The following is a 144,179-nucleotide window of genomic DNA, read 5'->3' as shown; positions in this document are numbered from 1 at the left end:
TTTAAGACTTAAAAAACCAAACCTAATTCTTAAAACCCTTATTTCAAGCCTCAAGTTTCATTTTCAAGAGGCCTAATTTATTTTTTTAGCTATTGACTTCAATCTTAAAACATTCATTCCACCACTCAAAATGTCAATTCTAACTCTTAAAAATCCTACTTCAACCCTTAATTTTATATTTTACTATACATACTCCAACCGTAAAGTATCCATTTTAAGACTAGAATGCCTATTCCAATGATTTAAAGTTTGTCAAATTCAAGACTTAAAATGCCTATTTTAAGGTTCAAAATGTCTAATTCAAGATTTAAAATGACAACTTTTAAATAATGGATGAACTTGTGAGTGATCGCACATATACGGCCGTCTCACGAGAGATTTGCTGTTATAAAATAATTGTATCTTGAAGATAGCAATAAGATTAAGTTAAATACAAAAACTAGATGATATTGAGAATGGAGTTTAATTGTTTTGATTGAAAGGTAAATATTGTTTTTCTAAAATAATATTCTAAATATGATTCTCACCTAATTTTTTAGAAATACCTCAAAATTAAATAAAAGTAGATAATGTAAAAGATAAAAAAAAATGAATGAAATACTTTTCTTTCTTTCTAGAAGAAAGTGGGGTCCATAGCTAGAAAATACTCTTGTAAACTTTACCTTTTTATTTTTCTTTGATCCATCCACAATAAATCAATAATTAAAAGCATAAAAAGGATGACAATTGATAAGTTAACCAAATAAAAAGCTTACTACAAAAAGATGAGCACCAAGGTGAAATCATTTGCCGAAGCGGTGACGTGGCTAATTAGCTTTATTTATTTTATATGATTCCATAAGTGACGTGCAATTTTCTATCATGAATCAAAATGAAAGTGAATGAAAATGATGGATTTTGATCATTTTGAATTTATATAGAAAATTGGGTATATTTATATTTATATGTAAATGTTTTATTCTTATTATTATAATATTTATGTGTTTCATACGAGAGCTTTTTGGACTATAAATATGGTTAAAATGTTCTATACATATCTAATGGTAGATATTTGACTAGAAACGACAGAATGAGCCTGAGACTCATAGTTTAAATTTCTGATTTATGATATTATATTAAAGAGTTATTTTACTTAAAAATTTAAGTTAGATATTTTTCTTATAAGATAGGTTTGGAGATAGGATTAAATCAAACTTAGGATTTTTTTTCTTGAAATTATTACTTGCTCTTATATTAAGACAAGATATAATTATCTTAAGTCGGATATATTATATAAGGATATTAATATGAAATTTTTATTTATTTATAATATGGTTCTTGGGTTCTTCCATCTCGGAGACATAGACATTGTAATGTAACTATGTAGGCCAAGTTTTGTTAGGGATAAGGGAGAGAATGAGATTGTGGCCCTTGTATAGGGTCCTTTAGTTTTTTCTAGCCATTCAATTTAAATTTAAAACAACGTTGAATTGACTTTGAACAATGCCATTATTCCCCTTATTCTCCTTGAGGGGTTATGTTATTGAGATTGGGGTCCTGTTCCCCTTAAGCTACTTGAGTTTAAAAGATTTTATTTTCATCCAAAAAAATTTTATTAACCGTTCGTTACCAACTTTCGAAACTAAAACTTTGATATTATTATTGTTCATCGAGGTCAATCAATTTATCTGATTGAAAAGTCATCCTACCTCTGCAACACTATCCTCGCCCTTGTATGTAGTCCTAATAGGTTACCATCTACATTCTCGAATATACATCAATCAACTCGGCTATTAAGATATGTTATACACTCTAATAAAAATCACTTATCTTAAAATTACACCCCTTAAAATACTATAAATAAAATATCGCTAAAAATGTAATTTTAAAATATTAACAAAACACAGAAATATTTGATTAAAATATATTTTTAATTTTTCATATCGATAAACGTGAAGCTTAAACCTATGTAATTTATATGCATTGTTGTACAAAAGTTGTGCATATTTAAGGTTTGTATAACTTTTGATTTTTATTTTTGTATGATTTGAGCTTTTATATAACTTGATGAATACATATTCTCGAAAGCTACGTGCATAAAAATTTGTGAACTTATTAATCATTCAAATTTTAAGGCATTCGTGTCCCTATGATAAGGATATATTGTACTTAAAAGTTGATAGATCAAAAGCTATTGAAATAAAGGGTTAAAGAAGATGATGATCCATGATAAAAGAAGATGTGAACTTGATCAAAATGGGAATCTTACAAATAAATTAATAATTTTATTTATTATTTATTATTTATTATTTATTATTTATTATTTATTATATAGTACTATTCTTTTGGTATTTAAAAAGTGATCATATAAAATAGAAAAAGATAAAAAAAAATACTATAAAATTATTCTAGTCTTTAGATTGTAATCTACCTCATGAATCCTTGGTCTCTTGCCCTTTTTCTATGATTAGGGAAAGTGTACCATTCAAATCATTGATCATTTCTTAGATTCCGGGTTCGCCTGAAATTTTCTAAAGATAGAAATGAAAAAAATTAATTCTTTTAATAGGAACGCTAATTTATTAAGGGAAAATCGTTTAAAAATAATCAATATAAATGGTGAATATTTTTTATTAGATGGGCAATAAGTTGAAATTTGACAAGAGTAGTTTTTTTTAATTACAAAGTAGGCTGAGAAAAAGAGAGAAATAAGTGAGAATCAATTCATGACCTTACATGAAAAAGAAGATAATTACTCATATCGAGTTACGATTCAATTCTCCGAGGAGACATATTGACACAAGTAGTAAAGTATCATAAATTTAAAACAACGTTGAATTGACTTGAACAATGCCATTATTCCCCTTATTCTCCTTAAGGGTTATGTTATTGAGATTGGGGTCCTGTTCCCCTTGAGCTACTTGAGTTTTAAAGATTTTACTTTCATCCAAAAGACTTTTATTGACCGTTCGTTACCAACTTTTGGAACTAAGACTCTGTTATTATTATCGTTCATCAAGGTCAATCATTTTATCTGATTGAAAAAGTCATCCTACCTCTACAACACTATCCTCGCCCTTGTATGTAGTCCCAATAGGTTACCATCTACATTCTTGAATATACATCAATCAACTCAGCTATAAGTTTAAGCTGATAATTGCGGCCCAAAAACATTTGATGTGGCGCCAAACATTGGCTTTTGATATCATGTCAAAAAACTAACTCAAACAACTAAAGTTTAATCTAATGGTTAAAGCCTCAAGATATGTAATGCACTCTAACAAAAATCACCCATCTTAAAATTACTCCCCTTAAAATACTATAAATAAAATATCCCTAAAAACGTAATTTTAAAATATTAACAAAACACAGAAATATTTGATACACCTTATCATTAACTTGAAACTCGATTAACTCTATGCCACCGATTTGCATAGCTCATTTGTCTAAACAAAGAACTCGAATGTCAAACTTTTATAATACTTAATATTCCCTCCTACAAGTCAACTGTAATCATCACGAATTCTGAACACTTTTCAGCAACTCAAACTGTAAGCCTTAATAATCTTCTTTTGTTCATTCCTAGGCTTTACCTAGATTAATGACATGATGTACTTTACCTTCACGAACTCTCATATTATGTCACAAAATTATCAAATTTATTAGTATTAAAGTCGATATGCTACTGAATCAATGCGCTCAAGCATCTCATTATTGCTCTTGTTTGTAACATTTGGGAAAATTAATATTTTAAGACGAGTAAGTTTAAGAGAATTATCAGTGCGAGAATGATCCTAAATACACATGACATAAAATATTCTTAATTTAACTTCTTCTCCTCTTTTCCTTTTCTTTAAAAAAAAAAGTTGTTTTTAAAAGATCTCAAAATTTCAACTTGAAATATATATATACTCGAGTCAAGTATTCTTGAAATTGTTTTCCAAAAGATATTATATATACTCGGATAACTAGCAAAAGGAGTTGAGGGCCAAACTTATCGAGAATTGCGATGATGTTGTGCAAGAATGATTTGATGCAAAGAGTTTAAAAGAAACATTTTGGGAATATTGAAAGTTATGCGTTAATTGTGTGTTAAAATTGAAAATCTATAAAGAAATAAAGAATGTAGAAAAAGTATTTGTGACATGTTCATTTTAATGATACTTGGATGAGAAATTTTAATTAAAGGAAAGTTTCGAAAGGAAACAAAGGTTAATGCAATTAATAGTAACTTAAAGTTATGTTGTAGTAAGTTTGATTGAATGGCCTATACGTGTTGAGGATAATGTAAAATTATGATTGAGAAAGCTTTCAACGGTTTCTAATGAATGAATGATAACTTTGGGACTCTATAAAGGTTTTATTGATGGTAAAATGTGAATTAAGAAAAAAAGGATCAATTGGAAGTTTAAAGAATACTTAAATTGTGAGAATTTTGACTTTGTAAGTGAGGAAATGTTTGATTATTAAAGGTTAAATAAAAAAAAATTTGGGATTTTCTGAAACTATTAATGGTAAAACGTGAATATAATAGAATAATGGTTTAGAAAAAAAAAAACGAATTTGAATGTCTAAAGGTTATTGAAGTTATTTCGGATGAATTTGTTATGGAATTTGAAGTTTTAAGCGTTAAATGAAGATTAGGGTTATAAATGTTATAATTTGAAGTAAGTTTACAATGATCGAGTTTGAGTTATTAAAAGTTGATAGAGAAATGATTGTGGATATCTTTAATGAATATGAGATTCAATAAATGACTTAAGGTATTCGTCTCAAAGTATCTCGGGAGTTATAAGAGTTTTTAATTAAAAATTTAATTGTAATTGGGAAACAACAAGTAAGTCGATGATTTAATATCTCAAACTAAGGATATAAAAAGGTTGAAATGACCAAATATGTAATTAAAGGTATAAAAGATTTTGAAGTAAGGTGGTTGATTTAAAGTACATGTGAACGTTCACGTAAAGTGAATCGAGGTTGAAGTTTCAAATTTAAAGGTTTGGAGTAATTCAATTGAGGTTAGTTGTGTTACCAATATGTAATTCGTCTTATATGATTGAAAATTTATAGATATAGTATGTCTTGAATCAAAGTTGGGGAGTAACTAAAGTTTATTTGGTTCTCATTTCACAAAATTCGAGTTATATGTTATGAAGGATGATCAGAAGTGTAGGTATAATTTCGGGGACGAAATTATTTTAAGTTGGGGAGAATGAAATAGACTACATTTGATAAAGTTTAATTATAAGTTTATTAAGCTGATTGGGATTATTAAGTAAGTTAATTCGAGTAATAATATTATTACTTTGATTATATTGACTCAAATATTTGATTTGTTAACATTTTCAAGAAAGAGGTATATTTTATTTAATGTATAAAATTCGTATAAAGAGTATTTTGATAAAAGTGTATTTTGATTATATTTTTATTAATTGATTACTATCTTATCTTTATAAAATTAAATTTAAATAAAGTATTGAAAAATAAATTCCTAAATGCAATCCTTATTCATACTACCAATTACCAAATATTACTTATTTCATAAATCGTTTATTATACCCTTACAGCATGTCTTATATAAGATTGTCTTACGACGAGACGACTTTGATAGAATTTAACAGGTCAAAGCTAAAAATAAATCCATTCTTATCTCATTTAAACCGAGTAACCGACACACCTCTTCCCTCACATTGAAAACCCACGCCTCACTTCCTCACCTTCTTCCCCACGGCTGTTCTTCCTCCTCAACAGCCCTTGCTCATTTTCTCCTCCACCAGCAGCTGCCTCCTCCTCCACAAGCAGCAACCGACACCTCCCCGTCCTCCACAAGTAGCAGGCGGCAGCAACTAGCCGTGATCCACCCACCTAGCAGCAACAATTGTTGCTTTGTGCCCTCCAAACAGCAACAAGCTGCTCTGACGCCAGCCCCACGCAGCCTTCCTTCACCATCGCACACGGTGTTTGAGGTAATCCACAAACTATTCTATTTAAGTATTAATTGAATGTTTTAAAGTAGTTTGGTATTTGTGGATTCAATTTGGGTCTTTGATTCAAATTTAGGTATCAACTTGAATTTAAGATGATTATATGGATTTAATTAGTAATTGAGTTGTTTTTAGTGTTGATTAGAATTGGTTATTTGGGTTATTTGGTTTCTAGTATACAATTTAGTATTTGGATATTGAAATTTCAGCTCAAAAACTGAGTATTCTGTTTTTGTCATTTTCGAATCAGTTGTGATTGTTTCTAGGTTTTGGTGTCTTCATAAAATTTGTAGAGCTTTGAGTCGCGATCACGTGGGCACTTGAATCGCTCCAAAATGAGCTTATATGAGAGAGTTATTCTCAAAATAGTGAAATACTAGCAGGCTGTCTTGGAAATTCATAACGAACCTTATGTTTTGGCTATTTTGGGATCGTTCTAATTGTTTCTGGGTTTTAGTGTCTTAGTAAGAATAGTAGAGCTCTGAATAATGGTCGCGTAGCCACTTAAATCGTCTCATTTGGTTTCCGTATGAGTGAGTTATGCCTGTTTTAGTAAGAGGTGTCCTAAAACCATTACGGGATTCCTAATTTGGGATCAAGAGATATGAAAATTAATTGGATAATTAAATACTTTTGGATGAAGTATTAGATTCTGTTGAGACTTGTTAATTGTAGGAAGAACAATGACCTTTGTGTTTAATCAAATATATTCTAATAGATTAAGGGTCTTGGTGTAACCTTAAATCCTTGTGAATCTTGATATGTAAGTATGAGATGGATGGACATTGAATTTACGAAATTGCTGGAACATGGTTGTTTATAAGAAAGTATTGGGTAATTAATATTCTTGAATCGACTGTAAGATTTTAAAGGTTAGAATGTCAGCATAACTCTTGGTTAAGCTGCGGTCTTAGGAGGAGATGTAATAAGTTACATGTTAATTTGTAGTATCGAACGCTTTATTGTGATGTTATGTTTGTTATGCTTCAGGAGGCGACGTCATCGAGGAACCTTTCTAGTTGATAGTTGCGAATCGAACTTGACTCTTTGAAGCGTCGTCATTGGTGAGTAGTAGCAGTCCCTAAAAGGGTCTGATCCGACTATATTCTTGAAAATAAACTTTTTATTAAAGCGCTTTTGAGATTGGAAATTGTTGAGGCAATTGTTGTTGTGAATGTTTATGCTGATATTATGATATGGTCAATGGATCGGGCTTGCGAGCTGGTCATTGACGGAGTTGAGGAATATTGTTCCCTGCTCCCTGTTTGAAGCGAATTGTCATTGAGATATTGACTAGCTTCACTCGAGAGTGACATAGCCTTAGAGCTATGGATGAGCCTCTCAACTAGACTCCCTGTGCGCACATAGATCTAGGGAACTGATGTTGCTTTTAAACCTATGATATGAATTACTGTGTTTTGTTGTTTTGGATTGTTACTTCTCATTCAGTTTAATCTAATTCCCTGTTGTTTCCATCTTTTAGTTTGATCACAGATCAGAACCGGTCGGGAGCGATGGGTTAACGGTGTTGAATAGCGTTCCAAGGATGTATATTGAGCTGAGCACGTAGGAATTTGTAATTTTGTATTAGGTTTTTGGATAAATGTATATTTGTTTTGGTTGTGCTGGTTATATTGGTCTTGTAGAGAATTGTTTGATTATCGTGTATTAGTTAGATGTTGGCTTTGGGATTTAGCTGAGTTAGTCACGTTGAAGAGCTTGTGACCCCTTGCTTGAGTTTTGGAAGTGTGATTTCAGTTTCTTAGGAAACGAACCCAGTGATGACCCTGTTTACCCAGTCAACGGTAACTCGGGTTGTTACATTGTTGGTTAAACACGAAGGAACACCTTATCATCAACTTGAAACTCGATAGCTCTATGCCACTGATTTGCATAGCTGTTTTTTCTATTCCAAGAACTCGAACTGCATAGCTAATTTGGCATAGTATTTGCATAGCACATTGAGAGTGTTTATCTGGATTTATCATAATTTATGCTTTGGTTTTGGGTTCATTAAATGCTCCCATCTTTTCTAAAGTTTTGACAATTGAATTTCTGGATTTATGGAAAAAAATATATATGCTTTTCGAACAATTTTTGTTTATCTGGATTTTATATGGTAATCCATGTGCTTATCTATTGTCCCATGAGAGTGTTTTATAAAGCATCAATCAAGTAAAAGAATCAATAAAATAAGTTATTGTTGCAATTAATGGCTGATTGTATTTTACTTTTTAATTATCGACTTATACTTTCTATAATTCAAATATATCCATTTAGAGGCAAGATTTGCTTTAACAAATTTTTCTTGAGTTTGCCTCCTTTTTGCCTCATGGACAAACATTTAGCTCTTTTTTCTATTTAAAGAACTTGAATCGCAAACTTTTATAATACTATTATGTCACATGCATTATCAAAGTTCATCATTATAAAAAGCGATAAGTTACTTCACCAATGTGCTCAAGAATCTCCTAGGGTCCCACAAACCTTGGACTAATTTACCCATCTTCCAGAATCTCATTACTATTCTAGTTGGTGAAACATGAAGGAACAACTTATCATCAACTTAAAAGTTGATAGGTTTATGCCATTGATATGCATAGCTCTTTTGTCTATTCAAAGAAGTCGAATCTCAAACTTTTGTAATACTTACCACTCCCTCCTACAAGTCAACTGTAATCATGACGAAGTCTGAACACTTTTCAGAAACTCAAACTATAAGCCTTAATAATCTTTTTACGTTCATTTCTAGGCTTTACTAACACTAATGACATGATGTACTTTACCTTCACGAACTCTCATATCATGTCACGAAAATATCAAAATTCATCAGTATCAAAGTCGATATGCTACTTCACCAATGCGCTCAAGAATCTCATAGGGTCCCACGAACCTCGGACTAATTTATCCTTCTTCCAGAGTCTCATGACTACTCTAGTTGGTGAAACACGAAGGAACACCTTATCCTCAACTTGAAACGCGATATGTCTGGGTCACTAATATGCATTGCTCTTTTGTCTATTTAAAGAACTCGAATATCAAACTTTTATAATACTTACGATTCCCTCCTACAAGTCAACTGTAATCATCACGAACTCTGAACACTTTTCAGCAACTCGAACTATAAGCCTTAATAATCTTTTTATATTCACTTCTAGGCTTTATTAACACTAATGACATGATGTACTTTATCTTCACGAACTCTCATATTATGTCACATCATCAACTTGAAACTTGATATGTCTATGTCACTGATTTGCATAGCTCTGTTGTGTATTCAAATAACTCGAATCTCAAACTTTTATAATACTTATTATACCCTCCTACAAGTCAACTGTAATGATCACGAATTCTGAACACTTTTCAGCAACTCAAACTATAAGCCTTAATAATCTTCTTATGTTCATTCCTAGGGTTGACTAACACTAATGACAAGATATACTTTATCTTCACGAACTCTCATATTATTTCACAAAACTATCAAAGTTTATCATTATCAAAGGCGATAAGCTACTTCACCAATGCACTCAAGAGTCGCGTAAGTTTCCATGAACCTCGGTCTATTTTACCTTCTAGAATCTCATTAGTACTCTAGTTGGTGAAACACAAAGAAACACCTTATCATCAACTTAAAACTCGATAGGTCTATGCCACTGATTTGCGTAGCACTTTTGTCTTCATAGAACTCGAATCTAAACTTTTATAATACTTACTAATCCCTCTTACCAGTCAACTATAATCATCACGACGTCTGAATGCTATTCAGCAACTCAAACTATAAGTCTTTATAATATTTCTATGTTCATTCCTAGGCTTTACAAACACTCATGACATGATGTATATTATCTTCACAAACTCTCATATTATGTGACAAAATTATCCAAGTTCATCATTATCAAAGTCGATAATCTTACTTTACCAATGCGCTCAAAAATCTCGTAGGGTCCCACGAACGTCAGACTCATTTACCCTTTTTCCAGAATCTTATTACTGCGCTAGTTGGTGAAACACCAAGGAACACCTTATCATCAACATGAAACTTGATATGTCTATGTCACTGATTTGCATCATTTTTTTTTCTATTCAAAGAACTCGAATCTCAAACTTTTATCATACTTACAATTCCCTCCTACAAGTCAACGGTAATCCTCACGAATTCTGAACACTTTTCAGCAACTAAAACTATAAGCCTTAATAATCTTCTTATGTTCATTCCTAAGCTTTACTAACATTAATGACATGATGTACTTTACCTTCACAAAATCTCACATTATGTCTCAAAATTTTCAAAAATCATCAGTATTAAAGTCGATATGCAACTTCACCAATGCGCTCAAAAATCTCCTAGGGTCCGACGAACCTAAAACTAATTTAGCTTTCTTCCAGAATCTCATTATTGCTCTAGTTGGTGAAACACGAAAGAACACCTTATCATCAACTTCAAACTCGATAGCTCTATGCCACCAATTTGCATAGCTCTTTTGTCTGTTCAAAGAACTCGAATCTCAAACTTTTTTAATACTTACTATTCCCTCCTACAAGTCAACTGTAATAATGACGAAGTCTGAACACTTTTCAGCAACTCAAACTATAAGGCTTAATAATCTTCTTATGTGCACTCCTAGCCTTTACTAAACAGTGACGTGATGTACTTTATCTTCACGAACTCTCATATTTTGTCACAAAAATATCAAAGTTCATCATTATCAAAGTTGATAATCTACTTTACTAATGCCTTCAAAAATCTTCTAGGGTCCCACAAAACTTAGACTTATTTACCCTTCTTCTAGAGTTTATTACTGCTCTAATTGGTGAAACATGAAGGAACACCTTATCATCAACTTGAAATTCGATAGCTTTATGCCACGGGTTTGCGTAGCTCTTTTGTCTATTCAAAGAACTCGAATCTCAAACTTTTACAATTCTTACTATACCCTCCTACAAGTTAATTATCATCATATCATAGTCTGAATACTTTTCAGCAATTCAAACTATAAGCCTTTATAATCTTTTGTTCATTCTTAGGATTTACCTACAATAATGAGATGATGTACTTTACCTTTACGAACTCTCATATTAGTCACAAAATTATCAAAATTTATCAGTATCAAAGTCGATATGCTACTGCACCAATGCGCTCAAGAATTTCGTAGGGCACCATGAACCTAACACTAATTTACCCTTCTTCTGTAATCTCATTATTGCTCTTGTTGGTGAAACACGAAGGAACACCTTATCATCATCTTGAAACTTGATAGGTCTATGCCACTGATTTGCGTAGCTGTTTTTTCTATCCATAGAACTCAAATCTCAAACATATATAACACTTACGATTCCCTCGTACAAGTCAATTGTAATCATCACGAAGTCTGAACACTTTTCAGCAACTCAAACTATAAGCCATCATAATATTCTTATGTGCATTCCTAGCCCTAACTAAACAATGACATGATATACTTTATCTTCACGAACTCCCATATTATGTCACAAAATTTTCAAAGTTCATCATTATCAATGTCGATAATCTACTTCACCAATGCTCTCAAGAATCTCCAAGGGTCTCATGAACCTCAAGCTAATTTACCTTCTTCCACAATCTCATTACTGCTCTAGTTGGTGTAACACGAAGGGACACCTTATCATCAACTTAAAACTCGATAGGTCTATGCCACTGATTTGCATAGCACTTTTATGTTCAAAGAACTTGACTCTCAAACTTCTATAATACTTACTAATCCCTCCTACAAGTCGACTATAATCATCACGAAGTCTGAATACTATTTAGCAACTCAAACTATAAGCCTTTATAATATTCCTATGTTCATTCCTAGGCTTTACAAACACTCATGACATGATATACATAATCTTCTCGAACTCTCATTTTATGTGACAAAATTATCAAAGATCATCATTTACAAAGGCGATAAGCTACTTCACCAATGTGCTCAAGAATCTCCTAGGGTCCCACGAACCTTGGACTAATTTACCCTTCTTCCAGAATCTCAATACTACTGTAATTGATGAAACACGAAGGAACAACTTATCATCAACTTAAAAGTCGATAGGTCTATGCCACTGATATGCATAGCTCTTTTGTCTATTCAAAGAAGTCGAATCTCAAACTTTTGTAATACTTACCAGTCCCTCCTACAAGTCAACTGTAATCATGACGAAGTCTGAACACTTTTCAGCAACTTAAACTAATAGTCTTAATAATCTTTTTATGTTCATTTCTAGGCTTTACTAACACCAATGACATGATGTACTTTACCTTCACGAACTCTCATATCATGTCACAAAAATATCAAAATTCATCAGTATCAAAGTCGATATGCTACTTCACCAATGCGCTCAAGAATCTCCTAGTGTCCCACCAACCTAAGACTAATTGATACTTCTTCTAGAATCTTATTTCTGTTCTAGTTGGTGAAACACGATAGAACACCTTATCATCAACTTGAAACTCGATAGCTTTATGCCACTGGTTTGCATAGCTCTTTTGTCTATTCAAAGAACTCAAATCTCAAACTTTTGTAATACTTGCTATTCCCTCCTACAAGTCAACTGTATCACGAAGTCTGAACACTTTTCAGCAACTAAAACTATAAGCCTTAATAATCATCTTATGTTCATTCTTAGGCTATGGTAAAACTAATGACATGATGTACTTTATCTTCACAAACACTCCGATTATGTCACAAAACTATCAAAGTTAATCATTATCAAAGTCGATAAACTACTTCACCAATGTGCTCAAGAATCTCGTAGGGTTCCAAAACTATCAAATTTACCCTTCTTCCAAAATTTTTTTACTACTCTAATTTGTGAAACATGAAGGAACACCTTATCATCAACTTGAAACTCGATAGTTCTATGCCACCAATTTGCATAGCACTTTTGTGTTCGAAGAACTCGAATCTCAAACTTTTATAGTACTTACTAATCCCTCATAGAAGTCAACTGTAATCATCACGAAGTTTAAATACTATTCAGCAAGTCAAACTATAAGCCTTTATAATATTCCTCTGTTCATTCCTAGGCTTTACAAACACTCATGACATGTATACATTATCTTCACGAACTCTCATATTATGTGACAAAATTATCAAAGTTCATTATTATCAAAGGCGACAAGCTACTTCACCTATGTGCAGTCCTAAGCTTTACTAAACATCAACTTGATGTACTTTTTCTTCACTAAGTCTCATATTATGTCACAAAATTATCAAAGTTCATCATCATCAAGGTTGATAAGCTACTTCACCAATGCACTCAAGAATCATCTAGGGTCCCACGAACCTAAGACTAATTTACCCTTGTTCTAGAATCTTATTACTGCTCTAGTTTGTGAAACACGAAGGAACACCTTATCATCAACTTGAAACTCGATTAACTCTATGCCACCGATTTGCATAGCTCATTTGTCTAAACAAAGAACTCGAATGTCAAACTTTTATAATACTGAATATTCCCTCCTACAAGTCAACTGTAATCATCACGAATTCTGAACACTTTTCAGCAACTCAAACTATAAGCCTTAATAATCTTCTTTTGTTCATTCCTAGGCTTTACCTAGATTAATGACATGATGTACTTTACCTTCACGAACTCTCATATTATGTCACAAAATTATCAAAATTTATCAGTATTAAAGTCGATATGCTACTGAACCAATGCGCTCAAGCATCTCGTAGGGCAACACGAATCTAAGACTAATTTACCCTTCCAGAATCTCATTATTGCTCTTGTTGGTTAAACACGAAGGAACACCTTATCATCAACTTGAAACTCGATAGCTCTATGCCACTGATTTGCGTAGCTGTTTTTTCTATTCCAAGAACTCGAATCTCAAACATTTATAATACTTACGATTCCCTCCTACAAGTCAATTGTAATCATCACGCAGTCGGAAGACTTTTCAGCAACTTAAACTATAAGTCTTCATAATCTTCTTATGTGCATTCTTAGGCTTTAGTAAACAGTGATATGATGTACTTTATCCTCACGAACTCTCATATTCTGTCACAAAATTGTCAAAGTGCATCATTATCAATGTCGATAATCTACTTCACCAATGCGCTCAAAAATCTCGTAGGGTCCCACGAACCTCAAACTAATTTACGCTTCTAGAATCTCATTACTGCTCTACTTGGTGAAACGCGAATGAACACCTTATCATCAACTTGAAACTTGATAAGTCTATGCCACTGATTTGCATAGGCATAGCTCTTTTGACTATTCAAAGAACTCGAATCTCAAACTTTTATAATACTTACTATTCCCTCCCATAAGTTCCCTGTAATCATCACGAATTCTAAAAATACAATTCAGTAAGTCAAAGTATAAGCCTTAATAATTTTCTTATGTTCATTCCTAGGCTTTACTTACACTAGTGACATGTTGTACTTTATCTTCACGAACTCTCATATTATTACACGAAATTATCGATGTTCATCATTATTAAAGTTGATAATCTACTTCACCAATGTGCTACCTGATGTACTTTATTTTCACGAACTCTCATATTATGTCACGAAATTATCGAGGTTCGTCATTATCAAAGTTGAAAATCTACTTAGCTCATTTGTCAATTCAAAGAACTCGAATCTCGAATCTCAAACTTTTATAATACTTACTATTCTCTCCTACAAGTCAACTGTAATCATTCCTAGGCTTTACTAATATTAATGACATGATGTACTTTACCTTCACGAAATCTCATATTATGTCACAAAATTTTCAAAGTTCATTATCATCAAAGTCGATAAGCTACTTCACCAATGCGCTCAAGAATCATTAAGGGTCCCACGAACCTAAGAAGAATTTACCCTTCTTCTAGAATCTCTTTACTGCTCTAGTTTGTGAAACACGAAGGAACACTTTATCATCAACATGAAACTCGATAACTCTGCCACCGATTTGCAAAGCTCTTTTGTCTATTGAAAGAACTTGGATTTCAAACTTTTGTAATACTTACCCTTCCCTCCTACAAGTCAATTGTAATCATGACGAAGTCTGAACACTTTTCAACAACTCAAACTATAAGCCTTAATAATCTTCTTATGTTTATTCCTAGGCTTTACTAACAATAATGACATGTTGTACTTTATCTTCACGAACTCTCATATTATGTCACAAAATTATCAAAGTTCATCATTATTAAAGTCGATAATCTACTTCACCAATGCGCTCAAAAACCTCCTAGGGTACCACGAACCTCAGAATAAATTTACTAATTCTTCCAGAATCTTACTACTGCTATAGTTGGTGAAACACGAAGAAAGACCTTATCATCAACGTGAAACTCGATAGGTCTATGCCACTGATTTGCATTGCTATTTTGTCTATTCTTCTAGTTTTCTTGCTAGAAATCAAGATTCACCACGGGGAAAGTGATGTATATTTCAAAACGACTGAAGGTTCTATAGTAACTGTTGTGGAGACAGATTGTCAATAGTGATATGTTCCTAATGCTCCTTTTCTAATTATAGTATTATTCCATGTAATTATCTTTTGTTTAGTATTATTTAATGACCGTATCAGTGGAGTTGTTGAAAACAGATTGAGAAATTTCACATGGTACCCCTGAGATTTTGGGTTTTTCACGTGGAAACCAATCAAAACTTTTCGAAAATCCACGCGGTAACTGTAACAACCCGACTTACCGTTGACTTGGTAACCAGGGTCATCACTGGGTTTGTTTCCCAAGAAACTGAAATCACACTTCCAAAACTTAAGCAAAGGGGTCACAAGCTCTTCAACGTGACTAACTCAGCTAAATCCCAAAAACAACATCTAACTAATACACAAGATAATCATACAATTCTCTACAAGTCCGATATAACCAGCACAGCCAAAACAAATATACATTTATCCAAAATTCCTAGTACAAATCTATAATTCCTAAGTGCTCAGCTCAATTTACATCCTTGGAATCTCTATTCATCTCTGCTAATCCATTATTCCCGACTGGTCCCGATCTGTAGACAAGCTAAAAGATGGAAACAACAGGGGGTCAGATTAAACTGAATGAGAAGTAACAATCCAAAACAACAAACACAATAGTTTCCAAATAAGGGTTTAAAAGAAACATCAGTTTCCTAAATCTATGTGCGTACAGGGAGTTTAGTTTGAGAGGTGCCCCATAGCTCTACGGCTATGTCGCTCTCGGGTGAAGCTAGTCAATATCTCAATGACAATTCGCTTCAAAAACAAGGAGCAGGGAACAACGTTCCTCAACTCCGCCAATGACCAGCTCGCAAGCCCGATCCATTGACCATATCATAATATCAGCATAAACATGCACAACAACATTTGTCTCAACAATTTCCAATCTCAAAAGAGCTTTAGTAAAAAGTTTATTTCAAGAATGTAGTCTGATCAGACCCTTTAAAGGACTGCTACTACTCACCTCGACATACGTACTCGATTACCAATCGTGAACGTCACTAGGTTGATAAAGTTTGCCATCAACAGATGATGCTTCCTGATTTCATAAAATGAATTACAAATTAACAAACTAAGGTGAAACCCAAAGGCATCTTCTCACCAAAGTCCAACCTCTAATCTAAACTAACCCCACATATAATTATTCAAATGTAATTATTCAAGTGAAAGTTGAGGATGATGATGGATAAAAGTTTCAAAGATGATGATGCAACGAAGGGCTCAACAACATTCAAATTACCATTTTGTTTTGAATTTGGAATGTGGAATATATAGGTTTTAACTATATTGCACTTAGCAGATGCATCAATTTACTCAAGAATCAGATTTTTGATGGCGATGATGAATTCAAATGTTAGTGATAATCGATGATGATAGAGATGATTAAAATATGGTGATGAATGACCAACGATCCAGGTAATGACAATTGATAGCTATAAAAATGATGCTCAAAGGTGGTGAGATTTTTAATTGAAATAACAAATCATGGAATAAGGGAGATATAGATCAAATAAAAGATTAAGAATATCATAAAAGAAAGATTCTGTGTTAAGGATTGTACCTCCAACAACCCAAAAGAACCGGCGGCCAAAGCAATGAAATGAATAGGAAACCATGAGCCTTGCTGCTTCACCTTAACTCGGAATAATTTGGGTCACGAGCAACAAAATTTGAAGAGGAGAGTGAGGGCTGTAGAACCAAAACCCAGAGGAGAAGATAACAAGGTGGCTGTGATGTATTTGTTCCCGGAAAAGGACAAGGAATCGAAGGTTGTGGCTGCTGCCCCTTCCTCGGCGGGTTCAAGGGAACGATGAGGGTTTGTTTGTTCAAGATATCAGACATACTAAAGAAGAGCCATGTTTGTTTGTTCCTTCGAATACTCAAGAAAGGATCAAAACTTAAGACCAACAATGGGGAATAGGCTGTTCGTTCTTGCGAAAAATCAGAATCAAGGATTCAGAGGGAGAATGCGAAAGAATTAGAGGAAGGAATCAAAGAAAGAAATCAGAGAAAGAATCAGAGAAAAAAAAGAATTCGAAGAAGAAGAAATCAGAGGAAGAAGGTGAACATTGAAGAGGCAACCATTAATGCTGTTGTGTTTCGGATTATTGGATTCGAAGGGTTCAAAGACTTGTTTCCATGGCCGCATTCGGTCGAAGGCATGGGAAGAAGGAAGTATTGTCTTGAACAAATTCAATTTCAGGAAGAAAGCAAATGCGGTTGTTGTTCGGGTCTTAAACAATGGTTTTCTATTTTGCAAAATAAGGGTTTGGGTATTATAATCCATTAAAAGAAAAGAACAGAGAGAAGAAATTAAGTTTAGAATATATTTATATTATCATTAATTATACTAATGAAGAAACAGACTGACATATGTCAATCTGTCCTTCATTAGTTTCCCGCCCACATGAATGCCTGAAATACAGAAACCTTATCTTCCAAAATTTTCTGTAATATTGTCAATATAAAATATATAATTACATATTTTCACTGATCGAACGATGCTCTGGTTTGTAAAGAATCAAGTAATATATTTACTGAAATTAAAATTCCAAAAGAAAAGCTGTTAGGTTGCTTGATTATATATTTGTGTAAGTATGAAATAACAAAGATAGTGTACCCCACTTTGAGAGGAGGCTCTCTTCCAGGTGAGCAAGCTCAATAACAATTTTTTTGATGCCCAATACAATGCATGCATCAGGTATTTAAACAGAACAAGAATAACAACCTGCTGACATCACTAACAAATTAATGACATCATAATACAGCCAAAATATTAATTAATTAATTCTTAGCTGCTCTCTTCCTTGTATATGTGAATAGGACCGGCGGTTTATTGGGCTGGCCTAGTTGAGTCCTTGCATTGTACTGGTTTGATGCCTTATGTTCACGTTTCTATATTAATCACTTGCTTGTACCGTTTATGTCAGCTATCATTTTATACGTTATCTTGCATAGAATTAGTATCACCAATTTTGAATAATTTTGAAATCACTATCTTAGTGACTCTTTTTACGAGTTTCATTTGTTGCTTTATGAAATCACTAAGTGACTTTTTACCATCTATGCAGAATGTTGCTTTATAAATTATAGTACATGGTCTTACATAGCATTAGTGTCACCAGTTGGAGTAGTAGTCACATTCAGACCATTGTGCAAAATTGCAGTAACGTTTGCGATTGTAGTAACAATTTGGTGATGTGGTAGTGAGAATAATGCGGTTTTAACATAATGGCAAATATTGGCATAAAGCATGTGACATCCTTTGAAACGGCCTAAAACGCATTGTTTTTACACCATTATAACGCGGAAGATATCGGTTTACTATTTTTAAAAATACAACCTTTACAATACGGCACGCGACACGAACTTGTTTTTGCCTTATGATTAAGACAAAAAAATATTTAGGTATCATCATTTTTGACTTGTGAAAATGTGCAGATATATATATTTTTTTCTAACATAAACTGCTGTCTTGAACTTGGATAAATGCGGAAAAAAAAAAAAGGCCAAGAGTCATGATTAGAAATTATGAGAGCTCTGTGGTTGATTTGCATTTCAGGATGGTATAAATTGAAACAAGAGTCATGATTGGGTTGTTGTCACTTATATGTGATTTGGTGCCCTCTTAGGAGCAGTTTAGAAGCCATTTTTGTTTCCAGGTATCTTGATACACTTCTCCGTTTATCTTATCTTATTTTGTCTCTTAAGTTTTCATGATAATCATTGTAAAACTTCTGAATCGGAACTTTGTGAGAATTCTGAATGCAGTCTGGTGGTTGAGGATTGTTCACTCCTGTAGAAACTAGCCCTAGATCCTTACCTTTTTTTATGAATGTCATTGAGCCGGAGTGGTTATCGGGCATGACTAAAAATCATATGGGCTCTGCCCACTGATTTTCTGTCTGAATTCTCACAATATCATTTTTGTGTACTATTCTTGTGTTGAAACTAGAGTTGAACACAGGCTAGACAATTCTGTGAAAAAGTACATCTAATTAAATGGCAGTCCCGGTAAAGTCGACTTTTATTGGTTTTAAGCTCTTCTTACTTTATCAACATTGCAACCTAATGTCATCGAGTGGCTTTTTTAATACACCTTCGCTCTTCTTACTTTATCAACATTTCATCCTGATGTCATCGAGTGGCTTTTTAACACACCTTCCTTTTAGGCGAGGCTTAAGGGATTTACTGTACGCAACTTAATATAGCCTTGTTAAAATGAAGAGATTGTTTTCAAATGTCCTTTGATTGCAAGTTCGTATATATTATCAAACATTCGTAGTTTAGCGAGTCATTTCAGGAGTTGAGCTCAATGAACAAACACATTTAAACTATTACATATTTGGATAACTCAAATTATAGTCGATATATGCAAGCTTAAGTTTTAATTGTTTTAATTGTTTTGGCATAGTCTTGGGTAACCTCTTGAAAAATATACATTGTTGGACAATAACACATTGGAAATTGTGAAAGAAATTGTCGAAATATGTATTTGACAAGAGCGGAAATTATGCTGTGAGAAGCTCCTTGTTTTAGCAAAGTTGAGATTGTACCAAATACTCCTCCCTCTCGGCCTCCCCTATCATCTTCATTGTTTCTCTGTGCCTGTGCGCTTCTATTTTGGGTCTTCTTATTCTCCTTTATCAATTACTGATTTTTTCCTTACTCAGATTTAGGGTTCATATGTTCGATTTTCCTGTCATCGGTACGATTTAGGGTTTTTTGTGTTTGGATTTTCCTATCCTCAGTAAGGTAATTTCTGAATTTTGCTATCTTATACTGGTTTCCTTGAGCGAACTCAACAGCCGAATCTCCCCCTAGATTTGTTTCGCCGATTTTCAGAACCAATTATTCATTTCTGGTTTTAATTTTTCTGACGATTTTAAAAAGGTTCTCTTCAGTGTGCGTTTTAGTTTGGAATTCTAAATTGTTCATAGTTTTGATTTATTGGGTTTTCGAGGTTTTGTGTGACATGTTTGATGGATGTTGATTCGCTAACCCTAATTTCTATTCTGTTCTTTCCCTTTTATGGATTATTCAGTGTTATACTTGCGACCAAAACAAATTGTCTTCTATGTTGTTAGAAGTATCTAATGTGAAATGTGAACTATTAATTGAATTAGGTTTTTGAAATTTTATTTGATTCCGAGTAAGTTAGTTGATTTTGTTGTTTATATCTTGTTGCACGGTAGACAATGATTCTTCTCATATGTCAATTGAAAGGGATTTTTTTGTTGCCTGGTGGTACATTTATGGATGGTAATTGCTTTTTATGTCAGTGACGTGTCTGTTTTATGGGTTTTTGTCCGTTTGATCCAGTTCATATTTTAATTTGTTGAGTGAAGTTTTTGGTGCGGCGACTCTGTCTTTACTGAATTTTCCTTTTCACAAATTTAGGGTTTTTTATTCTTGGGTTTTTCAATCATCGGTGTTATTTAGGGTTGTTTATGCTTGGATTTTCCTATCATTGGTAAGGTAATTTCTGAAATTTGTTCTCGTACTGGTTACCTAGAGCAAACTCAACAGCCGAATCTCCCTGTAGATTTATTTCTTCGATTTTCTGTTCTTTCGGATTATTCCTTCAGTTGTTGCCATGCACTTTGCATTCCGAAACATAATTATTCATTCTGGTTTTAGTTTGACCGACCTTTTTTGAAAAGGTTATCTTCAGTTTTCGTTTTAGTTTGGAATTCTAATTTGTTTTTTAAATCATAGAACTTATGATTTTTTTGGGTTTTCTAGGTTTTGTGTAACATTATTGATCGATGTTAATTCGCTATTCTGTTCTGTCCCTTTTATGGATAATTCTGTGTTATACTTTTTACCAACCAAAATAGTGTCTTGTAAATTGTTTAGAAGTATTTAGTCAATGTGAAATGTGGACTTTTGATCGAAATGGGTTTTTGAAATTTTATTTGATTCTGAGTTAGTATATTAGTTGATTTTGTTGTTTGTATCTTGTTTTATGTTCCATATTTTCCGGTAGACAATGATTCTTCTCAAATGTCGATTTATGTGTCAGTGATGAGTCAGTTTTTAATTTGTTGACAAAAGTTTTTGATGCTCCGACTCTGAATTTAGTAGAGTAATGTTGGTGCTTGAGGTTGTCTTGTTTTTCTCTGTCCCTAAGTAAACATTTATTTTGCTACTGTCTTTTTATCGTTTTGATTGAAATTGTTTCACAGTCATGCTTATCAGAGTGTTAAGGCCGACAGGTATTTGCATTTTCAATTGCCTCATTATTTTGGTTAAAGGCGGTACTTGTTCCAATCTCTTTGTTGAGGTCCTTATTTCTTAGCTTTTTCTAATATTTTAGGTATATAGGATGAAGTACTAATTAACTGTTGCTGCTCAAAAATATCATTTTTGAAACAAGAATGTTTATGTATGTTTGTACAATATTTCTTTGTTAAAAGTTAAAACAGAAAGACATTTGTGTCACTTTTATCATATTTTCTTAAAACTTGCCTTTCGATCATGTTTTAATTGGCATTTGTCTGAATGATCAATATGGAACTGTACTAAGTGATAAGAAGTATCTCAATTCTCATACATTTGTTTTCTATGCTTTGTGGTCACCGATTGAGCACGTTGATTATTAGTGTGGATTACTATTAGTGATGAGTCGGTTTTATGGATTTTTTCCATTTGATTCAGTTCAATTTTTAATTTGTTGGCAGAAGTTTTGATGCTCCGACTCTGAATTTACTAGAATAATGTTGGTGCTTGAGGTTGTCTCGTTTATCTCTGTCCCTAAGTAAACATTCTTTTAGCTATCAACTTTTTATCTTTTATGATATGATGTTCTGTAGCTTTTTGATGCTTCAAATACAAATTTATGTTGATATATTGAAATTGTTTCACAGTTAAGCTTATCAATGTGTTAGGGCTGGCTGGTATTTGCATTTTCAATTGCCTCATTATTGTGGTTAAAGGCATTACTTTTTCCAATTTCTTTGTTGAGGTCTTTATTTCTTAGCTTTGTCTTATATTATAGGTATATAGGATCAAATACTAATCAACTGTTCGATGCTGTGGTGTTTAAATCCTGGTGTTGACGTTTTGACTCAACTTTTTCTTGTGCACTGATATTGTATAAATCCCTTCCATTTCTTCGATGGTTATCTATTCTTACTTGAAATTATGAGGCAAAATGCCCACACAGGTTTGAATCCGGCTGATTTTCAGGATGACTGAAGGCCCAGTAACTATTTTTGTGTGACTAGAAGGCCTATGGTAATAAGTTGCTGATGTTCCTTTCCCTTTTTCTTTACTTTGCATTACGCCATCATCCTGCTATTTTTCTTGCGATCTATTGTTACATGTGTGTAAACTTGTAGGTTATCCGCTGGGAAGTTGATAAGTATAATAAAAGATCTCTTCAGCTACTGCATGAATGATGTGTATAGTTCAATATGGGATGGACATGCCGGAGTGGCTTGACTTGAAATCACGTAGGTTTTACCTACGCAGCTTTGAATCCTGCCGTTCCGGTTAATTCAACTTTTTGATATTGTTCCTTGAATCACTATCAGTTCTTCTAGATGATAAATAAATTTTTTTTTGCAACGCATTTGATACTCTTTTTTAACGATCTGGGTAGATAAACTAGTGACCTACCTTACTTTTTTGTTAGGTTTGGGAATTAATTTGCTTAGAATTCTGTATCTGCAGCGTTCCTTGAAGAAATAGTTTGCAGTCCACATGTTATTTAGTATGCACTCTTAACTTATTACCTGCCACCTCTCTAGTAAGTGGACGTGCCGGAGTGGTTATCGGACATGACTATAAATCATGTGGGCTTTGCCCGCGCAGGTTCAAATCCTGCCGTTCAGGTCGCAGCTTAATGTACTATTGTTATGCATGTTACTGCCCAAAAACTTCGTTTTTAAAATACGAATGCTTATGGATGTTTGTACCAAATTCTTTACCTGTAAAGGTTTTTTTTGCTAAAAGTTAAAACCAGAAAGAAATTCGTGTCAGTTGAATCGTATATGCTTAAAAATTCCCTTTGCTGCTTATGTCAAGTTTTAATTGACGTATGTTTGAATGATTACAATGGAACTGCACTAAGTGATAAGAAGTATCTCGATTCTCATACGCTTCGTTTGTTCCCTATTATGCTTAACTGTCTTGATTTATTTCTAGCAGTTTGCAATTAAAAAATCGGGTCATGCTTTGTTGTAAAATCATTATTTAGATAACTGACAATCAATGTGGTGGTCACCAATTATCAGTGTAGGATTACTATTAGCGTTGAGCTATAATTGGAGCATTTCAATATGAAATGGATGAGCTGGAGTGGTTATCATGCATGACTAGAAATCATGTCGGCTCAGGTTCAAATCCTTCTGTTTTTGTTTCTATTTCACTACTTGTGTACCATCTATGCAAATGATGTCAGGCAATATCATAGATTCAGTTTGGTGATTGTACATGGTCTTACATTGATTTAGTGTCACGAATTAATCTGAAATCATTATCTAATTGACTTTATTTAGGAGTTTCATTTGTTGTTTCGTGGAATAAATTTCTTATATACATGTGTATATGTGCAGCTATATTCCCCTTCTGTCTTAAACTATTATTTTGTCTATGAAGTACTGTCAATTAATTTGTTTTGCCCGCACAGGTTTGAATTGTATCGCTCATGTTTTTACTTCTTGGTTCAAATTTTAGTGGGGAGTGTTGGATGTTTGTCTGAATGATTGAATGACTATGGAGTATGGAGGAGCTGCTTTTTTTGACAAGTATCTTGATTCTGATGCAGTTTCTGTTTCTTATTAGGTTTGAACTTCTTGATATGCTCCAACCGATTCACAGTAAAATAAGCAAAACATGTCTAACTTTATTGTAAAATCAATATAAGGAGTCCTTGCAATTGCTTGTGGTGTAACTTTGTGAGCATGCTATTTACTAGAAATTGTGGTTTCTGTCCACGCACAATTTCTATTTTAACCACTTGCGTGTACTATATATGCTGTTTTGTTAGCTGAAATTTTATAGATTTACCCTGGCGATTTGTGATGATGCAAGGTCTTAAATTGAATTGGTGTCGTTCATTTCAAATAATCTTAAATCAGCATCTAAGCGACTTTTTTTAAGAGTTAGATTTATCGCTTATGAAACAGTGTGTATGTGCAATTTTCCCTTTGTATCTTAAACTGTTTTTTTGGCTTGAAGTACTGTGAATTAATTTGCTTTGTCTGCACAGGTTTGAATCCTGCCGATGATGGTTTTACTTTTATGTTAATGTTTTAATGGGAATGCTGAACGTTTGTTTGAATGAATGATTATGGATAAGCTACTTTTTTTGATAAGTATCTCGATTCTGATCTGTTTCCATTTATGTTTGGACTTCTTGATGTGAATATGTGCAGCTATATTTACTTTTATGTTAACATTTTTTTGTTTGAATGACTGAATGATTCTGATGTGCTCTTTACATTCTCATCATCAAAAGTGTAAACGAGTAGATATGTGAAAATGTGCAGCTATATTCTACTATTTTAAATTGTTCTCTTTTCATTGGATTACTGTTTAATAAATTTCTGTTGAGTATTGCTTTCAATTGAAAGGAAAACTATGAAACCCCAATATTCTAGCCCTACTGGGTTATTGATATTTTTCATCTGTTTTTTATGTGATTGTTTAGACTTTAGATTTCGAGCTATCATTAACAATACGTTGATTGCAAGTAAACCTTCCGGAGTATTCAGTGGTCATGACCAAAAACGTGCTAGTCGGCAACCTTTGATCTACTTTGTCTCATAGCTCAGATACAAGATTAAAGTGGAAGTGCATGAGGTTTGTTGAATTGATTATAAGAAATATATTCATTTTCCTTCACAAGCATTTGAATTAACTTGCCCTACAGATTCTAAACTAAGTGGATTTGTCAGAATGATTATCAGTTCTGACTTTAAATCATGTGGCTTTTGTCCACGCTGGTTTGACTCCTGTCGTTTTTTCCTGCTGCAAATTAAGGTTTATCACATGGAAGGTGAGGTATGTGTATTTCAGGGTCATTAAAGGTTCTGTAGCTATTTTTATGTGCGCAGAAGGCCTATGGTGATAACTTTCTGATGTTCTTTTCCTTTTTTCTTAACATTGCATTATGCCATCATCCTGCTATTTTTCCTGTGCTCAACTGTTCAATGTTAGTGTTAACTTGTAGGTTATCAGCTGAGAAGTTGGCAAGTGTAATGAAAAAATCTCTTCAGCTATTGTATGAATGATGTGATAGCTCAACATGGATATGGACATGCCGGAGTGGTCATCTGGCATGACTAGAAATTGCGTGGGCTTTACCTGCGCAGGTTCAAGTCATGCTGTTCAGGTTTTGAGTCGACTTTCAATACTGTTGAATAATTCACTATCAGTTCTCCTAGATGATAATAAGTTTTTATTGCAAGTTGCAGGGAAAAGGGTTGAAATTTTGCATGTTTATTTTAATGCACACTACCACTTCTCATGTAAGAGTATTTGCCGGAGTGGTCATCGGGCATGACTGGAAATCATGTGGGCTCTGATTGTACTGGTTTGATACCTTGCGTTCACGTTGCTTATTTTTTTGCAGTTGGTGTCAGTTATCATTTTATATGTTGTCTTACATAGAATTAGTGGCACCAATTTTGACTGACGATCTGAAATCACTATCTAAGTGTCTTTTTACCATCTATGCAGAATGTTGCTTCATAAATTATAATATCTTGCATATAAATTATAATATCTATGCAGAATGTTGCTTTATAGATTATATGTTTGCATTTGTTGTAGCAAAATGGTGAGGTGGTATTGAGAATAATGTGGTTTTAACAAGATGTCAAATATTGGCAGCAGCATGTGACATACTTTGACACTTGGAAAATATTGGTTCACTTCTTTTAAACCTTTACAACACGATCATTCTGATGCGACACGACATTTTTTTTGCATTATGATTAAAACAAAAAATTATTTAGGTATCATCATTTTTGTAGGTGAAATATACTTGAATGTGAATATGTGCAGCTATATATATTTTTTCTTTTTCTATCTTAAATTGCTGTCTTTGAACTTGGAAAAATGCAAATAAAAAAGGAGAATTTAGAGCACTAATTGTTTGTTAGATTTCAGTTAAGTCATTTTAATGACGGGTGAACGAATACTCTAATCTTACTAGATTAATGATACTAAATTGGTTCGTATTTGATGGTTTCGATTTCACGCTTTCCCTGGCAATAATTTGATCATATGTGGATCTGCGTAGTGTTCAGTGGTCATGACCTTAAATATGCGAGAATTAAATTCCGATTTTTTAACTTTTGCTGGTGCAACCTTTGATTTTACTTTGTGTCAGCTCAGATTCAAGATTATTCTTTCTCTTGCACAAGCAGATGAATCTACTTTTGTTACGTTTTTTATTGTTCCTTCTGAATAGTTTGCTTTTTTATATTACCAAAAATAAAGGATTGCACTTTTTAAAAAAATCCCATGTTGCAACGGCGCAACCATTTAAATCACTGGTGAATAAAGGCTTGTTGAATGTGTTGTTTCTATTGATTACATATCGACTCTAGTATTGCTAGATTCATGTGCATTGTGCACACTTCAATATGAAGTGGTTTTGCTGGAGTGGTTATCGGGAATGACTTGAAATAATATGGGCTTTGCCCACACAGGTTCGATTCCTGCCATTCACGCTCTTTTGTTTTTGTATTTAAGTGCATGAATTTTGTATATTTGACAAGAGCAGAAATTATTTTGTGAGAAGATACTTGTTTTAGCTAAGTTCAGATTGTACCAAATATTTTAGTTTTTGAATACTAATCATTTCATGTTCGCTGGCTAAGCAAGTTAACTGAAGCAACTTTTTTGAACAGTGTTTGCTGATTTCTAATTGTGTTCTGACGGTGAAGACTTCTTTATAGCCAGTGGAATTTATATGTAAAAAGGCTTATCATTTGCAAAGTCTTGCCAGGAATGTAAATATACTGTTAATTACATTCCGAGCCTGACGTGCAATGGAAATACCAGAGTGGTTATCGAGCATGATTAGAAATTATGTGAGCTCTACCATGTTCCATGGAAAAGGGGTTGACATTCTGCATATGATTTTAATACTCATTACCTTAATACAAAATTGATGAGCTGGATGGTTATTGTGCATGACCAGAAATCATGCAAGCTCAGGTTCAAATCCTTATATTTTTGTTTGTATTTCATTATTTTTATTCCATCTATGCAACTGATGTCAGCTGCAATAGTATATTCAATTTGGTGAATGTACGTGGTTTTACATTGATTTAGTGTCATGAATTTGGAATAATCTAAAATCACTATTTTCTTAGGAGTTTCATTTGTTGCTTCTTGGAATATATTTCTTACAAACATGTTGAAATCTTTAATATTCATTTTTATTGCAATGCATTTGCTACTATTTTTTAACGATTTGGGTAGATAAGCTAGTGACCTAGTGGTTGGTTACTAAACTTCTGTCATATTTTATTCTAATCTATCTAATATTGTACTTTTTTGTTAGGTTTGGGAATTAATTTGCTCATTCTACATATTATTTAGTATATATTTTAACTTAGTACAAAATTGAATGTCCACTACCACCTCTCATGTAAGTGGACGTGTAGGAGTGGTTATCGGGTATGACTACAACTCATTGGGCTACGCCCGTGCAGGTTCGAATCATGTTGTTCAGGTTGCAATGTTATGTACTTTTGTTATGTATTTTGCTGCTGAAAAACTTAATTTTTGATACAAGAATGCTAATGGATGTCTGTACAAAATTCTTTACCTGTATAGTTTTTTTTTTTTTTTTTTTTTTTTTTTTTCTTTTTTTTGTTTTCTAAAAGTTAAACCAGAATGTCACTTGCACCATTTTCGCTTAAAACTTCCCTTTGCTGGAGGTCAAGTTTTAATTGACGTTTGTCTGAATGATTATAAAGGAATTGCACTAATTGATACGAAGTATGTCAGTTCCTTGTTCCCTATTATGCTTAACCTTTGTTTATTCCTAGCAATCTGCAATTAACCAATCGGGTCATGTTTTGTTGTAAAATCATTATTTAGAAAACTGACAATTAGTGTGGTGGTCACCCGTTGAACACATTATTTATCAGTGCAGGATTATTATCAGCGTTGAGCTTTAATTGGGAGCATTTCAATATGAAGGGTTTGAGCGGGAGTGATTATCATGCATGACTAGAAATCATGTGGGCTCTGGTTCAAATCCTTTTGTTTTTGTTTCTATTTTCATAACTTGTGTATCATCTATGCAACTGATGTCAGCTGCAATATTATAGGTTCAGTAGTGTCACAAATTTGGAATAATCTGAAATCACTATCTAAGTGACGTTTTTTAGGAGTTTCATTGGTTCCTTCATGGAATAAATTCCTTACAAACATGTTGAAATCTTATAGTAGTGATATTCAGAATTTTTTTTACATATTCCCATTGTTTAACCTGAAGCCAACTACACATGTTTATAGGTGCAATTCCCTTTCTATCTTTAAACTGTTCTCTGTCTTTGAAGTACTGTGAGTTAATTTGCTTTGTCCGCACAGGTTTGAATCCTGCCAATCATGTTTTTACTTTTTAGTTGATGATTGAATAGGGATTGCTGGACGTTTTTCAGATGACTGAATGATTATGGAGCTTTTTTTGATAAGTATCTCGATTCTGATGCACTCTCTATTTCCTATGATATTTGAACTTCTTGATATGCACCGAGCAATTCACAGCAAAATAAACATGTCTTTTTATTGTAAATTCATTGTTTGGAGTCCTGACAATCGCTTGTGGTGGTGACTTTGTGATCATGTCATGGTTAGTTTATTTTTAATGCTATATTCTTACTTATTTTCAACTATATTTATATCCTTTAGATAGGAAGTGGACATGCCGGACTGGTTATCGAGCATGACTAAAAATCATGTGGTCTTTGCCCTCGCAGGTTTGAATCCTGACGTTCTTGTTTTTACCATGTTAAAGACTTCAAGTTTAAATGCTCAGTGCTTCACGTTTGTTTATGATTGTCGAGTTGCTGGTCTTTGTGATAAGAATTCAATTCATATGCAACTCTTTTGTTTCCTATTATGTTTAACCTTCTTGATTTGTTACGAGCTATCTGCAAAATTATAATTGTGTCATGCTTTGTTGTAGAAATCTGTGACAAGCAGTTGTAGTGGTGACTTTGTGAGTTGGTATTTGAGTGCAGGATTACCAGCAATGTAGAGCTTGAATTGGGAGCTTTTCAATGTGAAATGAACGTGCTGGAGCGGTTATCGAGAATGTCTAGAATTCATGTGGGCTCTGCTTGTACTGGTTTGATGCCTTATGTTCACGTTGCTATTTTAATCACTTGCTCGTACCGTTTATGCAGTTGATGTCAGCTATCATTTTATACGTTATCTTGCATAGAATTAGTATCACCAATTTTGAATAATTTTGAAATCACCATCTTAGTGACTCTTTTTACGAGTTTCATTTGTTGCTTTATGAAATCACTATCTAAGTGACTTTTTACCATCTATGCAGAATGTTGCTTTATAAATTATAGTACATGGTCTTGCATAGAATTAGTGTCACCAGTTGGAGTAGTAGTCACATTCAGACCATTGTGCAAAAATGCAGTAACGTTTGCGATTGTAGTAACAATTTGGTGATGTGGTAGTGAGAATAATGCGGTTTTAACATAATGGCAAATATTGGCAGAAAGCATGTGGCATCCTTTGAAACGGCCTAAAACACATTGTTTTTACACCATTATAACGCGGAAGATATCGGTTTACTATTTTTAAAAATACAACCTTTACAATACGGCACGCGACACGAACTTGTTTTTGCCTTATGATTAAGACAAAAAAATATTTAGGTATCATCATTTTTGACTTGTGAAAATGTGCAGATATATATATTTTTTTCTAACATAAACTGCTGTCTTGAACTTGGATAAATGCGAAAAAAAAAAAAAAAGGCCAAGAGTCATGATTAGAAATTATGAGAGCTCTGTGGTTGATTTGCATTTCAGGATGGTATAAATTGAAACAAGAGTCATGATTGGGTTGTTGTCACTTATATGTGATTTGGTGCCCTCTTAGGAGCAGTTTAGAAGCCATTTTTGTTTCCAGGTATCTTGATACACTTCTCCGTTTATCTTATCTTATTTTGTCTCTTAAGTTTTCATGATAATCATTGTAAAACTTCTGAATCGGAACTTTGTGAGAATTCTGAATGCAGTCTGGTGGTTGAGGATTGTTCACTCCTGTAGAAACTAGCCCTAGATCCTTACCTTTTTTTATGAATGTCATTGAGCCGGAGTGGTTATCGGGCATGACTAAAAATCATATGGGCTCTGCCCACTGATTTTCTGTCTGAATTCTCACAATATCATTTTTGTGTACTATTCTTGTGTTGAAACTAGAGTTGAACACAGGCTAGACAATTCTGTGAAAAAGTACATCTAATTAAATGGCAGTCCCGGTAAAGTCGACTTTTATTGGTTTTAAGCTCTTCTTACTTTATCAACATTGCAACCTAATGTCATCGAGTGGCTTTTTTAATACACCTTCGCTCTTCTTACTTTATCAACATTTCATCCTGATGTCATCGAGTGGCTTTTTAACACACCTTCCTTTTAGGCGAGGCTTAAGGGATTTACTGTACGCAACTTAATATAGCCTTGTTAAAATGAAGAGATTGTTTTCAAATGTCCTTTGATTGCAAGTTCGTATATATTATCAAACATTCGTAGTTTAGCGAGTCATTTCAGGAGTTGAGCTCAATGAACAAACACATTTAAACTATTACATATTTGGATAACTCAAATTATAGTCGATATATGCAAGCTTAAGTTTTAATTGTTTTAATTGTTTTGGCATAGTCTTGGGTAACCTCTTGAAAAATATACATTGTTGGACAATAACACATTGGAAATTGTGAAAGAAATTGTCGAAATATGTATTTGACAAGAGCGGAAATTATGCTGTGAGAAGCTCCTTGTTTTAGCAAAGTTGAGATTGTACCAAATAGTTTTGTTCTGACTTGAAATTATGGGGCCTTTGCTCACGCAGGTTTGAATCCTGTCGTTTTTTCTTGCGGAATAGAAGTTTTGACCATGTGGAAGGTGAGGTATGTGTATTTCAGGGTGACTGAATGTTCTGTAGCTATTTTTATGTGATAAGAAGGCCTATGGTAACAAGTTTTTGATGTTCCTTTCCTTTTTTCTTTACATTGCATTATGCCATCATCCTGCTATTTTTCATGTGCTCAATTGTTTAATTTCTGTAAACTTGTATGTTATCAGCTGGGAATTTGACAAGTATGACAAAAGATATCTTCAGCTACTGCAGATTATGCATCGACTCACTGTTGTAAAATCACCATCAGTTTTTGTAACACCCTCAGAATAGGTCGGACTTTTGAAAACACCTTTAATGAAAAATATGAGCCAAAACCTACTCATAGGAGTGTTACCACCACATCTATTTCTAATAAAATAAATGTAAGGCTTAACGACAATAACTTAATAATTTTAAATCCAACAAAGGGTCTTACAACATAAGAAAAGACTGAAACGTAATTTGCGTCCATATAAAATTTAAACAACCTAAGGTAAAATTTAAACTGAAATACGACTCTAGTAAAAGCTATATTTCTAAGTGATCCTCGCTCCGCGATTCCCATGCAATCAATAACCTGTAACATAAGAATGCAAGGAAAAACAAGGGACAAAATCCCAAAATCAGAAAAATTGAGTAATTTCAACTCCATCCCGTAAGACAATTAAGTTTGAAAATGATTTAAGAAAATACAATATAATCAAATTGGAAATAATTTTAGAAAATAACATATAGCTGAGTTTAATAGAAAACAATTTGAGAAAATAATATATATAATATCACATAAACCAATTTATTAATTTAATAATTAATAATGACAAACACATAATCAATTTAAAATTTGAGTGAACGAGAACGCCAATAAGCCGAGGCTTTACCCCTATACCTACTTCAACAAGAGGTCGTCACCCCAAATAATTCAAGGCTAGCAGAGTAGTCTCAGGGAACCCTAGTGTACACATCCCTTCTACTTGGATCACAACAAATAGAAGGAAGACCAAACATCGTATGAAGTATTAGAAATAATAATACCTGTCGGCAGCTATACTAACCAAACAGGACAACCTGTTTATCACCCTTATACTTGGATCACAACAAATATAAGAGCTTCATTTCCCTCGTGTTACACTTTACGTGATTTAATATATTTTAATAATTAGTCGCGAGCACAAAAACATATAATCAAACATAAATTACACATTTTATTTTATGATCATAGGTTTTCCCAAGAAAAATATATCTTAAGAATATTCAATTGCAATATTAATATCATAATATATTTCTTCCAAATTCAATCGCACTTAAAAAAACATCATTAAAATAATAATACAACTATCATCAAAATAATAATATTATAAGTATTTCTCTTTCAAATTAAACCGTATCTAATTTCGTTATTAATATACAAAAAATATAAATTTTATCAAAATAGTAATTATAAATTCAAGTTTGACAAAAATAATAGTAAATATAATTTGAGAATATATAAAACATAATATCATACAAAATAATGTCATATCAAATCATGCACCCATTTAAACACATTAATTATCACTTAGCACATAATACTAACGGGATAGTCCTAATTAGATGGACATTGAGAATTACCTTGTCACGCGATCCTAGACAACGTACGCTCCTAATAATCTCGGTCTAAGAATTCACTGTCGTTAATATCGAAATCTTGCGTTTTCTTGACTTGAATTTTAAGCAAATGGGAGATGGAGAAAGAGTTTGTAGGAGAAAAAGGAGGTGTGAGTAATAATGTGAATGAAATTAAGGGTAACTGGTTTAATTTATTATAGTTATGTGAGGTTGGTTATAAGATTTAGAGGGAGGAGTGGGAAGTTATTGTTAATGGGGAGTTATGTTTTCTTTTCTTTTTTTTATTTTTCTGAAATTTATTATTATTATTATTGTTATTATTATTATTATTATTATTATTATTATTATTTAAAAAAAACGATTGTTACAGTTTTCCTAGATTGATGATAAATTTCTATTGCGATGCAAGTGATACTATTTTTAAAAATTCTGGGTAGATAATATAATGAACTATGGTCTTCATTAAATTTCTATCAAATTTATTCTAATCTTTTTAATATTTTACTTTTCGGATTAGGTTTGTGAATCAACTTGCTTAGAATCTTGTATGTGCAGCTTCCACGGAAAAGAGGTTGACATTCTGCAGATTATTTACTCCTTCTTAGCTTATTACAAAATTGCATGTCCACTACCACTTCTCAAATAAGTGGACGTAATATTATTCTAATAATCATTCTTAACTTATTACAAAATTGCTTGTCCACTACTACTTCTCATGTGGGCTTTGCCCGCACAGGTACAAATCCTACTGTACACATTGCAAATTTTTGTACCTTTATTATTTACACTACATTGCTGCTTAAAACATTAATTTGGAAACTAGAATGCTTATGGATGTTTGTACCAAATTCTGTACCAGTACAGTTTTTTGCATTGCTTACAGCGAATCTATATGACATTTTCGTGGTTTTATATCTTCCTCGCTAAAACATTCTCTTTTCCACTGGGTTTTTTCTTTGTAGTTGTCAATTTAAGAGACATTTAGAGTATTTATCTGCCGATTGCAACCAGTTCCTCTATCCGGCCATGTCCAACTCACAAGCTGAATAATGAAAAGTATTGGTATTTGATTCCTTTGCTGGCGCTATTGTTGGTTTATTGTATTCATTTGAATTAAAAAATACATCAATTGGACATGAGGTGGACGTGCTGGAGTGGTTATAGGCTACGACTAGAAATCATTAGGGCTTTGCATGTTCGCATTTTGACTACTTTTTGGTGTGCGCCGTTGTTGTTTTGGGTGTGAGTTGTTCTTGGGTATTGGGTAGTAGTTAGGTCATGAGTCAACACTAGGTGTGGTCAAATCGGTTTTGTCGGATGTATATAGTTTTGGGATTGCTTAGGAGCTGATTACTATCACTTTCCTTGATAATAACATTAAATTTCTAATGCAATGTTTGCATTACTTGATCTAAGGATATTTGTATATAAGATTACAAAATAATGGTTATTTACTAAAATTTTGTTGTGATTTATTCTGATGTCTTTATTTATTATGCCTTTGTTTTCTTTATGAATTAATATGGTTAGAAGTTAGAACCCTGTATCTGCTGCATTTTATGGGTAAGGGGTCGACATTCTGCATAGCATTATTATACGTACTCATTCTAAGCTCATTACAAAATTGCAAGTCCTCTACTGTTTCTTAAGTAATTGGCCTTGCTGGAGTGGTTATCGTGCACGAGTATATATCACATGGGCTTCTCCTACCTAGGTTCCAATTCTGTACTTCACATTTGCATATATGTACTTGTATTATTCACCTTGCTGCTCACGAACATCGTTTTGGAATCTAGTATGCTAATGGATGTATTTACCAAATTTGAATCAGTTTCTTTTTTGCATTGCAAAGAGAACCAGAAAACATTTGTGTTGCTTTCTGTCATCCATGGCTATATATTCTAGCCATATTGGTTCATTGGTTTTTTTATTTGGTTGTTCTTTTTTCTTTGAAGTACTGTTTGATAAATTTTTGTTAACCATTGCATACTATTGACAGGAACACGAAAATTCCCTATATATTTCTAGCCATACCGGTTCACTGATTTTTTATTTGGTTGTTTTGATTTCAAACTTTCACCAACAATATATTGACTGTCACACTATGTTTGTACAAGGTTTTTGGAGGGAAAGGAAGGGAAATGAAGGGAAGGGAAGGGAGGGAGGGGAATGGAAGGGAAAGGGAGGAGGGAAATAGTGAGGAGAATTTCTCTTGTTTGTTTAGGTGGAAATTCAAAGAAAAGGAAAAGAAAAAAAAGAACGGATAGGAAATCCCTCCATTTCCTCTCCTTTTCGATGTTTCTTTCCCCCACAATGGTTATCCAAACAACGGAAAGCATTTCCCTCCAAATCCCTCCCCTTCTTTTATGGCCAATTCTATACGGTCTTCAGTGGTCATAACTATGTACAGATTCTGCATCTTTCATCTACTTTGCCTCTTAGCTCAGATTCAAGATTCATCTAAAAAGTCCACGAGGTTAGTCAAATTGATTGCAAAGAATATTTTTATTTTCTTGTACAAGCAAGAGAATTAACTTATACCCTTACTTCTAAAATAAGGGATGCGCTAGAGCATATATTCTGACTTGGAATCATGTGGGATTTCCCACGCAGGTTTGGATTCTGCCTGTTTTTCTTGCTGGAATTCAAGATTTACCACGGGGAAGGCAATAGGCATTTTAGAGTGATTGAAGGTGCTGTAGCTACTGTTCGGTAACCAGAAGGTCTGTTGTGATAAGTTGATGATGTTCCTTTCTGATTATAGCATTATCCCATTATCCTGCTATTTTTCTTTTGTTCAATATTATTTAATGACCTTGTAAATTTGTAGGTTGCAGTTGAGTAGTTGATAACAGATATCTTTAGCTATTGCATAAATGATGTGCATAGTCTAACATGGAGTGGGCGTGCCGGAGTGGTTATCGGGCATGACTAGAAATCATGTGGGCTTTGCCCGCAAAGGTTCAAATCCTGCTGTTCACGCTCTTTTGTTGAATATGAGTTTCTCAAATTGTGTTCCAAGGATGGTATTGTAAGACATTGTACATGTGTCTAGGTAGGCCTCAACAAATGGATTTATAGAGAGGATTTATAAAACATTATTGAAAAGACCTAGATGTATCTTGAATCAAGCAGAGCTATGAAATGAGTTTTTGCCCAAGGCGGTATCTAAGATGTGTTACTAGATCAACCACATTTGATTTCAAGTGTCCCTAAAAGGTACTATATTCTTTTCTGATTGATTATTCAAATCTAAAAATGTTTTGTTGTCCAACATACATACATCTTTCTAAAAGGAAACTTGAACCTAAAGCTAAAATATGCATATTTGTGGGCTATGATTTGGGTGTTAAGTTTATAGGGTGTGGCATGAGAATTCTTGAACATGATAATTATATTCAGGGTAAAGATTTGACTTATAAAAGATGAAGAAGTCATGTGTTTGGATTGTTTGTGTTTTTTTTGGGATTTATGCCGAACTTTATTACTAAAACCTATGACTATGATATCAATTGTTGGGAACTATTGAGAAAAGTAGAAAGAAACTATCGAAATAAATTAGAAGAGAGATAAAGTGAGAGTTGGAGGTTTTGAAGAAGCAATTATATAATGAATTTCACATAAAAGATGTAGGAGACGTCAAGAAGATACATGGTATTGAGATTGTTAGGGATAAAAGCAATGAATTATTGTATCTAGTCTAATAGAAAAAGATGCATGGAGAAGGTACAAATATTGTTTCCACTCCTCTTGAATCTCTCTTCTTGCTCTCAAGAGATCATTGTCCTCGAGAAAGGATTGAATAGGATCGTATTAGGGGCATCCCATACACAAAATGTGCTTTGTAGTTTTTATGAATAGGATCCTATTTGGCTAAAAATTGTAATACTTTTCATAGGCGAACCAAACAAGTTGATATTAAGTATAACATCATTCGTGATGGGATTGAATCAAAGAGATCAACTTTGGTGGAAATAGCAAAGGAAGGCAATCCCTTTGATATGATGACTAAAACTTTACCAGATAACAAGTTTGATGTTCATGAATTTGAACTTCATGCTAGCTCTGAATGATGTCTTATGGTTGGTTAATTTTGGCATTTTAAGTTTTGGCTTGCAAACTAAAGTCAAGGTAGAGAATTAGTCATGACATGACATTAGGATGTCACTTTGTGTTGTATGAAGCAATCATGAGTTCAAAACATTGGCTAAATAAAGCATCAAGATAAACAACCAAGGCTTTTTACAGAAGGAAAACCAACCATAAGTTTGATTTATGCGTAAACTTAATTGAACGTTCTCTATTTAGTATATGCTCTACTAGTGTGTTAGAGTGAGTTTGAGACTTGAGGTGATAGATGTGATTTGCATAATACAAGGAAAATGTAATTTTTTTAACAAGGATGGTGTATGTGATTCACACACCTTTGATGTTCATGAATTTGAACTTCATGCTAGCTCTGAATGATGTCTTATGGTTGGTTAATTTTGGCATTTTAAGTTTTGGCTTGCAAACTAAAGTCAAGGTAGAGAATTAGTCATGACATGACATTAGGATGTCACTTTGTGTTGTATGAAGCAATCATGAGTTCAAAACATTGGCTAAATAAAGCATCAAGATAAACAACCAAGGCTTTTTACAGAAGGAAAACCAACCATAAGTTTGATTTATGCGTAAACTTAATTGAACTTTCTCTATTTAGTATATGCTCTACTAGTGTGTTAGAGTGAGTTTGAGACTTGAGGTGATAGATGTGATTTGCATAATACAAGGAAAATGTAATTTTTTTAACAAGGATGGTGTATGTGATTCACACACCTTTGATGTTCATGAATTTGAACTTCATGCTAGCTCTGAATGATGTCTTATGGTTGGTTAATTTTGGCATTTTAAGTTTTGGCTTGCAAACTAAAGTCAAGGTAGAGAATTAGTCATGACATGACATTAGGATGTCACTTTGTGTTGTATGAAGCAATCATGACTTCAAAACATTGGCTAAATAAAGCATCAAGATAAACAACCAAGGCTTTTTACAGAAGGAAAACCAACCATAAGTTTGATTTATGCGTAAACTTAATTGAACCTTCTCTATTTAGTATATGCTCTACTAGTGTGTTAGAGTGATTTGAGACTTGAGGTGATAGATGTGATTTGCATAATACAAGGAAAATGTAATTTTTTTAACAAGGATGGTGTATGTAATTCACACACCTTTGATGTTCATGAATTTGAACTTCATGCTAGCTCTGAATGATGTCTTATGGTTGGTTAATTTTGGCATTTTAAGTTTTGGCTTGCAAACTAAAGTCAAGGTAGAGAATTAGTCATGACATGACATTAGGATGTCACTTTGTGTTGTATGAAGCAATCATGAGTTCAAAACATTGGCTAAATAAAGCATCAAGATAAACAACCAAGGCTTTTTACAGAAGGAAAACCAACCATAAGTTTGATTTATGCGTAAACTTAATTGAACGTTCTCTATTTAGTATATGCTCTACTAGTGTGTTAGAGTGAGTTTGAGACTTGAGGTGATAGATGTGATTTGCATAATACAAGGAAAATGTAATTTTTTTTAACAAGGATGGTGTATGTGATTCACACACCTTTGATGTTCATGAATTTGAACTTCATGCTAGCTCTGAATGATGTCTTATGGTTGGTTAATTTTGGCATTTTAAGTTTTGGCTTGCAAACTAAAGTCAAGGTAGAGAATTAGTCATGACATGACATTAGGATGTCACTTTGTGTTGTATGAAGCAATCATGAGTTCAAAACATTGGCTAAATAAAGCATCAAGATAAACAACCAAGGCTTTTTACAGAAGGAAAACCAACCATAAGTTTGATTTATGCGTAAACTTAATTGAACTTTCTCTATTTAGTATATGCTCTACTAGTGTGTTAGAGTGAGTTTGAGACTTGAGGTGATAGATGTGATTTGCATAATACAAGGAAAATGTAATTTTTTTAACAAGGATGGTGTATGTGATTCACACACCTTTGATGTTCATGCATTTGAACTTCATACTAGCTCTGAATTATGTCTTATGGTTGGTTAATTTTGGCATTTAAGTTTTGGCTTGCAAACTAAAGTCAAGGTAGAGAATTAGTCATGACATGACATTAGGATGTCACTTTGTGTTGTATGAAGCAATCATGACTTCAAAACATTGGCTAAATAAAGCATCAAGATAAACAACCAAGGCTTTTTACAGAAGGAAAACCAACCATAAGTTTGATTTATGCGTAAACTTAATTGAACCTTCTCTATTTAGTATATGCTCTACTAGTGTGTTAGAGTGAGTTTGAGACTTGAGGTGATAGATGTGATTTGCATAATACAAGGAAAATGTAATTTTTTTAACAAGGATGGTGTATGTGATTAACACCTTTGATGTTCATGAATTTGAACTTCATGCTAGCTCTGAATGATGTCTTATGGTTGGTTAATTTTGGCATTTTAAGTTTTGGCTTGCAAACTAAAGTCAAGGTAGAGAATTAGTCATGACATGACATTAGGATGTCACTTTGTGTTGTATGAAGCAATCATGAGTTCAAAACATTGGCTAAATAAAGCATCAAGATAAACAACCAAGGCTTTTTACAGAAGGAAAACCAACCATAAGTTTGATTTATGCGTAAACTTAATTGAACTTTCTCTATTTAGTATATGCTCTACTAGTGTGATAGAGTGAGTTTGAGACTTGAGGTGATAGATGTGATTTGCATAATACAAGGAAAATGTAATTTTTTTAACAAGGATGGTGTATGTGATTCACACACCTTTGATGTTCATGAATTTGAACTTCATGCTAGCTCTGAATGATGTCTTATGGTTGGTAAATTTTGGCATTTTAAGTTTTGGCTTGCAAACTAAAGTCAAGGTAGAGAATTAGTCATGACATGACATTAGGATGTCACTTTGTGTTGTATGAAGCAATCATGAGTTCAAAACATTGGCTAAATAAAGCATCAAGATAAACAACCAAGGCTTTTTACAGAAGGAAAACCAACCATAAGTTTGATTTATGCGTAAACTTAATTGAACTTTCTCTATTTAGTATATGCTCTACTAGTGTGTTAGAGTGAGTTTGAGACTTGAGGTGATAGATGTGATTTGCATAATACAAGGAAAATGTAATTTTTTTAACAAGGATGGTGTATGTGATTCACACACCTTTGATGTTCATGAATTTGAACTTCATGCTAGCTCTGAATGATGTCTTATGGTTGTTAAATTTTGGCATTTTAAGTTTTGGCTTGCAAACTAAAGTCAAGGTAGAGAATTAGTCATGACATGACATTAGGATGTCACTTTGTGTTGTATGAAGCAATCATGAGTTCAAAACATTGGCTAAATAAAGCATCAAGATAAACAACCAAGGCTTTTTACAGAAGGAAAACCAACCATAAGTTTGATTTATGCGTAAACTTAATTGAACGTTCGCTATTTAGTATATGCTCTACTAGTGTGTTAGAGTGAGTTTGAGACTTGAGGTGATAGATGTGATTTGCATAATACAAGGAAAATGTAATTTTTTTAACAAGGATGGTGTATGTGATTCACACACCTTTGATGTTCATGAATTTGAACTTCATGCTAGCTCTGAATGATGTCTTATGGTTGGTTAATTTTGGCATTTTAAGTTTTGGCTTGCAAACTAAAGTCAAGGTAGAGAATTAGTCATGACATGACATTAGGATGTCACTTTGTGTTGTATGAAGCAATCATGAGTTCAAAACATTGGCTAAATAAAGCATCAAGATAAACAACCAAGGCTTTTTACAGAAGGAAAACCAACCATAAGTTTGATTTATGCGTAAACTTAATTGAACGTTCGCTATTTAGTATATGCTCTACTAGTGTGTTAGAGTGAGTTTGAGACTTGAGGTGATAGATGTGATTTGCATAATACAAGGAAAATGTAATTTTTTTAACAAGGATGGTGTATGTGATTCACACACCTTTGATGTTCATGAATTTGAACTTCATGCTAGCTCTGAATGATGTCTTATGGTTGGTTAATTTTGCCATTTTAAGTTTTGGCTTGCAAACTAAAGTCAAGGTAGAGAATTAGTCATGACATGACATTAGGATGTCACTTTGTGTTGTAAGAAGCAATCATGAGTTCAAAACATTGGCTAAATAAAGCATCAAGATAAACAACCAAGGCTTTTTACAGAAGGAAAACCAACCATAAGTTTGATTTATGCGTAAACTTAATTGAACGTTCTCTATTTAGTATATGCTCTACTAGTGCGTTAGAGTGAGTTTGAGACTTGAGGTGATAGATGTGATTTGCATAATACAAGGAAAATGTAATTTTTTTTAACAAGGATGGTGTATGTGATTCACACACCTTTGATGTTCATGAATTTGAACTTCATGCTAGCTCTGAATGATGTCTTATGGTTGGTTAATTTTGGCATTTTAAGTTTTGGCTTGCAAACTAAAGTCAAGGTAGAGAATTAGTCATGACATGACATTAGGATGTCACTTTGTGTTGTATGAAGCAATCATGAGTTCAAAACATTGGCTAAATAAAGCATCAAGATAAACAACCAAGGCTTTTTACAGAAGGAAAACCAACCATAAGTTTGATTTATGCGTAAACTTAATTGAACTTTCTCTATTTAGTATATGCTCTACTAGTGTGTTAGAGTGAGTTTGAGACTTGAGGTGATAGATGTGATTTGCATAATACAAGGAAAATGTAATTTTTTTAACAAGGATGGTGTATGTGATTCACACACCTTTGATGTTCATGAATTTGAACTTCATGCTAGCTCTGAATGATGTCTTATGGTTGGTTAATTTTGGCATTTTAAGTTTTGGCTTTCAAACTAAAGTCAAGGTAGAGAATTAGTCATGACATGACATTAGGATGTCACTTTGTGTTGTATGAAGCAATCATGACTTCAAAACATTGGCTAAATAAAGCATCAAGATAAACAACCAAGGCTTTTTACAGAAGGAAAACCAACCATAAGTTTGATTTATGCGTAAACTTAATTGAACCTTCTCTATTTAGTATATGCTCTACTAGTGTGTTAGAGTGAGTTTGAGACTTGAGGTGATAGATGTGATTTGCATAATACAAGGAAAATGTAATTTTTTTAACAAGGATGGTGTATGTAATTCACACACCTTTGATGTTCATGAATTTGAACTTCATGCTAGCTCTGAATGATGTCTTATGGTTGGTTAATTTTGGCATTTTAAGTTTTGGCTTGCAAACTAAAGTCAAGGTAGAGAATTAGTCATGACATGACATTAGGATGTCACTTTGTGTTGTATGAAGCAATCATGAGTTCAAAACATTGGCTAAATAAAGCATCAAGATAAACAACCAAGGCTTTTTACAGAAGGAAAACCAACCATAAGTTTGATTTATGCGTAAACTTAATTGAACGTTCTCTATTTAGTATATGCTCTACTAGTGTGTTAGAGTGAGTTTGAGACTTGAGGTGATAGATGTGATTTGCATAATACAAGGAAAATGTAATTTTTTTTAACAAGGATGGTGTATGTGATTCACACACCTTTGATGTTCATGAATTTGAACTTCATGCTAGCTCTGAATGATGTCTTATGGTTGGTTAATTTTGGCATTTTAAGTTTTGGCTTGCAAACTAAAGTCAAGGTAGAGAATTAGTCATGACATGACATTAGGATGTCACTTTGTGTTGTATGAAGCAATCATGAGTTCAAAACATTGGCTAAATAAAGCATCAAGATAAACAACCAAGGCTTTTTACAGAAGGAAAACCAACCATAAGTTTGATTTATGCGTAAACTTAATTGAACTTTCTCTATTTAGTATATGCTCTACTAGTGTGTTAGAGTGAGTTTGAGACTTGAGGTGATAGATGTGATTTGCATAATACAAGGAAAATGTAATTTTTTTAACAAGGATGGTGTATGTGATTCACACACCTTTGATGTTCATGAATTTGAACTTCATACTAGCTCTGAATTATGTCTTATGGTTGGTTAATTTTGGCATTTAAGTTTTGGCTTGCAAACTAAAGTCAAGGTAGAGAATTAGTCATGACATGACATTAGGATGTCACTTTGTGTTGTATGAAGCAATCATGACTTCAAAACATTGGCTAAATAAAGCATCAAGATAAACAACCAAGGCTTTTTACAGAAGGAAAACCAACCATAAGTTTGATTTATGCGTAAACTTAATTGAACCTTCTCTATTTAGTATATGCTCTACTAGTGTGTTAGAGTGAGTTTGAGACTTGAGGTGATAGATGTGATTTGCATAATACAAGGAAAATGTAATTTTTTTAACAAGGATGGTGTATGTGATTAACACCTTTGATGTTCATGAATTTGAACTTCATGCTAGCTCTGAATGATGTCTTATGGTTGGTTAATTTTGGCATTTTAAGTTTTGGCTTGCAAACTAAAGTCAAGGTAGAGAATTAGTCATGACATGACATTAGGATGTCACTTTGTGTTGTATGAAGCAATCATGAGTTCAAAACATTGGCTAAATAAAGCATCAAGATAAACAACCAAGGCTTTTTACAGAAGGAAAACCAACCATAAGTTTGATTTATGCGTAAACTTAATTGAACGTTCTCTATTTAGTATATGCTCTACTAGTGTGTTAGAGTGAGTTTGAGACTTGAGGTGATAGATGTGATTTGCATAATACAAGGAAAATGTAATTTTTTTAACAAGGATGGTGTATGTGATTCACACACCTTTGATGTTCATGAATTTGAACTTCATGCTAGCTCTGAATGATGTCTTATGGTTGGTTAATTTTGGCATTTTAAGTTTTGGCTTGCAAACTAAAGTCAAGGTAGAGAATTAGTCATGACATGACATTAGGATGTCACTTTGTGTTGTATGAAGCAATCATGAGTTCAAAACATTGGCTAAATAAAGCATCAAGATAAACAACCAAGGCTTTTTACAGAAGGAAAACCAACCATAAGTTTGATTTATGCGTAAACTTAATTGAACGTTCGCTATTTAGTATATGCTCTACTAGTGTGTTAGAGTGAGTTTGAGACTTGAGGTGATAGATGTGATTTGCATAATACAAGGAAAATGTAATTTTTTTAACAAGGATGGTGTATGTGATTCACACACCTTTGATGTTCATGAATTTGAACTTCATGCTAGCTCTGAATGATGTCTTATGGTTGGTTAATTTTGCCATTTTAAGTTTTGGCTTGCAAACTAAAGTCAAGGTAGAGAATTAGTCATGACATGACATTAGGATGTCACTTTGTGTTGTAAGAAGCAATCATGAGTTCAAAACATTGGCTAAATAAAGCATCAAGATAAACAACCAAGGCTTTTTACAGAAGGAAAACCAACCATAAGTTTGATTTATGCGTAAACTTAATTGAACGTTCTCTATTTAGTATATGCTCTACTAGTGTGTTAGAGTGAGTTTGAGACTTGAGGTGATAGATGTGATTTGCATAATACAAGGAAAATGTAATTTTTTTAACAAGGATGGTGTATGTGATTCACACACCTTTGATGTTCATGAATTTGAACTTCATGCTAGCTCTGAATGATGTCTTATGGTTGGTTAATTTTGGCATTTTAAGTTTTGGCTTGCAAACTAAAGTCAAGGTAGAGAATTAGTCATGACATGACATTAGGATGTCACTTTGTGTTGTATGAAGCAATCATGAGCTCAAAACATTGGCTAAATAAAGCATCAAGATAAACAACCAAGGCTTTTTACAGAAGGAAAACCAACCATAAGTTTGATTTATGCGTAAACTTAATTGAACGTTCGCTATTTAGTATATGCTCTACTAGTGTGTTAGAGTGAGTTTGAGACTTGAGGTGATAGATGTGATTTGCATAATACAAGGAAAATGTAATTTTTTTAACAAGGATGGTGTATGTGATTCACACACCTTTGATGTTCATGAATTTGAACTTCATGCTAGCTCTGAATGATGTCTTATGGTTGGTTAATTTTGGCATTTTAAGTTTTGGCTTGCAAACTAAAGTCAAGGTAGAGAATTAGTCATGACATGACATTAGGATGTCACTTTGTGTTGTATGAAGCAATCATGAGTTCAAAACATTGGCTAAATAAAGCATCAAGATAAACAACCAAGGCTTTTTACAGAAGGAAAACCAACCATAAGTTTGATTTATGCGTAAACTTAATTGAACGTTCGCTATTTAGTATATGCTCTACTAGTGTGTTAGAGTGAGTTTGAGACTTGAGGTGATAGATGTGATTTGCATAATACAAGGAAAATGTAATTTTTTTAACAAGGATGGTGTATGTGATTCACACACCTTTGATGTTCATGAATTTGAACTTCATGCTAGCTCTGAATGATGTCTTATGGTTGGTTAATTTTGCCATTTTAAGTTTTGGCTTGCAAACTAAAGTCAAGGTAGAGAATTAGTCATGACATGACATTAGGATGTCACTTTGTGTTGTAAGAAGCAATCATGAGTTCAAAACATTGGCTAAATAAAGCATCAAGATAAACAACCAAGGCTTTTTACAGAAGGAAAACCAACCATAAGTTTGATTTATGCGTAAACTTAATTGAACGTTCTCTATTTAGTATATGCTCTACTAGTGCGTTAGAGTGAGTTTGAGACTTGAGGTGATAGATGTGATTTGCATAATACAAGGAAAATGTAATTTTTTTTAACAAGGATGGTGTATGTGATTCACACACCTTTGATGTTCATGAATTTGAACTTCATGCTAGCTCTGAATGATGTCTTATGGTTGGTTAATTTTGGCATTTTAAGTTTTGGCTTGCAAACTAAAGTCAAGGTAGAGAATTAGTCATGACATGACATTAGGATGTCACTTTGTGTTGTATGAAGCAATCATGAGTTCAAAACATTGGCTAAATAAAGCATCAAGATAAACAACCAAGGCTTTTTACAGAAGGAAAACCAACCATAAGTTTGATTTATGCGTAAACTTAATTGAACTTTCTCTATTTAGTATATGCTCTACTAGTGTGTTAGAGTGAGTTTGAGACTTGAGGTGATAGATGTGATTTGCATAATACAAGGAAAATGTAATTTTTTTAACAAGGATGGTGTATGTGATTCACACACCTTTGATGTTCATGCATTTGAACTTCATACTAGCTCTGAATTATGTCTTATGGTTGGTTAATTTTGGCATTTAAGTTTTGGCTTGCAAACTAAAGTCAAGGTAGAGAATTAGTCATGACATGACATTAGGATGTCACTTTGTGTTGTATGAAGCAATCATGACTTCAAAACATTGGCTAAATAAAGCATCAAGATAAACAACCAAGGCTTTTTACAGAAGGAAAACCAACCATAAGTTTGATTTATGCGTAAACTTAATTGAACCTTCTCTATTTAGTATATGCTCTACTAGTGTGTTAGAGTGAGTTTGAGACTTGAGGTGATAGATGTGATTTGCATAATACAAGGAAAATGTAATTTTTTTAACAAGGATGGTGTATGTGATTAACACCTTTGATGTTCATGAATTTGAACTTCATGCTAGCTCTGAATGATGTCTTATGGTTGGTTAATTTTGGCATTTTAAGTTTTGGCTTGCAAACTAAAGTCAAGGTAGAGAATTAGTCATGACATGACATTAGGATGTCACTTTGTGTTGTATGAAGCAATCATGAGTTCAAAACATTGGCTAAATAAAGCATCAAGATAAACAACCAAGGCTTTTTACAGAAGGAAAACCAACCATAAGTTTGATTTATGCGTAAACTTAATTGAACTTTCTCTATTTAGTATATGCTCTACTAGTGTGATAGAGTGAGTTTGAGACTTGAGGTGATAGATGTGATTTGCATAATACAAGGAAAATGTAATTTTTTTAACAAGGATGGTGTATGTGATTCACACACCTTTGATGTTCATGAATTTGAACTTCATGCTAGCTCTGAATGATGTCTTATGGTTGGTAAATTTTGGCATTTTAAGTTTTGGCTTGCAAACTAAAGTCAAGGTAGAGAATTAGTCATGACATGACATTAGGATGTCACTTTGTGTTGTATGAAGCAATCATGAGTTCAAAACATTGGCTAAATAAAGCATCAAGATAAACAACCAAGGCTTTTTACAGAAGGAAAACCAACCATAAGTTTGATTTATGCGTAAACTTAATTGAACCTTCTCTATTTAGTATATGCTCTACTAGTGTGTTAGAGTGAGTTTGAGACTTGAGGTGATAGATGTGATTTGCATAATACAAGGAAAATGTAATTTTTTTAACAAGGATGGTGTATGTAATTCACACACCTTTGATGTTCATGAATTTGAACTTCATGCTAGCTCTGAATGATGTCTTATGGTTGGTTAATTTTGGCATTTTAAGTTTTGGCTTGCAAACTAAAGTCAAGGTAGAGAATTAGTCATGACATGACATTAGGATGTCACTTTGTGTTGTATGAAGCAATCATGAGTTCAAAACATTGGCTAAATAAAGCATCAAGATAAACAACCAAGGCTTTTTACAGAAGGAAAACCAACCATAAGTTTGATTTATGCGTAAACTTAATTGAACGTTCGCTATTTAGTATATGCTCTACTAGTGTGTTAGAGTGAGTTTGAGACTTGAGGTGATAGATGTGATTTGCATAATACAAGGAAAATGTAATTTTTTTTAACAAGGATGGTGTATGTGATTCACACACCTTTGATGTTCATGAATTTGAACTTCATGCTAGCTCTGAATGATGTCTTATGGTTGGTTAATTTTGGCATTTTAAGTTTTGGCTTGCAAACTAAAGTCAAGGTAGAGAATTAGTCATGACATGACATTAGGATGTCACTTTGTGTTGTATGAAGCAATCATGAGTTCAAAACATTGGCTAAATAAAGCATCAAGATAAACAACCAAGGCTTTTTACAGAAGGAAAACCAACCATAAGTTTGATTTATGCGTAAACTTAATTGAACTTTCTCTATTTAGTATATGCTCTACTAGTGTGTTAGAGTGAGTTTGAGACTTGAGGTGATAGATGTGATTTGCATAATACAAGGAAAATGTAATTTTTTTAACAAGGATGGTGTATGTGATTCACACACCTTTGATGTTCATGAATTTGAACTTCATACTAGCTCTGAATTATGTCTTATGGTTGGTTAATTTTGGCATTTAAGTTTTGGCTTGCAAACTAAAGTCAAGGTAGAGAATTAGTCATGACATGACATTAGGATGTCACTTTGTGTTGTATGAAGCAATCATGACTTCAAAACATTGGCTAAATAAAGCATCAAGATAAACAACCAAGGCTTTTTACAGAAGGAAAACCAACCATAAGTTTGATTTATGCGTAAACTTAATTGAACCTTCTCTATTTAGTATATGCTCTACTAGTGTGTTAGAGTGAGTTTGAGACTTGAGGTGATAGATGTGATTTGCATAATACAAGGAAAATGTAATTTTTTTAACAAGGATGGTGTATGTGATTAACACCTTTGATGTTCATGAATTTGAACTTCATGCTAGCTCTGAATGATGTCTTATGGTTGGTTAATTTTGGCATTTTAAGTTTTGGCTTGCAAACTAAAGTCAAGGTAGAGAATTAGTCATGACATGACATTAGGATGTCACTTTGTGTTGTATGAAGCAATCATGAGTTCAAAACATTGGCTAAATAAAGCATCAAGATAAACAACCAAGGCTTTTTACAGAAGGAAAACCAACCATAAGTTTGATTTATGCGTAAACTTAATTGAACGTTCTCTATTTAGTATATGCTCTACTAGTGTGTTAGAGTGAGTTTGAGACTTGAGGTGATAGATGTGATTTGCATAATACAAGGAAAATGTAATTTTTTTAACAAGGATGGTGTATGTGATTCACACACCTTTGATGTTCATGAATTTGAACTTCATGCTAGCTCTGAATGATGTCTTATGGTTGGTTAATTTTGGCATTTTAAGTTTTGGCTTGCAAACTAAAGTCAAGGTAGAGAATTAGTCATGACATGACATTAGGATGTCACTTTGTGTTGTATGAAGCAATCATGAGTTCAAAACATTGGCTAAATAAAGCATCAAGATAAACAACCAAGGCTTTTTACAGAAGGAAAACCAACCATAAGTTTGATTTATGCGTAAACTTAATTGAACGTTCGCTATTTAGTATATGCTCTACTAGTGTGTTAGAGTGAGTTTGAGACTTGAGGTGATAGATGTGATTTGCATAATACAAGGAAAATGTAATTTTTTTAACAAGGATGGTGTATGTGATTCACACACCTTTGATGTTCATGAATTTGAACTTCATGCTAGCTCTGAATGATGTCTTATGGTTGGTTAATTTTGCCATTTTAAGTTTTGGCTTGCAAACTAAAGTCAAGGTAGAGAATTAGTCATGACATGACATTAGGATGTCACTTTGTGTTGTAAGAAGCAATCATGAGTTCAAAACATTGGCTAAATAAAGCATCAAGATAAACAACCAAGGCTTTTTACAGAAGGAAAACCAACCATAAGTTTGATTTATGCGTAAACTTAATTGAACGTTCTCTATTTAGTATATGCTCTACTAGTGTGTTAGAGTGAGTTTGAGACTTGAGGTGATAGATGTGATTTGCATAATACAAGGAAAATGTAATTTTTTTAACAAGGATGGTGTATGTGATTCACACACCTTTGATGTTCATGAATTTGAACTTCATGCTAGCTCTGAATGATGTCTTATGGTTGGTTAATTTTGGCATTTTAAGTTTTGGCTTGCAAACTAAAGTCAAGGTAGAGAATTAGTCATGACATGACATTAGGATGTCACTTTGTGTTGTATGAAGCAATCATGAGCTCAAAACATTGGCTAAATAAAGCATCAAGATAAACAACCAAGGCTTTTTACAGAAGGAAAACCAACCATAAGTTTGATTTATGCGTAAACTTAATTGAACGTTCGCTATTTAGTATATGCTCTACTAGTGTGTTAGAGTGAGTTTGAGACTTGAGGTGATAGATGTGATTTGCATAATACAAGGAAAATGTAATTTTTTTAACAAGGATGGTGTATGTGATTCACACACCTTTGATGTTCATGAATTTGAACTTCATGCTAGCTCTGAATGATGTCTTATGGTTGGTTAATTTTGGCATTTTAAGTTTTGGCTTGCAAACTAAAGTCAAGGTAGAGAATTAGTCATGACATGACATTAGGATGTCACTTTGTGTTGTATGAAGCAATCATGAGTTCAAAACATTGGCTAAATAAAGCATCAAGATAAACAACCAAAAACCAACCATAAGTTTGATTTATGCGTAAACTTAATTGAACTTTCTCTATTTAGTATATGCTCTACTAGTGTGATAGAGTGAGTTTGAGACTTGAGGTGATAGATGTGATTTGCATAATACAAGGAAAATGTAATTTTTTTAACAAGGATGGTGTATGTGATTCACACACCTTTGATGTTCATGAATTTAAACTTCATGCTAGCTCTGAATGATGTCTTATGGTTGGTAAATTTTGGCATTTTAAGTTTTGGCTTGCAAACTAAAGTCAAGGTAGAGAATTAGTCATGACATGACATTAGGATGTCACTTTGTGTTGTATGAAGCAATCATGAGTTCAAAACATTGGCTAAATAAAGCATCAAGATAAACAACCAAGGCTTTTTACAGAAGGAAAACCAACCATAAGTTTGATTTATGCGTAAACTTAATTGAACTTTCTCTATTTAGTATATGCTCTACTAGTGTGTTAGAGTGAGTTTGAGACTTGAGGTGATAGATGTGATTTGCATAATACAAGGAAAATGTAATTTTTTTAACAAGGATGGTGTATGTGATTCACACACCTTTGATGTTCATGAATTTGAACTTCATGCTAGCTCTGAATGATGTCTTATGGTTGGTTAATTTTGGCATTTTAAGTTTTGGCTTGCAAACTAAAGTCAAGGTAGAGAATTAGTCATGACATGACATTAGGATGTCACTTTGTGTTGTATGAAGCAATCATGAGTTCAAAACATTGGCTAAATAAAGCATCAAGATAATCAACCAAGGCTTTTTACAGATGGAAAACCAACCATAAGTTTGATTTATGCGTAAACTTAATTGAACTTTCTCTATTTAGTATATGCTCTACTAGTGTGTTAGAGTGAGTTTGAGACTTGAGGTGATAGATGTGATTTGCATAATACAAGGAAAATGTAATTTTTTTAACAAGGATGGTGTATGTGATTCACACACCTTTGATGTTCATGAATTTGAACTTCATGCTAGCTCTGAATGATGTCTTATGGTTGGTTAATTTTGGCATTTTAAGTTTTGGCTTGCAAACTAAAGTCAAGGTAGAGAATTAGTCATGACATGACATTAGGATGTCACTTTGTGTTGTATGAAGCAATCATGAGTTCAAAACATTGGCTAAATAAAGCATCAAGATAAACAACCAAGGCTTTTTACAGAAGGAAAACCAACCATAAGTTTGATTTATGCGTAAACTTAATTGAACGTTCTCTATTTAGTATATGCTCTACTAGTGTGTTAGAGTGAGTTTGAGACTTGAGGTGATAGATGTGATTTGCATAATACAAGGAAAATGTAATTTTTTTAACAAGGATGGTGTATGTGATTCACACACCTTTGATGTTCATGAATTTGAACTTCATGCTAGCTCTGAATGATGTCTTATGGTTGGTTAATTTTGGCATTTTAAGTTTTGGCTTGCAAACTAAAGTCAAGATAGAGAATTAGTCATGACATGACATTAGGATGTCACTTTGTGTTGTATGAAGCAATCATGAGTTCAAAACATCTGCTAAATAAAGCATCAAGATAAACAACCAAGGCTTTTTACAGAAGGAAAACCGAGTCGGTTGGTTTTGTTTTCTCTGTTATTTATGCTTGTTTAATTGATTAATTAATGACTATATATTATAAATAGTTATAATTACATTAGTTTTATAGAGCAACACTGAATCCTATCTATCTCCAGAATTCTAAGTGATCAAACTCTCGTAAAGCCGTATTGAAGCTTTGCCAATAAAAGACATATAGCTACGTTAGATGTGGACGTAGCTAAGTTGGGTGAACCATGTAAATCTTATTGTTCTTGTTCAGTGATTATGTTTTCTATATAATTTTCATCATCTTGAATTTGTTTTCAAGCTCTTCTCCAAAATGATTGAAATCACTAATTATTGGTCCTTGGCATATTTATAGGTTTGTTCCTTTAGTAAACCTTTAAAAGATACATAAACATTTAAGAGGTATGAAGTAGAAAAAAATAAAAGCTAAATAGACATTTATAACTTTTTGTTATTTTTTTTTATTTTTTGCGAAAGTAGTCACTTTATTTAGTCCATCCTTTTTATTTGCTATTATAGAAATATATTCACCACTTTCTTATATTCTCGTCCATTCGTTTAACTCTTTGTTAACAACACAATTTAAATGGTCCCCACTATTCTTAATTTTAGTGCAAAGTTTTTTTTGTTTAAATTTAAAAGGGATCGAGGGAGTAATGTAGCAAGTAATTTAAAACGGACTAAAAAAACATGTAACTAGTACAATGAAATGTAAGAGGTATGTGTTTTCTTGCTTTTGGCTTGTCGGTGAACCAAAATGAATTGTTGGACTTTTTTCATTAGTTTTTTGTTGTTGGTCAACCTGCTTTATTGTTGTACAACATCCAATATCGTTTTAAAAAGATGAGTTATCTAATTAGCATAAATATCGACATAAATAAAGGTAAATACCTTAAGCTAACATAAATTGTAGCTATTTCAAACCAATTAAAATACCAATAGTTATTTGGAAGCATCCTATAGAAAATTGATAATTAAATAATAAGTTTAAAATAAAACAAGCTTCAATATTTGGGACCCTCTTCCAAATAAGGGGGTGTACTAGAGCGACTATCTGTTGTGACTTGAAATTATGTGGAATTTTCCACACAGGTTTATATCCAGCAAATTTTTTTGTAGAATTCAAGATTCACCACGGGGAAAGTGATGTGTATTTCAGAATGACTGAAGGCTCTGTAGTTACTGTTATGTAGGCAGATCATTTGTGGTGATAATTTCATGATGTTCCTTCTCTGATTATAGTATTATCCCATTATCATGTAATTTTTCTTTTGTTTAGTATTATTTAATGATTGTGTCGGTGGAGTTGTTGATAACATATTGGGAAGTTTACATAGTAATCCTGAGGTTTTGGGTTTTCCACGTGGTAAAAAATCCACGCGACCAAATGCTTTCTGTGTGACCTTCTTATCCAAAAAATGTCAGCAAATATTATCTTGGTGTTCCAGTCTATTGCATTCGATGAATTTCCATTTTCCCAACTAAACTCTCTCTCTTATCCTTACAATTCCCCCAATTTTCTTAAAGCCTTAACCTTAAATTCCCATAATTGACATCGAATTCCATAAAACCTATCTACAAGGATCACAAAATCAAGCTCCAGAACAAAAGAGGTTAGTAATTTCTTCTTGAACGGACATGATGTATTTGCATTTGAAAATGAACAGATGAAAATTCATTCAAATTTCTATGCAAATTTGCATTCAAATGAACATAAATTGATTATTGTTGCATTCGAAAATTTACCAAATTGATTTACTGTATATTTTCAGTGTTGTTGTTTTTTCGATTGTTGCATTCAAATGTACAGGAATTTTCAATTGTTCTTGTTGTTTTTTCGATTGTTGCATTCAAAAATTTATCAAATTGATTTGCTGTGCATTTTCGAATGAACCATAAACTATGCAAATTTTACATTTTTGCTGTTGAATTTTAGAAACCTTATTTAGTAACTTTAATTTTCTTGAATTTTTGAAACCCTAATTTAGTAAATTCAATTTACTTGAATTTTCGAAACCCTAATTTAGTAACTTCAATTTACTTGAATTTTTGAAACCCTAATTTAGTAACTTTAATTTACTAGTGTAACACCCCGTAAATTATTGGGTTTAAAAATAAATAAAATATAATAAAATAAAGTATAACAAAATAAAATAAATAAGTAATATTGAATTATATTATTTTACATGGTTAATTATAAGAAACGAAGTAAGTTTATTTAACGGTAACACGTTTTATCGCATACGTTGTTATTGCGTAATATTTCTTTTCTGCTTTTAACAAAAAAAATAGACAATTATATAATTAATTAATTAATTAATTAAAAAAATAAAAGATTAGGGAAGGGGAAGGGTGACCGGTTGTGTGAAGGAATGGGAGGAGTCTTGTAACTCCTCTCATAAGTGTGTATTAAGGCACGTTAAGCTCAGCCCTTAATTGCCTATTAATCCTTTTGAAAACCATTTGAGTTCTTCACCCTTCTAAGCTTCCAATTGAACAAAAAAAATCAGAAAAATTCTCCCCTTTGGGCTTGTGATTCGGCATTTCAATAAAAAAAAATTGTTCTCTTGTTCTTCCATTCAATCTTTTGATCAAAGAGGTAAGTTTAATTGAATTGCTAGTTATAGATTTTATATACAAGGTTTTCTAAAATGAATTACATTTTATGTATGATGATATCCTATGACTTTGAGGAGGATTGAGTATATTTTTATGTAATTTTCTTTAACAATCCTTTAATAAACCTTAATTTTGTTAAAAGGATTAAGTTATGTTCTAGATTTATATTCTTTAACAAAGTTTAAATTTTTTATAAGAATTGAGTTTTGTTGATATTCAAATAAATTTCTTTTATGGTTTAAATTTCTCTAACTAAATTTCAATTTGTTAGTAGAAATTAAGTTGGTATGGATTAAGTTATGTAGTCATCCAAGGGTTTAATAATCCTTTAGCAAAATTTGATTTACTTGAAGGATTGTGTTATATTTATATATATGTGTGTCTTGATTTAAAAGGGTGATTTAGTTTTTTAATTCTCTACAAAATTTAATTTGTTAAGAGAATTAAGTATTTAATTTAGTTATCATAATTTATGAAATTTCAAGTCTCTTGAAGGATTTTGTGAATGTGACCTTGCAAGAGTTATTTTGGTCATGAGATTTAAAAAGGGTTGATAATGTATATGTAAACTAATAATAATAATGAATAAAAAAAAATAATAATATATAAATGTAGGCGGAAGCAGCTGTTCCGCCTCGTTAGAAGTACCGACTCGGAAACGTTAGTCGTTTTCCGTTGTTTTAAGCACCGTTGCGTTAAAAACTAGTTAAACGCTTAAAATAATTAAAAATAGTAAATGGATGTTAGAAATTATGAAATTTGGTACCCAAGGTAATTGACGCGTTCCGAACGCAATGGCGAAGTCGGATTTTTCATTTGAATTTTCTAATCTGTCCGAAATGGCCCTTAAAGTTTCTGGTCAGAATTTGTAATTTGGAACTATTGGGATTTGGATGTAAACAATTAAAAGTTATCAAGTCTTAGTGATATTTTAGAGTATGGAGTGGATTAAATGTGTAAACACGTTCTAATACGCGGTCGTTTTGTGTGTGTTATTTAGGACCTCGATTTATAAGAGGGCGAAATTTTGGTTGTGCTTGAGCAGTGTTATTTGCAGCGCGTAAAGGTACACGCTTAGACCATACTGTTTATGTGGTTGTGCAAGTAGTGTTGTTTCATTTCTAATCAAGGCATTGTAAGTCACATAAGGATTAGACTTCTCAAATAATATGAAATAATTAATTGAAAATTGTGAATTTATGTGTTTGTCACCCAAAGGGGTTGACGTTTGGTTATGTTACCCAAAAGAGTTAACGTATTGGTTTGGATTATTATAATTATTGTTCCCATGGCAGTTTTGGATCATTACGGTCACCATGGGGGTATGCATACTTTAGCCTTTGGCGACCCGAACAGGACGGGCAACGTCTTAGATCGGTGGTTGCCTTGGGATTAGCTCTCCCAAGTGTATTCCACCAAATGAATTGGTTTTATACTTGAACGACCCGAACAGGACGGACAACGTTACAAGTTTGAAATTACTTAATAATGAATGGTTTATACTTGAACGACCCGAACAGGACGGGCAACGTTACAAGTTGAGATTAAATAATAAAAATGTGTAGAGCCTGTGCATGCTAGGATGAACTTTCTGCTTGTATTCAACCTGATTGATATTTGTATGAATTCTCTGACGTGTATTGGTTGTTTCTTTGGAACCTACTGGTGTTGTCTTACGACGACTGGTAGGTTGATTGCAGGTGGGGTCGGGTGTGCGATCTCGACGTAGAAACCGTAATAATCAAGACTATGTTTTACCTTTGGTATTAGATTATGAGTAGAAAGAAACTCTTAATTAATGTAACAAAAGAGATAGTTTTCTTTTCGCTTCCGCTATTTCGATTAGTTTGTTTAGAGGCCTCTAGGCTCTCGAGTTGTACGTTAGAGCTTCCGCTGACTTATTACCTTTCACATTGGTTTTGTTTTCTGTTTATCTATATTTCTTTATCGAAGGAACGTTGACGATCCTAGAGAAAAGTCTTCTCTAGAGTCAAAAAAGTGAATTGGAATTTGTATTTTCATATGGATTTCCGAGTCACTTAAACCGGACCGTTACAATTGGTATCAGAGCCAACGTTCCTCAGATGATAAAGGAATAAACAACCTTAATAGAGAGTTGGGAAGTAGTCGTTGGGACGTAAATTGTTGGAATGTGTTTGCGTTGTAGGTTGTTTGTGATAGTAATGTTTTGTTTGTACTTCCGTGTAGAATCAGGATTTATGGATAAGGGAAAAACACCCTTGGACTCACTCACCCCCGGGAAGTCTAGTAAGATACCGATGTTTGACCTAGAGACTGCCTGGAGAGAAGTCTCCAATGCTGATATTTGGAAAATAAGGGATGGTGAAAGTATCCGAGATTATAGGGAGAGGATGCGTATGGTTAAGGCAAAGGCTGATAGGGTATGTTATGATTTAGATTTAGACCTAAATGAGTTACGTCGTTTGTCCGAATCTAGGAAAAATGTAGAACCCGAGGAGGAGGGCGAGCCCCACATATCGGACGACGCTGATGTGGTCATGGAACCCTTGAAGGAGCGGAACCTACCCGACCCTCCACTAGTGGAAACCGAGGTTCAATCGGAGAGTGATGTCGAAATGTGGGAGCCTAAGCGGGAACCACCTAATTATGTAGAGATTTCCAGCGAAGATGAGAGTGGCAATTGGGGGTCGCACTATGATCTGTATGGATATGGGACTGGGTTTGATAGGGGTTGCTCAGATGAAGAGGATCCCGAAGAAGACATGGAGGAAGTACCAATAGACCACCCTAGGAATAGTGATAGTGAATCAGAAGATGCGCACTCGAACTCCAGCTCTGATTCTGGGGAAGATGCAAATGATGAGGACTTTGACTTAGCAAGCTATGATGAGAGTGCTGACACTTGGGACGCTTGGCGTTAAAATAAGATGCCTCCTTTGTCAAGAAAGAGACTGTCTAGAAATGATTCTAACCGTACGCTAAGAGATCTGGTGAAAGCATTATCAAGTGTAAGCGCACCACGAGAGAGGTCTATGTCGAAATTAGCATCTGAAATGAGCAAATGGATTAGTCAGAGCAAACCCTCGACTTTCGATGGAAAAGGGGAGCCATCGGAGCTTGAACTCTGGTTAAGAGAATTTGACAAACTTTTTGATGTAGTAGAATGTCCAAAAGAATTGAAGGTCAATCAGGCTGCATTTTATTTGGTTGGAGAAGCCGACTACTGGTGGGCAAACAGTAGATTGGGGCTGTTGGAGCAGGCTGAGGGGGATTTTTGGTTGGGAATTGTTTAAGAGGGCCATGCGGGAGAAATTCTATCCGCTGCACGTAAGGAAAGATAAGTCGAACGAGTTTGCGCGGTTAGAGATGGGTGGTATGACTGTTGATGAGTATTACCACAAAATTATGGAATATCTTAAGTACTGTCCTGATGATGATCCCACTGAAGAGAAGAAAATGCAGCGATTTAATCTGGGATTGTCGTATGATATTCAAAAACATATTGAAAGTGATCGTTACAGCAACCAGGAGCAGATGTACAAGCGAGCGTCTCAAATAGGAAATATTTTGAGGAAAGAGAAGGAAAAAGAGAAGGGTAATGTCCCTGAGAAGAGGAAAGAGGTTTCGGGTCAGACATCGGAGAACTTGTCGGGTTTCATCATAAGAAAGCAAGAAATTTCGGAAACTTTCAGGGAGGCGGGTCTGGTACAAATCCTGGGTTTAGAGGAGACGCGAAGCCTGCTAAGCCATTACTGGACCGAGATGGCAATGAAAGAAAGTATTTCTGTAGAAGATGCAAGAGAAATCACCCGGGAAAAGATTGTGATGGGAATTTGATCGAGTGTAACTTTTGTCACAAAAGAGGATATAGGGAGTTTGAATGCTACATAAAGAAAGGGGGTAGAAGTCAACAGCCGGGTGGGCAGCACCGGCAACAAAATTCAAACAACGCCGGCAGTCAAGTCAGCCGACAGTACGGGAATGGAAATCGTGGTAATGCTGGTCAAAGGTTTCAGCGACCTTTTAATGGGGGACAAGGCCGGGTAGATGGAAACCGGGCTGAAGGGTCAGAAATGCATCGTGGGGGCAATCACGTGGGAGGATTTAATGCACAAACGGCTAGTGGAAGGGTATCTGCGGTCTGTACAAGAGAAGTTGACCAGGCGACGGATGTGGTTACAGGTACGTTCGCCATTCATTCTATAGATGTGAATGTATTATTTGATTCGGGAGCTACATGTTCTTTTCTTGCAAAGAGTAAAGTAGAAGAATTGAATTTAGGAACTTTTGAAAAAGTTTCTTATACGGTGGCTGTCCCATCGGAAAAATTATACAGTTGTGATAGACTGTATAAGGATGTACCCTTGAAGATAGGAAAAGTTGTCTTTCCTAGTGACTTGTATGTGTTAGATATGGAAGGCTTAGAGGTAATTTTGGGGATGGACTGGTTGGAAAAATATAAAGCCACTATTGAATGTAGAGAGCAGAGAGTATTTTTGGAAGGACCACGAGGGGAAAACGTTAGATAGGAAGTTTCCCAAGGGGCCCAGGACGATTTTGGTGTCGACATTAGAATTGCAAAGACTCGTGAGGCAAGGACACCCTTTGTACTTACGTCATATCAGCCAAGGGGAAAGAAGGAGGAGGACCCCAAGGATATTGCTGTAGTGAATGAATTTTTGGATGTTTTTCCTGACGAGATTCCCGGTATGCCACCTCAACGGGAAATTGACTTCACGATAGACTTGATACCTGGGACTGGGCCGATTTCAAAGGCCCCTTATCGTATGGCTCCGAAGAAGATTGAGAAATTAAAGTCTCAGCTTGAAGAATTGTTGGATAAGGGTTATGTTCGACCTAGTGTTTCACCTTAGGGCGCTCCAGTTTTGTTTGTGAGAAAGAAAGATGGTAGTTTGAGATTATGCATCGACTACAGAGAGTTAAACAAGGTAACCGTTAAGAATAAATACCCGTTACCCCGGATAGATGACTTATTTGATCAATTGAGAGGAGCCGGGATCTTTTTTAAAATTGGCTTAAGATCGGGTTATCATCAGCTAAGAATAGCTGAAGGGGATATACATAAAACAACTTTTAGAACACGTTATGGACATTATGAGTTCACCGTGATGCCTTTTGGGTTGACAAATGCTCCAACTGCGTTCATGTGTTTAATGAACCAAGTGTTTAGTGCGTACTTGGATAAGTTTGTGGTTGTCTTTATTGATGACATATTAGTATATTCGAGGGACCGGGATGATCATGAGAAACATCTACGTTTAGTCCTGCAAACTCTGCGAGAAAATAAGTTGTACGCAAAATTGTCAAAGTGTGACTTTTGGTTGGAAAAGGTCTCATTTTTGGGACATTTTGTTTCTAAGGAGGGTATTTCGGTGGATCCGGCGAAAGTAGAGGCAGTTCGAAGCTTGTCGCCACCGAAGAATGTCACCGAAGTACGAAGTTTCTTAGGCTTGGCTGGGTATTACCGTCGTTTTGTCAAAGATTTCTCACGAATTGCTCGGCCTATGACTTCGTTGATGAAGAAAAAGAAGAAGTTTGTGTGGACTGACGAGTGTGAACAAGCCTTCATGACTTTGAAGGAAAAGTTAACTACGGCCCCTGTTCTTACTTTACCTGACCCAAAGTTGGATTATACTGTTTACAGTGACGCATCGAAGAAAGGATTGGGTTGTGTATTGATGCAGGACCGTAAGGTGATTGCTTACCCATCACGACAATTGAAAGTACATAAAGTTAATTATCCTACCCATGATATGGAGTTGGCTGCTATAGTGTTTGCTCTCAAAATATGGCGGCATTACTTGTATGGCGTCAAATGTAAGATCTACACTGATCATCAGAGTCTGAAGTATCTCTACACTCAGCCCGATTTGAACATGCCGCAACATAGGTGGCTAGAGTTGATGACAGATTATGATTTGGAGTTCATATATCATGAGGGACGAGCGAACTTGGTAGCCGATACGTTGAGTAGGAAGTCTAATCCCTCGTTTTCCGCCTTAAATGGAGTTGAGGAGTTGCATCGGGATTTTGCCAGATTAAATTTGGAAGTGGTACGTAAAGGTGAGTTACAGGGGTGTCTGAGTGCCTTGGCTATTCGACCTTCGTTCTTTGAAGAAATTTTGATTTCCCAGGATAAAGACCCGAAACATTTGAAGTTAAAGGAACAGGCACGGGAAGGAAAAGCGGAAGGATTCTTTGTTCAGGAAGATGGAAGCTTGAGGTTCAAGGGTCGTTGGTGTTTACCAACAGAGGAGAAATCTTTGAAGGAACGTATCTTAGATGAGGCCCATTGTACGAAATTTTCAGTTCATCCGGGCGGTGATAAAATGTATCAAGACCTTAAGTTAATGTTTTGGTGGTCTGGGATGAAGAAGGATATTGCGGATTATGTCTCGCACTGTTTGACTTGTCAAAAGATTAAAAGTGAGCATAAAAGACCAGGAGGTTTACTACAACCTTTGGACATACCAGTATGGAAATGAGATGATATCTCTATGGATTTTATTGTGGGTTTACCCCGGACGAAGGTGGGAAATGATGCATTATGGGTCATAGTGGACCGTTTGACTAAGTCAGCCCGTTTCATCCCTATCAGTTGTCGTTGGGAGATGGAACAGTTAGCTCGAGCTTACATTAAGTATGTCGTGCGATTTCATGGTGTGCCCCATACTATTGTGTCCAATAGAGATACACGGTATTTGTCACAATTTTGGCAAACCTTGCATCAGGCAATGGGCACTACGTTACTTTATAGTACGTCTTCCCACCCGCAGACGGATTGGCAGACGGAACGGATAAATCAGATTCTAGAAGATATGTTGCGCGCTATTGCCATGGAATGGCAAGGGTCGTGGGATGAACATTTGGACCTGGTCGAATTTTCTTGCAACAACAGTTATCAGGCATCTATACAGATGGCTCCATTTGAGGCTTTGTATGGGCATCGTTGTCGTAGTCCGGTTTATTGGGATGATTTCACCGAAGCGGTGACCTTGGGACCTGAGTTGTTATTTCAGATGACTGCAAAAGTGAAGTTGATAAGGGATCGTTTGAAAGCGGCACAGGATCGTCAAAAGTCTTATGCTGATTTGAAGCGACGACCAGAAGAGTTCACAGTGGGCGAACGCGTATTACTTCGGGTGTCACCCATGCGCGGAGTAATACGTTTTGGTATTCGTGGAAAGTTGAGCCCTCGATTCATAGGACCATATGAAATTTTGGAACGTGTGGGTAAGGTGGCTTATCGGTTAGCCCTTCCAAACTCCTTGAAAAAAGGTACATGACGTATTCCATGTATCGCAGCTTAAGCGATACCATGCCGCAGCCTCTCATGTCTTAGATCCCGAACCTTTAGATTTGGATACATCCTTGTCTTACTCTGAGAAACCGGTTAGAATCTTCGACACGAAGGTCCGTAGTACGCGACGAAAGAATATAACTATGGTAAAGGTCCTGTGGTCAAATCACGAGCATAAAGCGGCTACATGGGAAACGGAATACTCTATGCGAGAAAAGTACCCTCACCTCTTTCACGTTAGTAGCATTAAGGGTACGTAACTTCTTAAGGGGGGTAGAGGGCGATAGGAATTTCGCGCGAATAATGATAAATCTTTTGGTTGGTAGTTTTGCCTTTTTGCAAGTGTTGTGTTATGATAACATGTGTGTTCAGCGTTTTCCGTTGCCATGCAAGTTACGAGGACGTAACTTCTTTTAAGGGGGTAGTCTGTAACACCCCGTAAATTATCGGGTTTAAAAATAAATAAAATATAATAAAATAAAGTATAACAAAATAAAATAAATAAGTAATATTGAATTATATTATTTTACATGGTTAATTATAAGAAACGAAGTAAGTTTATTTAACGGTAACACGTTTTATCGCATACGTTGTTATTGCGTAATATTTCTTTTCTGCTTTTAACAAAAAAAATAGACAATTATATAATTAATTAATTAATTAATTAAAAAAATAAAAGATTAGGGAAGGGGAAGGGTGACCGGTTGTGTGAAGGAATGGGAGGAGTCTTGTAACTCCTCTCATAAGTGTGTATTAAGGCACATTAAGCTCATCCCTTAATTGCCTATTAATTCTTTTGAAAACCATTTGAGTTCTTCACCCTTCTAAGCTTCCAATTGAACAAAAAAAATCAGAAAAATTCTCCCCTTTGGGCTTGTGATTCGGCATTTCAATAAAAAAAAATTGTTCTCTTGTTCTTCCATTCAATCTTTTGATCAAAGAGGTAAGTTTAATTGAATTGCTAGTTATAGATTTTATATACAAGGTTTTCTAAAATGAATTACATTTTATGTATGATGATATCCTATGACTTTGAGGAGGATTGAGTATATTTTTATGTAATTTTCTTTAACAATCCTTTAATAAACCTTAATTTTGTTAAAAGGATTAAGTTATGTTCTAGATTTATATTCTTTAACAAAGTTTAAATTTTTTATAAGAATTGAGTTTTGTTGATATTCAAATAAATTTCTTTTATGGTTTAAATTTCTCTAACTAAATTTCAATTTGTTAGTAGAAATTAAGTTGGTATGGATTAAGTTATGTAGTCATCCAAGGGTTTAATAATCCTTTAGCAAAATTTGATTTACTTGAAGGATTGTGTTATATTTATATATATGTGTGTCTTGATTTAAAAGGGTGATTTAGTTTTTTAATTCTCTACAAAATTTAATTTGTTAAGAGAATTAAGTATTTAATTTAGTTATCATAATTTATGAAATTTCAAGTCTCTTGAAGGATTTTGTGAATGTGACCTTGCAAGAGTTATTTTGGTCATGAGATTTAAAAAGGGTTGATAATGTATATGTAAACTAATAATAATAATGAATAAAAAAAAATAATAATATATAAATGTAGGCGGAAGCAGCTGTTCCGCCTCGTTAGAAGTACCGACTCGGAAACGTTAGTCGTTTTCCGTTGTTTTAAGCACCGTTGCGTTAAAAACTAGTTAAACGCTTAAAATAATTAAAAATAGTAAATGGATGTTAGAAATTATGAAATTTGGTACCCAAGGTAATTGACGCGTTCCGAACGCAATGGCGAAGTCGGATTTTTCATTTGAATTTTCTAATCTGTCCGAAATGGCCCTTAAAGTTTCTGGTCAGAATTTGTAATTTGGAACTATTGGGATTTGGATGTAAACAATTAAAAGTTATCAAGTCTTAGTGATATTTTAGAGTATGGAGTGGATTAAATGTGTAAACACGTTCTAATACGCGGTCGTTTTGTGTGTGTTATTTAGGACCTCGATTTATAAGAGGGCGAAATTTTGGTTGTGCTTGAGCAGTGTTATTTGCAGCGCGTAAAGGTACACGCTTAGACCATACTGTTTATGTGGTTGTGCAAGTAGTGTTGTTTCATTTCTAATCAAGGCATTGTAAGTCACATAAGGATTAGACTTCTCAAATAATATGAAATAATTAATTGAAAATTGTGAATTTATGTGTTTGTCACCCAAAGGGGTTGACGTTTGGTTATGTTACCCAAAAGAGTTAACGTATTGGTTTGGATTATTATAATTATTGTTCCCATGGCAGTTTTGGATCATTACGGTCACCATGGGGGTATGCATACTTTAGCCTTTGGCGACCCGAACAGGACGGGCAACGTCTTAGATCGGTGGTTGCCTTGGGATTAGCTCTCCCAAGTGTATTCCACCAAATGGATTGGTTTTATACTTGAACGACCCGAACAGGACGGGCAACGTTACAAGTTTGAAATTACTTAATAATGAATGGTTTATACTTGAACGACCCGAACAGGACGGGCAATGTTACAAGTTGAGATTAATTAATAAAAATGTGTAGAGCCTATGCATGCTAGGATGAACTTCACATTGGTTTTTGTTTTTTTGTTTATCTGTATTTCTTTATCGAAGGAACGTTGACGGTCCTAGAGAAAAGTCTTCTCTAGAGTCCAAAAAGTGAATCGGAATTTGTATTTTCATATGGCTTTCCGAGTCACTTAAACCGGACCGTTACAACTAGAATTTCAATTTACAGTAATTTTCAGTTGTTGTTGTTTGTTTTTTCAGATTGTGTGAAAAAGTTCTTTTTAAGGGCTTTCAGTAGACATTCATGTTGATTGTTGATGATATTGATAAGGTTAATTTGTTGGACCTAGTTCTTGATTGAGAGGATAAATATATGAAATTGGGTACTCCAATGCCTAAAAACCCTTCATTTTGGTATTATCACACACACAAAAAAAAAAGTTTTGGTAAAGTTATGATTTATGTTTTCGGTGAAATTTATGAAATTGAAGCAATTTGATAAGGTGAAACGTATAATAGGCGTACAATAAGGTACCAAGCTGGAATTTAACTTTTGCTAGCGTTTTTTAGGTAAAAAGGTCACAGAGAAAGCATTTGGTAAACCTCAGGATTACCGCGTAGATTTTTGAAAATTTTTTGCTATCACGCTAGAAACCCAAAATCTCAGAGTACCACGTCAAATTTGCTAATAGATTTATTCAACTATTGCATGAATCATGTGTATAGTCTAACAAGTAACAAGGAGTGCATGTTCCGGAGTAGTTATTAGGCATGACTAGAGATCACATGGAATTTGCTCGCGCAGGGTTAAACTCTTGTCATTCATGTTTTGACTCTAAATTTTTATTGCAATGCATTTCGTACTATATTTAATGATATGGGTGTATAAGATTACCATTACTAGTGGTTGTTTACTATACTTTTATCATATTTTATACTAATCTAACTAATATGACTTTTGTTGGATTTGTGAATTAAACTTACTTAGAATCCTGTATCTGTAGCTATACATGGAAAAGGGTCGACATTTTGCATATTATTTCAGTACTCATTCTTAGGTTATTACAAAATTGCATATCCACTACCCAAGGCCGGCTAGATAGCAAGTGCACCATGAGTGACAACCTTGGGCCCACTATTTTGAGGGTCTAAACTACAAATTAAGAGGGATTGGTGGATAGTGCCAAAAGACAAACTGAAAGAATATAATGGGATGAAAAGGAGTGAGAAACAAACATATTGTATATCTTAATTTCTAATCTATGTAATATAGTAGGACAGAGGGAGTGAGAAACAAACGTATTCTGATTAAGACGAGTCGGGCTTGTAGTTTGCAATTTTTTTAAAAACAATTGACCCGCCATTTATGTTTGCGAGTCAACAGGTCAGGTCGGGTTTTGTTTAAACTGTCGTAGTCTGAGTAGTGATTTGTCTCTTAGTTTGGGTTTGGTTTGAGTCAATTGCCATTGCCAAAGTGTAATACATTGGGTTAAACATCATATTACTTGTTATAGGCGGACCAAACACATTGATTAATGCTTTTTACAGAAGAAAACCCGAGTTGGATTTTCCTGCAAGCCGCATGTAGACTCAACTTTACCTACTATTTCGCCAGCAATTCGTTTTTTCGGTTGATTTTGTTTTCCTTGTTTATTTATGCTTGTTTAATTTTAAGTGATTAATGACTATATATTAAAAATATTTATCTTTAGAATTCTAAATGCTCAAAATCTCATGATTTCTCTCTTCTTCTCCAAGATTACCCAACTACCATTATAGTTCCTTTAAAGTCGTATTGAAGCTTCATTAACAAAAGTTATACAGGCTAGGTGTGGACGTAGTCTAAGTTGGTTGAATCCTGTAAATCTTATTATTGTGTTGAGTGATTATGTATTTATAATTTTCGTTATCTTGAATTAGGTTATGTTTTCAAGCTTTTCTCCAAAATGATTGAAATCACAATTATTGGTCCTTGGCATATTTAGAGGTTAATTCCTTCGGTAAACCTTAAAAAGATTATGTAAAAATTAATGAGATATGAGATAGGCAAAAATAGAGAAAATAGACAATTACATAGTTATTTTTTTACGAAAATAGTACTGTTCGTCCCCTTGACTTTGCCACACTCTATTTAGTCCGTTCTTTTTATTTGCTATAATTTCTTTTTACAGTATCGTACCCACCACTTTCTTTTATTCCCGTTCACAAGTTTAACTCTCAATTAATATTACAACACAATTTAATTGGACCCCATTATTTCTTAATCTTAATGCAAAGTTTTTTTCTTGTAATCTAAAAGGACCCGAAGGAATAATGTAACAAGTAATTTAAAACGGATTAAATTTTAACTAGCACAATAAAAATAAGAAAGTAATTTAACTTGATAGATCGCATGTGTAAGATGCGGCCCCGCCATTAGTAAAATAAAACAAACTAAATATTTGAGACACTTATAATGAACAGCAACTAATACCCAAATCTAAATCTAAATTTTAAACTCTATTATAAACTAGTTTAGTGTACGGAATATTTCCAAACCGACATCCCGAGACCGCGTAAACTATAATATGTTAAGCTTAACCGCGTCAAATCTGCTTCCACAAATGTAGGAGCTATTCCCAGATTATGGCTAAAAAAAAGAATAATTCCCACTTTGTATTTTTTGGGAAAGTATTTCCCACAATACCGTCCACGTGGAAAATTAATTTTTTTTTTATTTTTTCAGACAAAACCGCCACTTGAGATGGCGGTTTGCCTTAAGCACAAAAACGCCACATGAAGTGGCGGTTTGGTCAAGGCAAACCGCCATCTCAAGTGGCGGTTTGGTCCAGGTAAACCGCCACTTCAAGTGGCGGTTTACTTGTGGCCTGATTTTTTTCTTTCATTTTAAAATAGTGAACGCAACATGCATTAAAGTAGTTCAATACCATCTATTCCATAATAATCAATTACGAACCGGCTTGTTTTGAAAAAAATAATTATGAAAATAATACAAAGATTTATTACAATTATGGAAACTCATACAAGAAGTTCAAGTCATATAAGAATATACAAAGTTTGTTAAACTACAACCCCCGACCCCTTTTGTTTTGCGCACCGGTGGATGATGATGGTGTGAACTCGTCAACCTCCGCAATGACATTAAGAGCAGGAGCTCGTCGTTGACTAGCACGCTGATATGTGATAATCCTTTGCGGAGGCGATGGATGTGGAGGAGGAGTGCTGATGGAAGCCGGGGGAACGAATGGCGACATAGTAGCGGATGTCGATGGCGATCTGGAAGACCGACCTCGAGTAGATGAGCGCTGGCGACCTCTTGTGGACCGAGAACTGGATCCTCCGGAAGAGCTACCTCGATGGGCTGAACTCCTTGGAGAAGGAGTGTGGAATGTGTCATCTATCTCGCCAATGACGGGTGGAGTCGGTATGAGGTACTCATAACCCGCCTGACTCAATGCATCGGTCAACGACGCGTTAATGGAGCCTAAGGTCTGAGAACATAGCCGATAGCCCACGTCAACTGGCGATGTAGCGGCCCCTTGAATTGTGTCATTACATTGTATGAGCACCGATCGGATGCGCTCAGCCTGTTTGTTATCATTATATTGTTAAAAGAGTTACTTAAAACTATTACTATTTGTTATGAGTGTTGAAAGAAAACGTACCAGTAACGTAGATGTCGGATGGTAATGTGATCCTGGCTGCGCATAGCATTATTATACGTACTCATTCTAAGCTCATTACAAAATTGCAAGTCCTCTACTGTTTCTTAAGTAACTGGCCATGCTGGAGTGGTTATCGTGCACGAGTATATATCTCGTGGGCTTCTCCTACCTAGGTTCCAATTCTGTACTTCACATTTGCATATATGTACTTCTATTATTCACCTTGCTGCTCACGAACATCGTTTTGGAATCTAGTGTGCTAATGGATGTATTTACCAAATTTGAATCAGTTCATTTTTTGCATTGCAAAGAGAAACCAGAAAACATTTGTGTTGCTTTCTGTCATCCATGGCTATATATTCTAGCCATATTGGTTCATTGATTTTTTTTATTTGGTTGTTCTTTTGTCTTTGAAGTACTGTTTGATAAATTTTTGTTTACCATTGCATACAATTGATAGGAACACGAAAATTCCCTATATATTTCTAGCCATACCGGTTCACTGATTTTTTATTTGGTTGTTTTGATTTCAAGCTTTCACCAACAATGCATTGGCTGTCACACTATGTTTGGACAAGGTTTTTGGAGGGAAAGGAAGGGAAATGAAGGGAAGGGTGGGGGAGGAAGGGAAGGGAAAGGGAGGAGGGAAATAGTGAGGAGAAATTCTCTTGTTTGTTTAGGTGGATATTCAAAAGAAAGGAAAAGAAAAGAAAGTACTGATAGAAAATCCCTCCATTTCCTCTCCTTTTCGATGTTTCTTTCCCCCACAATGGTTATCCAAACAAAGGAAATCATTTCCCTCCAAATCCCTCCCCTTCTTTTATGGCCAATTCTATACGGTCTTCAGTGGTCATAACTATGAACAGATTCTGCATTCTTTCATCTACTTTGCCTCTTAGCTCAGATTCAAGATTCATCTAAAAAGTTCACGAGGTTGGTCAAATTGATAGCAAAGAATATTTTTATTTTCTTGCTCAAGCAAGAGAATTAACTTATACTCTTACTTCTAAAATAAGGGATGCGCTAGAGCATATATCTGTTCTGACTTGGAATCATGTGGGATTTTCCCACGCAGGTTTGGATTCTGCCTGTTTTTCTTGCTGGAATTCAAGATTTACCACAGGGAAGGCGATATGTATTTCAGAGTGACTGAAGGTGCTGTAGCTACTGTTCTGTCACCAGAAGGTCTGTTGTGATAAGTTGATGATGTTCCTTTTCTGATTATAGCATTATCCCATTATCCTGCTATTTTTCTTTTGTTCAATATTATTTAATGACCTTGTAAACTTGTAAGTTACAGTTGAGTAGTTGATAAAAGATATCTTTAGCTATTGCATAAATGATGTGCATAGTCTAACATGGAGTGGACGTGCCAGAGTGATCATGTGGGCTTTGCCTGCGCAGGTTCGAATCCTTCCGTTCACGCTCTTTTGTTTTGACCCTTAACTACATGAAACTTGTGTATTTTTTCAAAAAGCAGAAATTATGTTATGGACTGTGGAGAAGTGCCTTGACTAAGTCAAATTGAGATTTGTACTAATTATTTCAGTTTTTGAATTCTGATTATGTTACAAATTTTTACTGCCGTGAAGACTTCTTTAAAGCCGATGACATTAACATGTAGGAAGGTTTATCATTTGCAAGGTAAGTCTTGCCAAAGGACTACAAAAGTACTACTAGTTACATTCCGAGCCTGACATGCTGTGGGACATACCGCAAGGGTTATTAAGCATGACAGAAATATAATGTTGGCTCTGCCGACGCAAATGCTGTTTAAGTTTCAGGTTGCTGTAACTGAATCACAATAGTTGTGTTTTGGGTTGTTGTCACTTATATGTGATTTGGTTCCTTCTTAGGAGCAGTCAGAAGCCATTTTGTTTTCCAGGTATCTTGAAAACTTCTTTGTTTATTTTTTCTCATTTTATCTCGATGAAGAAAATTTTTTTAAAGGCAATGATAGTAAAATTTCTTAAGCATACTTGTGCTCTTTGCAGAGAGTTCAGAATGCAGTCTAGGTACATGCATTATCTTATGCAGGTTAACGATTTTTTATGGTGGCCATTGGGGGATTGTTCACACCCGTAGAAACTAGCCCTAGATCCCTACTCCGTTTTCATGAATGTCGATAAACCAGATATATATTAAACGTTCTGATTTAGCACGGCATTTCACTGGAGTTATTGAGCTCAATAATATGTCCACATATATAACATCAAATGAACAATACACATTTATGCTATATATTTTGAGACCTCACCAGATAGTCGCTATGCAGCTCGAGTGTAAATTTTTTTAAGTGCTTTAGTATAGTCTTGAGTAATCTGTCGAAAGATACATATTGTTGGACAAAAACACATTGGAAACTGTCTGTAAAACCAACCTACAAAGTACTTCTATAATTTTACCAAATATGCTTATTTAACTTCTGCACGCTCTGAAAAAAACTGTGATAGAAATATAACTGATATGTTGTGTATTTAAGTTTTTTTTAGCTTTTTTCAGATTTCTTCAACCATACTATATCATGCCATCATATCAGTAAATCTTGCTAAGTAGCAAGGTCGAGATAGAAGACAAACATGTTGTACTGAAAGGAAAACAAAGTGCCCTGGCACCCTGGTATTCTAGACCTATTGGTTCATTGATATTTCGAGCTTTCACTGACAATACGTTGATTGCAAGTGAACCTGCCTCAGTATTAAGAGGTCATGACCAATAACATGCTAGATTCGGCAACATTTGATCCACTTTGCCTCTTAGCTCAGATTCAAGATGCACGAGGTTTGTTGGATTGATTGCAAGAAATGTATCATTTTCCCTCACCAGCAGATGAATGATTAACTTATACTCCTGCTTCTAAAATAGATGTCAGTGTAAACTTGTAAATTATCAGCAGAGAATTTGATAAGTACGATAAAAGATCTCTTCAGTTGTTGCATGAATCATGAGTGATGTGCATACTTTAACATGGAATGGACTCGTCGGAGTGGTAATCTGGGGTGACTAGCAATCATGTGGGCTTCACCCGTGCATGTTCAAACCTGTTGCTCATGTTATTACGCGACTTTTGGTATGCGCTCTTGTTGCATAAATACTATTAGTTCTCCTAAAGGATAATAAATTTTTATTGCAATGTATTTGCTTCTATTTTTGTTAACGATATGGGTAGATAAGATCTGGGTAGTAAAGTAAAGATAATGCACTAGTGGTCGTTTACTAAACTTCAGTCAATTTTATTCTAATGTATTTAATGTTGTACTGTTTTGTTAGATTTGGGAATAAACTTGCTTGGAATCCTGGATCTGCAGCGTTCCGTGGAAAATGGGTTGACATTCTTCATATTATTTTATTTTTTTACTTAAAAGTTAATACAAAATTACATGTCCACTGCCACTTCTCAAATAAGTGGACGTGCCGGAGTGGTTATCGGGCATGACTAGAAATCATGTGGGCTTTGCCCGCGCAGGTTCGAATCCTGCCGTCCACGCTCTTTTGTTTTTGTCTTTTAGGTGCATGAAATATGTGTATTTTCAAAAATCAGAAATTATGCTGTGGACTGGAGAAGTGCCTTGACTGTGCCAAACTGATCATGTTACTACTAACAAGCGCCACTAAGCATAGCTAACTTAAAAATTCATTTGCAAGGTAAGTCTTGCCAGTTGCCAATGACTATAAAAGTATTACTCTCTCCTATTCACAATAAGTGTCCAATTTGCTTTTGGAACACTATGTATCTCTTACTCTTAATTTGTATTTTATTATTAATTTATGGGATCTTGTTTGATTTGTCTCAATGCAAAAATTATTTTTATCAACTTTCTATAATTTTTAATTATGCACAATTAAATATATTAAGAATTGAATAAGTGCATTGAATAAAGTGCATAAAGTAAATAGTTCACTTGTGGTGAATAGGAGGGAGTATTATTCACATTCATAGTGATTATTAAGGTTGGTGTGGCATTTAAGTCACTTCCGTGGAAGTCATATCACACTTTCAGCATACCTACAGTTGATTTAGATAACACTTTCTCTTCACGTATTTTAAGTGTCTCATGCACTTTCTAGTTTCATTGCCGAAACAAATATAATAGCTTACATTAATAATATATCTTGATATGCATAGTATTGGTTCTTTTTTATTATGTAGGCTAAAAGCACTTATTGAAAATAAATTTATGATAAATTGCGAATCTCTTCATTTATTACATAAATAAATATAAGGTTGATTGTGGCAAGAGGAATTTTTATATTGTTGGATCATGGCTGAGAAGACGATTTGAAAGATATATAATTTATTGTGATTACGGCAAGAGGAATTGTCATACTATATAGATCATAGTTGAGAAGATGATTTGAAAAGTATATTATTTACAAGTCTTGTATAGGATACTTGAATTTATACTTGTATAGGAAGCAATTTTTTTAATAGTTTGGACTGATTTAATTGGAGTTATTTGACGCTGAGACGACCTCAATAAAGGATTAGTGTATTATTTATTATGATGCTTGCTTTTTAATTAATATTTGAAAACTTAATTAAGGGCTTCAATAATCCTTGCTCTGCTCTTAAATGGTCCCTACTATTTCTTAGTTTTAGTGCGAAGTTTCTTTGTTGAAATCTAAATGATACCGAGGGGTAATGTAATAAGTAAATTTAAACGGACTAAAAAACATGTAGTTAGTACAATGAAATGGAGAAATAATGTATTTACTTGCTTTTGGCTTGTTGGTGAAACCAACATGAATTGCTTTTTTCATTGATTTTTTTATTGTTGGTTGAACTTTTTTTTTATTAATTAACAACCAACAGTGAACAATCAGATTTATCCAATACCCTCTTAAAAAGCCGAGTTATTTAATTAACATAAACATCAACATAAATTGGAAAAGATACTTTAAGTCATAAATAATTCAAGTCAACTAAAAACACTTAGAATCATTTTCGAAGCACCCTATAGAAAATTAATAGAAAAAATTACCAGGAATAATACAACCTTTTGCTTTTTACCCTACAATAATATCAACTTTTGATTAACCATGAATAATATCAACTTTAGCGGGTGTTTCCCTAGAATATATCTAACATGTTAAAAATCAAACTATAGGAGATTATATGACAAAAACATTTAGTAAATTAGTTAATAAATTAAAGTTGGTATTATTTTAGGAAAAAATCCCCCTAAGTTGTTATTATTCCCCTAAGTTGGTATTATTCATGGTTAATTAATAGTTGGTATTATTGTAGGGAAATTAACGAAAGGTTGTACTATTCACGATAATTTTTCCAAATTAATAATGATTATATAATCTATAACTATTAATAAAGCGAAACACTGTTGACATCATCACTACTTAAAACTACTTATGTGTCACAACCTCAATCAAAATTTTCTTTCCAACACTCAATGATGATGTCATTGCTATTATAACTAATATTTATATCTTTTATTTTATTACTTTCTAATTATGACTATAATATTATCCATATTGGTAAAATTTATACTTTTTATGTCATCATTAAATTGCATTTGAAAACTATATATATTATTTCATTTTTTCAATTATTTATAAAATCTTTTTAATTTTATATATTAAATGAGTATTATTTATTGTATTGGGTACTTTGAGATCTTAAAAACATAATATATTTTTAATAGGATTTTTTTTATTTATACAATTAGCTACTTAAATGCAATGTATAATTCTAATATGATTTAGGTTGTGACTCTATTTATGTGAATCACTTATATTTTTTATGACAAAAATTATTTTTTCGTTTAAACATATATAAAATAATTTTACTTATTTTATGTTAAATTTAATTTTAAAATGTGTTACTATTAATTAAAATTTTTTATACTCCCTCCGATCTTTTATATTCTTCCACTTTGGGTTTTTTACACATATTAAGAAAGATAGAATCTTTGGTTGTAGTGGGTATTATTTTAATTAAATAGTAGTGTGAAGTAATGATTGTATTGAAAGTATGAGAGAGAAAATAATTATAAATAAAAGTAAAACAAAAAAAAAAACTGATTTTATTAAGGTAATTAAAAAGGAGAGAGAACCTTACAATGGAGGGAAATTAACCAACTTTCCAAATTGGGAAAGTTTGGAGCTCTATTGTAAAAAAAAAAAGAGGAAACTTAATCCCTCCATACAAAAAAAGTAACAGCCATTAGAGGCTTTGCATTGGCCAAATTATACTTACATGGATTAACAACTAAATTTACTCTAATCAGAAATTACAATAAATAATCTGAAAAAAATGACTTTACAAATTCCAGATCAACCTATAAAGGCTGCTGTGAAAACAGTAACCAAAAATCAGTAAAACAACCATACTTAGCGGTATACAAAGCCTTCAATTATCTTCATCATAGTAACCCAGCCAAAAAACCAGTGGCAACTTGATAACAGTAACCCAAAAAAATCAGTGGCAACTTGATAAAAATAACAGTCCACAAACTCTTCAAAAACACTTTCTGAAAAAAATCAGTGACCCAAACAAATCAGTAGCCTTAACAGTTTCTGAAAAAAAAAATCAGTGCATCATTGCCCTTTGATGGCTTTAGGAAGTGAAGATGAGCAACAAGGAGCTTGGTACTTTGGATCAAATGCATATGATCTAGAGTCCAGTTCAGAATCAGAAGAAGAATCACAGATAATGGAAGAACAAGAACCACAGCAACAAGATCATAAGCCTAGGCTCAGCAATGAGTTAAGGCATCTTATTTTCCAAGAAATGTTGTCACTGAAAGTTAGTGACTCACTTCCTCATGGTACATTCAAACTGATTTCTCAAAAATACGGTTATCATCATAGAACCATAAGAAATTTATGGAAACGAGCAATTCAAGCCAAAGAAGCAAACAACCCATAATACGTTGTAGAATCGAAGTACAAAAACTATGGAAGAAAAAGAGTGGTGGTACCACCAAGCATACTTGAGTCTAAACCAATGGGCGAACGTACTTGCATTAGAGATGTGACAACATGTTTAGACTAGGCACCGTCAACGGTTTTGAGGTTAATAAAAAGAAGCAAGATAAAAGCACATTCAAATCCATTAGACCCCACTTTAACCGATGCCAACAAAATAAGAAGGGTGAAATGGATTTTGAGCCTTATCCAAGAAGACACCATTCAAAGACACCCAATAAACAAAGCCATGTACGATTTTATTCACATCGACGAGAAGTGGTTTTATTTAACCAAGAAAACGCAAAGGGTTTATTTAGCACACAAAGAAAAGGTCCCGTATAAGGCAGCGAAGTCATCAAAATTCATACCTAAGGCCATGTTCTTAGGGGCGGTAGCAAGGCCTTGATGAAATCGATATTGGCCAATGTACGTTTGATGGGAAAATTGGAATGTCCCCTTTCATCAATATGATGGCAGGCTGGCAGCACAAAGAGACTCAAAAAATCGACCCAGGGGGTCAATAGAGATTAAACCAACCGACTTAGTAACTCAAGAGATGTATAGGAGTATACTTATATAACAACTCATTCCAGCTATACTAAGAAAATGGCCAAGCAAAGATCCTTCCATTATTTTTATTCAACAATATAATGCAAGGGTTCATATCACAAATGATGATCACAACAACCTCCAAACAGTCCAGATTGTAACATTCATGATTTAGGTTTCTTTAGGAGCATACAATCACTAATGCATAAAAAGATGCCCAAAAACATGACAGAATTAATCACAGCAGTTGAAGATGCATTCGAAGAGTTACATCCAAAGATCTTAACTAATGTGTGGATCTCATTACAACACCATTTAAATGAGGTCCTAAAGGTTAAGGGGTGTAATGACTACATACAACCACACTTTGGGAAGAAAGTACAAGAAGACAATGGAAGGTTAAGGATTCAAGTAAGAATTCCAACACAAATAGTTAGAAAAGCTGTTGCTTTTCTCAATCCAAACAGAAATCAACAACAAACCCAAACAGAGAATGAGGATACTGCACAAAATTCACAAATCATTCATCAAGCATATGATGAAGCAATTGAAGAAACTCAATGATGTTAAAAACCACAAACCCTCAGTTTAATTTTTGTTTTGATCATCATTAAAAATGTGACATTAAAAACTTAGGAGCAACAAAGTGTCAACCACAATCCATATCAATGATTAAAGTTCATGTTTTTGCTAAGTAATAACTTCATTATTTAACATTATTTCAGAAAAAAAAACCCTGATTCATCATAGAGGTTATGAATCTTCTTAGATTTTAGAATGTTCATCACCAAATGAAGCAACTAAACATGAAAACAAAATCAATTGATGTGTTTAGGTTAAAAAAATGCTACTCATCCAAGTAATTAAAGTTATTTTTTTAGAAATTAGAGGTCGAAAACCCTTTAAAGTTGACATCACAGGGGCATATACAAAAATCAACATAAACAAATTCCAGAACAGCAATATAACCAATGAAAGCAAACAAGAACAAAATTTTAGAATACCAAAATAAATCAAGGGCATATATGAAACATCAACACACTTCAAAAAACATAAACAAAAGATCATTGTAAATCAGCAGCATACATCAAAACGAAAACCAAAACATACTTACAAACATTAGATACGTTTTTTAGGGTTTATTTTAGCCCTAAAAGCAATAACATTAGATTCGTTTTTTAGGGTTTGTTTTAGCCCTAAAAGCAATAACATCTTCAGGAGTATCAGAGACAACCAAATCGACTTGATCTTCTTTCACATTTGGTGAACTTGAGGATTTAACTAAGATGGAGAGTTATACAACCATTCCACAACAGAAGGAGAAGAAGATGGAGATTCATGAAAAGTAGATGTAGCATCATCCTCAAGGGACTTGTAATATGCCTCAAGATCCTTTTTGGACCACCTTAAAATTTCATTTGAATATGAATGTGAACGATCATGAAAGGAACAAGAACAAAATTCTCCACATTCACATAGACCATCATAAAGATACGAAGGGATTGTAAAATCACTCTTAGATTCATGTTTTTCCATCTCAAAAAAAAATAAAGCTTCAACAAAAAATAATGGCGAATGAAGGAACCTCGAAACAGGGGGCATGCAATCCCAAACTTTGCCAAAAATAACAAAACGAACCTCAAAATGTGGAGTATAAACCGATCTGTATTTTAATTCAGCTAAAATGAACTAAAAATGAACAAGAAATAGGGGGATGAGAGTTTTAAAAGCCATGAAAATGGTTTTTAGAGGAGAGAGAAAATAACGTCTACAAGAAGGATGAGGAGGAATAACCAGGGATCATAATGACAAACACAACGCCCAAAAAACATTTAAGAATCCAAAGATAAAACCGGGTAAAATAAAGGGAAGGGGGGGGGGGGGGGGGGGGGGGAGTTATAAGGGGTAAAACTGGAAATAAAACTTTCCAAATATATAAAGCATTCCAAAGTGGAAAAACTTGTTAACCGACCAGTTATAGTAAGGTGGAAAAACATAAAAGAACGGAGGGAGTATAAATTAATGTAATATTTATTTTTGTTAGTTTAAATTGACATGTTATTTTTAATTAAAAAAACTCATAATTTTGTATTGTATATCCCAGATAAATAAAATTATATCAAATATATAATCAATTTTTTGTCTTTTGTTATAATTTATTTGTCATAAACTAAATTTTCATAATTATTTGCACGCATGATGCAAAATATAATACAAATCATACAATGTATGTAATGTATGCAACTATTCAGAGTGAAATAAAATATAATTATAATGTAAATTTTATTTCTTAAAATTGTAATATCTTAGTCTATATAAAAATCTCGGAACATTTAATAAAGTCGTGCATTGCATGGGTACTATGTAGTACTTCCTCTGTTATGATATTATTGCTACATTTGCATGGGCACGAGAATTAAGAAAAGGTAGACACATCATATAAAATACAACATACCCTACATTTTAATTCTTAATTGAGGAGGAAAAAAAGTTAATGAAATATAGAATAGGATAAAAATAGAGTAAAGTAAACATTTAAATAGTTATTTTATTACTAAAAATAAAAATATAGCAAGTATTATGTAATTGAAGTATCGTATAAAACAAACCCCAATATTTTGGATAAATACCCAAATCTAAACTCTATAAAACTAGTGTACCGTGTACGGAATACTTCGAAACCGACATTCAGAAGCCGCGTAAACTTAACCGCCTTAAAGCTGCTTCTACAAATGTATATATAGACTCCTCCCTTCCTGTCTCTCCTATTATCAGCATTGTTTCTCTTTGCCTGTACGCTTCTATTTTGGGGCTTCTTAATCTCCTTCAACTGTTTTTTTCCTTTCTCAGATTTATGGTTTTTTTATGTTCGATTTTCCGGTCATCGGTAGGATTTAGGGTTTTTTGTGTTTGGATTTTCCTATCATCGGTAAGGTAATTTCTGATTTTTGTTATTTTATACAGTTTTCCTAGGGCAAACTCAACAGCCGAATCCCCGTAGATTTGTTTCGCCGATTTTCTATTCTTGCGGATTCGGATTATTCCTTCAGTTTTGTTGCCATGCACTTTGCATTCCGGAACTACATTTCTGGTTTTAGTTTGACCAACGTTTTTTAAAAAAAGGTTCTCATTAGTGTTAGTTTTAGTTTGGAATTCTAGTTTTGTTCATAAATCATAGAAATTTTGATTTTTTTTGGGTTTTCTAGGGTTTATGTAACATGCTTGAATTTTGATGGATGATAATTCGCTAACTCGATTTCTATTCTGTTCTCTCCCTTTTATGGATACTTCTGTGTTATACTTACGACCAAAGAAAATAGTGTTATATATTGTTTAGAAAGTATTTAATGTGAAATGTGAACTATTAATTGAAATGGGTTTTTGCAATATTTGATTCTGAGTTAGTATATCAGTTGATTTTTTTTTGTATCTTGTTGCATGTTCCATATTTGCCGGTAGACAATGATTCTTCTCAAATGTCAATTGAAATGGATTATTTTGTTGCTTGGTGCTACATTATTTTGATGCTAATTGATTTGTAAGTCAGTGATGAGTCAGTTTTTATTGGTTTTTGTCCGTTTGATTCAGTTCAAGTTTTATTTTGTTGACAGAAGTTTTTGATGCTCCGACTCTGTATTTATTAGAATAATGTTGGTGCTTGGGGTTGTCTTGTTTATCTCTGTCCGTAAGTAAACATTCTCTTGGCTGCTGACTTTTGTCTGTTATGATTATGATATGATGTTCTGTAGCTTTTTGATGCTTCTAATACAAATTTATGTTGATATATTGAAGCTGTTAACGGTTATGCTTATCAAGATGTTAGGGCTGACAGCGACAGGTATTTGCTTTTCAATTGCCTCATTATGTTAGTTTAAGGCGGTACTTGTTCCAATTTCTGTGTTGAGGTCCTTATTCTTTAGCCTATGTCTTATATAATAGGTATATAGGATCAAGTCCTAAGCAACTGTTCGATGCAGTGGTGTTTGAATCCTGCTGTTGACGTTCTGACTCAACTTTTTGTAATGCACTGACATTGTATAAATAATTTTCTTTTCTTCGAGATGATAATAAAATTTCTTGCAATGTATGTGATACTTTTTTCAATGAGCTGGGTGGATAAGAAAATGCTCTAATGGTCGTTTACTAAACTACTGTCATGTTTTATTCTATTCTACTTTAATATTTACTGTTTGTTAGGCTTGTGAATTAATTTGCTTAGAATCCTGTATCTGATAGTTCCTTGGATAAGTTGGCATCCTGCATGTTATTTAGTACTCATTCATAACTTATTACAAAATTGCATGTCTACTAGAAATCATGTGAGCTTTGCCCGAACGGGATTTAATCCTGCCATTCACGTCATGAACTCGCAATTTTATTCACTTTTGTTATGCATGGTGCTGCTCAAAAATATCATTGTTGAAACAAGAATGCTTATGGATGTTTTTACCAAATTTTATATCTGTACAATTTTTCTTTGCTAAAAGTTAAACCAGAAATTTTTGTGTCACTTTTTTTTATATGCTTAAAACTTGCCTTTGCTGCTTAGGTAAAGTTTTAATTGGTGTTTGTTTGAATGATCATAGACGAACTTTACTAAGTGATAAGAAGTATCTCGATTCTCAGACACTTCTTTTGTTTCTTATTATGCTTTATCTTCTTCATTTATTCCTAGCAATTCTCTATCACATAACTGGCCATGCTTTGTTGGAAAATCATTATTTAGAGTCCTGACAACCAGTGAGGTGGTCACCCATTGCACAGCTTATTTATGAGTGCAGGATAACTATTAGAGCTTTAATTGGGAGCATTTTAATATGAGTGGTTGAGCCAGAGTGGTTATCATGCATGACTAGAAATCATGTGAGCTCAGGTTTGAATCCTTCTGTTCTTGTTTCTATTTTCACTACTCGTGTTCCATTTATGCAACTGATGTCATCTGCAATATTATAGATTCAGTTTGGTGATTGTACGTTGTCCTACTTTGAGTTGGTTTCAAGAATTTGGAATAATATGAAATCACTATCTAAGATACTTTTTTAGGAGTTTTATTTGTTGCTTCATGAAATACTTTCAACCAGAAGGACATTTGTGTTACTTGCATCGTATTTGTTTAAAATTTATCTTTGTTGCTTAGGTCAAGTTTTAATTGACGTTTGTTTGAATGATCATAGAGGAACTGTAAGTATCAAAATCTGCATACACTTTTGTTTTCTGTTATGCTTGACCTTGATTTTTTCCTAGCAATCTGCGCTTAAATAATCAGGTCTTGCTTTGCTGTAAAATCATTATTTATAGTCTTCAGAATCACTGTGGTGGTCATCCATTGAGCAGATTATTTATTAGTATTGAGCACGAAATGGGAGCATTTAAATATGAATTGGATGAGCCGGAGTGGTTATCTTGCACGACTAGAAATCATGTGGGCTCAGGTTCAAAATTTCAAATCCTCCAGTTCTGTTTCTATTTTCGTTACCTGTGTACAATCTATGCAACTAATGTCGTCTACAATATTACAGATTCTGTTTGGTGATTGTACGTGGTCTTACGTTTGGTTAGTGTCACAAATTCGGAATCATCTGAAATCACTATTTAGGTGACTTTTTTTAGGAGTTTATTTGTTGCTTCATGGAATAAATATTTTACAAACATGTTGAAATATTATTGTAGTGTTATTCAAACAATTTTTTCTTTTACATATTCCCATAGTAGTGATATTCAAACAATTTTGCAAGGAGTTTTATTTGTTGCTTCATGGAATAAATATTTTACAAATATGTTAAAATATTTGTAGAACATGTGAAATAATTTGCTTTGCATGCACGGTTTTGAATCCTACCGCTCACGTTTAATCTTCTTAGTTAAAGGTTCAAAGGGGAGTGCTGGAAGTTTGTCTGAATGATTGAATGATAATAGAGGAACTGCTTTTTTTTGATAAGTATCTTAATTCTGATGCACTCTCTATTTTCTTTTATGTTTGACTACTTGATATACTCCAAGCGATCCACAATAAAATATGCGTCTTACTTTACTGTAAAATCATTATTTGGATTCCTGACAATCGCTTGTGGTGATAACTTTTTGAGGATCTTCTTTAAAAATGCAGGATTAGCATTGGTGATGATTTGGGACTTTTTCAATATGAAGTGGAAAGGCGATGTGGTTATTGGGCATGACTAGAAACTATGTGGTTTCTGTCTGCGCACATAAAAATCTTGCTGTTCAGGTTTCTATTTTCACCACATGTCTGTACCGTCTATGCAATTTTGTTAGCTGTATTATATAGATTCAGTCTGTTGATTGGTGATGATACATGGTCTTACATTGAATTGTTGTCATGAATTTCAAATCTCTTCACGGTGTGTTGAAATCATGTATTGGTGATATTTGTATGAAAAACTCATGCATTCTCATTCTTAAAAGTGTAACCTGATTAGACATTTGAATATGTGCAGCTATGTTCTACTATTGTAAATTGTTCGTTTGTCTTTGGGGTACTGTTTGATAAATTTCTTAAGTATTGCATTCTTTGACACGAAAACAAAGACGCCCCAATATTTTAGCCCTGGACTGGTTTATTGATATTTTATCAGTATTTATGTGATTGTTTAGATTTTGAGCTTTCGCTAACAATACGTTGATTGTAAGTGATACTACCAGAGTAGTTACTGGTCATGACCAAAAATATTCCTGCTTCGGCAACCTTTAATCTACTTTAACTTATAGCTCGGATACAAGATTGAAGTGAAAGTGCATGAGGTTGGTTGAATTGATTACAAGAAATATATTCATTTTCCTTCACAAGCAGATGAATTGATTTATATGTCAGTGATCAGTCGGGTTTTTATTGGTTTTTGTTTGTTTGATTCAAATTTTTAATTTGTTGACGAATTTTTTGATGCTCCGACTCTGTAATTACTAGAATAATGTTGGTGCTTGAGGTTGTCTCGTTTATCTCTATCCCTAAGTAAACATTCTTTTAGCTACTGACTTTATATCTTTTATGATATTATGATATGATGTTCTGTAGTTTTTTGATGCTTCTAATACAAATTTATGTTGATATATTGAAGTTGTTTACCGGTTATGCTTATCAAGGTGTTAGGGCTGACAGGTTTTTGCATTTTCAATTGCCTCATTATATTGGTTAAAGGCGGTACTTGTTCCAATTTCTTTGTTGAGGTCCTTATTTCTTATATTATAGGTATACAAGATCAAACACTAATCAACTGTTCAACGCAGTGGTGTTGAATCTTGCTTTTGACGTTTTGACTTAACCTTTTGCAATGCAATAATATTGTATAAATCACTTTCATTTCTTCTAGATGATAATAAAATTTATTGCAATGCTTGTGATACTACTTTTTAATGATGGAGGTGTATAAGAAAATACACTAATGGTTGTTAAACTACTGTCATATCTTATTTTAATTTAGTTTGTTTGTTAGGCTTGTGAATTAATTTGCTTAGAATCTTATATCTACAACGTTCCTTTGATAAGTTCGTTGATGTGCCGGATGTTATTCGTGCATGACTATAAATCATGTGGGCTTTGCCGTCGCAGGTTCTAATCCTGTTGTTCACGTTGCAAACTCACAATGTTATGTACCTTCCGTTATGCATTTGGCTGCTCATAAATATCATTTTTGAAACAAGAATGCTTATGGATTTTGTACCAAATTTTGTATTTGTACAGTTTTTCTTTGCTAAAAGTTAATCAGAATGACATTTGTGTCACTTTTATCATATTTTTATAAAGCTTGCCTTTGCTGCTTAGGTAAAGATTTAATTGACGTTTGTTTGAATGATCAGAGGAACTGTACTAAGTGATAAGAAGTATCTCAATTCCATACACTTCTGTTGTTTCGTAATTACTATTATTCTTAACCTCTTGATTTATTCCTAGCAATCTATAATTAAATAATTGGGCAATGCTTTGTTGGAGAATCATTATTTAGAGTCCTGTGAGTGTGGTGGTCACCATTGTGCACGTTATTTATGAGTGCAGGATTACTATCTGTAGAGCTTTAATTGGGAGCATTTCAATATGAAATGGCTGAGCGAGAGTGGTTATCGTGCATGCCTAGAAATCATGTGGGCTCAGGTTTGAATCCTTCTGTTCTTGTTTTTATTTTCGTTACTTGTGTACCATCTATGCAATTGATGTCAGCTGCAATATTACAGATTCAGTTTTGTTATTGTAAGTTGTCTTGCATTGAGTTAGTGTCACGAATTTGGAATAATCTGAAATCACTATCTAATTGGCCTTTTTTAGGAGTTTCATTTGTTGCTTCGTGGAATTAATTTCTTATAAATATGTTGAAATCTTATTTTAATGATGTCCAGACAATTTTTTTTACATATTCCCTTAATTAAAAGTGAAGCCAACTAGACGTGTATATGTGCAGCTATATTCCCCTTCAGTCTTAAACTATTCTTTTGTCTTCGAAGTACTGTGAATTAATTTTTTTTGTCCGCACAAGTTTGAATCCTACTGCTCACGTTTTTTTACTTTTTAGTTCAAGTATTAATGGGGAGTGCTGGATGCTTGTCTGAAGGACTGAATGACTATGGAGGAGCTTCTTTTTTTGACATGTATCTTGATTCTGATGCAGTTTCTGCTTTCCTATTAGGTTTGCACTTGATATGCTCCAAGCGATCAGCTAACTTTATTGTAAAATCATTATTTGGAGTCTTGACAATTGCTTGTGGTGTGACTTTGTGAGCATGCTTATGAGTGCTGGATTACCATAAGTGTAGATGATTTGGAAGTTTTATAATATGAAGTGGAAATGCGATGTGTTTATCGGGCATGACTAGAATTTTATGTGGTTTCTGTCTGCGCACGTAAAAAATCTTGCTGTTCAGGTTTCTATCTTCACCACTTGCCTGTACTATATACAATTTTGTTAGCTGAAATTATATATTCAGCCTGTTGATTGGTGATGATACATGGTCTTACATCGAGTTGGTGTCGTGAATATGAATTAATCTTAAATCATCATCCATGCGACTTTTTTTATGAGTTAAGATTAATTTTGTATGAATCAAATCTCTTTGCCGAGTGTTGAAATCATGTATTGGTGATAGTTAGACGAAAAACTCCCTATACAATCTCGTTGTTGGAAATGTAAACTGAATAGACATTTGAATTTTTGCATCTATATTCTACTCTTTTAAACTGTCCGTTTGTCTTTGGAGTATTGTTTATTAAATTATGTTTAAGTATTGCATTCTAATTACAGGAAAACAAAGATGCCCCGGTATTCTTGCCCTACTGGACTGGTTCATTGATATTTCATCTGTTTTTATGTAACTATTTTAGATTTCGAACTTTCACTGACAATACGTTGATTTTAGTTGAACCTACTGAAGTATTCAGTGGTCATGACCAAAAATATGCCAAGCTTCGGCAACCTTTGATCTTGTTTGCCTCATAGCTCAGATACAAGATTGAAGTGAAAGTGCAAAAGGTTTGTTGAATTGATTGCAGGAAGTATATTCTTTTTCCTTCACAAGCAGATGAATTAACTTAAAACTGCTACTACTAATTTAAGTGGATATGCCAGAGTGATTGTCTGTTCTGACTTGAAATTTTGAGGTCTTTGCCTACACAGGTTTGAATCTTGCCAATTTTTCCTGCTACAATATAAGGTTTACCATTTGAAAGGTGATGTATGTGTATTTCAGGGTCACTGAAGATTCTGTAGCTATTTTTTATTATGTGACCAGAAGACATACTGTGATAAGTTGCTGATGTTCTTTTCCTTTTTTTCTTAGCATTGCATTATGCCATCATCCTGGTATTTTTCTTGTGCTCAATTGTTCAATGTTAGTGTAAACTTGTAGGTTATCAGTTGAGAAGTTGACATGTGTGATAAAAGATCTCTTCAGCTATTGTGCATAGTTCCACATGGGAAGAACGTGCTGGAGTGGTCATCTAGCATGACCTCATTTGGGCTTTACCTGCGCAGGTTTGAATCCTGCCGCTCAAGTTGACTCAAATTTTTGATATTGTTGCATAAATCACTATCAGTTCTTCTAGATGATGTATAAATTTTTATTGCAATGCATTTGCTGCTGTTTTTTAACGATCTGGTAATAAACTGATGACCTGCTGGTCGGTTACTAAACTTCTGTCATCTTTTATTCTAATCTAATTAACATTGTATTGTTTGTCTATCTGCAGCATTACTTGAAGGAGTTGGCGTTCTGCAGGATATTAAGTATTCATTCTTAAATTATTCCTAAATTGCATGTCCACTACCTCCTCTCAAGTAAGTGGACGCGCCGGAGTGGTTATCGGGCATTACTAAAAATCTTGTGGGTTTAGCCTGTGCAGGTTCGAATCCTGCCATTCAGGTTGCTATTTTATGTACTTTTGTTATGCATGTTGCTGCCCAAAATTATCTGTTTTAAAACTATGGTTATGGATGTTTGTACCAAACTCTTTACCTGAATATTTATTTTTTATTTTTTTTTTGGCGAAAATTTAACCAGAAAGAAATTTGTGTCTCTTGCATCATATTTGCTTAAAACTTCCTGTTGCTGCTTAGGTCAAGTTTTAATTGACGTTTATCTGAATGAATTATAAAGGAACTGCACTAAGTGATCAGAAGTATCTCAATTCTCATACACTTCGTTTGTTCTCTATTATGCTTAACCTTCTTGATTTATTCCTAGTAATCTGCAATTAAGCAATTGGGTCATGATTTTCTGTAAAATCATTCTTTAGAAAACTGACATTCAGTGTGGTGCTCACCCATCGAGCATGTTATTTATCATACAGGATACTATCAGCGTTGAACTTTAATTGGGAGAATTCAATATGAAGTGGATGAGCCGGAGTGGTTATTGTGCATGACTAGAAATCATGTGGGTTCAGGTTCAAATCCTTCTGTTTTTGTTTCTATTTCATTACTCGTGTATCATCTATGCAACTCATGTCAACCGCGATATCATAGATTCAGTTTCGTGATTGTATGTGGGCTTTACCTGTGCAGGTTGAGTCCTGTGGGTCAGGTTTTGACTCCTTTTTGATACTGTTGAATGAATCACTATCAGTTCTCCTAGATGATAATAAAGTTCTATTGCAATGAAGTTGGTACTATTACTGAATGATGTGAAGTTCGTTTACTTAACTTCTGTCATATTTTATTCGAATCTTTAATATATTTTTTGTTTGGTTCAGGAATGAACTTGCTTATAATCATGTTTCTGCTGCGCTCCAGAGAAATGGGGTTGACATTTTGCATGTTATTTTAATATGCTCAACTTAGTACAAAATTGCATGTTCACTTCCACTTCTCATGTAAGTGGACTTGCCGGACTGGTTATCGGGCATGACTGGAAATCATGTGGGCTTTGCCTGCGCAGCCTCGAATCCTGCCATTCACATTTTTGTATTTTTTAATAAGCAGAAATTATGCTGTGGAGAAGTTCCTTGATTGAGCGAAGTTGAGATTTGTACTAAATATTTTGCAGTTTTTAAATATTGATCTTGTCAAGAGTGCTATTAATGGAATAACTAAAATTCTTCGTCTTTGATTACACTTTTGCTGGCGTCATTGTTTTATTGTTAATGCTATATTCATTCTGATTTTCAACTATAAAATATATCTTTTTGGTAGGAAGTTGACTTGCCGAAGTGGTTTCGAGCATGACTAGAAATCATGTGGGCTTTGTCTGCTCAGGTTTGAATCCTGTCGTTCTTGTTTTTGCTGCGTAATTCAAGACTTCAAGTTTTAGTGTCCAGTGCTTGACTTTTGTTAATGATTGTAGAGTTGCTGTGCTTTGTGATAAGAAGTCAATTCATATGCAACTCTTTTGTTTCTTATTATGTTTAACCTTCTTGATTTATTCCTAGCAATCTGCAAAATTATAATTGTGTGATGCAGTGGTTATTGTGAATGACTAAAAATCTGCTTGTACTGGTTTGATACCTTACGTTCACATTGCTATTTTTATCACTTGCTTGTACCATTTATGCAGTTGATGTCAGCTATCATTTTATACGTGGTCTTACATAGAATTAGTGTCACCAATTTTGAATATCATTGTGATATATACTTGACTTGTGAATATGTGCAGCTTTATATTTTCTTTTTCAAACTTAAACTGCTGTCTTTGAACTTGGAAAAATGCAAAAAAAAAAAAAAGAATTAATATGGAGCACTATCGTTTGTTAAATTTCAGTTAAAAGTGAATTTTATGACAGCAGAATGTAGATTCCCAATGCAATAATCTCACTTTCTCATTGATACTTCATTGTTTCATATTTGATAGTTTCGATTTCACGCTTTCCTTGGCAATAATTTGATCATACAGCCGGAGTTTTCAGTGGAAATGACCTTAAATATGCCAGAATTATTTTCGGATTTTCTAATTTTGGCTGCTGCAACCTTTGATCCTCTTTGCGTCAGCTCAGATTTAAGTTTAATCTGATAGTGCATGAGGTTTGTCAAATTGACTGCAACTTCAAGGTATATATCCTTTCTCTTGCACGAGTAGATGAATCTACTTGTGTTCCCATTTTTTCTTTTTCCTTCCGAGTTTTTTGCTTTCTTACATCTACCAAAAATAAAGGATTACGCTCTCTTTAAATATTCTGATTTAATCTCATGTTTCAACAACCATTTGATGAATGAAGGCTTGTTGAGTGTGTTGTTTATAATGATGACATTTCAACTCTAGCATTGCTTGACTGTTGTGCATTGTGCATAATTCAATATGAAGTGGATGTGCTGGAGTGGTTATGGGGTATAACTAGATTAATATGGGCTTTGCCCACACAGACTCGATTTCTGCCGCTCACGCTCTTTTAAGTGCATTTGTGCATTTGACAAGAGCAGAAGTTATGTTGTGAGAACTTGTTTTAGCAAAGTTCAGATTGTACCAAATATTTCAGTTTTTGAATACTAATCATTTCATGACCGCTGCTAAGCAAGTTAACTGAAGCCACTTTTTTGAACAATGTTTTTTGCATTCTAATTGTATTCCGATGGTGAATACTTCTCTGTAGCCGTTGAAATTTATATGTAAAATGGCTTATCATTTGCAAAGTCTTTCCAGAGAAGGACTGCAAAAGTACTGTTATATACATTTCGAGCCTGACATGCAATGGAAATATCAGAGGTTATCGAGGATGATTAGAAATTATGTGAGCTGTACCGAGTTCGATGGAAATACTCATTACTTAATACAAAATTGCTTGTCCGCTACCACTTTTGAATTAAGTGGACGTGCCGGAGTGGTTATCGGGCATGATTAGAAATCATGTGGGCTTTGCCCATGCAGGTTCGAATCCTGCCGTCCAGGCTCTTTTGTTTTGGTTTGTCTTCTAACTGCTTGAAAGATTTGTATTTTTCAAAAAGAAGAAATATGTTGTGGACTGTGGAGAAGTGCCTTGATTAAGCCAAGTTGAGATTTGTTTTAAATATCTCGCAGTTTTTGGATACTGATCATGTTACTAAGCAAGTTTATTTAAAGCAACTTTTTTATGTTTCTGGCCAGTTGCCAGAGAAGTACTGCAAATGTTCTATTAATTACATTCTGAGCCTGACATGCTGTGGGACATACCGGAGTGGTTATTAAGCATGAGAGAAATAATGTGGGCTCTGTCAACGCAAAGTCGAGTCCTGCTGTTTGTGTTTCTGGCTATTGTAATTGAATCACAAGAGTTATGTTTTGGGTTGTTGTCACTTACATGTATTGTTCCCTCTTAGGAGCGAACAACGACAAATATGAATTTGCTTTTTACACCACGGGGATGTGGTAACAAAAACTATGCGGTTATAACATAACGCCAAATATTTTGGTCGAAAGCATGTAATATTCTTTGAAAAGGCCTAAAACGTGATTCTTTTTACACCATTACAACGCGACAAATATGTATTTGCTTTTTTTTTTTAACCTCTACAGCACGGGCAATATGATGCGACATGACCTTGTTTTTGCATTATGATTCAGACAAAAAATGTATTTGCGTATCCTCATTTTTAAAGGTGAAATATACTTGACTTGTGAATATGTGCAGCTATATATTTTCTTTCCCTGGCAATACTTAGATCATACGTGGAACGCTTGACGGCCGGAGTGTTCGGCGCTTTTCTAACTTGGGCTGCTGCAACCTTTGAATTACTTTGCATCAGCGCAGATTCAAGATTAATGTGATAGTGCTTGAGGTTTATCAAACTGATTGCAAGCAGAAGAAGAATCAACTTATGTTCCTTTTTTTTGTCTGTTCCTTCATTGGTTTTTTGCTTTTATACATCTAAAAATAAAGGATAAGATTCTCATGCTGCAAAAACCTTTTGAATTGCTGGTTATTGAAAGCTTGTTGAGTGTGTTGTCTATATTTATGACATATTGAATCTAGCATTGCTTGAAGTGCATTGTGCACAGTTCAATATGAAGTGGATGTGCTGTAGTGGTTATCGGCATAACCGCACAGGTTATGATTCCTGCCATTCTCACTCTTTGTTTTTGTCTATAAGTGCATGAAATTTGTGCTTTTGACGAAAGAGCAGACATTATGTTGTGAGATTCTCCTTGTTTTAGCAATGTTGTGATTGTACCATATATGTCAGTTTTTGAATACTATCATGTCAAGACCACTGCTAAGAAAGTTAACTGAAGCCACTTTTTTGAACAATGTTCTTTGAAGCTATTTGTGTTCCGATGGTGAAGACTTCTTTATAGCAGTTGATATACATCTAGATTATTTGGATAGTGGTGGTGTGGGTTAGGTTGTTCACACTTTTAGAAACTAACCCTAGATTCCTGGGTTGTTTTTGTAGCTTTAGGCTGATGCAACCTTTGCTCTATTTTGATCATGTGGGCTTTGCCTGTGCAGGTTTGAATCTTGTCGCTCACGCCCTTTGCTTATAAGTTTCGAGTATATCTAATCTATTAGGACAGTATAGACATTGTCATGGATATGGGGCTTTTGAGCTTATTATGAGTTATGACTGAAATAATAGCCAAAACAACATCCGAACTTACGCATTTGTGATTATGACCAAAATCACCACGATTCGGTACTGTAGCTGTTATGTTGCATTGTGATGCTATGGTGCTGTCTTTGAGTCTCAAATTTTGCTATTCCACAATTGAAATTTTTTCTTATTATTTTTCCCCAATTTTGATTGGAATGAGTAAGGGTGGAACACCCTTCTCTTGAGTGAAAATTGGTGGGAGTGCGTGAAAATAACAAACATAAAATTAAACTAAATTAACATACTAGCTAGTACTCCCTCGGTGCCTCCTTTCCAGTAATTTTGCCTCGTATATTATTTAGTCCATCCTACATAGTTTGCCACCATATCTCTTTTGGACATGACCTGTCCAAATTCTAAACAAATGTATTCACATCACATCAAATAGAGCATCTAAATAAAAATATTAGATACTAATGTGAAGAAAAGTACATGTTTGAAGATGATATTTCGTTCCCATGAGAATGACATGTTATTTTTCATAAATTTCTAATTTACATTTTATTATCGTCTCATATTGTCGTCGCACATAATCATGGTATTCTGTTACAAGTTACTGATTTCCCTTGGGTTTTCTGAACATAAAGTTATGTCATCATCCTGCTATTTTTCTTTTGTTCTTTTGTTTAATGACAGTGTACTGTCGAGAAGTTGATAACATATCTCTTCAGCTATTGCATGAGTGATGTGCATAGTCTAACATGGAGTGGACGTGCCGGAGCTGTTATCGTAAGATAATGAACTTATATTAACTTGCTTTGAATCATGGATCTGTGGCATTCCATGGATAAGTGTCGATATTCTGCAAGTTTCAATAGTCATTCTTAGCTTGACACTGATGATTGTTTACTAATGCTTCTGTCATATTTTATTCTAATTTAACTAAAATTACTGTTATGTTGGTTATGTCATCATTCTGCAAGTTTCAATAGTCATTCTTAGCTTTGAATCATGGATCTGTGGCATTCCATGGATAAGTGTTCGACATGGGAAAGGGGTTGATATTCTGCATATTATTTCAATACTCATTTTTAGCTTATTACAAAATTGCATATCCACTACCCAAGGCCAGCTAGTTTTTTAATTAAACTTACTTTGAATCTTGTGTCTGTAGCATGTGCACCATGAGTGATGGCTTTGGGCCCACTATTAGCATTAATACATGTTCTTATCATAATCGGCTGCAACATCGCCAAAGTAAGAGTCCTCTGAGCATTTTTCGTCCAACTTAAAGTCGGCAAGCCCACATACATGGACGACAAACCGCTTGTAAAGTAGCACCAGGGCTAACATTTCACTCACTCTCTCTCTGAAGCAAAGAGGAGTTTAGGATAACTTAATCCTAATTCCAACTTAACACTCAATAGAGGAATTTCATTCTCTTCGTTCAGAAACCGAGCTGTAGCTTTATAATTCCTACTCGGACCATTTTCACCGTAAAAACACACAATGAATAAGACATCAACCTTGTCTTGAGTGTTTTTCAAACAACGGGCAGTGGTTACTACAATTGCCAAGTCATCTACTTGAACAACCAAAAACCCAGTCCAAAACAAGTTTGTAAATACTTTCACAAAAGACAATCTCGTATTACGTTCGACGGCTTTTGATGCCTTATCAGTTAAAGTACTCATTATTCTCCTGCTAGTTTTAAAAAACATAAACAAGACAAGTATAAAAATCTTACTCATTGCCTTGCAATAATGCTGTTTCAGTTTCAGATGGCGGATCATCACCATACCAGCCATGACAAATTATTTTTGAATTTAAAAAACGTAATTTGGGGTCAAACCTTAAAAATTATTTACCACTTCTTTCAGTTCTTTGAGCCTCTTATTGTGGGCTCAAAGACCAGGCCCCACCTTTACTCATCTCATTTACCCTTCTTCAAAGTTCCTTTACTTACCCTACCCTTGAGTAGCAATTCTCCTTCCCATCATTTGAGCAACAAATTCTCCTTCATTTGACCATAATTTTCTAGCCACAACTGCTGCAATCTTTAAGGTATTGTTTACATACATTTACCTAAGTTGTATTTTTTAGTGAGTTACATTTGTCAATTTTAAGTGTCTTTTCCTTAGAAGTACTGTTGGTATCACCTAAGGATAAATTTTTTAAATTCAAACATAATTTGTCATGACTGCTATGGTGATGATCCACCTCTAAAATTGAAACAACATTATTATTGCAATGCAGTGAGTAAATGTTTTTTCATTGTCTTGTTTATGTTTTTTAAAACTAACAGAAAAAAAATAGTATTTTAACTGATAATGCATTATAAGCCGTCCAACGTAATACGAAATTGTCTACTGTATTTTACTAACTTTTTTTGGACTAGATTTGTGGTTGGTCAAGTAGATGGCTTAGCAATTATATTAACCACTGCCCATTGTTTGAAAACACTTAAGATCAAGCTAATAATTTATTCCTTGTGTTTTTTACGGTGAAAATGGTTCAAATAGGAATTATAAAGCTACAACTCGGTTTGCGAAAATAGGGGGTGAAATTCTTCCGTTGAGTCTTATGTTGGAGTTAGGATTAACTTATCCTAAACTACTTTTTGCTTCAAAGAGTGAATGGAATGTTAGCCCTGGTGATACTTTAGTAGCGGTTTCTCATCCATGTATGTGGGCTTGGCGACTTTCAGTTGGACCAAAATGCTCAGAGCACTTTTACTTTAGGGATGCTGCAGCCGGTTATGATAAGAATATGGTAGTATTTGAGCATGATTTGAATATTAATGTCAAATTACAAACAATGACTTTTCTGTAATGTCAAAGTATTTCAGTGTGTGTTTCAATGCGTTATTCACTCTAATTCTTTTAGATGCTAAATTACATTACCATGTTTTGCACTTCATATATTCATTAATGGGAAACGGTCAATGTTTGCAAACTTTGACTCTCAAAATAAATTGACGCAAACTTATGGGGTGTTTGGCATTTGGCAACAATATCTTACATTTTTTTTGACAGTCTTCACACAACAGGTCCAATCATCCAACACTTATGATAACTGCATCTTTTGACATTAATACAATACTACGCGTTTTCTTCTACATCTATACAATACTAATTCTGGCTCAAACGTGTTTATAATGTCATCAATAGTTGAGTGTGACACAGTTTATTGTTTAGCATGCTATGGCTCTGAAGATTTGACAGTGAGTTTTGCTCTTGAGACAAGAGAAAAGGGAGGTGTATTTTTGTTCTTGAAAAGAGCGAATGTCTCGCAAGCTCGAAGATGTGCAAAACCGTTTGGATGATCTGTTTGCAAAGGCAGCTGCCTTGGCTTTAGTTAAGATCAAACGGCCTATTAAGAGGCTGCTCAGAAGGAATTTGTACAAGTGGAGAATGTGAACTTTAAGAGATTTCATGACAAGGAAGACATTGAGCAAAATTTTTTGAGTTCTTCCTATACCATAAGCAATACCAACCGCAGCTGCTGTAGTTTACCAATGACGAGCATTATTGTCTCGATAGAAGGCATGCTTGGGATCGTAAAAAACATTTCTGGCTCGCACTATTGAGAATGATCCGAGAATCAAGAATGATTTTGACTACTATTTCCAGGTTTCAGTGTTGGGGGACTTTGACTTGGATAAGGTCTTGAGGTTGGTACTCGAATCTGTATTAAGGCTGGAGAAAGACCTCCAGGAGCAGCCACAGAGAGAGTTTATAAAACTGTGCAAGATGTTCTCATGATTTGTTGCTATTGAGGGTTTGATAAGTTACTATTAAGGTCCACCATCATCAATGACGAACGTGAGTCACAGCTGTACAGAATGTACGATTTTGTTCACCGCTATGCTCAAGATGTCAGTTGCAGCATGTTTTTGTGGGTGGATAAACAATTCATTGATAAATATTACTCTTGGATTGAACATAAGATGTGTTCCCCACAGATGGCTCGTACTTGGTATGTTAAAGCCAGGCATGTATCATTTATCTGTCCAGAGATTCTTCCTTCAATATTGAAGGATATAGAAAATAGCAAGGATATAGTAGTTTACCTCAGCTGCACCATCTTCCGAACCTCAAAAACCTTCACGTCCAGAATTTGGATGGAATTGCATATGTGGGCTTCCATTCCATTGATCCGTTGAAGTCAGAAGATTCATTCTTCCTTTCGTTAGAGATGCTAACATTAGAAGACATGGGGAGCCTTGAAGAATGGAACTTATCATCGCCAATTCCTAGCCTTCGTAATATAAGGTTTATGGATTGTCCCAAGTTGAGAACCTTCCCTTCACTGACCGAGTTTACTTCCTTGGTTAATCTGGAGTTTATCGACTGCACTACCTTATATTCATTGCCCAAGGGAGACATGCCCCCATCACCGCGACAGTTGATCATTGAAGAAAATGCAGAGATAGCGAGAAGATGTGAATGGATTGTTGGTGCTGATTGGAGGAAGATCCGATTTGTTTCTGACATAGTTATTGATGGAAACATTATCAGACGGATAGCTCAATTAGTTTAGTACATACTTTTGATATAAATGAGGTAGAATTCAATAGCTAAAGCTGCTGCAGTGGACTAGTTTGGTAATACTCCTATTTAACTATAGTTATTGTTAATTATTTGGTTCTTTAAATGAAAAATCGTAATTAAATCATGTTTACTTGCCGATATTTTTTCGTTTTCTTAAATAATTAACATCTTAGTCTGCCAGCTCAATCTGTAGGGCATTGTGAAAATACACAAAAGATGTGACTTCAAATTCTATGTTAGGACGAAGCCCGAATACAAAGTGTTATTTTCAAACAAAAGGGTCCTACCTTACTCTATTCTGGCTTTATCTTTGATGGGCATGATGGCATGGGAATCTATCATATTACTAGAAAAAATAATGAGATCAGGCTGTCTACTCTCAACTCCACTCATATTTCTAATTTTTCTTAGGCTGCTGGTCAGTTGTTGGCTTCCTGTTCCATCAGAACACTCCAATCGGCCTGTCAGCTCTGGTTCCACAGGTAGTCCTTGTTAGAGTATATAACATATCTTGGGGCTTCAACCATCAACTTAAGCTTTTGGTTGACTTGGTTCCTTGACATGGTATCAGAAGCCAACGTGACAAGAGGTCACGGGTTCGAATCTCTACCACCTCTCATTTAAAGCGGAATATTCAGCGTCTATGAGCATCCACACTTCTAGCCCAATGGGCTCTCGTGTGAGGGGGCATGTTAGAGTATATAACATATGCTGAGGCCTCAACCATGAGCTTGGTTCCTTGACAGTTCTATTTATATTTTTTCTATTTCTGATTGATTTCTACTCTTCCACTTAAATCTTCCTTTTAATATTTATTTTTGCTAATAATAGTGGGAGGATTTCAAGTTGTTGATGCAAATTGATTATTTCCCTTATTGGACCTGAAAGAAACTTTGAATGAATGATTTATAGTAGAAGCTAATCTTTAGAGTAATTTTGTAAATTACAAGCATAGGGTACACAGAGTTTCAACATCTTTTCTGCTTGTGCTTCAGAAAGCTTCTTCTTTTTCCCCTCATCAATTTGTCTGTCTTCTCTTTCTTTCAGCTTTATTATGGATACAGCACGCAATTCTACCACTGATGAATATAAGATACCTGTGTTTCGTATGGATACATCACACAATTCTACCGCTGATGAACATAAGATACCTGTGTTTCGTATGAAAGGGAGGAAGCTCGATTCTGAAACTCATATAAAAAGTCCCTTGTCTACAAGCAACGTCTTTTACACAGAACCACAAGTAATTCATTGCGATCCTTCGGACTTCAGGTCAGTTGTTCAACATCTAACAGGGTCGTCAGTCGAAGATGCCGACAGAAAAACGGCCCATCTCATATCAGATAAGTACTTTGCATTCACAAGAGCTTATACAGATATGCTCAACTGTACAAGCTACCTAACAAAAGAAATGCTGGACATTGATACTTATAAGTTTGGCCCGACTATTTTGAGCTACCTCACAAAATCGAAGAAATCAGGAAATGTGTCTCAAGAATGTTTAGACTGCTTGGAGTACTGTAATCTATTTCCTAAAGATTACATTCTTGATGGTGATAAAATAGTTCAGTTGGCAGAGGGTCTTATAAAGGAAGAACCCATGGAGGATATTGCTGCTGCTTATCTTAAAGCTCTTTCTGAGCATCAGATATGTATTTCTTTGTTAAGAGAAGATTATGGTATGTGCAAGATTTGGTATAAGATCAAAGGATTTGATATCCCTGAACAAATCCTCGAAAGATCAAAAATCATTCCTCTGAGAGTAATTACTGAGGATAACTGTACAAAAAGTGATCATGTGATTTTGCAGCATTTGCTCACAAAAGATCTTCAAGCTCTTGGAAAATACGCAAGAATGAGGTTGCTTCTACTGTTACAGAATCACAACAGTACTGTTGACAGCATTCCTTATGATTTTTTCTTATCGTTGAAGAATCTGCGCACTCTGGATCTGAGCAAGACAAGAGTATCAGAGCTGCCAAGTTCAATTGGTAGTGTTAAATCCTTGCGTTACTTGGACCTCTCAGAAGCACTCATCAAAAAGTTACCAGAAACCGTAGAGTTTCTCGAAAATTTGCAAACTTTGAAGCTTCAAAATTGTCCTCGCCTTTATGCTTTACCAAAATCTACCAGGAGGCTAACAAGGCTTCGACATCTTGAGTTAGGTACCCTTTGTCGTATCCGTTCCATGCCAGTTGGGATGGGCGCACTTACATGCCTCCGCACTTTATCAGAGCTCATTGCTGGATCGGAGCGTGGAAGTAGCATTGGAGAATTGAAGAACACGAACAACCTTGGTGGTAAATTATGCCTATCAAGGGTTGAAAATGTTGCTATTCTAGATGATGCTAGAGAGGCAAACCTCAGCGAAAAGCGACTACTGAAGCACTTGGAGCTTCGGTGGACTGATGAAAACATACGCCAAGAAAGCATCCGGGTCGATCACAATGTTATGGAGTGTCTACAGCCACACACAAATCTTCAAGACCTGCGGATTATCTGTTTTGGAGGCTCAACATTTCCGGGTTGGATTAGCCACCCATCGTTTGTTCAACTTACGAAGATTACCCTCTTCAAATGTGCAAACAGTCTAATTCTACCATCTCTGGGGCAGCTACCTTTCCTTGAATCTCTAAGCTTAATTGAATTGATTAATGTTAGAATCATCGATGATCACTTTCGGACAGAAAAGCTCAATGCTGATGCTGCAGGTGATGATGGTTTTCAGTTTACTGCATTCCAAGCATTGCAGAAATTAGAAATCAAATCAATGATTAACTTGGAAAAATGGATTGATGTAGAAAGTCAAGACTTTCCATGCCTTGAAAAACTTTCAATCAAGAACTGTCCAAAATTATGTGCACTTTGTGAACTGACAAACTTCGGTGCTCTCGAATATTTGGAATGTAGTAAGTGCACCAAGCTTCCATCATTGCCACAGAGAAAACTACCTGCATCACTTAAAACATTGATCATTGACGATTGTCCTTCGTTTCGCTTAAGTTGTTTCAATGAGAAGCAAACTTTGCTTGAGATTCAGCATAGTCCCATTTTGTTAATATATCAGCTTCAAGAATCAAGATGATGAAGGGTAGGGAAGGTTTCTTCATTCTTGATCCTCCATAGTGAAGTTTTTGCTTTAATGTTCATACTCATGGTAAAGTTATGCTGTACTTGTCATGTGAAAGATGTTGTTTGTTTTGTATTAATAAGATGAAAGGAGAGTTGTATACGTCACTCAAGGATCAAAGTACACCATGGTCCCCATTTGTCCCCATTACTCTTACACTTGTCCTTGGTCTGATTTCTAATCTTGGTGTCTAAGATTTGCTTCACCCAAACACCCACTAACACTTGGTATAATACACTAGTATAGTACCAGTGTACTTGTGTGATTTCCAAACAACCAATCACAAATGTGACATGTCATTTTCTAACTATACTAACTAATATGATTAATTTTTTAATGTTTTGATTACTTGGTGAATCAGGTTATCAATATTCCTAATAATCTCCACTTTGATTTGTGTTCTCCAAGTCACAAAAAGACCACCTTCAAGATTCATCCAACACTCGCAAAACATCTCAAACTAAAAGACATACTCAACAAAACAAAATAAACATGTGCACATTTAATTGATTAATCGATTTACGGTCATCCCGCACTAAAAGTAAAATCACCCTCAAAACTAATATCCTTACAAAAATTACAATCATCCCACCCTAAAAGTTAAACCACCAAAAACGAATACTGCTGCTGCCTACCACTAGAGTAAAGTTGTTTGCAATTAACTGATTAATCGATTTACCAAGTTAATTAAACTCAAAAATCTTGTATACAAAAATTAATAATTTTTTTGTTTCATTATACTTGCTACTGATAGCTAACATTTTTCATACAATATGTCATAGGTACGAATATTTCAAAATAGAAAAAATATATATTTTGAATTAGTCTCACCTCAGAATAAGTACCTCTCCTTAAAATCGGATTTCCCGTCTAGAACAGTAAACCCTTTCATTCCGTCTCAAATTTCTCCGGATTTCCCGAACAAGGTCTCAACATGATAATCTCACTACCGAGCTCCGCAACAAGAATATCAAAGGTTTCGAGCTCCACACGTTTTCGGTCCACATGCCTCATCATTTATAAGCCTCTCCTCTCCTCCTAAACCCAATAATACTTTTATTAATTGCTTGAATAAAACTTTAATGGAGTCCTCCTTTAAAAATCAGAATATGCCTACTGGATTTATTTGTCATGATGTTAAAGGCACTAAATAGATATTTAATTGTGGAGCTACTGATACTATGAGTTTCAATTCATCTGATTTTTTGAGATGTAACACTATCAACAAAACTCATATTCAAACGGCAAATGGAGAACGTGTTAATGTAGAAGGATCTGGACTTATTAGTATCACCGATAATATTCAGATGTCTAATTGTCTTTTTGTGCCTAACCTGAAGAATTGAATTGTATGAGTTCTTATGCACTTAATTGGTTGTATTGTTCAGGATACTAAGATATGAAGGATCATTGGGCATGGTACTGAAGAAGATGGACTGTATTATGTAGATCAAATGTCTCATCAAAGCTGCGCAGCACTTGCTCGTAGATCAGTTGCTAATCAACTCTGGACATGGCATCATCGATTAGGTCATCCTTCTCTTTTGATATTTAGAACGTCTTTTTCCGTCTTTACTTGGTTCAAAACTCAATTTTAATTGTGAGGCTTGTATTTTGGCCAAAAGTCATAAACATAGTTACTCTGCTAGTAGTAGTAGAACTGAGTTCGTTTTGTTCTTATTCACTTTGATGTGCGGAGTCCTGCACCTAAATTTAATAGTCATGGTTTTTATGTTATGTTACCTTCATTGATGATTGTACTAGGATGAGTTGGATTTATTTTCTAAAGGAAAAATCAAAAGTTTATGAAACCTTACAAAATGGTTCAAACACAATTTCAAACCCAAATCCGCATCTTTCGTTCAAATAATGGTGGGGAATATAAAAACCTCAATATGCAAGCCTTTGTATCTAACCATGGTCTTATTCACCAAACTACTTGCCGCGGTACTTCCCAATAACATGGTATCAGAGCCGATGGTTCGATCAAAAATTAATGGTAGGTTCGAAAAGAATGGCATTCCTACCCTAATTGATTACTCTCACATGCGAACTTGACGGGGGTTCGCATGTGAAGGGGTGTTCGGATGACTTATCCCACATCTACAAATTGAAAATGGTGTGCACGCTTTATAAGCTGTTGGAGTCTGGAGACCTTCTTCCCTTTGCCAGGGATGGTATATATCTCCTTGGTTTATGAAGTGTGTGCACCGCGTGTCTCCCCGTTAACGTGCTAGCATTCACGATAAGTCCAGCCTAATTTAACAGCATTGTGCAGCGAAAGTAGAAATTCAATTTAACAATGTAGGGCCATTGCTAAAAGTAGAAATTTAGCAAAGTCAAGGAACAAACCATGATAGATTGCCTAGTAAAATCAATGGGATAAAGAGAGTTTTGAGTAATAACATGGCCAAAAGTGGTGAAGTTTTGTTTTATCTGTGCATCCTTAAAGAAGTTGCTGTCATCTTAATATTACTACTTGAACCTGTATAATGATGGTAAGCTTTGAAGTTAAATATAAACCTGAAATTCAGGTAATAAGAGATATTTTAAGGAAATTATTCAGTAGTTATGGGAATAAATGAAGAGTAGATAGATTAATAAAAACTTGAGAAAACATCACTCAAAACATTGAAACTCTACATAGATATTAGTCTAACCAGACTAAGTAGCGCTATATATTATAAGAAATGCTTAATCAACCCCTTATACAAATAGATTTAAACAGTTGTTATCTGCTCAAAATCAATTAATACATTAGGAACAAATTTAATCTTTTCCCAGTCTCCACCTTGTTGCAGTAAGCAACGTTGCTTCAATAGATCACTTCTAACAATAATAAACGTTTTCAATGATAATGGTAAACCTTCTTCTGGCAGAGCCTGCAATGCAGGGCAGTAGCTTATTTCTAAGCTCTCCAAGGAAGCAAGTAAGTTTAATGAAGGAAGGGAAATCAGATCTGGACAATCTGTAATGTTAATCTTTTGGAGGCAAGGCATTTGAGTCGCTTGCAATCCATCCCATTTCTTGAGGTTCGACATGTCTTGGAGACTCAGCAACTCCAGTGATGGAAATCCTGCTGCCTCACCTGTTCCTAAAAATTTGTTGTCAATGCATTCAACAGAATGCAGTTCCTCAATATGAAGAGCTCTGAGGTGCTTAAGTTGCCCCAGTTCTGGCAAGGTGTTACACTGGTCACATCTTAGCAAACAAATGCTAGTCAAGCTATTCTCTGGACTACTGAGCCAACTTGGAAATCGCGCACCATCATATCCTGTTATTTCTAACTCTTCTAAATTTTCATGGGGTTCCAGGGCACTGAGAATCTCTTCACTTTCTGATAGCTTGTCCGAGTATCTGTTCCATTCGAGCTCCACCTTTTTAAGGAATTGCTTGCTTTTCAGCATTGCTTCTTTGGCTTCTTCTTCATCCTTGACATTTTCAAGATTTGTGAGACAAATTGATCCTTGGAGGTACTTCATGTTCTTCAATTCTGTTACACGATACCCATCTTTTCTACCAACAATGAATGCAGGAAGAGTGCGAAGATTAATTAGCTTCCCAATGTTAGGTGGCATAGAGCTTAGGCCCTTGATATCAACATCAAGGTGTAGTAGATGAGTCAATTTCTGTATAGATTTTGGTAATTGAAGAAGCTGATAACATTGATCAGCTCTGAGGAAGTGTAACATATGAAGATCTGTGATGGATGCAGGAAATTCTTCAATATTTGTTTTGGACACATCAAGGAGTCGAAGATGTTTCAGTTTTCCCACTGATTCAGGCAGCTCACTGATATCTGTTCCTCTCAGATTGAGAACTCGCAAGAATTTTAATTTAAGAAAAAGGGTGTAACTAACTTGGCCAATACTTATGTGCTCACGTAGGGAAAGGATTGTCCTAAGGCCCTCTGAATATCTTTCTATGTCTTTCCATATTTTTGTTGGAATGCTCGGACAAAGCAAAGACATATGTCTAGAATTTCTATATCGAGTGGCAATATCTGCAGAAGTCAGCTTCTCACTAGCAGAATTTGAACTAGAACTAGAACTTGAACCACCCAGCAAACAAGCACCAATAAATTTATCATCTAGTTGAACATACATGCCAGAGCCTGTAAATTGGGCATAACGATGAACAAATTCATGTATTCTGTAGACTTGTGGCTCTTGCTCAAATGGGTCACATGTTTGAAGGATAGATTGAGACAATACTTCATCAAAGTAATAACTTCCAAGCTCTTCTATGACTGAATACTCCGAGCAATCTGAATATTGGAACCTAGAAACTTGACGTTTAATATAACCCTCTGCCAACCATAACTGGACCAAATCATCCTTCTTATAGTCATACTTTTCTGGGAAAAGCGAAAAGTAAGGGAAGCAATTTTTCAGAAAGAAAGGAAGATCAGAATAACTCAGCCTGAAGACTGGGAATATCAATTCTCTGAATTCTGGCATGGTCCACAAGTCTTCAGACAGGCTAATAATAGGCCATCTATTGTCATCTTGTTTCAGGGAGATGCGCTGCCCAAGAATATTTGCTACCAAAGGCAATCCTTTGCAAAATTCTTCTGCTGTCTGAACTGCAATTACCTCTGACATACTCCTTCCACATCGCATTCGTTTGTTGACAGAAGCTAGAACTGCTTTTTGCTGTAATATGATCCCACAATCTTCATCAGACATCGGTTGCAAGTAGTAGGGAGCAGTAAAAATACTGCTCAAAGAAGCAACTGTAGTGGCAATTTTTGGGTTGCGAGTAGTAATGAGGATACCAAACACACAAGAAGCATTAAGGAGGATAGAGTGAAAATCTTCCCAATCTTGAGGGTTCACGAAATTGCACAAGTCATCCAGCACAATTAGGACCCTTTTATCCTTGCACAAACCCTGAAACAGCTTTGCGTATTTCTGCGTTGAGAATGGGAGAGAGGAAATGCATCCATTGACTTTTAAGGTTTTCTCAAGATCCAAGTCTAAGATCATTGAAGACAAAATCTTTCTGACATCAAAGTCCTCTGATACAGAAGCCCAAAATTTATAGTGAAAATGATTTTGGACTCTTGAATCGTTCTTAACCACTTGAGCTAATGTTGTTTTTCCCACCCCAAACATTCCTGTGATCAGAACCGCACTGCTTCGTGGATGCAAAAGCAGTTGGATAATGCTCTCTTTCTCTCGTTTTCTTCGGAAGCTTCGATCATCTGGTACATTCATTGGCTCTTTGTCCACAAAGATGTGTTTGTCATCGGTGTTCTGTTCAGTTTCTTTAGTAAACTGATCTGATGCATTTATCAAGTGTATCAAATTTCTTCGCAGGTCTCGAATTTTTGAAGACAGACCCCATTTTGTCCAGTACGACGAAAAGAATCCAGCATCCTCCTTCATAAGAATCTCAAACTTGATGAATTCCGTGAAATCTTCAGTCTCATAACAAGCTCTCCTAATATCAGCCACCCAGTCTCGGTGCAACTTGCTGGAAATCAGGTCCCATCCATCAATCTTGTCAAGCATGGATTGAGCTTTTACGTAAGTAGTCTCAAGTTTTTTTAGCTCTTCCTCTACATCAGAAAAATATGCAAGATCAATTGTGTCAGCTGCTGAAGCTTTGATCTTGTCTACTAACTCTTGCAATAATGATGACACAATAAACCCAGAAACAAATTCTAAGGCCATTTTTGCATAGATTTTGAGGATGAGAGATGATCGTGTCAGATTTTGATTTTTGATGGAAATGGGAACTCTATTGGCTTTTGGTGGAATAAGTGGAGGAAACAGGTATGAATTTTCATATTAGTATTTCAAAGCTTTTCTCTCTCCTAAAAGTTTATCTTTCAACTTAATTTTATTAACAATAATCTCTTTTTAAAGGTCATCATCCACTCTTTTTTACTTTTTTTCTACCCCATCATAATTTTTCTCCCTTAATTTATCTAACATTTATTTTTATTTTTTTATAATAATATTTTCATGTACAAAGTTGATATATTTTTTGTTTGATTAAAATAGATCTACTTTTTTATTAATTAAAAAAATTATTCTTTTTTTTGGATTTTTGAAATGATTATTTTGGTATTTTTTTAACAAAAGAAGTAAAAAAATAAGAAGAAAATATGCAAATATAAAATTATGTCAAAAAATATCAATATATCTCATTTTATGGATCTCGAAAAAATATGACCGTTGTTATAATTGTTTTTTTGAAAAAATTAATTAAATATGAAAATAGCTGTTAATTAAAAAAAACACGTATTTTTTTCCAGCCAATCAAAACGCGGCAAGTGACAGCAGGAGCACACACGTGTCAGTGGCAGCAAGCTGCTACTTTTCTGCGCCCAATCAGCGACACGCGGCGAATTTTTTTTTAAAAAAAAAAGGTTACCGTTTACATGAACACCCAATATTAGGTCACTTGTTGACATCCACATACTTCAAATATTTTGTCTTATTCTCCCCGGAACAAAATAACAATTCAATAAATCAATATTTTGTACTTGCTGCAAAACCAATGGAGTATTAAGTTTACCTACCTAACATTATAAAAGTTAATTATGAAAAATACTGGTTTCCCATTATAAACACCCTTGCTTGCCTTTCTTTATTTCTCTTGGGACAATTTTTTAATGATTAATTGGGGTGGGTGGGTGGGTGAAGTCCAATTATAGATCTCTACTTTTAAAAATAAGACTTGTTGACTTTTTGATTCACATGATCCTTGCAAAATGCGTTGAAACTGACAATGGAACATTTTGAGGATTGAAACTCAATCCCTATTTTCTGCGAAACAAGTTTGACAACTTACAAAGGGATCAGCAGTGATCAAAAGACTGGGCACAGAAGAAGTTTGTTTGAGGTCTGCGATTGAGGTAAGTAATCAGACAAAATCCTTTGATTGTGAAGAAAGTATGAATCACAAGTCTGTATTCATGGTTTTTTTTTTTTTTTTTTTTTTTTTTTTGTTTATTTCAGACTACCGCTTCTTTATGGACAATGCAAATAGGATGGACTCAGGTGCAGGACTGAAGGAGACTTTCAAATTATGTTTCGAAGGTCAAATTCCTAATGTACTATTTACTTATCAGAAATTGTTGGGTGAGCAAGGGATTCTAAAAGTAGTATTGAGAGATGATTCTGGAGGCATTGTAGAAGATGGTCCATTAGCGTTCATGAAAGTCAAGCTTGCTGTTCTTCGTTCAGATCTGACTAGTGATGGATTAGCTAGTGATGGATTAAATCAATACATTTTACATCCAAGGAGTGGCAGACGGCCTCTTCTAGCTGGAAAAAGTGAATTATGTCTTTTTAAAGGAGTTGCTTATATAGATGATGTCGAGATCACTGATAACTCATGTTGGATTAGATCTAACAAGTTCAGATTAGGGGCTACAGTTGAGAAATCCCTTTACCCAGGAGTGACTGTTAGGGGAGCAATAAGTGAAGCTTTTACAGTTAAAGATAGAAGTTTAGGTAAGTTTTGCTCATCTTACACGTTTTGTTTTCTTTTCCTCCGATCGGACTTGAGCCAATCAAATTTACACAACCGTACCTTTATAATGACTAAGAGGTTGTTCCTTTGTTATAATTTGAAATCAAAAAATTATAAATATGCAATATTTAATTATATTACGTGCTAACAGCTTATAGTAAGAAAGAGAATCCAGCTCTAGATGACGAGGTATGGCGCTTGAAGGGAATTTCAAAAGGTGGAAAATTACATCTGAAGCTTAGCTCTATAGGTATCCTCTCTGTGGGCGATCTTCTACAGTATCATAATAAAGAAGGAAAGCTACCTCTTACTGAAGTGAGATTAATATAATGTCACCATGTTGATCATTTCTTTTCATTTCACTATAACGAGAAAATCTGTTGTGCAGATTCTTCATGTTTCACACTCAAAGATAAATAAATTAATTCAACAAGCAAGCAGAGCATCATACATCAAGAAAACTGATATCTTTATAAGTAGGGTACGTCAACTAATATGTCTGTACAATTGTACATTACAACTGTAAAAGAGTGCTAGTATTCTTTGGACATAATGATTCCTTGGATGTGGAATTTACTCCCTTGCATTTATTTGGCAGGTACAAGATGAAATGTTTTGCCCATTTTACAAAACGGATTCAAGCACTCTTGTCCAAGAGTATGAAAACGTCTTTGATATAGTTACGGGAACATGCATTATTGAGAAATCCGAATGTGATATCCTTACTACTCTTGGGGTACATTCACTCTTGCATATCCATAATGATCATATAATTGTACAACAATAACATGTAGTTATTCCAACACTAAGTGGCTTTTGCCTAGGCAAGGTTTCAAGACTTAGACTTAAACAACCTTGTTTGTATGATAATAAAGAGGTTATTTAGATTAACCCATGATTGCAGCCCTTACATAATGCATAATTATGCGCGGGTGATTGTAATGAGTTAGGTCATTAATATATTTTTTGGATGTGGAATTGCTGCCTTTATATTCATTTAGCAGCTTACATAAATGATAGCAATAATCCATTTGCACTAACACTTTCCAAACCGTTTATCTTTATTAACTAGTTTTTTTCGTCCCCAAATTTGTAGGAAAATGATGAAATGTGTCGTCAACCTCAAAACCCAGATGAACTGTGTGTTCAGTCTCAGAAGCTATTAAATGTTTTCAGTCCAAATATCTCTCAGGAGTGTTTAGACTGCTTGGTGGTATATTGTAGTCTCTTCCCTAAAGATTATGTGATTGATGGTGATACCTTGATCCAGTTATGGATGGCAGAGGATCTAATCAAAGAAGAACCTATGGAGGATATTGCTGCAGCTTATCTCAAAGCTCTCTGTGAGAACAAAAAATGCATATCCTTGCTGAGTGAAGATTGTGGTACGTGCAAGATATGGTACAAAATAAATGGATTTGAACTTGCAGAACAAGAGCTACAAAGGTCAAAAATCAATCCAGTAAGAGTAATTTCTGAATATGCCCGTGCAAAAGCAGAGCATGTTCATGTAATTTTGCAGCGTCTATTCTCGAAAGATCTGAAGGTGCTTGCATCATTTACAAACATGAGGTCGCTTCTGCTATTGCAGAATCACAAGGCTAACGTTGAGCGAATTCCTTCTGATTTTTTCATATCATTGAGAGATTTGCGTGCTCTTGATCTGAGCAGGATGAAAGTATCAGAGATACCAAGTTCTATAGGTAATGCTAAATCTCTGCGTTATCTTGACCTCTCTGAAACACTTATTAAAAAGCTGCCTGAAACCATAGAGTTCCTTGAAAATTTGCAAACTATGAAGCTTATAAATTGTCCTAGCCTAGTATCCTTGCCGAAATGCATGAAGAGGCTAACAAGACTTCGTCATCTGGATTTCGGTAATCATCACCGTATCCACTCCATGCCAGATGGGATGGGGTCACTTCTAAAACTCCGCACCTTGTCAGAGTTCATTGTTGGCGGAGAAGGATCCGGCATCGGAGAACTGGAGAAAATGAATCATCTCAATGGTAAATTACGCCTCTCTAGACTTGAAAATGTTGCTAGCTTTAATGAGGCTCTCAAGGCTAGGCTCAATGATAAACAACAATTGAAGAGCTTAGAGCTTCGATGGACTGATAAAGACACACGCCAAGAAAGCATCAATATTATCGATGATGTTGCGGACTATCTACAGCCACACAAGAACCTCCACGACCTAAGGATTCTTTTTTACGGAGGTTCAAAATTTCCGTGTTGGATTAGCAGCCACTTCTTTGTTAAACTCACAAAAATTACTCTCTTCAAATGTGCAAACTGTTTGTGCCTACCGTCTCTGGGACAACTTCCTTCACTTGAATCGCTTATCTTGATTGAATTGAGTAGTGTAAGGTTTATTGCTGGACGTTTTCTCAGGGATGAGGCATTGGCAACAGCAGCTACCACTTCCACCGTTGCATTTCCAAAGTTGCAGCAATTACAGATCAAATCGATGCTAAACCTATTATGTTGGATTAGTGTAAAAAACGGTGATTTCCCTCGTCTTAGAAAGCTGTCTATCAAGGATTGTCCAAAATTAGCTGCTGTTTGTAGAATCGGAAGCATGGCTTCTCTAGAACATTTGGAGCTAAATAAGTGCACCAAGCTTGCAGTATTTCGAAAGGTAGAATGGCTTACTTCACTTAAAACATTGATCATAGAGAATTGTCCCTCTTTTATATTATGTAGTTCTCTAGACGGGAAGGATGATTGGGTTAAAATTCAGCATAGTCCCAATTCGTTGATTTATCAACGCAAAGAGGAGGATGAACAGGGAGAGATTCTAGACCCTACAAAACAGAGAGGTTCTTCTTCAATGGCCAGTTCTGACATGCTAGAGTTTCCCTCACAATGATTGAAATTAGTAACTTGTGATGTCCATTTTAAGTTCCATTAGGATTATTCATTATGTACACTTGTGTCCATTTCTATGAACATACAAGATGGAAGAGTATGTCATTTAAAGGAGTAGAAGTGTTTTACTAGAAAAAATATGTATATTATTTATGATTTTAGTTTCTAAATACCAATTCTAAATATGTGCTCCATATTATTTGTGTTGAACACGAGCAAATTGAACAAAATAAAAAGAGAACGTTGAGAGGTTGACGACCCATTGATCTCGCGTTCGACGGGTCATCAAGCCGATGGAATTTTGCTTTAAATTAAAGGAGTAGAACTGTAGAAGTATTTTTAAGAAGACAAATGTCGAGGGCTTGACGACTTGTTGACCTTAATTCAGACGGGTGATCAAGCTCCGGGTTGATGTTCTTCGGTCTTTGCAGTTTTGTTGAATCACTAAACAGGAAAAGTTGCTTGTTCATTAGGGTTATTGTAAGACACTTACATTTTTAGGATTTTGGCTAATTTTCAATACAAAGTTTGGAACTCAAAACCTAAATTAACCTTCAACTACTCTTGTAGTTATTTTTGAATTAAAATGTATGTTGCGGGAAAGGGAGAATTAGGTAAGATTCGATCCCAAGATATTGTTTGGGAAAGGCGGTACTTGCTCTAACCAAGATAAGATCCGATTCTCAACTACTCTTGTAATTATAGTTATGAGAGAACGTTTTAGTGAAACGACTTTAAAACAAGTAGTTTATATTCAGTTTTCTTTTTAATTCGTATTAATTTGACTATTTAATCTATATATGAAGTGCTTCATGTAACATACAATAATTTGTGATGAATCTTAACATCAGAAAAACAACCCTTTCTAATTTTATTTAATACACCGGTAACTGCCTAATTGGTATTGGTACAAAACTAAGACCTATTTAGTTCATCAAATTTTTTTTGATTCAACTAATTTTACTTATTGTGATTCATTTTTACAGAGAAAAACTGTTTTTTGCTTATTGTAACTAATTTTTACTGATTTAAACTGATTTTTACTAATTGAAACTGATTATTAATTGTAAACTATAACGAAGTTTCATTAATTAAATTTAATTTTCCAATTAAAATTACTTTTACTAATTATAATTCATTTTTACTTATTATGATTATGATTAATTTTGGACAAATTCTTGTGAGAGACTATCTCTAATTTGGCCAACTTATTATATATTTTTAAAAAATTGTAAGTAGGCATTAAGAATGATGTAAGTAGACATTTAAGATATTAAAAGTAGGTACTAAGGAATGGTAAGTAAGTATTAAGTATAATGTAAATAGGCTTTAAGAATACGGTAAGTAGGTATTCATCTTTAATGGGTTGGGTTTGAGATATGTCTCTCAAAGAGACTACCTGTCTCTCAAGAGACTAGCTGTCAATTTTGTCCGATTTTTTTACTAATTAGAACTTTATTTTTAAAATAATTTTTATAGGCGAACCAACCTGGCCTATATTTATGTTTAGCAATTGGCTGTTGGCTTGTTTGACCAACTGAAAATGTTGGCTATTTTTATTGGCTCTAAGCTAGCTGAAAAAACCAACTGATTATGGAGATGCTTGGTAATTTAAATATTGACACGTGACTATTTATTAGAGAAAAGTAAGTCAATAAGCCAAAAGCTAACTAAGATAGCTTTTTATTTTAATTAAAAAATCAAACTTTTCAGCTGATTTGAAAGTCATTTAGCAAATACTTTTTTTTAAGCCAAAAACAATGTAAAGGCAAGTACAAAAAACACCCACTATACCCGTCCATCAACATTCCTAATTCCATCTCCCTTCTCCCTTCTCCCTTCTCCCTTCTCCATATCCTTGTTATTCTTTCTCACATATCTTTGCCGTGAAAAATGGAGTTATCCTCCATTTTCACACTTTCCACCACCACACATTTCACTCACTTCTTCCCACCTCTCATTTTTTTCTCGTCGTCGGCGATTCTCAACCTCGTTTCGTTCAATCCTCCCACAATTCTTCTTCCGAACCTCATTCCACTTCTTCTTCTACTATTCCTCCTCATTACCCAACCAACTCCGCCGCCCTAAAACCAGTGCTCCCTTAAAGAAACAAAAGGAAACCCACCCAAATCATATAAATATGATATGTTAAACGCGATTACGCGATGCTTATCTTCCACTGCTTTCGCGCGAAATTCTCTTGCTAACTTATCGAATTAGCGTCGATCACGGAACACCGTACCACCAGCGCCGCCATTAAGTATCTGCCACCGTCGCCGCTCGCCACCGTCATTGTCTGACAGTTGATTTCAAGGTTATTTTTTCTTTCAATTTTGATTTTGAATTTAATGTTGATTTCTTGATGTTGTTTATGAATGAAAATCATTACTATTAAATACATAATTCATCACCAATCCCCATAAATAATTTTAGAATTGAATTGAATTGTAAAAAAAAAAAATCTAAAATTGAAATCTATTTTTGTAGAATTAGTAAACTCTCGATGATACGGCTACTGGTTAACGAATTATGGTGTCCTAATATAATAGTTGACTTTTCTTTAATGTTCAAATTCTAATTGCAAGTACATATAGAAACCTACTGTTAAGTTTTTTATAATTTGACTTTGATTGAAGATTTCAACTTTTGTAAGCATATCAAAACAACTATTAGTAGTAAAGAAAACGAACATAAGGATCATATAACTTCGCCCCTACTACAAGGAAATTTGAGTCAATTTATTTTACTAAATACTTAAAATCAAGCCGGAAGAAACAAAAATATGACTGGATTTTTGTCACTTAACTATTTAATGTTATGAATGAAGATTAGATTTTAACTATATGAATTTAAAGTCTAGGATATTTATACTCTTCCAATTTGCACATGAACATCAATTATTACTCGTTATTTATAAACTATGGATTAAAAGTGTAATTAAAGACAATCTATATTAATTTCAAAATCTCCTTATATAAATTAACTAATCAAATAAATACCCTATTCGATTATTTTACCAATTTGATTTAATTAAGTGATATATATACATATATATATATATATATATATATAATTACTTTTTCCATGCGTTTCAGCATAATGAAGAAAGTGCGTGGACAAATGAGATCTATATCGAGAGCCACATTTCCGAAATGGACAGCAGTAAAGGTACACAATGCAACACTATTCGATTTTATGGGTTTTTAAGCTTTTTTTGGACTTTCGCGCATAAAGTACCTCAAAACTTGGTTTGTTTGCACGAAACTTGGCACACAACACTATTTGGTATATATTATTGTGTTGAAGTGGTTAGAATTGTAAGTCATAGTCATATGCTAGAAATTACTTGTTAAGTTGCGATTTTAAGGGTTTTTAAGCGTTTTTGGCACTTTTGCGCATAAAGTAGCTCAAACTTGGTTTGTTTTGCACGAAACTTGGCACACAACAGTATTTAGTATATATTATTGTGTTGAAGTGGTTAGAATTGTAAGTCATAGTCATATGCTAGAAATTACGTGTTAAGTTGCGATTTTAAGGATTTTTAAGCGTTTTTGACACTTTATACGACATTCCAAGGAAAACACGCCCTTTGAGAAATGAAGAAATGCGCGAATTAAAAGACAAGATTGCCGCGTATCTTGCTAATTTTTGTCCTTGGTAAATTGTAATTAGTTTAGATTTTTTAGGACTTTAATGTACGTACATATTATTGTATTATATATATACGATCGAGAGTTTATTATTACAAAGAGATTATTGGTGATTATTTGTGATTATCATTGGATTATTGGATTAATCATTGTTTATTATATTGTACATTATTATAGGATTATTTTTAGTATTAAACGAAAAAAGAAAAAAAAAATATATATATGCTGCGGTTTTTTGTTTGACCGCAGTATATAGTTTTCTACTATATGCTGCGGTTTTCTTGTTGCCCGCAGCATTTGGTGCCCTTTTCTGCTGCGGTTTTAAACCGCAGCATTTAAAATAGGTCATCTGCTGCTATCACTAATGCTTGGGGCCAAAACCGCAGCATATTATGGCCAAAAAACCGCAGCAAATGAGGTTTTTTCCACTAGTGGTGAATAGCTTGGAGGCAATCCCAAGCCCGATCAAAGATCAGATTGCTCTTCTTGGTGCGATTCGCTACCCTTTAATGATCCTTAAGAAGCTAGAATATCGTCATCAAATAGTCATCATGAATGAGTTAACCCTACCCCTTCTTTATCATTGATTGTTAGCCGTTATTTCTTTTGCATACCCTCTTTGTTATCGTTTCCAACAAACCCCTTTCATATCCGACTAATACGCAAAGAAAGTTGCATACCCTTACTCCTTGTGTTCGACCCATACGTGCTACAACACCGTGCACTTGCGATAACTCACATGTTGAGATAAATTTGTGTGAACAGTTTAATTATATGTTTGTGTGTTCATGCTAATTATTAAAATATATTAAATCACGTAAAGTGAAACACGGGAAAAATGAAACTCTTATATTTATTGTGATCCAAGTATAAGGGTGATGAACAAGTTGCCTTGTTTGATTAGTATAGCTGCCGCTGATTTTTATTTTCTAATACTCAATACAATTTCTGGTCTTCCTTCTACTTTTTGTGATCCAAGTAGAAGGGGTGTGCATACTAGGGTTACCTGAAACTACTCTGCTAGCCTTGAATTATATTAGGGTGACGACCTCTTGATAAAGTGATATAGGGGTAAAGCCTCGGCCTACTGATGTTCTCGTGAATTTATATATGTTTGTCATTATTAAATATCAAATTAATTAATTGGTTTATGTGATTTTATATGGTTTATACAAATTGATTTTTAACTCAACTATATATTATTTTCTCAAATTATTTTCAAACTTAATTGTTATTACCGGATAGAGTTGAAATTACTCAATTTCTTGGTTTTGGGAGTTTTTCCCTTGTCTTGTTGCATTCTTATTTTTGGGTTCGTGGAGTGAGGTTTACCTATTAGTTTTATTAGAGTTATGTCTCAGTTTAAATTTTACTTTAAGTTGTTTAAGTTTTATATAGACATAGATTGAGTTTAAATCTTTAATGAGTTGTAAGACTTTTTTAGTCGGTTTAATTTTATTAAGCTATTTTAGAGTTGTTTAACCTTACATTTATTTTCTAAAAAATAGATGTGGCGGTATAGGTTTTGATTCATCTTTTTCTTTAAAAGTGTTTTTAAAAATTAGATCTAATTATAGGAGTGTTACAAGAATGGATATTTCATAAATCTCAAATGTTTGAAAAGATACCTTTGGAGAGATGTCGAAAATGAAATGTTTTGCCTGCACTTAGAGGACTTCAAAACCTCAAGAACGAATAGTAAGATGATTAAAGTACTATCTCTTCAAATAAGTAATGCATTAGAATGAGTTTTGTGAAGAAAAGTAAGATGATTGAAGTAGATAAACATGTTTATTAAACAATGAGTTTTGTGAAGAAAAGTAAGATGATTGAAGTAGATAAACATGTTTATTAAACTTGTTAGCTCGTATTTAGGGTAGGGTGGGAGGGGCATGTGCCTAGGGCTCCAACATGAAAATTATGAATTCCATTTTATATATGAAAAATAAGTTTTGGTAGATACACGTACACACGATTGTGATGGATTTTACGTTTAAAAAGGCTAATTTAGACTGTTCTAATTGTTCGATCAATATATATTTTTGTTACCAAGGGTCTCGTGTAGGTGAAAAGGTGCACATAACGACGTTAGAAAGTGGATGTTGTTTTTATATTAAAGCTCAATAAGTTTGCCCTATGCCACCAAAAGCTTAGAAACGACCCTGCAACTTATAAAGAGATTTTCTTATCAAAATGATACTAACTTTTCATTACCATTCTGATCATTATACTAATTTTCCATATCTATCGTAACACCCCTTTCCTCCGCCACTGCGATAAATAACGTTGGGTTTCAAGTCTTATTGTTAACAGTTTTTGCATTTTGCTCACTTTTTCAGAAAAGTAGAAGAAAGTCGATTGAGAGAAGATATTATTATGCGTATCTACGCTTCTAAAACTTATTAGCAAAAGTTAGCGTATATTCATCACCTACGGTTGGGAGATTTCAAGTCAACATGACAAACAAATGGTGAAATAGACTCAAAAGACTGGCGAAAAACATCATCTCGATCTTCATCAGATATATGGAAGCTCCTTTTAAAAACTTGGATGTAATTAGGTTTAATGTTCATGCTATTTTAGACTGTAAACTACAACTAGCTTACACTTTTCTTCCCTATCTCCTTCCCTTGCTTCTCCAAGGGAATATTTTGCATGTTAGACGACTGAAAAACTACTGCAAGTGATGTGTTAAAAGTTCAAACCATGTTCTGAGGTACACAAACATACAAAGCCCCCAAATCAAAAATAGAAAAAAATCATATTGTAATAACTTACTAATAAGGTAGAGTAGTTAGGTACAGTTTTAGTTAGTATATCAAATCATCAATGGTCATAAGGTCATACGATCAAATCTTATCGATTATAATTTTTTTCTTCTTTTTTTTAATCTATTTTTAAAGTAGTCATTTTAACTCCAAACATATTTTGTTTTATCATTTACTTTTCATTCATTCATTAAACATCAACAATCATTAAAAATAATTAAGATTTTAGTTCTTAATTTTCAATTCTTTAAACTTTTATTTTCTATTAACCCATTACTTATTTTCTCTTTCTTCTTAACATTAAAGACGAAAAATTTAATTTTTGACAAATTAATTTAACTTATTAATTAGTATAAAATCAATATTAATATATTTATAATACTTAATGGTTATAATTGGTATGATTTCTAGAGTTGACTTGGTGATAAATATAGGTTTTTACATTATTTTTTTTATCGATATTTATGAGCAAATCTTTCATATGAGTCAGAGGCTGGGAGTGATGAGGTCAAATAATCGTAAAACTTTACATCTTTCAATAGCAATGTAGAACATAGCGTAGAGCCGCGGTACAAACGAGTATCAATCTCGACTCTGGCAGTCCATCAACATTCGGTATTCCATCTCCAATTCTACATTTCCTTGGTGATCCCTCTTACAATTCTTTGCCATAAAAAATGGAGTTATCCTCCATTTTCACTCTTTCCACCACCACACATTACACTAACTTCTCCCCAACCTTCTCATTTTTTCTTCTCGCCGGGGATTATCACCCTCGTTTCGTTCAATCCTCCCACAATTCTTCTTCCGAACCTCCTTCCACTTCTTCTTCTTCTTCTTCTACTCCTCATTTCCCAACCAATCTCCGCCGCCCTAAAACCACCCTCAAAACCACTGCTCCCACCCCTAAAAACCTTTCAAACCCTCTCAAAAATCTCCGGATATCCCAAAGTAGCTCTCAGCAAGATAATCTCACTCCCAAGCTTCGCCTTACTACCAAACTATCTCCACCGAATCCTCCTTCTCCGCGAAATGAAAACCTATTGGTTAATGTAATTCACGAAGAAGAAGAAGAAGAAGAAGAAGAGGAGACGGATGAACAGGAAGAGGATAATTCTGGGAAAGTTGAATTTCGCCAAGAGGGTAAAATTTTTGTGGGGAATTTGCCGTTATGGATTAAGAAACCCCAAATTTTTGAGTTTTTTAGGCAATTCGGGGATATTAAGAGCGTGATTTTGATTAAAGGGCATGAGAATTTGGATAGGAATTTAGGGTTTGGGTTCGTTATTTTTGAAGGGCCTAATGCAGAGAAGTCGGCTTCTAAAGCTGTCGAATTTGATGGAATGGAGTTTCATGGGAGAATTTTGACAGTTAAGTTGGATGATGGAAGGAGGAGGAAGACGGTGGTGGAGGAGAGACAGAGATGGGTTGAGAAAGGTGGGGAAGGAAGAGAATATCGGTCAAAATGGCACGAGGAGAGGGATGGTTGTAGGGTAGAGTTTCAGAAGGTTTTGGATTCACAACCGGAGAATTGGCAGGCGGTTGTTCGTGCTTTCGAGCGGGTTAAGAAGGTATAGTGTTCATGATTCTATAAGGATTGCAAATTTGTTTTTCTTACATTGTTTAAAATTGTGAAGTGAATGCTTGTGAAAAGAATTAGGATTTGCATTACGCCTATTTTAAATTGTGGTTTATGTTGTTTTGTTGAAATTGTGAAACTTGTACTGCTCCGTACCCTTGAATTTGCATCATTTTGCAAATGGGGTGATTTTCTAAGGAAATGTGAAAAGTTGGTAATAAATGATGAGATATATTTAATTGTGTGAATGATATTAAAGAAAAAGTGAAATATGTGGATGAAATTAAAAGTAAGTGGTATGATCTATATCCTTATTCGAAAGGCAAATTGAGTGGGACATTAAAAATAGAAATAATGCAAACTGAGAGGGATAAAGGGAGTGTATAGTTTTTGATTGCACAAACAACCTAAAACCTTATGTGGATGGTCATGGATTTCCATGTGTATGTTGATTTCGATTTGTTATTGAAGTTTGTTTGGTTGATGTAGCAAGTAAATTCCAATGGGAATTTCATTTCTTTGTCAGTGTCTTAGAAATTTGGTAAAATTTGTTTGTTTGACATGAGGGAATTTTGCACTTGCTAGGAAGTAACATGGGAATTGATTATAATGGACGGATACATTGTGAGTAAACTCCCATATGTTGTGAGAAAATTTCCAATTTTCTTGTCTTGTGTGAATTTCCATTTTCTATATTTGCAGTTTTCAACCTAACACAAGGGGTTTAAAACATTTGTGTAACCTTTGTACCATGGAAGAGGGTGTTCTATGGATATGTCATTGTGAGGAACGTTAAATGTTTTTTAGACTCTAATTTTCTACTATGGTAGTCTATGTGATCAAAGCTGTTTAGGGTTCTTGCTGCTGAGTGATAAATTTCAACATCTGTCAAAATGAAATGTCGACCCAACAAATGATGGCGCCACAGTTGAAGTATAGATTTTGATTGATCACGAAGGCCTGGTGCCTTGCTGAAACAAGCAATAGGATGAGGCGATGAGCATTTTGATTGACCTCCACTTCTAATGGAAGATTGAAATTGGGGACACCCAATACTAGAGCCTTAAGCATAGGTGCTTGGAATGTAACCTCAACAGAATTCCAAGAAAAAAGCTCGTTAAGTTGATTTGTGAGAGGTGTGGCAATATTACGCTATTAGCATAACCACAAATAAATTTGCTATGATAATATCCAATGAGACCCAAAAACCTTGCAATTCCTTCAAGTTCGTGGTGATTGCCACTGAAGCCTTTCCATAGCCACCCTATTCTTCAAAACCACATGCCCTACATAAGCTGCCTAATTCTTCCCAAACTCGTATTTTTTAATATTAGCGTACAACTTATGATCAAATAGTTTTTCCAACATAGAAGCCAAATAATGAGCATGTTCTTCCAATGACAAACTAGACACTAAAATGTCGTCAAAAAAACCAATACGAAGCGACTTAAGTAAGGTTCGAATAGCTCATTCATTAGCAGGAGCGTTAGTCAAACCGAACGGCATGACTAGTAATTCATAGAGGCGGAAGGTTATGACGTGTATGTGCATGTATTTGTTTTTCTTTAATAAATTTTGTTGCTATTAGCACATCTCTACACGGGAATTGTTTTCTAGAAGAGTTGCATTACGTTAGGTCACGTACATCAAATATTTCTTACAAGAATTACATATTATTTTATTATTATATTCTTACTTTTATTTTGATTTATTTAGTTGATGTTTAATTGGCATTTAATGTTGCACTCTTCTCAATTTTGGTGTTTTATTAATTTAGCCGTCTAGGAAAGAATATGGTCTGATGGTGAAGTTTTATGCAAGACGTGGAGATATGCATCGTGCACGTGAAACTTTTGAAAGTATGCGAGCAAGAGGGATTGAGCCAACTTCACATGTATTTACAAGGTAACCTAATATTGATGGAACACTATAATGTAACATAAATGAAACACTTTAGTGGATGGAAAATTAATGAAGCACTATATTGGATGTTCATTCTGTGCTAGAACCGGTCAAAATGCGTATTATACGGAGAACTTGTGTAGTAATGAGTATTAATTTATTTCTGATGAGAATTTCAGTTACTCTTTTTTTCAATTAGCACTTCTTTATGTTCTTTTGAATACTTTTGATATGTGATACTGATTTATCTTCTTCGCAGCCTTATTCATGCCTATTCAGTGGGCAGAGACATGGAAGAAGCATTGTCATGTGTGAGGAAGATGAAAGAAGAAGGGATTGAATTGAGTTTGGTGACTTATAGCATTCTTGTTGGAGGATTTGCTAGAGTTGGCAATATCGAGTTAGTAATTTCTCTTATAGAATAATATGTTTAAAGTTCATTGCAATTCTCTTGTGCTTGTTTGAATCTAGCATTTTTATTTTAGAAAACGTGGATAGTTTGAACTTTTAATTAACTATGTATATTATAGACATTAGGGGTGTTTCTCATATAATCCAAAATTACATATTTACCTAATTTGACTAAAATAACAAAATTAATTAAAAAAACTCCCCCCACCCCACCGTAACCCTCTTCCCCATCCCTCTCCACCCTAGCCAAACCCCCAACATCATCATCACCTCAGCGCTGCCACCACATGTGTGCCAGAAAATCCCCCATCATCCTTGCCCTACGTGACATCCAATCCTTCCCATCACCCCTGCCCATCTAAGCAAACGCCCTAAATGAGTTGGTTGTGGTAAATCTGGGTGGGCAAATTGAATTATGGTGGTAGGTTGTTGTTAAGGTGGTTCGAAGTTGGTGATGGGTTGTTTGTTGGGTGGTTTGCCGGTAGGTGTGTTCTTTGGGTTCGGGTGGTTGATTTTCTCCGAGGGTAGAGGGGAAGTTTGCTGGTATTGTTGATAGATTGTCTCGAACTTGGTTGTTAAAGGGTGTCGAAGTGGAGGTGGCCTGATGGAGGAGTTGTAGTTACGACAAGGTAGGGGAGGGGGTTGGTGTCTTGAGGGAAATGGGGGATTGGGCTGGTCGTGAGGGCTAGGGAGAGGGGAAGGGGGAGGGGTGGTAGGAAGGTTTGAGGGTGGTTGCACCTAGATGGGAAGGGGAAGGGGTGGGTGGTCGGCTGTGGTGGGAGGGAGGAGTAAGTGTTTTTATTATATTTTTTTTACTTTTTGAATATGATTTAGTTTTTTAATTTCTGTTTTTTTTGGCAAGTTGACCTACAATTGTAGTTTATCAACAAGTTAGGGATGATAGAGGGAAATAACCCTTAAAGTTGGAACTTGGGATTATTTAAGGCTAATCAATAGTTGATATTATGATAGGGAAAAAGTTGAAAGGTTGTATTATTCATGGTAAAATTTTCCTTTTTTTTTTTTTCGAAACTTCAAATTCTTGGTATGGACTATCTTTGCTTGTAAATAGTTAATGGGCTTTCAATCGTTTTTCTATCTCGTTTGTTCTTTTTATACAAGGATAAACTACTTGACTTTTATCTTTTGAAGAAACAAGAAACAAGTATTTAAAAGATCTTTTTAGATTGAACCCTATAATTTATAGATTTGTGTATAAGGTCAAACATATGAGGTAATTAGTATTAAGGTGGAGGTAGACAGAGGTCAACATGAGAAAGAGGGGAAAGATGCAAGGTTCAAAGAATGGCAAATTGGTTGACAGGGAAGGTGTTGAGACTTGAGAGTCATTTAGGCTTATATAAGATCGACCGAGTAATTCTTTCTCTATCTTGAATCGCTGTTGGATTTATAAATTTGTATAACAATGCAGTTTTACCTTGCAAGAAATATTTGATGGAAAATTGTCTCTGCTAGCCTTTGATAGCTTTTCACCGTCTGTCTGTTACGCAACACTATAACTTATGTGTCAGAGACTCCTTGATATAAGTTAATTTTCTTTCTGATGTGTGGTTGTAGTTGAATTGAGTAGTGTCAAACATCTAATACTTGCTGATGTCCTCTTGGAAGGGTTGCAGATCAATGGTTCAGAGAGGCAAAAGAGAAACATACAACACTTAATGCAATAATCTATGGCAATATTATATATGCCTACTGGTTAGTGTTCTAACGCAGTTCATGATATCATGTCTTAATTGAATTAATTAGTTTTCTCCATAAAAGTTCTTTCGGTTGCACATCGTTTATTTACTTTTATATATGCAGTCAAAGTTGTAATATGGACCGTGCAGAAGGGCTTGTCAGGGAGATGGAAGAACAAGGCATTGATGCTCCAATTGATGTATACCATACTATGATGGATGGTTACACTATGATCGGTGATGAAGAGAAATGTTTGATTGTGTTTGAGAGACTGAAGGTATTGCCTCCAATTTGAGCAAGTATCAAAAAATATGCATATATATCAATTTTGTATGTTGATGTATGTTTAAGTTTCATTTTGATATCGACTATTATTTGTTATACTGATTTAGTATCATAATAATGGATTTGCTTCTTGTTACTAATGCACTTTGATATGGGAAGAATGGAAGGAAATTCCAGTGACTGGTCATCGCAGTAGTTGTCGTGAGTGATGATTTCTGAAATTTATTGTTTGACCAATACATTCTTCACACTTGTATTTTTAACTTGCAACGTGGGGGAAACAAAAAATAGGGAGAATTGAAAGAGGAAAAAAGGGGGCCAACGTGATGAGGAGACAAATAGTAGAAATGGTAAGCTTAAAAACAACTATTAAGTAATACTTCCTCCATTCCATTTTACTTGCTACACTTTTCTTATTTAACCGTTTCAAATTACGTGCTACATTACTATTTTTGGCAAAAAAAAAACTATGTAAATGTCTATTTTAACAGATCAATACCATTTTCTTAATTCTTGTGCAAATCCTTGTGTAGCAACTAAAACCGAATGGAGAAAGTTTGAAACTTCCAAATATGGTTATGCTGTAAGGAATATAAAAGTGTTAATTGAAAAATTTACAAAGAAGTATTTGTTAAATAATTATTGCATTTCTTTTGATTAGGAGTTGAATTGCTTGCCGTAGTAATGTGGAATTTTTTTATCCAGTTCACAAACTTGCGGATATATTATCTACTTAATTATTTTAGTGTTAGCTTTTACAGAAGTAACGTTTCCAGGATATTTCTTGGCGTATTTGTTTCTGTCTTATTCACATGTCTAATTCATTGTAGGGTTAGTATTTTCTAATTTGCTTGTGTTTGATTTTCCAGGAATGTGGCTTTGTACCCTCAGTTGTCACTTATGGATGCCTATTGAATCTTTACACAAAGGTACTTCTAGCTGTGCTTTTGTTCACAACTGATTAATCATTACCTTTCTCTTGGTTGGAGGGGCATCATGATAATAGTTTGCTTTTTGTGAAAAAATTGCAATTTTGACTTTCTCTCCCCCTTCCCCTCCTATTTATACTATTTCTCCCTAAACCTTGTTACTCTAATTAACTAATTACTAGTTATTATGTACTAAAGAATTCCTATATTTTCCCTCTGAAGCCATTTATGACGTTCATCATTTAATAATGTCAGAATGCAATATAAATTCATGGATGCTGTTTAGGATGCTTGCTTGACGGTATGTAATGGAATTGAAAAATCAATGATGTATAATGTTGTATCACGCTGGTCGTCTACCACTATTAGAGCACCTTGCAGTATCAAATTCTTGAATTTTTCTGTTTACGTGAATGCTCCATGATTTAAATAAACAGGTTACATTTAAATTTGTGTTGACATTTTGCGTACCTGTTCGAAATGTTATATCTATGATTAGTATCTATTCCTTGTCCCTTTCTCTCACTAATGTATGTTTCTCCAAGTCTAACATTATTTTGGGCACTTGTTAATAAAAATTCACTCTTTTGCAGCTGGGAAAAGTCTCCAAGGCCCTAGAAGTAAGTGAGCGTATGAAATCTGCTGGTATCAGACATAACATGAAGACATATTCTATGTTGATGAATGGATTCCTTAGGTTAAAAGATTGGGCCAATGCATTTGCTATTTTTGAGGATGTTGTGAGAGATGGTCTGAAACCTGATGTTGTGCTCTATAACAATATAATAAGAGCTTTTTGTGGAATGGGTAACATGGACCGTGCTGTTCGCATGGTTGAGCAAATGAAGAAAGAACGACATAAACCCACAACGAGGACATTTATGCCCATCATTCATGGTTTTGCTAGAGCTGGAGAAATGAAAAGAGCCCTTGACATTTTTGATATGATGCGAAGAAATGGCTGTATCCCAACTGTTCACACATTTAATGCTTTGATTCTCGGTCTTGTTGAAAAACGCCAGGTAAAGATTGTTTATTTGGTCAATAACCACATGATAACAAATGGCTGAGTTTCTGATACCACCTGCTATCAGTTGTTGTTGTTCCTCACCCTCTTCTGTCAATTGAAGGCTTGTTCTGAATGACAAGTCTCTGAAACCAAGCTGACTAAGTACTCCACTTCCCACTATGTCGTACTTGTTTAAAACTGATTAAGACAAACATTCTGGAAAAGTTACGAATTTAACCATAAGCAACACATTTTAGAGTTTTGTATGTAATTCAATACAGTAATTGGAAGGCTTATCAACATTGTGGACTAATGCGAGTCTATTCGCTTTGAGTCCAAATCTTGAATATTTCCAAAGTTCATTAGTGCCATCAGCAGAGCAGCTGTTTCCATAAGAATGAACTCTTTGTTGTATTTGCCTGTGATTCGAGCAACCGTGTGAATGCAGGCGAGGAATGCCAGAGAGTGTTAGATATACCTCCCATCAGATGGAGAACAAAGAGAGGTGAATAATGATGTTCTAGAGTTCATAATTGGTAATAGTTGGGCTATTAACATTTTTGACATCCAAATAATGATGTTCTGAAGTGTTTCATAATAAACTTTCTAGTCCAGATCCTTTAAGGCAGGCATGTCTTCATTCCTCGTGTCTTAGGGCCTCGGCATGCATTGTAAGGCTCAAGCAGGAGAAATTGCAGGTGCATAAACATAAGGCAATTTCTGCCTAGAAAATCTCATCTTGTGCTAAAGATAATTGTTAAACACAATCAATAACCTGAATTAGACAAAAATACATGTTTTGCACGAGCAATTTTCAAAATGCACAATAGAATTTTGGATGAGTAGCAAATGACCAATTTGTTTATTTTTTTGCTTTGTATTTCTAGACTTTCCCTGTTGACTCCAAGTCATAGTTACCTAGCAATGCTTTCGACATCTTCTATGTGAAAGCCGTTTTGATTGCCTTAAGCTGTTTTCTTAAGTCCTCTTGAGTATATGAGAAAAGTTTATGTTGTTTAATCTCATGGTGCTCTTCTCTGCATTTGTTTAGTTGATATATTAAATTTTCCTCACTTTCAGATGGAAAAGGCTGTTGAAATATTAGATGAGATGGCATTAGCAGGGGTGAATCCGAATGAGCACACATACACAACAATTATGCAAGGTTATGCAGCTCAGGGTGATACTGGAAAAGCTTTTAAATATTTTTCTAAAGTGAAAGAAGATGGACTTCAGCTTGATGTTTTTGCATATGAAGCATTGCTCAAGGCATGTTGCAAGTCTGGGAGGATGCAAAGTGCTCTAGCAGTAACAAGGGAGATGAGTGCTCAGAATATCCCTAGAAATACATTTGTTTATAACATATTAGTTGATGGGTAATGCACAATGTTGCGAATTCTATCAATGAGATATCAGGAATGTTTTATTTTTTTATATAGAAAAATGCTTTTGTTGTTGGACTGCTAAATTTCCTGTTATACTCTGTAGATGGGCTCGAAGAGGCGATGTTTGGGAGGCTGCTGACCTTTTGCAACAAATGAGAGAAGATGGCGTGCAACCTGATATTCATACTTACACATCTTTCATAAATGCGTGTTGCAAGGCTGGAGATATGGCGGTATGTTTGTTAGATTTTTAATCACTCCTATTGATCGTTCCTGTCATAAGAAAATTGTATCCTGCATTCCTGCCTGTGTAGTTTCTTCCCTCTTGCTTTGGAGGCTAAGCTACAATTTCTATTTATATTCTTAATAAATTTTTTTCCGAGGCCTTTAACTGAGATCATGACTTTCTGTATTCTGTAAACTTGTACACTACAGAACTGCAAGTATTTATATACTCATCAACATTAGATGCTATATTCTGCCTTAGCTGTATTGGTGCCTGTTTGCGTGTTTCTTGGTGTCTGGGGACTCTCCTTCGATAAATTAATACGTTTCCGAATTTCTGCTGAATTGTTATAGGAGTAAGCAAATTTATCATACTATTATTTGTAGTTTAGAAGCTGAGAATTTGTAGTCTAGAAGTTGTAGTTTATGTATACGAGACGTACATCACTCTTGGAAGGATATCCTCAAGAAATTTTTCCTATGGGACCCCGACTTATATGCTCTCAGATTTGTAGTGTACAAATATAATTACTGGCAATTCCCCATGACTTGGTGTCATCGAGTGTTCGAAGATCTGAATGGTGGCATCTCTCTGTTTTGAAATTTTGTGATACGGCCATGGGGGCCGAAAATTCTTCCACACATACTATGTAATTTGCACGACTAAATCCATTTGGTGATTTATTTTTTGATGTTTCTGTCATGTCCTATGTGTTGTGCAGCGAGCTGCTAGGACAATTCAAGAAATGAAAGCAGTTGGAGTGAAGCCTAACGTTAAGACTTACACAACACTAATACATGGATGGGCACGTGCATCTCTCCCAGAAAAAGCGCTGAAATGTTTTCACGATATGAAATCAGCTGGATTAAAGCCCGATAAGGCTGTATATCACTGCCTAGTGACATCATTATTGTTTAGAGCAACCGTAGCAGAAGAGTACATCTGCACTGGAATCCTGAGCGTTTCCAAAGAAATGATCGATTCTGGAATTACAGTCGATATGGGTACTGCCGTCTTCTGGTCTAAATGCTTGCGTAAGATCGAGAGAACAGGTGGGGAGCTCACCGAAGCTTTACAGAAGACCTTTCCTCCTGATTGGAATGCATTTAATAATGCTCCAGTGGCATATCAACCTGATGCTAACGATCTAGAATCATCAGATACTGATGATGTTGATGCTGCTTACGAGAGTTTCACTGAAAATGACGATGATGATGAAGTTGACAACGGAACATGGTTATAGTTGCATATGCTCGTGATAACGAACTTATGTTCCTATAAACTAATTGTTAACAATGTAATCCGGTTATAAGGTAAGGTAATTTAATAAGAGATGTTTTATTTTAGTAGTTATTTAAAAATATTATTTTTAGGTAGGAATATATGTTGATAACAAGTTTATTGTAATTAGGTAAAAAACTTCACCCTATAAAAAGGGTTCCTTGTAATTTTATTATGAATAGTTGAGTCAATGAAAAATTTATGTATAAAATCATAAGATCCATTTTCACCTAATCAACCCCATCCCTCAATATGCTATGTAATCCAAAAAAATTACTTCATAGATTGTAGTCCACTGTCCACATAACATTGAACATTGACCAGTTTTTTTTTATTTATTATAAATGCAACATCCTTTTAATATACAACTCCAAAATGCATGAAGAGCATTGGCACTAAACCACTTTTCTCCCTTTCTTCTTTCACTGCTTATACACACTACTTATGCCTTCGTGTAACCTCCTCAATCCTCAATTGTTTCCTCATGAATTCCCTCTATATCTCATCTTTTGCAAGGTAATTTTTGATTTTTGTTCTGTTTCTTGAATTTAAATTTGTTTTGTTTTCTTGTTCTCATGTTTATCTCTGTAATTTTCTTGAATATCTTGCTGGTGAGGTATTTCCCATGTTCGTTATCCACTCTGTTTTTTGTGATGCTATTAAATTGATTTTTGCGACCTGTTTTTTCCCTGATATTCTAAATGGTTTGAATTTGAATATACATGTTTTGGAATTGGTCGAAAACGCAGCAAGGGAGAACAAGAATACTAGAATTATTTTAAGGCATATTCAATTGGCAATTAGAAATGACGAGGAATTGAGTAAGCTTTTGCTCGGTGAGTGGTGAGTGGTGACGATTGCTAATTGCGGTGTTTTGCCCTAAATTCATTTTGTATTTCTTACTCCTTTTTTTCTCTTTTTAAGTCTTAAATTTTTGGTATTCAGTATGTTCTAGAAACCTATGCGTAGTTATGGAAGTATTTACAGAGTAGAAAGATTAATAAGAAGCTTAGGAAAACATTACTCAAAACTTTGATTCTCCCCTTTGAATAAACATGAAATGGTTGTAAATTGTGGTATTAGGTTCATTATTTGAATCTCTCATGGTCAAGAAATCTTAACGTGTTTTCAGTTAAAAATCCAAGCATGAATAGGATAAACAATTATGCAGCCAATCTTCAATGTATTACACCACTAATAATGAAATTATGATAGTATTACTAAACTCAGAAAATTTGATAAGAACAACAGTCTTAAAATTACAAGTTTTTATACTCGTTTGTTACAATGAATTTGCTACATTTGTTATTTAACGTGAGAGTTTCTTATTACAAATGTACCAAATTGAATGAGATAGAGGAAGTACTAAACTGTTCCACTTAAATTACTACATTTGGCCCTAGAAGTTCACGCATTAAGACTCAAATGTAGTAATTTTAATGGATCAGTACTTATTTTTCATCAACATTTTTCTAATTATGTGATGGATACCGGCAGTATGATTTGAGTGATAAAGGAAGCTCTGGTTTATCTATCCATTCCGGGCAATGTACAATATCCACATTCTCTAGAGCTGTCAAGAACCGCAATGTAGGCAACGTAGAAAATACATGACATTTTATAAACTTAAGATCACGAAGACGAGGCATATCCCCATGATCCAATCCTTCCCACCTAGTAAGTCTTTCCATGTTCTGAAGCTCTAAACGTTTCAACTTAGGAAACCTGCTACACTTCAAATCCCCAAAAAAATTCCGTCCCATTTGCTGTATACTGCTTGCTGCATCGATAGTGAGGGTTCTAAGAAATGGAAGCTTCCAAAATTCTGGAAGTTCTTGGATATAGGGACATTTGTACAGATAAATGACCTTAAGATGACATGAAGGACTAGTAAGCCAACTTGAAAATGTATATGCACTGTAGTTTACAAACCGAAGTTCTGTCAAATTATTGTTGGGCTGAAGCATATCTAAGATGCCCTTAGCACTAACTAATGGTTTTGACTTAAGGGTATGTGACCAATGCAACTCCAACCTATAGAGATGGGCCTTTAGGCTTAGTTTGGCATTCTCAGCTTCCCTAACATTTCCAATATTTTCGAGCTTCTTTATCTTTAATGACCCTTGAAGGCTATTCATATCACGCAATTCTGTGATTCGATATCCTTCTTCATCTTTCACAGTAAAGACGTCTAAAGATTGAAGATTGGTTAGCTTTCCTATGTATGGTGGTATAGAGGGCAAACATGCCATATCCATGTCAAGAAGGATTAGATTAACTAAATTTGATATTTTTGTAGGCAGTTGGAGAAGATTTGGACAATGTTTCAGCTTTATGATGCGCAAACCAAGTAATTTACAGATTGTATCAGGCAAACTCTGGATTGGTGTATACGATAAGTCTAGGTAACGAAGGTGTTTGAGTTTGCTAACAGATCTAGGAAGAGTGGCAATATGGGATCGACTTAAACTTACTACACGTAAAAAATGTAACTTATCAAACAAGGATTCTGGGACTTCACTAATGTTGGCTGTTTGTTTAGGTAACAACAGAAATGTCCTTAACCGGCTGTAAAATTTTTCAATCACCTCTAAGTGCAAAACATCTATGTTTTGACAGCATAAAGATAAGTGACGTACAGGGACCATAGGTAAGAATGGACGGTCCTTACCATGATCATTCATTTGATAGCACATATTGGAAGCTATGTTCTGTGCATACCTATGGGTGAACTCATGAATTTTGTAGGTAGCTATTTTATCTTCTTTGCAATTTTTTGAAGAACAAAGTATAGACCTTGATAATAGATGGTCAAAATGTTGGACTGCATTTTTTAATCCTGAGGGACTCCATATTTCAGGCGTCACAAAGCCTTCCGCCATCCACAGTTGTAAAAGCTCGTCTTTTTTGAAGAAATAATCACAGGGGAACAGAGGTAGATAACCAAGGAACTTACCCAATTCAGTTGGCATACTTGGGTCATCAAATCTTAAAGCTGGAAAGATTTCATTCCTGAACACTGTCAAATCCCACAAATCACTTTGCTCCAACGCTGTAAATGTCGCTTCTGGCCCCTTTTCCCTACATTCAGCTGCCATTGCTAAACTTACTAAAGTAGCCACCAAGGGTAAACCACCACATTTACTAGCTAATTCATCCACTTTAGGACGATATTGATCAAAATCATCAAATAGATCTTTATGAAACCCGTGTTTCATCATCAATTCTGAGCAATCTTCGTTTGACAACCTGTTTATAGGGTATGCAATGGTGGCGGTTATGGAGGCTACTTTAGGATCACGAGTGGTGATAAGAAGGATTGTTCCAGGTACAAGAGTAGAAACGAAGTTATTCCATGCTCCGTGATGCACATTCCATACATCATCCAACACAACCAAGGTTTTTCTACCATGACGATGATTAAGAGGATATCCATTCACCACTTGAGTTTGCAAAGATGGTTCGATAATAAGATTGGCTGTGGAATTGAAATCACCGGGTACAAAAATCCAAGTGACAGTGAAATTTTTCTTGATTCGTTCATCGTTTCGGATGGATTGAGCAAGGGTAGTTTTTCCTAGACCTGACATTCCGACAATACAAACACCTCTTTCTCGAAAAGCAGAGTTGAGCAAGTACTTCTCTATGATGATCTTCTTGTCGTTCTCTCTTGCCCGACCAAGTGACCTCCATAAAAGGCTTGAAGATCTTGGAATCGCCACTCGCATACTCCCCATTTGGGAGGATTCAGCTGCACTACTAGTCTGGTTTTGTGGAACACCTTGAAGAAGCCCATCTACTTGCTTCTCCATGTTTTTCAACTTCTTTAAGAGTGAATTTATCTTATGAGGCAAACCCCATTTCTTTAATGATGATAATATAATTTTCCTTGCTTGCTTTTCATTTTCAGGAACTGCCTTCTGCCACCCTGATCTTCTTCGACCTCCAAAGTTACCCAAAACAGAAGACCACATACTGCTGCTGCACTCTTGATCTTGACCATTAGCCAGTTGCTGCTGGTTTAAGTGGTTTTTCTTCCTTACATCAAGGATTATACCATCAATTATATCATCAACATCGTAGAAAAGCTGGGCCACTTCTTGCACCCATGGCTTCCATTCTCTAGGCAGCTCGTTATTACTGAGCTTATACAGCTTCATCTGGACAATCCGAGACAATGTGACCAGCGACATGAGATTGTCATTCACATTCCAAAAGTAGCCTATTTCAGTGCAGGCTAACTCTGTTAATTTATTTGCTAGGAGTGAAAGCAGGGATGACGCGAAGGCGTTATGAAATGAAGTTACCCAGGCCATGAAAACAAATTTTAATCTATATGTTCAGATGCCAATATGGGATGATTGTAATTTGTAAGACAGAGGCTAGCTAATGAAAAGAAGTGTATATACTAATCTGACAAAGATTTGTATGGTAGACTTGCAAAGTAGAGGAAGATGCTGTAAGTATATAAGAATGATGTCTTTGTTTGGGGGGTAAAATTTATGCACAATGAAACAGTCTCATTGTGAGGTTATTTTCATTGGGTTGATCTGATGTATACTTATCGTCTTACACATTTAAAGCATTATTTTTTTAGTCTTAGTCATCACTTATAATATTAAAGTCATTACTACATCCTTAAAGTAATTACTTGAAAAATTAAATAATTATATGAACTTGTCTTATGATGATACGGGTGTCGAGACTTGCTAAAATGTGGTCTCAACTTAGTTGGCTCTATAACTAACAATTGTGTTTGGTGGATGGTCTGCATTTGAAAGTCAAGTTTGCTAATTTATTGTATTATAGGATATGATGATAACTCCAAGAAACCGTCCATGTCAAAAATAAAGACGCTAAATTATTCAATAATCGTTTACCAATTAAAAGTTCATAATATAAAAGAAGTGAAACTGATAACGGGGAATCGAAAATAGGTCAAAACGGTTAAATTTAATTTCGATTAAGTTAGAGATAGTTTTATCGGTATTTTTAGGCTGGATGATTTTCAATTAATGGTTGAAATTTTCGGGTTATGACTACTACTTTTAGGTCGAGTTCAATTTCAATTGGGTTAGCTAGTGCTATCCACTATTTTCGGGTTGGGTCATTTTCAGTTAAGGGTCAAAATTTTCGAGTTATAAACACTACTTTTCGGTCAAGTATTGAGTCAGTTTCGGATCGAATTTAATTTTAAAAGTTCTAAACTTCTAATTGTAAACCTGTAATATAATATGTATTCTCTATCATACTTTCTCACACGACAAACCTTTAAGTTATAATGTAAGTGCAACACAAACCCTGTACTGACATTAAATATTTTACTTTGAACTCTAATAACATGTCAATCAACTACTCAGATTTAAAATTTGTGTAGTTCGTTATTGAAAAAAAAGGTTCTCCATGATCAATAATTCATTAACAAACAAATTTTTATTTTTTATTTCGTTTGGTTTGATCGAAGAATTTCAAAGTATTTGTGTATTCAAAGCCGGATGCTCACATGCATTGTTTTGACTTTGGATTATCGTCATAGAGGGGTGCTTAGTTATAATAATATAGAAGTAATTAAGGGATTGAATAATGAAAAATATAAATGTAAAATTCATTGCAAGTTTGGTGGGAATAGGGGTGTTTATTCAAATTATTGAGTTGGCTATTTATTAATACTTATTTTTCAAATTAGTTTTATAATAATATTGGATTTTGAGTTTGTTTTTCTTCGATTACTTCAAATCATTTTAGGGTTGGCTTATACCATTATTTAATATAAAAATACATATATATATATATATATATATATATATATATATATATATATATATATATATATATATATATATATATATATATATATATATATATATATGAAGAAATTCCAGTGAGAATCATCTTTATGTAAGAACCGTGAGAACCAATATGCCTAATAAAAAAGTGTTACTTGTTTACTAAAAATGTGTTAATTTAGGCAAAAGAAGTGTTATTTTTTTTTAAAAAAAGATGATACTTCTAGGCAAAAAAGTGTTACTTTAGAAAAAAAAATTTAAATAAAACTCACAAAAATGTGTTACTTTTTACATAAAAAAGTGTTACTTTTCGGAAAAAATGTGTTACTTTTCGGAAAAAATGTGTTACTTTGTATTATGTTTATTTTTTTCATAATATATTTTTTTCTGAAAGTAACACTGTTTTTGCTAAAAAGTGCTAGATTATTTTTTTAAAAAACAAAAGTAACATTTTTTTAATCCAAAAGTAATAACTTTTCTGTAAAAAAATAACACATTTTTATCGGAGAGATTGTTTCTCACGGATCTCATATAAGTTTGGTTCTCACTGGAACGTGACAATATATATATATATATACATATACATATATATATATATATATATATATATATATATACATATATATATATATATATATATATATATATATATATATATATATATATATATATATATAAATATATATATATATACATATATATATATATATACATATATATATATATACATATATATATATATATACATATATATATATATATATATATATATATATATATATATATACATATATATATATACATATATATATATATATATATATATATATATATATATATATATATATATATATATATATATATACATATATATATATATACATATATATATATATATACATATATATATATATATACATATATATATATACATATATATATATACATATATATATATATATACATATATATATATATATATATATATATATATATATATATACATATACATATATATATATATATATATATATATATATATATATATATATATATATATATATATATATACATATACATATATATATATATATATATATATATATATATATATATATATATATATATATATATTATTAACTAAGTATTTATAAAAGTTTATTCATGAAAATACCTATTACTCTATAAATTAAATATAATAGAATATGAATTGATTATACTTTAAAGTTCAATTATTGAAACTCAATCCATCTATTAGAATGAATAGAACTAGTGTAAATTATCTACAATGTTTCATTTAATTGTTTATCAAGTTAATTAGCCAAAACTTATATTTAGGACTATATTTTAATATTATGTTCTATAATTAATAAATTTAAGAAAAAAATATTTAATGTGTGAGTCTACATGAAATCAAGGACTACAACTTTTGCAATTTTAAAATTTTGTTCCTCATTAATAAGTGAGGAATGATAATCTATTTCATAAAGTTATAAAAGCAAACTCATATCTTCTTGAATTGTATATGATAATTTTAAGTCATTATTTATCTTCGTAAAGGGTGAAAAGCCTAATTGCAAAAAAAATTGTCTCACATCACTGATCAAACAAAAAGTATGTTAAATGATTTTTTATAAAAGAAAAGGGAAGAACAAAGTAAATTTTGGTAACAAAATGCAAATCTATTACTACCTTATAAACAAAAGGGAGATAAGCTAATTAATAATACCAATTGATTGGGTAAAAAAAATACAACGCTCCCTTTTTTATAAATCATTTAATTTTGTTGATTTATTGAATATGAATATTGTTAAAGTTATTGTTAATAAGGTTGCACTATAAGCTACCAAATCAATCTTCAAACTTTCATCACTTGATAAACTGAAATTACTCGTAAATTTGTTAATCTCAATTTATGAAAAAAAAAAAAAAAAAAAAAACCTAAATTTTGAAATCATTTGATAAAACTACAATAGTTGTAAATTTTTTAGAGGTTCGATTCGTTTTCAATGTATGTTGAAATTGATTCGGATTTACAAAAGGCTTGATTATAAATCAGTTAGAAGTATTTAATAAATTAAGTATAAGTTTTAAAAAAAATTTAAACTAATCATAAATTTCATGGAGATTTGACATGTTTTCGATTAAAAGTTGGCACTTCCTCTGAAAATTTTCCCTCAATTAGTTTTTTGTACAAACATTTATAAGGTTTTTGTTTTTTTTTATGTTACTCATTCCATATCCATAAAAAATTTCCACATTAATGAGAATGGTCTTATGGAATCCGACTAAGGATGATAATAATAGTTGTTATGGTAGAAATAACAAAAGAGGTCGCAAGTAAAGAAATGATCACGTATATATCATTAGAGGATGAAAAATATTTGTAACATTTATTCTACTTCGTCTTGTAAATTTTGTACCTTGTTTTGAATAATAATTTAACTCTTCTTCTAACTTCATCCATAAACTTATTCCCTTAATCCATCTTAATATGTTATTTCTATTATTTATTTTTTGTTTTATTCTCCAACCTAATTTCACTTTCACTTCCATAAATCCCTTTTTTCGTAAAACAATTAGATCGGTCAAAAACATGTAGTACTTTTATTTAATTACTCCCAACTAAATATAAATTAAATATATAATATTTCTAATAAAAAAGTTGAAACTTTAATAATAAATAATGTTTTTCTCAAAAATTTTGGTCAATGCGCACCTAATATATAACATCTCAACATAGTAATGTATCAAGATAAATTTCATAAAAACACAAGATGATAGAAATAAATCAAACATGATAATTAACTTGTCAAGAAAATTTTGAACCAAAAAAATACTAATTTTCCACGTTCATTATGTTATTTTACACCTTATTTTATGTGCTGTTAAAATTATTTTAGACGTTGGTTTAAATTTTTATTGATTTTATATGAAGTGACATATCATTAATCAAACAAACTACTAACATAAAAAGTCAAGTTGCCGACCAATTATTCGCACCAAGTTAGATCATCATGAAAAGGCCATTTTGGACCTACGTGGTTTGCATAATGTGTACGCGTTGAAATCCTATATAAACCCCCCAAGAAATATATAATAGTCTCTTGAGAAACCATTTCTTTAAGAGACGTATCTTAAGTCCAACTTATTAAAAGTTAATGCCTGCTTTTTGTAGTCTTGATGTCTACTTACATTTCATTAATGTTTAATTACCGTAGTCTTAATGCCTACTTTCGATATCTTAAATGACTACCTACATCATTCTTAATGCTTACTTATAATATTTTAAAAAATATATAATGAGCCGACCTATTACATATTTTTTTAAAATATTATAACTAGGCATTAAGAATGATATAAGTTGACATCTAAAATATTTTAAGTAGGCATTAAGGATAATATATATAGACATTATAAATACGATAAGTAGACAATTAATTTTTATTGGGTTGGGCTTGAGATATGTCTCTCAAAGAGACGATCTCAAGAGACTAGCTAATGAATATTGTATAAGATATACATATACTTTTGAACAAGCTATATCCGTTCGTTTCTTATTGATGTAATCATTTGATTTTTTAGGTCGTTGTATTTCTTATTTTCTTAAAAAACCTTTTTTTTGTATTATAAATTTTGGATATTATTAACTTTTTCCATTGTAATTTTAATATTTTATTAATATTTATAGTTTCCACATATCTTTCATTAACTTCATTTTTATATTTTTATAATATTTATGGCTCTCATATGTTTCGCATCAGTTTTATTTCAATATTTTATAATAATTATGGTTCCAATCTTTTTTCATTAAATTCTATTTTAATATTTTTTTAATATTTATAGTTCCTAATCTTTGTCTATTAATTAAATTATTTAAATAAAATAATATATGTTTACCAACTAAAAGAATTAATTTTCATAATTTCCACAAATAATCATTATGGGAATGGGAGTAATTCATTATCATCATCATACCCAGTGTATCCCGCTCACAGAAAACTATGATCATGGTCTGGGGAGGGAAGAAAGACGACAGCTTATACCCATAGAGGATAGTGGTCAAAGAGTCCCTCGGCTCAAGAATGATCTTCAAAGAAAGAGAAACCTGCAACTTACAAATAAAATAAAAGAATACGTACAAATAACTAAAAATAAAGATAAAAGTAAAGAAGGAGGTAAAGAGCGAGAATTAAAGGCAATGAACAATAGCAAACTATGAGTAAACGGGACGGGTTTAGTAATCTTAGACGTGGATAAGGCGCTGCCAACTGCCCCTATCCCTGGTCAGGTCCTTGGAGAGGTGAAGTTCATGCATGTCACTTTTAATTTATTCCTCCCACGTTCTCCTAAGTCTTCCTTGACTTCTATTGCCCTCCACTATGATGCATTCGATCCTTCTTATTGGGACGTCATGTGTCTTTCTTTGCACATGCCCAAACCATCTCAACCTGTTCTCCCGCATCTTTGCGAAGAGAGATGCGACTCCTAACTTCTCCCTGAACTCCTGGTTTCTTATCCTATCCATCATAGTATTACCACACATTCACCTCAGCACATGCATTTCTATTATTTTCATTCTCTGTTCGAAAACCTTCTTTACGGACCAACATTCTGTCCCATACAACAACACCGGTGTAATTACAACGCAGTAAAATTTACCTTTTAATCTCCTTAGGAACTTTTTATCACAAAGCACCCCCGGTTGATGCTTTAAGTCAACTCTCTTGTATACGATTAATAACGTCTCCATTAATCTCTCTATTACTCTGAATCGCCGATTCCAAATATTTGAACTTGGACGTACATGCAACTAACTTTTCCCCCTATGGTCACCTCTGGCTCCCCTATCGACTCTGTGCCACAAAAATTGCATCGCAAGTATTCTGTCTTCGTATGGCTTATGCGCAACCCCTTACCTTCCAAGGCTTCTCTCCACTCTTTCAATTTACTATTAGCCTCCTCCTTTGTTTCTGCGACCAAAATTATATCATCGGCGAAAAGCATGCACCATAGTACTGATCCCTGATGTAGCCTCACTTTAATTGGGAAAGACTCTGTCATACCCACCGATGTATCTATGTTAGTCAACACTCTGTCATACATGTCCTGAATATTACTGATATTTTAAAGTAATGCTTGATGACAAACGTATTTTTTAAAGGAAAAATTGTTCAGAATAATCCCACCTATTGTTCATCTGCTGTGAATAATTCCTACTATTGATTATTTTTAAAAAATTCAACTTTTATATATTATTTGCTGACAACACCCCTTTTCACATTTTAACCAGCTATTATAGGTATCTACCACCAAAGAGGAGCAACGAAAAAGTTTAAGGGGGAAGAAGAAGCAGTGGCGGACCCAGGAATTTCAAACTGGGGGTACAAAACACGAACGTCATGTCGTTCGGATAATAGAATAAATTTTTTTAAAAAAATAAAAAAATTACAACACATAATAGAATTATTAGTTAAAGTCTTACAATCCAAAATAACAATAAAAGTCTTACAATACTTAAAGTCTTACACTAATACACTTCAAAATTACAAATTCATCCTTCGAGTCTTCATACTTTGTGAATTCAAGAATATGTTTTTTTTAATATATTCACCTTAGAATATCACAATCGCACATTATTGTTTTTGTTTATATCTATATTACATTTTATCAAAACTTGATGAATTTAGAATGATAATATATACTTGTATCACTTAGAAATTAAATTTACATGTATTAATACACTTACATATCTGTGCATTGCACAGGCATATATACTAGTATGGAATAAAAGGGTTATTTTATTATTATTATTATTAATTAATATCAATTAACTTAGTTATTCTTATGCTTAACTAGGAATATTAAGGGGAATATAAAATAAAAGGTTAGTTTTAATTTTTTTTTTCTTCACTGATAATCAATTTTAATTTATCTTGTAATAAATATCCATTATCAATCCTCTTTTATATATATATATATATATATATATATATATATATATATATATATATATATATATATAATTTTTACTGGCAAACATTTTCACTGTTCATTTTTGCATCTAATGAACAGTAGAAAATTCTTTAACTGAGTGATTGACACCTGTTGTGGTGAACCGTTATGATGCTTCCACGTAGCGGTTTTCACTCTCATTTCACGCTTTCTTCATTTCCCAGTTCCCACTTCTCAACTTTCCCCATTTCCCCTTCCTCTTCCATTTACTCCGTCTCCATCTTTATTGGAAGAGAACATCAGCCATTGAACTGCGTGACGGCGGTGGCACTGGGGAGGCAGGGAGCGGGGAGCGCCGGAGGTACGACGTCGACGTGGGTTGACAGCAGGGCGGCGAGCCGGCAAGGGAGCAGTCTTCGTTCGCGTGCTCTGTGTTTCCTCAAGACTTTTCTGTTCTCTTTCTTTCTTTCTGCTTGTGTTTCTGTTCTCTTTCTTTCTTTTCTGTTCTCTTTCCCGTGTTTTGGGTTTTAACTTTTTTTTCTCTTTTTTATTTTTCAAACTGGGGGTACAACCGTACCCCTTGTCAATCAATTGGGTCCGCCATTGAGAAGAAGTGAGTGTAACGGTTAGTGGGTGTCTACAATACACGGTTAAAATATGGAAAGGGGTGCTATCAGCAAATAATATATAAAGGTTGAATTATTTAGAAAGAATTAATAGTATGAATTATTCACAGCAGATAGTCAATAAATAGAATTATTATTCTAGACAATTTTTTTTTAAAAAAAATATTAATAGTGTCGAGTGCCAACTACCGCATATAAAAAACTTACGCCAGCTCTTTCGAGGATCTTTCAGATCAGGGGTACTTGTTGCAAAGTCCACTTTATATATATACAGCTTGTATTATGCGTAATCTAAATCAACTTGCATTAATCAGGCCATTACTAGCAAACTGTACGTAATATTTTAATACTCCTATGATTACGAAACATCTAAGTTTATTTTTTTATTTATATAAATTAGTAATAATATCCCTTTAAGTATTCAAATGTTATAAAGTAAATGTCACTTTCAGTAGCAAACTCAAAGGGACAAGTATAACTTAATAGCACTAAATTCATATATTACTTTCTCCTTTTTTATTTGTTTATCCCCCTTTCTCCAAATGGGAGTGTTACCATGCATGAATTTTAGGACATGTTTTTGGACTAAAATTGCCAATAGGTTTTACTCTCTCCTATTCATTGATTTAGGAATATTTTTTTATTGGATTAATTATGTTTAAAATTTGTGACATAAATAGAAAAATCATTTAGGAGAACGATGAATTAAACGGTCTAAAATGACAAATGAGAATAAATTTAAAAAACGAAAAGAGTAATATATATATATATATATATATATATATATATATATATATATATATATATATATATATATATATATATATATATATATATATATATATATATATATATATATATATATATAATACAATCCCTTTCATTTGTTCTTCCTATTTAGTTTTTGCACTGATCCTAATAGAATCTCAAAAGTCAAATAATTTTAAATGTGAGTTTTTACAAAATAAAATTAATTGATATTTAGAATATATATATATATATATATATATATATATATATATATATATATATATATATATATATATATATATATATATATATATGTATATATATATATGTATATATATAACTACAACTTTAATGAAGTAAATTAAGTAGATGGTTTGTTTAACAAAAAAAATTATTAAAGATAAATTTTTGCAATTATACAACTTTAAAATAAAGTTTTTACAAAATTAGGACATTGTTCATTAACTATCAATCGTGACGTCCATACCTCTTGGTTTCGCCTTAAGAACCTTTTTTTATTCCCTAATGAAGTAATGATTGATAGCGTTTATGCCTAATAATTGATCATTAAAATTGTAATCCCTAATAATTTAAAGTAGTTGTGGCAATTAATTGATGATTATCTCTAATTCAAATTGTTAGAGAAAAATATTTACTTTATCTCTTTGAATTTGTACTATATAACTTAAATTTTTCTACATATGTGAATTGTATAGTGCAAAATCAAAGAAACAAGACGATATATAAAGTGATAAAGTGATAGCGAGAGATTTTTCTTTACAAAAACCGCTAATAGTATGAAAGATCTGAATATACCCCTTCGATATATCATATAGTCCATGTACTTTTGGACTAAATTAGCTCTTATGCTTTTCAAGAGCTCATGAGCATAAAAAAGATTAAACTCACCACATACCTTCTAAGAGACTTGGTTTTAGATGGATTTGGTGTATACTAAGATAGACAGAATAGTATATACTAAACTTAGACTTGAGGAGTATTAGTTGAACAGTATGGGTTAATGAAGAATGTAGGATAATAAAGAGGTGACTGAAAAGTGGTTCAGAATAAATTATCGTGCAATAAAACTATGTAAACAAATCTTTCAAGGTTTTTAAGTTTTAAAACTCTTATCTTTAGAGTAAATTCTCCCTCCAAAGTCCTAAGCTAAAGAGATGCATCAAACAATGAAGGAATCATCTATAATATTTTATTATTTTAATATCAAATAGAGATTTAGATTCCCCTAACTAATTTGACTGTAACAACCCGCAAAAAAAATATTACTCGTGTTGGACACATGTTCGTTTGAGCAAGTGCAAACAAAACATTGTTCCATTACCTATCAAAAAGATTATTTTGCTCATTGATCTAGCAACCTAAGTGCTCATTCAAGCAACTCGACTCCTTCTAGCACAGCACTTGCTCATTAGAGCAACTTTATATGTCTAAAGATTTCATTTGAATGTTCAAGCATACCATATGCTCGTCCGAGCAACCCATGAACAAGCCTTAAAAATGTCTTTTTAAATTTTCGAGCCACCTAACCAAGACTCAATTCATCAATCCTAACAATTCTTTTGAAATTAATATACTTTGTAAATAATGTAGCAATTAAGTTCTAAAAAAACTAGCTATATACAATTTTAAGAAACAATTTATCCAAGGTGCGCTAGTTTGAGCACAAATGCGACAGTGCATCTATTTGTAATGCGATAAACTCTGTTTTATACTGTCATATGGCTTCATTATTGACTGATGCTTTGCACGACTGATGGGCACGAAAGCATGAAATGAAACCATGTGATTACTCTATAAATCATATAATTTAAATTAGTCTACATACATTTTAATTATTCAATAATTAACTCTTATTCTAAATAATACCGTTGTATAAGAAATATCACAAAAAGAGGAAAAATGTTCTTATGCCTTTGATTATTATCAAGATTCGAAATGTCTTATTTAGTGATGCAAATTATTTTTAACGTTTTTATCCAAAGTATAGACAAGATCAAGGACTACGTTTTCCATATAGATCGGGGATTAAGTAATTTGTAGTATCATTATTTAAGTGCAATTCTCAAGATCACTTATGTCAAAATTCATATACTTGAACATAATTAGCTTTCTGAATTTTGTTTGTTTTTATTATTATCTAGTGAAGGATTAAACCCCTAAAATCACGTCTTAGAATCAATGATTAGAGACATGAAATTGAATTAGAAAAATATTATTTGAAATTCTAATTCTAGATTCAGTCTAAATGTGCAAAATTAAACAACCATCAGGAAAGCCGACTCAACTATTCATTCTAAAAAATTGTCCAAATTATTTTTCATCCTTTCTTCAAAATCCCCATATGATACCATCATTGTTACTATATGTTAATTCCCAGTGGTATCCTAAGCTAATCAACTACAGTCTACAGTTATCTATTATTAAAGTTTAACTAATTTTAATTTTTTTAAATATAAAAAATTTAGGCGATCCATTGTATATTGAAACAATCTCATACAAGAGTTGTTGTAATTGAATCATTTTAGCCTATAAAATAATAGGTGCTAATGATAGAATTTTTGGCATCTTCTGTTGACTTTAAAATCTGTGATTTTGAAAAACAAATCCAATTTTTATTTATTATTTTTATATCAAGTCTTATTTTGAATGAATATAAATATTTTTTAATTTTTAATTTTATGATGTGTGCATACCAACATCAATGTTTGTTGTGTGTGTATATATATATATTTAGTTCTCCTAAGCTCCAACCACAAATAACCCTTACCCCAACTAGATTAGCCAACATCAGCAATTTAAGTTGTGTATTATCATGCATCTAATTGCTAGCTAAAACAACAAACGAAGCATTAATTTGAAAATGGAGTTTTCAAAATTAGAAGCCCCCTTTGCAATATTTAAGTCAATTTTGGGTGGTTATCTTGGAATGGATAGATGGCCAAAAGGGAGAAACAAGAAATTATTGCAGGTAAAAAACCCATAGAATATTAATTGATTTCTTAATATGAAATCAGAGCAATTAATTATATATAAAGTTTATCACCAAGTTAATAATTATTTGAGGGAGTATAGAATAATTTGCGAATTATAATTTAAAGTTTAGGCATTTTGTGAATTATGGCATTAATTTTATATTTTTGCGAATTACAACCACCAAAATATTAATGTCTACGACATTTAAGCCAAATTACAGGATTCCAACCACTTAATCAATAATTCTGACTAATAAAATGGTCGGAATCTTGAAATTTGGCCTAAAGACATTAATATTTTGACAGTTGTATTTATAATATGCAGACATTGAAATTGTAATTCGCAAATAGTCTAAACTTTAAGACTGTAGCAAATAATTCGAATATATAAAAGCTTAGACTTCTATCATTAACTAATTAAGCTCGCCATATGCTACATGTTCTATCAAATATAGGTTCTATATAAGTTCGTTCAATTTTCAATTTGATGAAAATAATGTTTAGAACTATATGCTAATTAATGTTAGACCTACAATTTTTGCTTACACCTTTTGTCATATTTCAATTAAAGAATTTTTGCTCACAAAGTCACAACAACGACAATTTACCAAAAATTAATAATAAAACACTGCATATCCTGAATTTAACCATAAATTACCTAATCACAACATTAGTATTCTAATTCTTTTAATGACTTTCACTTATAAAGGTTTATCATATAGATGGAATAAAATTTGCGCACTATTACATATTACGGATAAGATTAAAAGTGATAAAAAGTAAAAAAAGACGCATGAAAAAGAATAAAAAATAATTGAACATTTGCCTAAATTAAAAATATAGTAAAATCTAAAAAATTTTCCAATAAAAAGTGTAACAATATCTTAAATACAAAAGATTACTTCTTTATCGACCTATATATAATTGTCCGGATAGCCTAAGAATCGGCTATGTTGGCCATTTTAATAGTTAATCTGCTGGTTTGTTTAACATTAATAATTTAAAGATAGTGTCATTTATCTTTACCTTTATCTTTTAATTTAAAAATAGTGTGGACACTTTTTATATCATACCTCACGTTTTTCTGATTATATGCTGACATTAATAATGAATTCAATTTAATAATAAACCAAAAATATACAAAGCTAAATTGTTTAAATCAAAATAAACCGAATATGCTAAGATAACTGAAAATCTATAACTGAAAATCTATCAAATAAAATAATAGATGAAAATAGGTTATAATTATTTCATGAAAAATTAATTGTACTAATATCTTATGTCTAATTTGAGCAGGGAACTGCAAAATCTTCATCCAATTTCAGTTCGGCAAAAACTGTTTATCAAATAGTTGTTGACACGGTTAATAAACTTGGTGGCATTAAAAGTGGGTTGTACCTCTAATTTTCAACTCTTATGAATTACCACAAAATTGACATTAATAATAATTTAATTTGAATACAAGGTAGATGATAAAAAATTCAAAATAGCAAAATAAAAACTCTTATTTTAACATCTATCTTGGAAAAATAGTTTAGCCACTTTGGAAAAATCAACACTCGAAAAAATAAACTTTTATTTTTTTGAATTGTTCTTAAATTATAATAAGAAATAGGTTGAATTATTAATGTAACTTTTTTCTAAATTAATTAATTGAATCCATTTTTACTGTTTGAAGTGATTTGGATTTTATTGCAGAAGTTACCTATGAGGCAATACTAGATGAGCTGAAGGGCTATGAAGGATTGAACCTGTTGGATGTTTACAAGTATATAGAGGTTTGTAATTTTTACATTTTCTTCGTTATTTTAATTTATCCTACTATTTTATTATTTTAATTTGTTATTTTAATTCTTTTCTACTTATTTTGAAGTAACTTTTTTAATTTCAACCATGCAATTTATTATTTCATTTTATTTATTACTAAATATACTTATTCTCCTTACAAATATCTTATTTATTTTTGATGTTAATTTAAAAGTATACATTCTTCGTATAGTTTCAAAATAGCCGTCAACCACTAAATCATTAAAATCTTGAAATCGTCATTTTTTCTCTCTATAATTTTCAATATTATTGGGCTTTTTTTAATAAATGTTGTAGATTAGGAGATCAAAAAATTACGTAAATTTGAGTTTTCTTGTAAAAGTGTCGGAAATTTTGGTATTTTAATAGTTTATGACTTATTAAAAAAGAACAACCTAATGTTATTTGTAAATAAAATTATAGGGTGTAAACCAATATAAACCTATTAAGTTACCCTAAGAATAAAAAAAAAAAATTGTCTAGGAGAAAATTTAAATGTAGTGATGCTATAAAAAATCTCTTTTATTCTTTGATTTAATGCTCAGTGTTGACCTAATTTTTATGCAGATGCTCCAAGATTCCACAAACTTAGAAGGTAGATTTCTTCATTACACTAAAATACTTTCACTTCCATAAAGAGGGTTTTTATTGTTAATGGG

General features: G+C 33.7%; 7 protein-coding genes, 3 long non-coding RNA genes and 4 other non-coding genes across 21 annotated transcripts in view; 11 read left to right on the top strand and 3 right to left on the bottom strand.

Annotated features, from left to right (window-relative positions):
- Positions 1-15,221: 15,221 nt before the first annotated feature.
- On the bottom strand, positions 15,222-17,928 carry LOC130827107 (uncharacterized). Its single transcript, XR_009047163.1, has 3 exons — positions 16,972-17,928; positions 16,375-16,449; positions 15,222-15,954 (listed from the first exon to the last, which is right to left on the bottom strand). It is a non-coding gene; the product is annotated as an uncharacterized LOC130827107 (long non-coding RNA).
- A 5,239-nt stretch (positions 17,929-23,167) lies between these two features.
- TRNAY-AUA (transfer RNA tyrosine (anticodon AUA)) lies at positions 23,168-23,252 on the top strand. The gene has a single exon. It is a non-coding gene; the product is annotated as a tRNA-Tyr (tRNA).
- A 12,090-nt stretch (positions 23,253-35,342) lies between these two features.
- LOC130826563 (uncharacterized) lies at positions 35,343-36,265 on the top strand. Its single transcript, XR_009047100.1, has 3 exons — positions 35,343-35,610; positions 35,748-35,857; positions 35,965-36,265. It is a non-coding gene; the product is annotated as an uncharacterized LOC130826563 (long non-coding RNA).
- TRNAS-AGA (transfer RNA serine (anticodon AGA)) lies at positions 36,035-36,116 on the top strand. The gene has a single exon. It is a non-coding gene; the product is annotated as a tRNA-Ser (tRNA).
- Positions 36,266-53,257: 16,992 nt separating the features above from the next.
- Positions 53,258-63,960, top strand: LOC130828167 (uncharacterized). Of its 3 annotated transcripts, none has more exons than XR_009047333.1 (3): positions 53,258-53,556; positions 55,563-56,296; positions 63,829-63,960. XR_009047333.1 is itself a non-coding variant. In XM_057694016.1 (3 exons), the coding sequence occupies exon 3, from the start codon at positions 56,713-56,715 to the stop codon at positions 57,463-57,465; it is 753 nt and encodes a 250-aa protein (XP_057549999.1). In that variant the 5' UTR covers positions 53,259-53,556; positions 55,563-55,628; positions 56,252-56,712. The 3 variants fall into 3 exon arrangements, 2 of the variants coding, with proteins under 2 accessions (XP_057549999.1, XP_057549990.1); XM_057694016.1 differs by lacking the exon at positions 63,829-63,960 and having other exon boundaries at positions 53,259-53,556; positions 55,563-55,628; positions 56,252-57,465; XM_057694007.1 differs by lacking the exon at positions 63,829-63,960 and having other exon boundaries at positions 53,259-53,556; positions 55,563-57,465.
- Positions 63,961-71,429: 7,469 nt separating this feature from the next.
- Positions 71,430-71,511, top strand: TRNAS-AGA (transfer RNA serine (anticodon AGA)). Its single transcript has one exon. It is a non-coding gene; the product is annotated as a tRNA-Ser (tRNA).
- A 17,224-nt stretch (positions 71,512-88,735) lies between these two features.
- On the top strand, positions 88,736-88,819 carry TRNAS-AGA (transfer RNA serine (anticodon AGA)). The gene has a single exon. It is a non-coding gene; the product is annotated as a tRNA-Ser (tRNA).
- A 6,102-nt stretch (positions 88,820-94,921) lies between these two features.
- LOC130828153 (putative disease resistance protein RGA3) lies at positions 94,922-103,650 on the top strand. 3 transcript variants are annotated; one of them, XM_057693995.1, is made up of 5 exons: positions 94,922-95,042; positions 96,037-98,080; positions 99,508-99,649; positions 100,999-103,328; positions 103,441-103,650. In XM_057693995.1, exon 2 carries the CDS (start codon positions 96,044-96,046, stop codon positions 98,072-98,074), a length of 2,031 nt encoding a protein of 676 aa, XP_057549978.1. In that variant the 5' UTR covers positions 94,922-95,042; positions 96,037-96,043; the 3' UTR covers positions 98,075-98,080; positions 99,508-99,649; positions 100,999-103,328; positions 103,441-103,650. The 3 variants fall into 3 exon arrangements, with proteins under 3 accessions (XP_057549978.1, XP_057549959.1, XP_057549968.1); XM_057693976.1 differs by having other exon boundaries at positions 96,037-99,649; XM_057693985.1 differs by lacking the exon at positions 94,922-95,042 and adding an exon at positions 95,102-95,471 and having other exon boundaries at positions 96,037-99,649.
- On the bottom strand, positions 100,840-103,797 carry LOC130811236 (putative disease resistance protein RGA3). The gene has a single exon (XM_057677455.1). It carries the CDS (start codon positions 103,795-103,797, stop codon positions 100,840-100,842), a length of 2,958 nt encoding a protein of 985 aa, XP_057533438.1.
- A 955-nt stretch (positions 103,798-104,752) lies between these two features.
- LOC130828140 (putative disease resistance protein At3g14460) lies at positions 104,753-108,975 on the top strand. Of its 2 annotated transcripts, XM_057693966.1 has the most exons (7): positions 104,753-104,987; positions 105,091-105,132; positions 105,204-105,588; positions 105,759-105,922; positions 105,996-106,088; positions 106,206-106,343; positions 106,704-108,975. In XM_057693966.1, exons 2-7 carry the CDS (start codon positions 105,112-105,114, stop codon positions 108,477-108,479), a joined length of 2,577 nt encoding a protein of 858 aa, XP_057549949.1. In that variant the 5' UTR covers positions 104,753-104,987; positions 105,091-105,111; the 3' UTR covers positions 108,480-108,975. The 2 variants fall into 2 exon arrangements, with proteins under 2 accessions (XP_057549949.1, XP_057549941.1); XM_057693958.1 differs by having other exon boundaries at positions 104,754-104,987; positions 105,091-105,588; positions 106,704-108,972.
- Positions 108,976-110,286: 1,311 nt separating this feature from the next.
- On the top strand, positions 110,287-115,154 carry LOC130828133 (uncharacterized). The gene is made up of 3 exons (XR_009047325.1): positions 110,287-110,792; positions 111,574-111,646; positions 114,468-115,154. It is a non-coding gene; the product is annotated as an uncharacterized LOC130828133 (long non-coding RNA).
- Positions 115,155-115,399: 245 nt separating this feature from the next.
- LOC130828118 (pentatricopeptide repeat-containing protein At5g04810, chloroplastic) lies at positions 115,400-128,562 on the top strand. 3 transcript variants are annotated; one of them, XR_009047323.1, is made up of 11 exons: positions 115,400-116,467; positions 118,253-118,380; positions 118,637-118,777; positions 120,418-120,504; positions 120,613-120,766; positions 121,644-121,703; positions 122,297-122,725; positions 123,793-124,088; positions 124,201-124,330; positions 125,045-126,120; positions 128,465-128,562. XR_009047323.1 is itself a non-coding variant. In XM_057693935.1 (10 exons), exons 1-10 carry the CDS (start codon positions 115,574-115,576, stop codon positions 125,564-125,566), a joined length of 2,841 nt encoding a protein of 946 aa, XP_057549918.1. In that variant the 5' UTR covers positions 115,400-115,573; the 3' UTR covers positions 125,567-126,723. The 3 variants fall into 3 exon arrangements, 1 of the variants encoding a protein (XP_057549918.1); XR_009047324.1 differs by lacking the exon at positions 128,465-128,562 and adding an exon at positions 126,354-126,723; XM_057693935.1 differs by lacking the exon at positions 128,465-128,562 and having other exon boundaries at positions 125,045-126,723.
- On the bottom strand, positions 127,077-129,920 carry LOC130811229 (putative disease resistance protein RGA3). Its single transcript, XM_057677444.1, has one exon. It carries the CDS (start codon positions 129,918-129,920, stop codon positions 127,077-127,079), a length of 2,844 nt encoding a protein of 947 aa, XP_057533427.1.
- Positions 129,921-141,494: 11,574 nt separating this feature from the next.
- Positions 141,495-144,179, top strand: part of LOC130828113 (putative disease resistance protein At3g14460) — a 5,897-nt gene continuing 3,212 nt past the window's right edge. The window contains exons 1-4 of the mRNA XM_057693922.1: positions 141,495-141,710; positions 143,011-143,101; positions 143,413-143,492; positions 144,088-144,115. Coding sequence (XP_057549905.1) covers positions 141,603-141,710; positions 143,011-143,101; positions 143,413-143,492; positions 144,088-144,115 — 307 coding nt within the window. The 5' untranslated portion in view covers positions 141,495-141,602. The remainder of the gene's footprint in view (positions 141,711-143,010; positions 143,102-143,412; positions 143,493-144,087; positions 144,116-144,179) is intronic.

The sequence above is a fragment of the Amaranthus tricolor genome, chromosome 1 (genome assembly GCF_026212465.1).
Source record: "Amaranthus tricolor cultivar Red isolate AtriRed21 chromosome 1, ASM2621246v1, whole genome shotgun sequence".
Taxonomy (NCBI): Eukaryota; Viridiplantae; Streptophyta; class Magnoliopsida; order Caryophyllales; family Amaranthaceae; genus Amaranthus; species Amaranthus tricolor.
This window is presented reverse-complemented; position numbering and strand designations above follow the sequence as displayed.

Excerpts from the sequence above, each read along its gene's own strand:
- LOC130828118 (XM_057693935.1), top strand. The coding sequence starts at position 115,574 with ATGGAGTTATCCTCCATTTTCACTCTTTCCACCACCACACATTACACT. Across the intron at positions 118,381-118,636 it reads ACTTCACATGTATTTACAAG|CCTTATTCATGCCTATTCAG; the intron begins GTAACCTAATAT and ends TCTTCTTCGCAG. Across the intron at positions 124,089-124,200 it reads TATAACATATTAGTTGATGG|ATGGGCTCGAAGAGGCGATG; the intron begins GTAATGCACAAT and ends TATACTCTGTAG.
- LOC130811229 (XM_057677444.1), bottom strand. The coding sequence starts at position 129,920 with ATGGCCTGGGTAACTTCATTTCATAACGCCTTCGCGTCATCCCTGCTT.
- LOC130828140 (XM_057693958.1), top strand. The coding sequence starts at position 105,105 with ATGGACAATGCAAATAGGATGGACTCAGGTGCAGGACTGAAGGAGACT. Across the intron at positions 105,589-105,758 it reads AGTTAAAGATAGAAGTTTAG|CTTATAGTAAGAAAGAGAAT; the intron begins GTAAGTTTTGCT and ends ACGTGCTAACAG. Across the intron at positions 106,089-106,205 it reads CTGATATCTTTATAAGTAGG|GTACAAGATGAAATGTTTTG; the intron begins GTACGTCAACTA and ends TTTATTTGGCAG.
- LOC130828153 (XM_057693995.1), top strand. The coding sequence starts at position 96,044 with ATGGATACAGCACGCAATTCTACCACTGATGAATATAAGATACCTGTG.
- LOC130828167 (XM_057694016.1), top strand. The coding sequence starts at position 56,713 with ATGTGTTTGCGTTGTAGGTTGTTTGTGATAGTAATGTTTTGTTTGTAC.
- LOC130811236 (XM_057677455.1), bottom strand. The coding sequence starts at position 103,797 with ATGGCCTTAGAATTTGTTTCTGGGTTTATTGTGTCATCATTATTGCAA.